The sequence below is a fragment of the Lytechinus variegatus genome, chromosome 2 (assembly GCF_018143015.1).
Source record: "Lytechinus variegatus isolate NC3 chromosome 2, Lvar_3.0, whole genome shotgun sequence".
NCBI lineage: Eukaryota > Metazoa > Echinodermata > Echinoidea > Temnopleuroida > Toxopneustidae > Lytechinus > Lytechinus variegatus.
Genome location: NC_054741.1, coordinates 61530322 through 61674500, shown reverse-complemented (window position 1 = coordinate 61674500; position 144179 = coordinate 61530322). Strand labels below are relative to the sequence as shown.

General features: G+C 36.3%; 6 protein-coding genes and 1 long non-coding RNA gene across 11 annotated transcripts in view; 3 read left to right on the top strand and 4 right to left on the bottom strand.

Moving 5' to 3' along the window:
- Window positions 1–2656, bottom strand: part of LOC121408551 (neuronal acetylcholine receptor subunit alpha-3-like) — a 5083-nt gene extending 2427 nt beyond the window's left edge. The window contains exons 1-3 of the mRNA XM_041600053.1: window positions 2505–2656; window positions 1380–1424; window positions 636–745 (exon numbers count right to left, since the gene is read on the bottom strand). Coding sequence (XP_041455987.1) covers window positions 636–745; window positions 1380–1424; window positions 2505–2654 — 305 coding nt within the window. The 5' untranslated portion in view covers window positions 2655–2656. The remainder of the gene's footprint in view (window positions 1–635; window positions 746–1379; window positions 1425–2504) is intronic.
- A 60579-nt stretch (window positions 2657–63235) lies between these two features.
- Window positions 63236–79737, top strand: LOC121408550 (GTP-binding nuclear protein Ran-like). 3 transcript variants are annotated; one of them, XM_041600049.1, is made up of 7 exons: window positions 63236–63346; window positions 69161–69271; window positions 71637–71721; window positions 72505–72630; window positions 73027–73214; window positions 75594–75764; window positions 76398–79737. In XM_041600049.1, the coding sequence occupies exons 2-7, from the start codon at window positions 69209–69211 to the stop codon at window positions 76440–76442; spliced, it is 678 nt and encodes a 225-aa protein (XP_041455983.1). In that variant the 5' UTR covers window positions 63236–63346; window positions 69161–69208; the 3' UTR covers window positions 76443–79737. The 3 variants fall into 3 exon arrangements, with proteins under 3 accessions (XP_041455983.1, XP_041455985.1, XP_041455984.1); XM_041600051.1 differs by lacking the exon at window positions 63236–63346 and adding an exon at window positions 65227–65389; XM_041600050.1 differs by lacking the exon at window positions 63236–63346 and adding an exon at window positions 65478–65632.
- A 598-nt stretch (window positions 79738–80335) lies between these two features.
- Window positions 80336–86638, top strand: LOC121406904 (putative nuclease HARBI1). The gene is made up of 5 exons (XM_041597777.1): window positions 80336–80687; window positions 83141–83299; window positions 83850–83963; window positions 84502–84715; window positions 86373–86638. The coding sequence occupies exons 3-5, from the start codon at window positions 83919–83921 to the stop codon at window positions 86636–86638; spliced, it is 525 nt and encodes a 174-aa protein (XP_041453711.1). The 5' UTR covers window positions 80336–80687; window positions 83141–83299; window positions 83850–83918.
- Window positions 86639–87895: 1257 nt separating this feature from the next.
- On the bottom strand, window positions 87896–91646 carry LOC121408549. Its single transcript, XR_005969053.1, has 2 exons — window positions 89536–91646; window positions 87896–88995 (listed from the first exon to the last, which is right to left on the bottom strand). It is a non-coding gene; the product is annotated as an uncharacterized LOC121408549 (long non-coding RNA).
- A 4006-nt stretch (window positions 91647–95652) lies between these two features.
- Window positions 95653–112325, bottom strand: LOC121408548 (probable 18S rRNA (guanine-N(7))-methyltransferase). Its single transcript, XM_041600048.1, has 10 exons — window positions 112164–112325; window positions 108064–108101; window positions 107444–107539; window positions 106203–106285; window positions 102060–102156; window positions 101134–101230; window positions 99122–99258; window positions 97891–97939; window positions 96565–96716; window positions 95653–95793 (listed from the first exon to the last, which is right to left on the bottom strand). The coding sequence occupies exons 1-10, from the start codon at window positions 112311–112313 to the stop codon at window positions 95736–95738; spliced, it is 957 nt and encodes a 318-aa protein (XP_041455982.1). The 5' UTR covers window positions 112314–112325; the 3' UTR covers window positions 95653–95735.
- A 6752-nt stretch (window positions 112326–119077) lies between these two features.
- LOC121406903 (titin-like) lies at window positions 119078–125830 on the bottom strand. The gene is made up of 7 exons (XM_041597776.1): window positions 125511–125830; window positions 123914–124141; window positions 123479–123526; window positions 120965–121006; window positions 120563–120741; window positions 119417–120202; window positions 119078–119182 (listed from the first exon to the last, which is right to left on the bottom strand). The coding sequence occupies exons 1-7, from the start codon at window positions 125701–125703 to the stop codon at window positions 119078–119080; spliced, it is 1581 nt and encodes a 526-aa protein (XP_041453710.1). The 5' UTR covers window positions 125704–125830.
- A 15192-nt stretch (window positions 125831–141022) lies between these two features.
- Window positions 141023–144179, top strand: part of LOC121408547 (myosin heavy chain, striated muscle-like) — a 24022-nt gene continuing 20865 nt past the window's right edge. For all 3 annotated transcript variants that reach the window (XM_041600047.1, XM_041600046.1, XM_041600045.1), the window contains exons 1-3: window positions 141023–141748; window positions 142844–143079; window positions 143849–143995. In XM_041600047.1, coding sequence (XP_041455981.1) covers window positions 141108–141748; window positions 142844–143079; window positions 143849–143995 — 1024 coding nt within the window. In that variant the 5' untranslated portion in view covers window positions 141023–141107. The remainder of the gene's footprint in view (window positions 141749–142843; window positions 143080–143848; window positions 143996–144179) is intronic.

Here is a 144179-nt window from a genome sequence, read left to right as displayed (position 1 = left end):
AGAAAGAAAGAAAGAAAGAAAAAGAAAGAAAGAAAGAAAGAAAGAAAAAAAAAAAAGAAAGAAAGAAAGAAAGAAAAAGAAAGAAAGAAAGAAAGAAAGAAAAAAGAAAGAAAAAAGAAAGAAAGAAAAAAAAGAAAGAAAGAAAAAAGAAAAAGAAAGAAAAAGAAAGAAAGAAAAAAGAAAGAAAGAAAAAAGAAAAAGAAAGAAAGAAAGAAAGAAAGAAAAAGAAAGAAAAAGAAAGAAAAAGAAAAAAAGAAAGAAAGAAAGAAAGAAAGAAAAAAGAAAGAAAGAAAGAAAGAAAAAGAAAGAAAGAAAGAAAGAAAAAGAAAGAAATAGAAAGAAAGAAAAAAGAAAGAAAGAAAGAAAAAAGAAAGAAAGAAAGAAAGAAAAAGAAAGAAAGAAAGATAGAAAGAAAAAGAAATAAATAGAAAGAAAGAAAGAAACAAAGAAAGAAAAAAGAAAGAAAAAAGAAAGAAAGAAAGAAAGAAAAAGAAAGAAAGAAAAAGAAAGAAAGAAAAAAGAAAGAAAGAAAGATAGATAGAAAGAAAGAAGGATAACTAGAAAGAAATCAAGAAAAACAAAGAAGTGGTAAAAGAAATAAATGAAACACACATAAATGTATGGTACATATTTACTTGTTGTATAGTAAGATATCAGGTCTCCAGATATTTTCAGCTGGAATATGAAGCTCGGTAATACCCTCATAATCATCTGGATTCCACATTAAATGATGGTCCTGCCATGCCTGTATACCGTTAACAAATTCAATTTTTTTAAATTACGTGAGTTAAAATCATTTTTAAAAAAATACGAAGATTAAAAAACACGATACGAATATATCAAAATCATCTATTTCAGTGAAGCCTATAACAACTACATTTGTTGATATTTTGATTTTATTAAAATTGGTTTAAAATTCAAATCATAATTTTTGGATTTCCAATTAAATTCTGAGAAGTGATTTATACATATTTTAAAAATCAATGGAAGTGGTACAATGAATCTCCTTATTCCCGTATTCTTATTCCCGTCCCTATTTACAGTTGTTGAAATATCTCCCTTAAAACCTTTGTAGTCATCAGCATATTCCCGTTTCACAAAAGGAGGGTATGAATGACCAGTGAGTAGTAAAATTCTCGGTACTGGTAAATATCATTTTAATTGAAACTTGTCATTTTACCAAGCAATGTCGACCAAAGACATTCCATTCCAAATTTCTCCAAAAAATATGGTCTCATGTGACTAATATCACCAAGTCTGCGAAAAAAAAACGACTATATGATTTTCTTTTTTCGGGTGGGGGGCACAAGCAGCTAGATCAGTGTCAGCATTGAAATTGTTCCTTATATGGAATTTTGTGTGAAAATAAATATACTTACATGCTTGACCCAGACGCTTGTTGTCATAACTTGAGCCTTTTCGTCCTGGAGATTGATTGAAAGGGAGAAAACAAAATGTGAGCAAAATCGGGGGCAGAAATTGAGAGTGGTAGAGGGGGTGGAGGGGGAGATAAAAGGGGGTAGGAAATGGGGACATTATGAAATATGAAAATGGGTTGGAAGAAGAGAATGGGGTTGATGTTGTAGGAAAGGATCGTTTTAAAAGGGACAAGCAGATGATTTAAATCAATAAGGAGTACAGAACAAATTGGATTTAGATTGAATGACAAGATGGCAAGTGAAAAAGTGAGTGTTGATGAAAAATAGAAAGAATAGTAAATCGGAATTAGATTGAAAATTAAGATTTATGAAAAAGAAGGGATGAAATAACGAAAATTAGGGAAATTAATGGGCGTTTGAAATGTTTATAATTGTTGTGATATAGTATCAGATGGCACATAAAAGCTTTTATCTTTCCCTAACATGCCTATATTCGGCTTTGAAAGATAGCGACATTCAAGCTCGCCTCGGAAGTAATAATCATTTTGTCAAACACCTCCATAAACGGTGATTATTTGCCTATTATTGTCATCTTGTTTTTATTCATCGTATTTATGTGACAAATACAGCAAGAGAATTACGAATTTAAAAAAAAAGATCGGTTGGTGCTAGTAACTTCAACAAAATCTTAATAGCAACCAAAGAACATACGTCTATTATCACAGAGCATTTATTCATGACAACTTTATTTGCCAATTCATTAAGAAATCTTGATATAATTATACACGATTCGGAAGATCGGAAGTGTTTCGGATTTTTGCTACTTTCATTAATTTTGCAAGATTCCACTTATCGTTTTTTTCCACCATGGATAATATCTAATGATGATGATGTTGGTGATGGTGAAGATGGCGACGATGAAGATGATGATGGTGGTGATGATGATGATAATTGTGATGATGATAATGATGGATGATGATGATGATGATGATGATAATGTTGATGATGATGATGAGCATGATGATGATGAGGATGATGATGATGATGATGACAGGAAGAAGTGCATTATTCATCATCTCCCCTTTCATTTATAAATTCATGACAAAAAAATTAAGGTATACTTACTATGTTTATGAGTTGTGAAATAGAAAGACCAAACTCGACCATGACAGGGTCCGATTCATTCTTGACTGGCCTGATGAAGATACTGTAGTTTTCTGTCAAGTTTGCGTAGAGCAATTCAGCCGCTCTGGATGCTGCACTTCCTGTAACCATGGAAACGAGATGAGAAAAGAAAGATTAGTTTGGGTGTTATATCAATTCAGCATAGAACTTTTATTAATAGCATTATCATTTTTTTTCATTATACACAGTATTATTCAAATGATGATATTAATGGTTGCTTTATTACCATCATCATCATCACCACCAACATCACCATCAATAGCATCGTCATCACCATTACCTGCATCAGCATTGTAAATGTATGGAATTTAATTTGTATTCTATTTTCTGTTGGAAATAAAATGGAATTTTATGTGAATTTGAGCTTGAACACCATCACCATCATGACCACTACATATACCATGATCATCATTACCATCCCCACCATCATGCATCATCATCATCACCACCATCAGAATCACCACCACCACCACCATCATCATCATCATCACCACCACCACCATCATCATCATCACCACCATCACAATCACCATCATCACCACCACCATCACCATCATCATCATCACCACCATCACAATCAACATCAACAACAGCATCATCATTCCCATCATCACCACGATCACCATGATAACCATAATCAATCCAATCATCGCTTTCGCCACCACCGCCATCACAATGAAAATCTAATGCTTTGTTCTACTTTTTTTTTTGGGGGGGGGAGGGGGCGGGGTTGTTTTTATAACGGGGTCCACCCGCCAGTCATAAGGACCACTGGTCATAATACCCGCTAGTTATAAGGACCGCTAGTCATAATAGTCATAAGGGTCGCTATTCATAAGGGGCTTTGTTCATAGAGGTCGCAAGTCATAATCAACGATGGGGTTCGCCATTCATAATCAAACAAGAGGGTTGCTAGTCATAATAAAGGAAGAGGGTCGCCAGTCATAAGGAGGAAAAGGGTTCGTTGATCATAAGGGTCGCCATTCATAATAGTGGATGAGGGTCGCCAGTCATAATAGTAGAAGGGGTTCGCCAGTCATAATAATGGATGAGGGTCGCCAGTCATAATATTAGAAGGGGTTCGCCAGTCATAATGGCAGATGAGGGTCGCTAGTTATAATAGTAGATGGGGTTCGCCAGTCATAATAATAGATGAGGGTCGCCAGTCATAATATTAGAAGGGGTTCGCCAGTCATAATGGCAGATGAGGGTCGCTAGTCATAACAGTAGATGGGGTTCGCCAGTCATAATAATAGATGAGGGTCGCCAGTCATAATATTAGAAGGGGTTCGCCAGTCATAATGGCAGATGAGGGTCGCTAGTCATAATAGTAGATGGGGTTCGCCAGTCATAATGGTAGATGAGGGTCGCTATTCATAATAGTAGAAAGGGTTCGCCAGTCATAATAATGGATGAGGGTCGCCAGTCATAATAGTAGAAGGGGTTCGCCAGTCATAATGGTAGATGAGGGTCGCTAGTCATAACAGTAGATGGGGTTCGCCAGTCATAATAATAGATGAGGGTCGCCAGTCATAATATTAGAAGGGGTTCGCCAGTCATAATGGCAGATGAGGGTCGGTAGTCATAATAGTAGAAAGGGTTCGCCAGTCATAATAATGGATGAGGGTCGCCAGTCATAATATTAGAAGGGGTTCGCCAGTCATAATGGCAGATGAGGGTCGCTAGTTATAATAGTAGATGGGGTTCGCCAGTCATAATAATAGATGAGGGTCGCCAGTCATAATATTAGAAGGGGTTCGCCAGTCATAATGGCAGATGAGGGTCGCTAGTCATAACAGTAGATGGGGTTCGCCAGTCATAATAATAGATGAGGGTCGCCAGTCATAATATTAGAAGGGGTTCCCCAGTCATAATGGCAGATGAGGGTCGCTAGTCATAATAGTAGATGGGGTTCGCCAGTCATAATGGTAGATGAGGGTCGCTATTCATAATAGTAGAAAGGGTTCGCCATTCATAATAATGGATGAGGGTCGCCAGTCATAATAGTAGAAGGGGTTCGCCAGTCATAATGGTAGATGAGGGTCGTTAGTCATAATAGTAGATGGGTTCGCCAGTCATAATAATGGATGAGGGTCGCCAGTCATAATATTAGAAGGGGTTCGCCAGTCATAATGGCAGATGAGGGTCGCTAGTCATAATAGTAGATGGGGTTCGCCAGTCATAATAATAGATGAGGGTCGCCAGTCATAATATTAGAAGGGGTTCGCCAGTCATAATGGCAGATGAGGGTCGCTAGTCATAATAGTAGATGGGGTTCGCCAGTCATAATAGTGGATGAGGGTCGCTATTCATAATAGTAGAAAGGGTTCGCCAGTCATAATAATGGATGAGGGTCGCCAGTCATAATATTAAAAGGGGTTCGCCAGTCATAATGGTAGAAGAGGGTCGCTAGTCATAATAGTAGATGGGGTTCGCCAGTCATAATGGTAGAAAAGGGTCGCTATTCATAATAGTAGAAAGGGTTCGCTAGTCATAATAATAGATGAGGGTCGCCAGTCATAATAGTTGAAGGGGTACGCCAGTCATAATGGTAGATGAGGGTCGCTATTCATAATAGAAGAAAGGGTTCGCCAGTCATAATAATGGATGAGGGTCGCCATTCATAATCAAACAAGAGGGTCGCTAGTCATAATAAAGGAAGAGGGTCGCCAGTCATAAGGAGGAAAAGGGTTCGTTGATCATAAGGGTCGCCATTCATAATAGTGGATGAGGGTCGCCAGTCATAATAGTAGAAGGGGTTCGCCAGTCATAATGGTAGATGAGGGTCGCTATTCATAATAGTAGAAAGGGTTCGCCAATCATAATAATGGATGAGGGTCGCCAGTCATAATATTAGAAGGGGTTCGCCAGTCATAATGGCAGATGAGGGTCGCTAGTCATAATAGTAGATGGGGTTCGCCAGTCATAATAATAGATGAGGGTCGCCAGTCATAATATTAGAAGGGGTTCGCCAGTCATAATGGCAGATGAGGGTCGCTAGTCATAATAGTAGATGGGGTTCGCCAGTCATAATAATAGATGAGGGTCGCCAGTCATAATATTAGAAGGGGTTCGCCTGACATAATGGCAGATGAGGGTCGCTAGTCATAATAGTAGATGGGGTTCGCCAGTCATAATAGTGGATGAGGGTCGCTATTCATAATAGTAGAAAGGGTTCGCCAGTCATAATAATGGATGAGGGTCGCCAGTCATAATATTAAAAGGGGTTCGCCAGTCATAATGGTAGATGAGGGTCGCTAGTCATAATAGTAGCTGGGGTTCGCCAGTCATAATAATGGATGAGGGTCGCCATTCATAATCAAACAAGAGGGTCGCTAGTCATAATAAAGGAAGAGGGTCGCCAGTCATAAGGAGGAAAAGGGTTCGTTGATCATAAGGGTCGCCATTCATAATAGTGGATGAGGGTCGCCAGTCATAATAGTAGAAGGGGTTCGCCAGTCATAATGGTAGATGAGGGTCGCTATTCATAATAGTAGAAAGGGTTCGCCAGTCATAATAATGGATGAGGGTCGCCAGTCATAATATTAGAAGGGGTTCGCCAGTCATAATGGCAGATGAGGGTCGCTAGTCATAATAGTAGAAGGGGTTCGCCAGTCATAATAGTGGATGAGGGTCGCTATTCATAATAATAGAAAGGGTTCGTCAGTCATAATAATGGATGAGGGTCGCCAGTCATAATAGTAGAAGGGGTTCGCCAGTCATAATGGTAGATGAGGGTCGCTATTCATAATAGTAGAAAGGGTTCGCCAGTCATAATAATGGATGAGGGTCTCTAGTCATAATATTAGAAGGGGTTCGCCAGTCATAATAAAGGAAGAGGGTCGCCAGTCATAAGGAGGAAAAGGGTTCGTTGATCATAAGGGTCGCCATTCATAATAGTGGATGAGGGTCGCCAGTCATAATAGTAGAAGGGGTTCGCCAGTCATAATAGTGGATGAGGGTCGCTATTCATAATAATAGAAAGGGTTCGTCAGTCATAATAATGGATGAGGGTCGCCAGTCATAATAGTAGAAGGGGTTCGCCAGTCATAATGGTAGATGAGGGTCGCTAGTCATAATAGTAGATGGGGTTTGCCAGTCATAATGGTGGATAAGGGTCGCTATTCATAATAGTAGAAAGGGTTCGCCAGTCATAATAATGGTCGCCAGTCATAATAGGAGAAAGGGTTCGCCAGTCATAATGGTAGATGAGGGTCGCTAGTCATAATAGTAGATGGGGTTCGCCAGTCATAATAATGGATGAGGGTCGCCAGTCATAATAGTACATTGTAAAAAATTAGGTGCTAATTTAGCGCTTACAGTGATTGTATAGTGATTGCACTGGGAGTGTTGGTTTTTTAGTTTAAATTTGAACTAGAAAATCAGCACTAGTAGTGCAGTCACTATACAAGCACTGTAAGTGCTGAATTAGCAATTAATTTTTACAGTGTAGTAGGGGTTTGCTAGTCATAATAGTAGATGAGCGTCGCTAGTCTTATTAGTAGAAGAGGGTCGCTAACCATGATAGTGGAAGGGGTTCGCCTGTCAGTAGAAGGGAACTTTGCTACATAATAGCTGAGGTGGGCGCAAAGCGTGAGAACACAAAAAAAATGTGATTTTCAAGCCTAATATGTATTATATTGTAGTTCAAAAAGGGTTTTTAATTTCGAATAAGAGCACATTTTTATTTTGAAAAATTGGATTTTTTTTAAATCATAACCAGCAGGAGCTATTAAAAATGACACCCTTTAGAAAGATAAATTATCTCATGTTATTGACATTACTTTTGTGACCATCCTGAAATGTTTTGTTGGACTTCAAGAACAGTATTTAGTTTTGAAAAAAGAGCACATTTCATTTTGCCAAAAGGCTTTTTCCTTTTGAAAAAGGGCATTTTTTTTTTACTTGCGGCGATTTTTTTTTCATCATAACCAGCAGAAGTTGTTAGAAATGACACCCTCCCCTAAAAAAAAATCAAATTATCTTTAGGCGAAAAGGTGTAGATTGTGAATGATTCCAATAACAAGGAAATCTTCTTTGAATATATGCATTTAAGATAGTGTTGACCTAAACCTGTACCACAGTATTTTCTAAAAGCCTTTTTTTTAATAGAGGTTTTTTTTTAAGAAAAATGTCTTTTCTATCTATATTATACTTTTTTTTAGTTGATGTTGAATATGATATGAGCATGAAATTATTCCTTCATATTATATATTTCATTTTTTGAAAAGGAAAAAAAAACAAATATTCATTGTTTACAGGACACTCATTTTGTAAAGGATTTGGAAGAAAGCATCTTAAAGGAGTGGGAGGAAGGTTTTTTTCTCATATATATCATCTAATGCAATGCTATATTATTTGATAAAAACATACAACTTGTTATTAAGAGAGTAAAATGCGACACTGATGGAAAGTATGTTCCTTATTTCATTGATTTCATTGTATGGGCAAAATGACCCTAAATTTTTTAGATGTATTGAAAGTATCTTATTGGACTATGATGATCCTCATAAAATCCTATGTGGTGATTGGAACCTGGTCCAAAGTTTTGAGTCAGTGAGTTAATTTAGTTGATCCATGGCGTCAGTTAAATCCAAATCCAAAATGTTATACTTGGAGACAGCCCACACCATTGAAGCAAAGTAGAAAACATTATTTTTTGATATCTTCAGATATTATTTCTTTGGTTAGAAAATGTGATATTTTTATTTTTATTTTTTTTATTTTTTTTTTAAAACAAGTGCACACCTAGTTACCAATAATGCATACAGCATTTCCATTTATTTGAAAGCAGGATAAAAGAGCATTGTAGATTAAATGCCTTGCTCACGGGCATAGCTGCTGCGGCCGGGGATCGAACCCCGGACTTTCCATGTATAGCCAGGCGCCTTAGACCACTCGGCCACGGCACCTCCACGATATCCTAAATATTGATTTAGGATATCGTACCGATCACACAATGATCAGTTTAGAGATTGTGTTAGCTAAATGTTTTTACAGTATCTTGATATTGTCTTCATGGTAAAGCTTTTGAAACTGTTAGAAAAGAGAAACTCAGATTTATTATTGATTATCAGTTGTTTTTTATACACTGTTCATAGGCGGATCTAGGGGGTCCGAGGGGCCCACCACCCCCCCCCCCCCCATTGGCGGAGCAAAAAAAATAAAAGGGGGGAAGAAAGAAAGAAAGAAAGAAAGAAAGAGAGAAAAAAAGAAAAAGAAGGGAAAAGAGAGGAGAAAAAAGAAGGGGAAACACAAGAAGAGGAAGACGAGTGAATAAAATAAGATGAGGGGAAGCCTAGGAAAATGATTTTTAAAATCCTTAATGTCACTATAAAAAAAAATCGCTTGCGCTTCTCGCTTGCATTGCATGTAAAGTGATTTACATATCAATATGGAGATTGAAATATTAAAATTTGAAGTCAACATAGAAAACATATTTCAGCTCAGAAATCGTACTTTCATTATTTTGTTTGATTTACAAAGTGATTTTTAAAAAGTGCTCAGCAAAACTTTTTGTTTTATGGTCTGAATTTTTAAAAATTTCGGCTCGCGATTATAGCTCGCATTGATTGTTGAAAATCTATCAACTCATGCATCTTCTTCATAAATCATAAATACAAAAGTGCTTTAAATGTATAGTTTTCAGGTCATAATATTAATAGATTTCACGCTCTCACATCAGGCTTATTAGGTTAATAAATAAGATATTAATTTAAGAATCAAATTGTCCCTTTTTTTCTTATAGTCATAATTTTCATATGATGACACAATGCTCTTGGAATGTCCTGGTCCTATGTCAAAACTCAAAGTAATAATAATGAAACTTTTGAATGAAATTAAAATAATGAAACTCTTTTTTTTAAATCTCATCCATATCCACCTCACAATTTTTCCTACAAAGTGCTTGAAATACAGAGCTTAAATTGACCCTTTTCAGATCGGAATATCAAATGTTTTAAGCTGGCGCTTCGCGCTCACACTTTATCGATTTTAACGATGACAAAAGGTATTTAGAATGCCCACTCAGATTCTAGGTCTAAATCTGAAACACGCGCGCGTTTATTCAGATACGCAGCTTGTTCTCTGTATAAATCATTATCCAGTTTTATTCCACAATATAAAAAAAATTGTGCTCGCGCTTTGCGCTCAATGTAGAAAGATATCCAATTACTCATCCTTTTCATGATTTACAAAACATGAATGGAGTGTCCCGTTTTTAGGTGTAAACAGCGGCGTAACAGGGGTCGGTGGCCAAGGGGAGGGGGGGGGGGGGCAAGAGACAAAAATTTCCCGGTCATATCATGGAATAAACAGGCGCAATGGTGTAATTAGGCGACGATTTCGAAAGGGCAAGACATTATGTATCAGGCAGAATTTATCTTTTAAAAAAAAGTTGCGAGAGAGCGATGCGAGCGAGCAAAAATTTTGACATTTTTAATACAAAAATCCAATTTTGTGATAGATTTTGACATGATATCCAGAGAATATATTTCACTCTTCTCTCTTTCCATCCCTTTTTTGTGATCTGTACGCCACTGTTAACAGGATTATTTGCGGCAGTAGCGTGCAGAGTAAACAAAACCAAAATCAAGGGGGCGCAGTATGGCGCATGTGCTAAAAAAGCTGCTTAATATAAGTCCCGAGCGAGCGAAGCGAGAAAAAAAATCACCTTTTCATGAGAATCTAAATTTGAGATATCTTTTTTTACATGGTAAAACTTTTGGGGACCATGGCCCAACCCTTCCATACTCATATACGGCAGTGCTATGCGTTTGGGGTCTGGGGCGGAGCCCCCGGAACTTCTTGATATCAAAGCCATTTAAACCTCGCAGATTGCCGCTATTTAATCAAATTGCGGGTATATACAGAATATAGCTTTTACACAACACATTTATTCAACCCAGTTGAACCAAATATTTTGAGGGGGCAAAACATAGCAATGTGGGGGGAAGTCGCCAGCGAGCAAGCGAGCTGGAAAAAAAATGCCTATTTAAATTAAATTCTAATTATGTGATAGATTTCTCCATTATATTGAGCAAATAACACATTTCATTGTTTCCATTAATTTCATTATACGTTGTCTCCCATAAATTCTTTAATTTCCTCTTGGGTGTTGAACCAAGACCCCCCCTGCGCCTGTGCGCCAGTGATTGAAAGTAAAGCTTAATGTAGGAAGGGTCCCTAAAGGGGGGTGGGCGTAATAGAGCCATTTGAAGGTCATAGATGAAGAGCCCCTACTGCTTGGGGTCTGGGGCAAAGCCCCGGTAGCTTTTTTTGCATAAAATTTAGCAAGCTAATAGCACAATGTTGTATGCAGTTCCTCTTTCTTCTCGCTCTTTATTTTCTATCCTCGTCAGCCCGGTCGTGTTATTAAGTTTTTATTTCTTGTCCCTTTTCTTTGTTTTCCAATTTAGCTTTTGACCAATTCCATTCTACCTTCATTTCCCGCTATTGTTTGCCATCTTTTAATTTATTTCCCATCATGCTATTGCACTATATAGGTCTATTTCAGAAGGATTTGTTCTTTCTCAAATGTTTTTATTTCGTTCTTCCTGCTTTCCTTCCTTTTCCATTTCAAAAAATATATTTTTCCTTCTTTTCTTTTTAATATATTATATTAACAATTTCTACTCGCGCTTTGCGCTCGCTATATTAAAGGAAACCAAAACCCAAGAAGAAAAGCAATTTTACTTGAAAGAGTAAAATGAAAGGATCAATTTAAAAAAAGTTTCATCAAAATCGGTTATGAAATAAGCAAGTTATGGGAGTTTGAAAACTCTTGTTGTACTTTCTAAGGGCATCCTTAAATTGGCAAACGTGCTTCAATATGGCTGATTTTGTGGACAACTCTCCATTTGTTTTGTACACAAATTTTCAGATTTTCCTCATTATCTTTCAAGTTGCATCTTGCCTCATTCTGAGCACAACATATGTCATGGGAAAATATAATCCACACCATATATGTCAAGGTCAGGAGGTGATAATGTGAAATATGTAAAATAAAGGGGAAAATCTGAAAATATGTGTACAAAACAAATGGAGAGTTGTCCACAAAATCAGCCATTCAGTCATTTCTGCTCGCGCTTCACGTTTGTAGTAGTTATTCATTTGCATGCACATCTTTTTCAGAAAAAATACAAAGGATTTCCAAAAAATTAGCTCGCGCTTCGCGCTCACATTATATAAATAAAGATGATATTGTCTATAAATGTTTATTCATAGGAATAAAGCTAAGAAGTGAGTATTAGGATTACCCCTTCAAAGAAACCAAAAATTATCTTCGAGTGGCCGATCGGGGAAAATATGTCTGAAAAAAATTCCGCCCCCCCCCCCCTATTCAACATTTGTTGAATTGATTCATGATAATGGTACAGTATTGCAAGAACAAACAGACATCTTAAGAGAAATTGGGTCATATAATGAACAGTTATATAAATATAAATATCATGGAAATAGTGATGCTGAAGAACTTTTTTTATCTTATTAGAGAAGAGAGTTTCCATAGTCTTACAGAGGAAGACGATTCTTCTTTAGAAGGAGAAATATCTTACAGTGAAGTTGATTTTGCATTAAAAAAATATGAAAAATAATAAGCCTCCTGTACGAGATGGATTTACAACTGATTTTTTTAAAGCATTCTTTCAGGACTTAGGTATATTCTTGGTACGAAGTATGAATTTTGCTTATATTTCTGGAAAATTATCCATCTCACAAACAATAATGGCTTGATAACATTAATTCCTTAAGGTGACAAAGTAAGACATTTCATCAAAAATTGGAGATCAATTTCATTGTTCAATGTTGTTTGTAAACTGTTGTAAAGTTGTATTGCTCACAGACTTTAAAAAGTATTACCATATAATTATTCATGTTAATCAATCAGGATTCTTGTCTGGACGATTTATTGGTGAAAATAGGAAAATTTTGTATTATTTAATTGTGTATATGGAGAAGAAACATATTCCTGATTTCTGATTTTTCATGATTTTTTGTTTAAAACGCTTTCCATTTTTAAATTTGGCAAATCTTTCATGACATGAATAAAAAATACTTGATCAGAATGCATTTTCTAGTGTTATAGTCAATGGGCAAATGACATTAAGATTCGTTTTTGTTAAGCGCTAAAAGTCTTGGGTTGTTAATTCGAAATTCACACTCTGCCAAACGAATTTATGTTGGCTTAAAAGAATACAAAGTTCTTTAAAATGCGGATGACACAGTTTTATTTCTCAATGGTGCAGCTGCCAGTTTCTGTAATGTACTAAATATTTTGGATTCATTTGCTAAATGTAGTGGGTTGAAGATCAATACGCAAAATCTACCATCTACCTCAGCTACCATTTTGACTGGCGAACCCCTTCTACTATTATGAAAATCGACCCCCATCTACTATTATGACTGGCAAACCCTTTCTTCTATTATGACTGGCGACCCCAATCCATTATTATGATTGGCGAACCCTTTCTACTATTATGAATAGCGACCCTCATCTACCATTATGACTGGCGAACCCCTTCTACTGTTATGACTGGCGAACCCCTTTTAGTATTATGACTGGTGACCCTCATCCATTATTATGACTGGCGAACCCTTTCTACTATTATGAATAGCGACCCTCATCTACCATTATGACTGGCGAACCCCTTCTACTTTTATGAATAGCGACCCTCATCTACCATTATGACTGGCGAACCCCTTCTACTTTTATGACGGGCGAACCCCTTTTAGTATTTTGACTGGCGACCCTCATCCATTTTTATGACTGGCGAACCCATTCTCCTATTATGACTGGCGACCCTCATTCATTATTATGACTTGCGAACCCTTTCTACTATTATGAATAGCGACTCTCATCTACCATTATGACTGGCGAACCCCTTTTATTATTATGACTGGCGACCCTGATCTATTATTATGACTGGCGAACCCTTTTTACTATTATGAATAGCGACCCTCATCTACCATTATGACTGGCGAACCCCTTCTACTATTATGAATAGCGACCCTCATCTACCATTATGACTGGCGAACCCTTTCTACTATTATGAATAGCGACCCTCATCTACCATTATGACTGGCGAACCCCTTCTACTATTATGAATAGCGACCCTCATCTACCATTATGACTGGCGAACCCCTTCTACTTTTATGTCTGGCGAACCCCTTTTAGTATTATGACTGGCGACCCTCATCCATTATTATGACTGGCGAACCCTTTCTCCTATTATGACTGGCGACCCTCATCCATTATTATGACTGGCGAACCCTTTCTACTATTATGAATAGCAACCCTCATCTACCATTATGACTTGCGAACCCCTTCTACTATTATGACTAGCGAACCCCTTTTAGTATTATGACTGGCGACCCTCATCCATTATTATGACTGGCGAACCCTTTCTCCTATTATGACTGGCGACCCTCATCCATTATTATGACTGGCGACCCTCATCCATTATTATGACTGGCGAACCCTTTCTACTATTATGAATAGCGACCCCCATCTACCATTATGACTTGCGAACCCCTTCTACCATTATGACTGGCGAACCCCTTCTACTTTTATGACTGGCGAACCCTTTTTAGTATTATGACTGGCGACCCTCATCCATTATTATGACTGGCGAACCCTTTCTCCTATTATGACTGGCGACCCTCATTCCTTATTATGACTGGCGAACCCTTTCTACTATTATGAATAGCGACCCTCATCTACCATTATGACTGGCGAACCCCTTCTACTATTATGAATAGCGACCCTCATCTACCATTATGACTGGCGAACCCTTTCTACTATTATGAATAGCGACCCTCATCTACCATTATGACTGGCGAACCCCTTCTACTATTATGAATAGCGACCCTCATCTACCATTATGACTGGCGAACCCCTTCTACTTTTATGTCTGGCGAACCCCTTTTAGTATTATGACTGGCGACCCACATCCATTATTATGACTGGCGAACCCTTTCTCCTATTATGACTGGCGACCCTCATCCACTATTATGACTGGCGAACCCTTTCTACTATTATGAATAGCGACCCTCATCTACCATTATGACTTGCGAACCCCTTCTACTATTATGACTGGCGAACCCCTTTTAGTATTATGGCTGGCGACCCTCATCCATTATTATGACTGGCGAACCCTTTCTCCTATTATGACTGGCGACCCTCATCCATTATTATGACTGGCGACCCTCATCCATTATTATGACTGGCGAACCCTTTCTACTATTATGAATAGCGACCCCCATCTACCATTATGACTTGCGAACCCCTTCTACCATTATGACTGGCGAACCCCTTCTACTTTTATGACTGGCGAACCCATTTTAGTATTATGACTGGCGACCCTCATCCATTATTATGACTGGCGAACCCTTTCTCCTATTATGACTGGCGACCCTCATTCATTATTATGACTGGCGAACCCTTTCTACTATTATGAATAGCGACCCTCATCTACCATTATGACTGGCGAACCCCTTCTACTATTATAAATAGCGACCCTCATCTACCATTATGACTGGCGAACCCCTTCTACTATTATGAATAGCGACCCTCATCTACCATTATGACTTGCGAACCCCTTCTACTATTATGACTAGCGAACCCCTTTTAGTATTATGACTGGCGACCCTCATCCATTATTATGACTGGCGAACCCTTTCTCCTATTATGACTGGCGACCCTCATCCATTATTATGACTGGCGACCCTCGTCCATTATTATGACTGGCGAACCCTTTCTACTATTATGAATAGCGACCCTCATCTACCATTATGACTTGCGAACCCCTTCTACCATTATGACTGGCGAACCCCTTCTACTTTTATGACTGGCGAACCCTTTTTAGTATTATGACTGGCGACCCTCATCCATTATTATGACTGGCGAACCCTTTCTCCTATTATGACTGGCGACCCTCATTCCTTATTATGACTGGCGAACCCTTTCTACTATTATGAATAGCGACCCTCATCTACCATTATGTCTGGCGAACCCCTTCTACTATTATGAATAGCGACTCTCATCTACCATTATGACTGGCGAACCCCTTTTACTATTATGACTGGCGACCCTGATCTATTATTATGACTGGCGAACCCTTTCTACTATTATGAATAGCGACCCTCATCTACCATTATGACTGGCGAACCCCTTCTACTATTATGAATAGCGACCCTCATCTACCATTATGACTGGCGAACCCCTTCTACTATTATGAATAGCGACCCTCATCTACCATTATGACTGGCGAACCCCTTCTACTATTATGAATAGCGACCCTCATCTACCATTATGACTGGCGAACCCCTTCTACTTTTATGTCTGGCGAACCCCTTTTAGTATTATGACTGGCGACCCTCATCCATTATTATGACTGGCGAACCCTTTCTCCTATTATGACTGGCGACCCTCATCCGTTATTATGACTGGCGACCCTCATCCATTATTATGACTGACGAACCCTTTCTCCTATTATGACTGGCGACCCTCATCTACCATTATGACTGGCGAACCCCTTCTACTATTATGAATAGCGACCCTCATCTACCATTATGACTGGCGAACCCCTTGTACTTTTATGACTGGCGAACCCCTTTTATTATTATGACTGGCGACCCTCATCCATTATTATGACTGGCGACCCTCATCCATTATTATGACTGGCGAACCCTTTCTACTATTATGAATAGCGACCCTCATCTACCATTATGACTTGCGAACCCCTTCTACAATTATGACTGGCGAACCCCTTTTATTATTATGACTGGCGACCCTCATGTATTATTATGACTGACGAACCCCTTCTACTATTATGACTGGCGACCCTCATCACCTATTATGACTGGCGACCCTTATGATTAATGTAGCCTCTTCCTTTTTATGACTAGCGACCCTTATCTAGTATTATGAATACCGACCCTCGTTGTTGATTATGACTAGCGATCCTTATGATCAATTACCCTTATGGTCCATTATGAATAGCGACCCTTATCTTGCATTATGAAAATCGGACCTTATGACCCATGGTCCTTATGACCTTATGACTAGCGACCCCTTTTGCCTATTATGACTAGCGAGCTTTTGGGTATAGGATTTTACACGTTATGACTAGCGGTCCTTATGACCAGTCAGTATTATGACTTATGGTCCTTATGACTGACGGGCTTATCCCCGCCATCTATCTTGAAATAATCCATACCGACGCCCACCAGTACATGATTAACCCGAGTTTGTTTTGTTATGTATCAAACACATCTTTCTAAAGCAAAATGCGTCTGCAAATTCCATGTCTTGTGAAGAACTTTAACGGATGAAGAATAAATACAATTCCTGCAGCAGTATGAGCTTCTTTTCATCCAGTATTATATTATTATTATTATATTATCGTGGGAGGAATGACTTGAAGAAGAAGAACTTACAGTGAACAGTGGTGTTTTCACCGCAAGATGCACTTTATATCGGATAACTGACTTCTGTCTGGTAAAGCAATAAAGATGGTATTAAAGCATGTATTCCATTCGTGGGAGAAGTACTCAATATATGATGAGACATGCAGATAATCTCATCAATTGCTCATCTTTTCTCGATAAAGTCCTTGAAAAAATACATCGCTAAGTACAAACTATACGCAGACGATGTGTAGACATTCGAGAATTTTCTTTTGTTAGTTGTTGTTGAGCTTTGCTCTATTTCTCTCACCTTCCCTCCTTCTCTTTATCTCTATTTCTATCTTAGTACTACCAACCTTGTTATCTATATTTTTCTTCTTTCTTTCCTGATATTGCAAAATAAAATTCGTTTTCATTTAAAAAAAAGAGCTGTCCTCGTACAAAGCGAAAAATCAACGCATGCCGTCAACGTTTTCGTCCACGTCTCCGCATGTATACGCATATCAAAAGCCATTCACAAATAGTGCACACACAATCAATAGTATCGATCTTTTTTTCGTCTGTTTGTTTTATTACACAATTGTTCTAATGTGTCTAGGGTATATCTAATCCTAATTGTTTGATTGGACAGTGCATTCGAAATGTGAAACGATGCGATGAAGTTATTTTTAAAAAGTCCTTGTCGATATTTTCGAATTAGAACTGGAACAAGGGATGCAGCTGATTAATATGTGTTTTTACAGCATATTTGATATCCTGCCAAAAGTAAAGCAATTGTGTTTCGTCCATTTGTTTTCAACGTATGTTTGCTAAAATACAAGAAGTTACAATGCTCACAAACGTGCAATGGTTAAGGGAGATTTTACGTTCCGAACTTACAAAAAACAGTGGATTTTCATAAAATTATATACATTCGTTTTGCGTGGATGTTTTACACTTTTGATTAAAAGATAAAGCCGAGTAACCGAGTAAATTTATTATCCGGGGACCATTTTAAGTCTGACTTTATTCATATTTTCGTTTGTTTCATTTTCTTTCATGTAATAATTCAATGGCATGTGCACTCTCATGTTTGCAAACCAATATTGTTTTGGACGGAGCACAACTATACAAACTATTGGTTAGGACTAATCTATATTCGCTTTAAGCTGTCTTGCGCAAAGTTTCATTTTTACCAATAGTTTCAATCTTATTTACCAAAACAGCCCCTTATTATTTTGAACGAAAAAAACTTTGTTTATAATAAACAACGACAGGCAAACAACAATCGGCTTCAAAATACAACTGAAAAGGATTTATTGTGCCATTAATGAGGCTATCTGGACCGAATAAAAGTTCTTGGTGGGGGACTGGTCGCTTTTTGAATAATTCTTTTTGTCACTTGAAACTAAATCGGACTAGAGAATGGTGAATTGAAGTATGTTCGCCTTGCTTTGGTGATTCCTTAAGAGTATTAAAGACGCTGCGAATCTCACCACATGCTGACATGGCATGCATGCGCAAGTGCCATTGTGCGTTGATGCGAAGTAGATTTTCCCCTTTAACACCTCTAAATCTCCTGTTGGTTAAAATTATAACAATGAATAATGCTCCGCTCTGTGTAGGTCTATACAGTCTTTAAAATGATTGATCAAAATAACTGATATGTCAATGAAAACATCTCCAACCAAAAAACAACGAAGCTCCGGACAAAATTAACAAAATCATTCGTTAGATCCTTTAAAATTTGGGTTGATTTTGACCATTATTTTTGGTAGAACACAATTATATTCACCAAAAAGATGGATTATTCTGACTAATCTTAAGATTTAAGTGTAGGTTGGTGCATGAGAGGCGAGTTCTTATTTTTTACAGCAACCATTATTATATCACAAATATTGGCACTTTGGAATATCCATAGAAAATATTAGAAGTAAACTGGTACATCGAACATTAAGAAAATTCACAAATGTTTATTAATAGAGAATAACAGCGTTCAGAAGCCCATTCAACCTTTGGGGTCACTTTGACCCCCCCCCCCCCTCCGAAAAAATGGTTTTCATCTACAAAAACTGTTGGCCATGAAAGTAAAATGGGTCGACATTTGCCTCCTTGAGAATTGGACATGCAAAATAAAAGAAGCTAAATTCAGGAGCTTCAGACCTAGTTAAGGTCCTGGTTATATAATTGTGTCTAACGGATCAAGGAATTATGACAAGAAGAACAAAAATTAAGCGTTTGTTGTTTTTTTTACTTCGTGGTATATTGCCAATTGCTTAATGTGTTAGCCTTGTATACATTTCATCACATTCTATATCAGTTCAAATAATTTCTCATACAGCGTTTGCTGGCATCCAATTGACCCTGCTTTAACAAAGTACGCTCCCCTTCCCAGCAAAACCATCCTGTAAATACTATTCTTGATTCAAACTAATTGGACGCTTAAGAACTTTCATCTTGCAATTGCAATCTTCGAGGGGGCCATTTCTAAGATGGTGTACGGCTTCTCTTAACAGTCAATCCCCCATTCAACATGCTCAAACACCAGCTATAAGTGACAAACAAGAATCCTTTCAAATTCTTAAATAAGGGCTCGTACCATTGGATGCCAACAGTCGCTTCTCCTATACCTCTTCAGACTCTTTCATGGTTGACTTAAAGAAAACAAACGAACATAAGTTGTTAGATATATTAAAAATACTCAGTGTGTGGACAAACGTGGGGTAACTGCGTTTGCATACAATCATGTAGGCCTGGGGTGATCCACTGATCAATTGATCATTAAGATATAGTGCAAAACATCTGATGTTAACCTAGTCTTGACCTGAATCGCATATGCACCCCTCTCATTCGATCATTATCGGGAGTATATTGTAATAAAGCATCATCGGTCCCTACTATCAAAACAAGTTTAGCAAACATTTTACCCAACATTAATAATAAGCGCGAACATGCATGTCTGACAGCGAAAATATTAGGTGAAAAGCAAGTTTACTGAGCAAATTTGCACCAAATATTGCGTAAGATTTACACAATATTTTGTGTATTCTTACTCAACGAAACATGCATGCTCCCTTTTAGTTACAAACACGGTGTTGATGTTGTTTTGCGTGTAGTATGTTACAATAATCAACTCTTTTTTTATATATTTAAAGTAATAATTGCCATTAAACATGTTGCGCGTTTAGTTTTAATCCTATTATGCAAGGCAAGTGATGTAAACGCATTCATAAACTTCCTGACATGAATTCCTTTAAAAAAAAGTACAGGTAGCTTTAAAGTAAGATTTATCGATCTTGGTCAAGATAAAAAGTTTGCATTAAAGACGCAATTAGAGGTGGTAATGACGCTGTAATTGAGTGCTTGTATTCTACGCTTGGTATACTGCAGCATTGTCAGTCGAAATGGAATCTTCTTTATAGACGTCATGACACACTGCACCGAGTAAATCGATACCCCCCTCCTCCTTTTTTCATTACCCCCTTCACAGTAGCTAGATGATCTTCAGGATTGTCTAGACGACTGCTCCTTTGAAAGAAACATTGTATTTTTTTCTCAATGTTTGGTTTATTGACGACGTTGAAGAAGGTAGAAGAGAAAAGAGTGATAATAAAAAACTTAATACAGGCGAAAAATGAAAGTACGAAAAGTATTAAAAACAAAAAGAGCAATAGGCCTACCCCTATTTTGTTGATGAGATAAAAGAAAAACGCCATATTGAAGTTATTTTGCCCTTTCCTCTATCAAAATATTATGGGCCGTCTCTTTTCTCCTCCTTCCTTTTCTCATCCTCCTCGTTATCTTCTCCTTCTTCTTCTTCTTCTTTTTCTCCTTCTTCTTCTTCTTCTTCTTCTTCATCTTCTTCTTAAAATTATTTCATGTTCGGGATTGTTTCCTTATATATATCATGTTTACAACAGTCTCTTACACTAATGATTTACAATAACACCGAAGTAATTACTGTTAACGAACTTTTTATTTGAATATAGCTGGCCGTTACACAATCTGAAAGAAGAGCTTAACGAGGAATTTAGCCCTCGTGTTGCGAATCGTAATGAATGTTTCAAGGACTCATACTGATCGATAATTCGGATTGGGATATCGATAGCTTCTCTCTGTTGATGAAATAGACCATTGCTTTTAACCATTGTTATACTACGGCAATCATTACACTCGACTGACTCGCAAAGACTAAGGAGTGCTAAGGGGTCTACTCGCACAGGTACTTCAAGACGCATTCTGAATAAAGTTCATTTCAGTATCAAAGATAGGTGGGAGAGAATAAAGAAATATCGAAGAGAATGTTGAATGTATCTTGAGAGAACATTGTATTCTCCAAATATGATTGACAATGTAATCCATTACATTAAAACATAATGGTTTGCAAGATACGTGCAGACTATAAACAGCCGGCGCTAACCAGAATATTAAAAAGGCTTCGATAGCAATTAGGACCCAATCGATGAAAACACAATAACATTGATTTAGTTTCAAGTCGTAGATGCAGGCCAAGTAACAATTGATCAGCCATTTTATAAAGAGCAAAATAATCAGACCTTGTCGACACAGATGAAGTCCTATATAATCGTTTTATCGCAAAACAGTATTACATATCTCGAGTAAAAAGAGTGTATTTTAATGAATTCAGATATTTGTTATCTAAAATGAATTGTTTCTTACAGAAATAAAACTGTTTTAATAATTTGATTGACATTAACGTTTGTATGTCCGAAAGACCACACCGTAATGACCATAATAGACATTTGACGAAACTTTCATCACAGTGAAAATTGAAAGGATTTACTCTTTTATTTATCAGAATGGATGCATTGGGTCATTAAGTACTATTTTGCTGGTCATACATTAATTGTGAGTTTTCTGTGATAAGATTAAACTTGTACATGAAAAATAACAGAGGGGAAGTTATCTCGAGAAGTGGTCGTTATATTTTCGTACTTAAAATAAAACTAATAACTGAGGGACTGCAAATGTTTTTCGAGGCAGACGATTCTTGAAAATAGGCAGTACTGTCGTATACATGGGGGATGGGGCCACTTGGACCCCCCCTTCAAAAAATAGTTCCACGACCAAAAAAAAGATTAAATAAAAAGGGATGGAAAAGGGTAAAATGAAATGTCAAAATTAGATTTTCATTTTTTTTTGCCCCATACACAGTTTTCTGCCCCCTCAGTTTGTGTGCTCAATATACCACTAATGGCATAGTTAGGGAGGGAGGGTGGGCATTGTCTGTTGTAACAGAGGGGAATAAGTCACGGAAAGCAAACAGTGAAATTTAGCAACAAGAGTGTGTGCATGTCGAAATGTAAGATAAGGGCATTAAATCCGCCACCAAAAGTGAAGAGTCATTCAGAACGACAGAGAAAGGATGGGACAGCATGGTCGGTTTTTTTTTCATCGGAGTGCATAAGATTTTCTAGAAATATGTATATATGCAATATATTTTGCATCTAAAAGTTAAAATGAAGCACTTTATAGATAGATACAGAGATAGTCAAAGAGAGGTGAGAGAGGGAGAGAGAGAGAGTTTGTGAAGAGAGGTTAATGGACGCAGGGCTAAAGTAAAGGGAAAGAGATGGGGTAGATAAAAGCATGCTGAAAGAAGTGGGATTTAACAGAATATCGGATAGAGAAAGATTAAAAATTGAAATAAGAAATTGGTATCTGAACACTGAAATAGAGTAAATTGGTGCGCATGCGTGACTGTGTATAATATGCGTGGTGTTGGGGCGGAGGCCCGTCTCACAAAAAAAAGCATACTGAATTGTCAAGAAAGCAGTGAATGTATGAATATTCATGTCATATCTAGAAAATATTTTGACCAACCTGTATTTTAGACGTTGATGTTACTGGCCTTCCTTTGGATGATTGGATCAATCGTAACTCTTTTGTAAGACGGGGTCCAGGTTTTCGCGAAAATGAGCCGGGAAGGGGCGGGCGGATTAAAGTACTCAATACAAAAACAGCAACTATACCAGAGTACTTACAGATAATCTTTCAGATATTGATTACATGTTAACAGGTGAATGAATTGGATGGGAAACTCTTTCACAAATGACAACCCATGTTTCTAATCTGTTGTTTTCTAACACAGTTATGCGCGTCCACGTTGGTTAATCAAACAAGGACGTGTCTCACTAGCTTCTTAAACATTACTTTAAAAAAAAACTGTTAAGCATTAATCATACAACCTATTTTTTAAATAAAGTTTCTTCTACATGATAGAATAAATGACGAACTGCAATGATGAAAACGGTGAATGGTATTCATTATGTGTATAAGATCGTGGATGGGGGTGTTCAGACTGTATGCAAACTGTTCTGGCGGAAATGGAGGTAAGGGTTAGACGGAGTTCTAATGATGTAGGGCTAGATGGAGGACTAGACGGAGTTCTGAAGGGTTAGATCATTATGGAGGACGAGATGCACAGCAAAAACACCAGTGTTAATTTAACACCAGCTCGGTATATAGTAAAACACCAGAGGTGTTGAAACAACACCACTTTGACTTGAGGCTAACACCAGATAGGCATTTAAAAAGCGCTTATCAGTGTTAAACCAATATTGGTTTGATTCTTAACTGGTGTTATTCTTAACTGGTGTTGTGTCAACGTTTCCCTGGTGTTTTCCGTTATAGATACTGGGCTGGTGTTAAATAAACACCTGCTTTGGGTTGTTGTTTTTTAGCGTGGAGTTCTAAGGGGTTAGATCATAGGAGGGCTAGATGGAGTTCTAATGGAGGCTAGATATATATAGTTTAACACCCCTAAGGGTATCTAATTTGTTACTCCGCTCATGTTTACCGTCCACATGGAGAAAATCAATATCAAACCCAACTAGTTAGGTTTGTAGGGGATATATTCACACCATAAAATTGATCATCTTTGTTTAGATGGCCTATCGAATTACATACTCCCTCTCCTGGAAAAGGTGTTGTCCATTTTAGCTGTAAACAAAACTATGTTGTCGAGTGCGGTGGCGGATCCGGGGGCGCGCATCTGCCCCCCTCCCTTTGAGAGCTATAATCAAAATTTGTAAAGTAAATATGCCGTTTTTACCCAAGTGTGTCCCCCCCCCCCCTGAAAGTGAGGACATTTTTTTTGCTTGTCAAATTATCATCGAGAAAATGTGCCCCCCTCCCTTGGAAAATCCTGGATCCGCCCCTGGTCGAGTGAAACATTCATGCAAATTCCGGGGAGGGGTTAAAACATTATGTCTGTTAATCTATTCATCTATATAAAGTAATTTGTAATTGATCGATTTCTACTCAACAGTGCTCAATAATATTTGAGCGTGAAGTCAGTATACAAGTAATCGAGGTCGTTCGTGCGATCAATACATTAATATAAATTACATATCTATTTATTTGTTTAATAACATTTTTTATCCTTTTTTATACTTTGATGATAAATAATAATCATGTCTATTTGCTAATCTATATATTACATTATTTGTTTATTTATTTCAATCTATTTACACTGCATACTTTTGTTAGCTCCAAAACATAACGCACGAACAACCTCATTTACTTTTACTTGTATACTTACTTCACATTCATATATTATTGCTGGGATGTTTCAACGTATTTTGAATGAAAAAATGGCTGAATGTTGCACTTGTCTATTTGGGTTATTATCGTATGATATCAAGTATCACGTATATGACATGTATGATAATATGGCATGACCGTTGAATAAATCTACATTTCAAAGAAATTAGCTACCTTTAACACTATGAACGCTCTGTGAGTAATGACAGTACGACTGCAATTCATTATCTATTAAAAAGAATTAAAACACACAATAAGTTTTTAAAAAATGAAATGAATTGACCCTCTCTAACGGCTGAAAGAATTGACAGTCTAGTCGAAAAATTGCTTTTTATTTAAGGCTAATAATCTTCAAATTTCAATTTAGATAAAGTTTGTGGCAGTATTTTAACTCGTGCATTTCACTGAAGTGTAGCATTTTTTTATGAATCAAAGGCAAGGGCCTAGACATGAGTGTGAGTAGTAGTACCCTAGATGTATACATTTTCCCGACATAGCCTCGGGGCGAGTTTTGGTTGTCTTCGTACCATCAACTGCGTGGGGACGATATTCTCACAAATTTGTCTCGCCGAGGCCTAATTTCCCGCCAAAATTAGGTTCTATCGGCCCCAAAGTAATGAATGCTGACAATAATATTAGATCCACGTGAAGCAGAAGAGGAGAAAAGGCGTATATGTAAAAAAAACTTTCTTTTCATCAATCTATTTTTTCATTAAAATCAATGGCAGATCTAGATAAAACAGAGTTTTGTTAATTAATTTTGTTCAAATTACACCAATCAAAACCAATGGCATTGTTCTTTGTATCCTCTAATTTCAAAATTCCAAAAAAAATTCTTAATTCGATATTGATGTTTTATACCATTCGCTACCACCATCATTGACTTGCATACTACATTTCGGGTTTAGGGGCTGGAGCCTCCCCATCCAAGATATTCCATAATAACTAAATAAATCAAACTATAATAAATGAGTGCATGGATTAATAAACAAATTAGGAAAAAAAATGATTAGAAGTAAACATAAGAAAAAATAATAAATATGATCACAAACTCGTATGCAATTATGTGAAATTATCTGACTAATATGTCTTCCTACAAGTCAAGTCAATGACAGAAATAACAGTTTATTTCGATTTCTTTGCTCGCTTATATATTTTCAACCTTCTTTTTCATGGAGTCCGAAGAACTCACTTCCCCAATGTTGTCCTGCTTTTATACACCACTGTAACAAACTGATGCAAAAGTTGTTAAAATCTAATTCCAGTCTCAGTGCCCATGGCCGGACGTGCATAGGTGTCATTATGTAAATCAAGCCAAAAGTACCGAGCATGAGGGGGAACGAGAGAAACTTTGCCTCGGGGAGTGTCGGGGGCGCCCGCTTTTTTCTTGTCCGCTGGCGGGATGCGAATTATTTTCACTAGTAGACGTTGGCGCCGAGCCCTACGTTACAACGACTTTCGTTACACGACCATGACGCCATTTATTTCCGAGATGGCACTCCAGGAATTGGTATGCGTCTATATATATGCATCATGTATTATAATATACACCAGTAATTGTATTATTCATAGAGTGAGAAGCATGCGTTGGAACATGGTGATGAGAGCGAAAGAAAAGGGAAGAAAGAGAGGAGATGAACGAATGACAAAAAGAAAGAAAGACAAAAAGAAAAAAAGAAAGAAAGAAAGAAAGAAAAAAAAGAAAGAAAGAAAAAAAAAAAAAAAAAAAAAAAAAAGAAAGAAAGAAAGAAAGAAAAAAAAAGAAAGAAAGAAATGAAGAAAGGAAAGAAAGAAATGAGGGGAGGTGGGAAGATAGGGGAAAATGTAATGAAAGTGTAACGACATGCATAGGAAGGGATAGGGTGAAACAAAAAGGGTGGTGAGAAAGAAAAAAATCAAGGCCAATAAAGACATAAATACCAAGATTTATTAAGTGCTATATATATAGAAATGTACAGGAGTGTATGTAGGAAACACGAACGGAGAAGAAAGTTGGATCCACAACGATCGGAATTTGAAATACTATACAGCATCGACCTTTGGACGAATTTGAAATATGGCAACATAATCCAGTATATAATGAAAGATATAAAAGCGAAAATCATTCATCCAAGAACGAGACTGGTAGACAAGAAGAATAAAAACCGGGGGAAAACAGTGAGGGGGTCATTCGAGTTCGTCATTACATTTTTACATGATTTAATTTGGCATGATAACAGTTATTTAAACAATCCCTAGAAATTATTGTACAACTTTTCCTTTGTGTCCCACAATAATTCGTAGTTTGCGTTAGATGCAGTTTGGTGTGAAATCACCGAAATGTAACGGATTCAAATATTAATTGATGTTTATATAATGAGATAACGAAAGCTATGTGGAAATCAACGATATAAAAATGCATCATCCAGTGACCATAGTGAATTACGGCTTAATACAAAGTAATATCACATTAATGGTTACACATGCTAGTCGGCTGGAAAGATGCATTTCTTTTATTTTCTATGTTCTTTTTTTGGTCAAACTATCCGAAGCGCAAGTAGAGAGATTATCATTGTCATGATGCGTAATGAAAGCAAAGATTAGTGGTTGTAGTAGTCGTATTAGCAGTAGTAGTAGTAGTAATAGTAGTAGAAGTAGTAAAAGTAGTAGTAGTAGTTGTTGTTGTTGTTGTTATTGTAGTAGTAGTAGTAGTAGTAGTAGTAGTAGAAGAAGTAGTAGTAGTAGTAGTAGTAGTAGTAGTAGTAGTAGTAGTATAGTAGTAGTAGTAGTAGTAGTAGTAGTAGTAGTAGTAGTAGTATTGGTAGTAGTAGTGGTAGTAGTAGTAGTAGTAGTAGTAGTAGTAGTAGTAGTAGTAGTAGTAGTAGTAGTAGTAGTAGTAGTAGTAGTAGTAGTAGTAGTAGTAGTAGTAGTAGTAGTAGTAGTAGTAGTAGTAGTAGTAGTAGTAGTAGTAGTGGTAGTAATAGTTGTATCATTATTTATTGCTATGAATATCAGGCTGCACATTAATCAACATCTAACATCACTTGCCAATACCTTGGTCCCATGCATAGTATTTCGAGGGCGGATTGATTGGTGTTACTCAATAAGCTTGAAGATAGATTTCTCGAAACCTATCCCGGTGATCTTCTAAGACGGCTGATGTGACAAAGGCATGTTTTCTATAGATTGATGTGAAATATATCCTGTAAGATAGGCTTCCCCGTGCTTGGTTTTAATTAGGTCGCTAAATATCACAGATGCATGGCTGGGGAAATAGGCCACTATACATGTACGACCACATTAAAAGAATAAAATTCGTAAAGAAATTTAAACAAAATCAATGTAACAACGCACACGTGATTGAAAAAAATAAATATATATAGCTGCTCACCCTGACAAAGAGTACAATAGAAACAATGTATTGCAGAAGGTTTGAGATAAATCCATCAAAACATTAAAAAGTTAAAGAATTTAAGAAATTAAAAAATTAGGAAATTAAAATATTTTCATTATTTCATTTGTGACGTCATATGCGAGCAGCATTCCTCCATAGCGAATGGTAAAAAAAAATCAATAAAATATCATTTACTCAAAAAATTGAAAATGGTTATTACTGTACCTTTTGTATATCAAAAGGCGAATCATTTCACACCCGATCATGAAAAGAAAACAAAAGTAAGTCATCAGGAACCATTAAAACAATGAAATTAATGCATTTCATATCACATAACATAATAGGGGCAGTAGCTCGTTTATAACGTCACAAATCCGAAAGTTGATGACATTCTATTAACTTTCTTAATCTTTAACGGATTTTCTTCAAACCTTCACCAATACTTTTGATTATTTTTTCTGCCATTTTCTAAAACAAACTTTTCTTCAGGGTGAACTTCCCCTTTAATAATGTTGGATTAACTGAAATTACATACGCGCTTTAATAACGACATCACTTCTTAAAGACACTATTCATCGATGAAGCTGTTCGCCTGGATCTACCCCTCCCATTTCGCTCCATCCGTAGATACGCCCCGTCCCAGTATACATGTCTGCAGGATACATTTTACCACCCCGCTATGGTTACAATAAATATACCGTACGTGCCACTCGCAGCTGTTGACATTTTAATCGCGTTGATTACAATTCATCATCTTCAGTTTTGCGTGACTGTGACGGGACCAGGGGCGTACTTGGTATTTTTTTAATATAGAAAGGAGAGGGAGGCAATTTTCAAAGAAGAAAGGCCCATCAAAGGATATCCATATAGTTGGAGGGATACGTTGATCATGTTGATTAAGGCCTTATCTCTCAAACGGAGACGTCACCGCGAAGTCCCAACGTTTTCTAAATTATTTTTATTTTTATCATAATGGGGTCTCAAAGATGGCTGTATTACAAAACAAAAGTTTAGCGCAACTTTCAAGAGACGGGACGTCTCCAATTTGTAACGGTCAAGTCGCGGATATACTTCTCTAAGACGTCTCTGAGACGCTCCTCAGTCGCGCGCGGCGAACACTCAAGGATGTCTTCTGTATATAGTTGCAGCGCCGTCTCCGCGACGTCTCAGAAACAAGATCATATCAGCAACCGATGGACAAGTCGCGGAGACGTATATATATATGAGAATGGAAGCAGTTTCCAAACACTCACCCCCCCCCTAAAAATAAGAGATAAATTTCTTGAAGAATCCGAAATTTCAGGAGACATCGCAGAGAGTTCAGTCTCTGCAACTTGGAGGCGCAAACTAGTCGCGAACGAGTTTTAAGCCTCGTAAGATACTCCTTAAGCGGGTATCCAAATCAGAAGGAAACAAATTGTCTTTTCTTATCCTCCTTCTCTAAAAGGGATGCATGATAGCATAGCATTTTCAATTACAATACAATTATCATCACAGCAGTATATTAGAACCTAGGTCTGCATGTTGCACCATTCTGACAGGGGTTATTAAAATCCATATCTCTCCAGTATGCACCCTCCTTTTCCCGCCTCCAGATGTAGGTGGCAAACTTGGTACGTGATCTCCAATATAGCACCAGCAGCTGGTAAAATGACTAAAAGGAAACCAGCGACTCAAGAATGTCCGACTGGATATTCACTTTCTTTTTTGTATCTTCCCCATGTAGCAGAATACATTTGCTGGTCAGCCTTGCTAGATCATCCGATATCATTATAAAACACACTTTGCTTTGCATTTATACACTCTAAATGTCAAGGATTTGAAATAATTCTAGATCGGCTGTAAATAGTGACCAGCCGAGTTTTGAATTTGTTTTAATGTTAAGGATTAACTTTAAATTTCAAAAGATTTGAATTAAAATCTGTTAGATTTATATTCAAATCCACAATGTTTAAATCTTAATATAGTGGGCTGGTCACTATTTACAACCGATCTGGATTTATTTTAAATCCTTTGAATTTAAAGTGATATCATGACTGTGACGAAAAGGATATAATGAAATAATCACACAACCAAAAGGGCAGTGAACATTTTCCCCTGTATGTTGAGTAAAAAAGAATACAAAAACTTAGATATTCCCAACGTTGCATTAAACAAAGTGTTTGAATCAAATGATCAGGAGTTCTTTTTAGATAATCTTTAATGAATTTATTTCAAAGATATCCGTCATATCAGAAGGCAAGACATGCGTTGAACATAGAACAGGCCTATTAAACGTCTCTGATTGATATCTTTTACCATGTCCACTAAATGTTTTTTTCTGAGATAGAGAATTAGAGAGATTATGAGGCAATTAGAATAACTTGAAAGACGTTGCTGACATTAATATTCAATGCATACAATATGAAAAAAATATACATTTATACAACGCACCACGTGCGGTCGCCTCCTTTTATTGCATTCATCGTGCAGTTGCCATCATGCTAGCTCTTTCGCTTTATATCACAAACCAAATGGACTACGATGTAAATGCAATAGAGATGAACCTATTGAGTTGAAAAGGCGGATCTCCAATAAGATTCAAATTGGAATGACCTTTCGTTAGAAGGAATACCACTTTATATTCATCCCATTCCAGGCCTACGTAATTGTTTTGTTTGTTTTTCGCCAAAACAATCGCAATATTGCGTTTACAAACCAAGCGGTCGAAATCCTGGCAAATGTGACATTCAAAATGATATTTACCCCCGAAAAATGACTGCAAAATGCTATTGTATTAAATAAGCATTTTATATTTTTTTCAGAACGATGTATACAACATGCTTTTGCCAGACGGAATCATTTATCATACACTCGTTTTTATTCGAAATTAATGACAAATGAATCGTTAACAAAATTGTAATTCACAAGTCCTCCTGAATTGAATTAATAATTCGATGAACATGATTTATGAGTGAGTTCGCTTTCATTAATATAATTAATATATGGAAAAGTATATAACATAAGCCTGGCATTAAATAGTGTGCGATTAGTTGCATCACCACCATTGACTGTATTTCAACATATATACCGTGGATGACATCTTAGAATGCACCCTACTAGCATGACTATAGTCTACTAGCTAATTTAACACGATTAAGAGAGTGATAATTAAAGCAAGGGTGATATTAAATTTACTGACATTAGGCGCTAAGTAGGTATTAATGAAGAGAGGACTGTAAAGAGCAAGGGTGGGTCCAGGGCTTCGTTTATGAGGGGATAAAGTATTTAGTGCGTCGAATTTTGTCCTATTTTCCGACAAGTTAAATAAAATGCAGTTCTCACTCCCCAACTAAACGAAATTTCTTTTAAGAAAAGGCAAGCGAAAACAAAATGGGGCGCTTAAAAGGGGAGGCACATGCAATGCACCTCTTTTCTATTAACATAAGGGGCACGCGTATTTCTTAACTATGGCTGCGTCCTCTCCGAATCTCCTATTTACGCTGCTATAATAATGGTTAATGACTGAGAATTGTGTAGTGGTGTACCCTTGAGGGGGCAAACCTCGTCAGAAGGGCATAACATTTTATGATAAAAAGGGGGAAAATCACCAATATTCTGTCAGGTAGCACTCTACTGCACTGCACCCATTCGAGGCGGAAACCGAAAATTTTAGGGGGGTCCACCTGAAATTTTGTGATGGACACAGGTAAAAAAATTGACATGAAAAAAAAAAGGTTATCAACCAAAATTTTAGGGGGGACCGTTCCCCCCACCTTAAATTTAGGGGGAACCTGCCCCCCCCCCGCTTCCGCCGCCTATGACTGCACCCCTCTCCCCCCCCCCGGATGGTACGATAGTGGCTGGAAGCAATATGCCAAGAAATACAACGCATATACACCCATGCGGTAATCTTCTTTATCTCAAGTAAATATGGAACTAGTCTTTTAAATAAACATTCTTTTGTGGAAATTCATATTTCAAGTAAATCATTATGCCTTGTCCGGATGACAGTGCCCCAAATATCAGATCACTCGCAGATTACATTGAATAAAGTTAGTGAAATATGCACTCTGTAAGGGGCAAGTTTGGATGCAAGCAGAGTGAATTATAGGCTGTTAATGATCAGGTAACCAATTTCATACAAAAATGTGAATTAGCCCAAAGTTATTTTTATGATTATACGCTATGCAGAATAAAATCTTTTGTCATCGGTGTGGCCATTGTTCCAAACTTACTTAACATGTATCCCTAATGATACTCATAGGCTTTTTTTCCTTGCAAACATATTTCAGAAGAGAAAATAATAATAGATAATTATGTCATGTTATCTTAAGTTTGTTTTTGTAATGTGAAGTGGTATAAAGTTCGACGAGGATCCTCTTCAATACCAATGCAAGTCTCTATTTTTACTAATTTATATTTCAGAATACTCCCGAGCTGGAATGATTTTGATAAATGGATGCAATATGGAAACTGAAATAAGTATCACCACTCTGGGACTATGAAATGCTCGAATACTTTGAATTATCGGCCGGGCTATATGGTAGAAATTCGGCGATTTAATTCATTAAACTACAATGAATGAAAATAATTTAAATTTGAAAAAAAAAGGTCCAATGAATGTACAAAGATATAAGGTGCGTAAATTCGACGTAAATGAAGACTCAAAGGCATCATTCTACATCAACTGTATAAAATTTAGCCTGGATTTACTAAAAATCCACTAGCTTGTCTAAATTCATTTAATTTTGTGAGAGATGTTGAATAAAAAATACAATACCTATGATTTTGAGGATGATCAATACAATGATTATCATTGTAGATAATTAATGTTTTACCTTTCATTCATTTAAACGCCATATAATTCAAATGGGCAAAAAAATCGAAGTACCGATTTGCGATTATGCACCATACATCATTGTGTCGTTATGTAAACAAGCTATCATGCATAAAAGCAAAATTCTAATGATTTACGACTTCAGAGATACCATCAATCAGATGCCGCGTTCTGAAATATCGGTCGAATATTTCATATTTGATACAAGCACAATTATTTTATACCAAACAGATGTATACACACAGTGATTGTATGTTTGATGTTCTGTCGCTGAGAGCAGGGGAAAGGCGTCATTGGGTTATTGGCGGGTTGATTGATTTATAATTAGGGATATAATTTCGCATTCTATATCCTAACGATATTTTAACCATAAAAATTACTTCTAGTTTAAGATACTGCAGACATTTCTTTTCCTACACATTTTCACATTTCGGGGAGTTTCTCTACTCAAAATAAATTAATTTTTATCATAATTTTGGTAATCAATAAAATAGTACAGAAACTGCCATGCCATATTTTATGATGATTATGGAATCATATTGAGGGAATCTTTACCATATTGTGCATGTTCGGCCCGAGAAAAGACGTTGCAAATTCTCGCCAGAGATAATTCAATAAATATTTATTAAATAATTTGCTCGGATACACAGGTATTAATTCTTCCTGGTATCCTTTTAGGAATTGAATTCTTCTCGAGCAGCAGTGTAAATCTAGGCGAAATCTACACGAAAACGCAATTTATTTTGAAGGCTAGTATTACCCTGAATAAAATTGTATCATAACTCGCTCTGATGACGTTCCATCTTAGTCTTCTTAACATCATTTCCTGTTTATTGCTTTTATTTTCTTCCACCTTTCTACCTTTTTGCCCTTCTTCTTCTTTTTCTTCTTCTTCTGCTTCTCCTTCTTCCTCCTCTTCTTCTTCTCCTTTCCTCCCCCTCCATTTTTTCTCTTCCTCCTCCTCCTTCTTTGTCATTTTTTCTTTTTTCGTCTTTGCCCTCTTCTTCTCGTTTTTGACGTCATGATTATTTTACATTTTCATCTCAATTTCCCCAAAAGGGCATTTAGAAATAAATCCATGCTCTTTTCCCTAAACCATTGACCCCCCCTCTCTCTCTCTCTCTCCCTATCTCTCTCTACCTATCTATCTATCTATCTATCTACCTTCCTACCTATCTATCTATCTATTTATCTATCTACCCATCTATCTATCTGTCTTTCTATTCATGTATTTATTTACATATCTATCTGTGTTGTTCTACATTTGAAAAGGCATTCCCATTGTAATTTCTGTAATTGTTTTTAAAATGTTTATACTTTCACCAGTTAGCAAATAATGAAGTACATATACTCTTATACTTGTATACTTGTTAATTTACGGTGTTTTTCTATCAGAATATAGGCAGAAAATACACGAATATAGACAAAAGACAAGACATGCACTCCTACATATGATAATTGCGTCTGTATTAAATCAATATCTATTCATTCTTTTCTTCAACATATTAGACTTTTACTACCACTCTTTCCCTCTCTCATTTCCTGAAAATAAAAACTTCTCCTTAAGGCCATTGAGAGTTATCTCCAAATAAACTTTGTCATCGGCCCCAGATGTCTCCAGCACGGGTAGAAATCAATGAATACAATGAAGTGAGCAATAGGAACTAAAATGGGAAAGCTTTTGGGAAAAAGTCGCAGGGTCGTTAAAAAGTAATTGTACAATGTGTTTTTTGCTCGTCGTTTAGCGAAATGACTTTTGATCGATTTTACTAGTTTTTGAAGACTAAATGACCGCAAGAGTATCGGCCGCCATTTCAACGTATAAAGCCTCAATCAATACGAGCTCAAGTAGGTTGGGAATTCAGAGAACGGATAGTGACAGAAAAAAATGGAAGATGGTTCGACCGCATTTTAGTTTTTCTTAATTTAAATATGTCCTTTCATATACAGTTCAGAAAAAAAGAAGAAAGAAAAAACGTGTCAATAATAAAAGATAATGATGGTGACAAGACTTAGATATAGTTAATGATGGCAATAACGGCAATGATCGTCATCACATGCACAATAATCACAATTATGGTGACGATGACTTTGATAATGAAATTATAGTAATAATAATAATAATAATGATAATATTACTAACAATGAAAATAATAATAATGATAATAATAATAATAATAATAATGATAATAATAATAATAATAATAATTATTATTATTAGTAGTAGTAGTAGTAGTAGTAGTATCATTAGTATTATTATAATTATAATTATTATTATTATTATATTGTAATTATTATTATTATTATTAGGAGCCCTAGGAACAGTGATAACAAGACACAGAAGCTTTCTTGCTGTTCTAGGAGTCGAGGTGTCCTTTAAAACGATACAGAAGGCAAGCTTGCTTGGAACAGCTCATATCCTAAGGAAGGTCTTGAATTAGAAAGAGAAGTGAACAATGAGAAGAGGACCAATTTGATAGAATATAGAACAATAACCCTAGATTTCTGGAAGAAGTCCAGTTGCTGTTTAATATACCAACAGAACATCAAGTTGTGGACAATGAAAATAATGATAATAATAATAATAATAATAATAATAATAGTAATAATCATGATGATATTACATTCGTACAACCCTCTCTGCCTTCCCCATCTTATCTTGGTATCTGTGAGAAGAGAAACGGCTAGATCTTTTCTTTAAATTTTAAAGTCAGACATGTGTGTTTGTTTTTCTTATTTGTACTTATTCTCAAACAATACATGTACGTATACACTCGAAAACGTTTTTAGGCTCATTTGCTATTGCATTTCTGTTCGTTAATACATTACTTTATCATGAAATGACTCAACAGAATTTCTTGGTGACGTAAAAGAGCACAGGTCTAATCTCAGTTGTAACATTATTTTGCATTTAAGTATCATTTAAAATGTCAAGTGAATGAATTTAATTGCTTTGTACGTAGGATGTGCCTTGAAACCTGAGTCAATGATCATATTTTCTGTTGTCATTCTAAAGCATTTACTGACATTTTGTGTTCATTGATAATTATGACGGAAAGGTTATAGACTAGAGTATCGAAGTGTGACGTCATCAATTTTCACTGTTTGCATATCAGCGTATATATATATATAGGCTAATAGTTCCTAACATTTAGAACAAAGCCAATAATACACTGACTGCAATGGGGCTAACTATGTATTCATTAGGTCATATCTAAGGCCCCATGGACCGATGCCCACCAAATATTGGCAGGGGGTTATCATGCTCTATGTATTTCCGATGTATATTTATATTTAAGAGTTCGAATAATTTATCTTCCGACTTCTTTAATGAAAACTTTAAATTAGTATCCGAAAAACATAACGTAAATACCAGATCTGCCTCCAATCTACAACTCGATGTCCCAAAATGCAATACTGAATACTATAAATGCTCATTCATTATTTCCTCAATATCAATGTTCAATTCCTTGCCGCTTCATTTCAAAACCCTATCCACCCTCTCTAGTTTTAAAAAAGAACTCAAATCATATATAATGTCCAGCAAATGTTAAAATGTCAATGGTTCCTGTGCCACAAATATTTTAATGACTTAAATTTTGCATGCCCTCTGTGTTGTAATATGTATGATTTATATAATATTTTTACCTTGTTTTACCTTGTATGTTTTTATCACTTGTATATACATGTTTTGTTTTTATACTTTTAGGGCCCCTTTTGATACCAGCTTTTGCTGAAAGGGCACCCTATTGAAATATTGTTTAATAAATAAATAAATACCAAAATATGGCATCAAAAACGCTGAAATGCTTTTTTAAAAATTGTGACGTCATCACTTCGGTACTCTGTATTGCTATCAATAATAGATGAAATACCATTATAATTTGTACTGTATCATTCAAAAGTTGGATATCATTATAATTTCGTTCACGGTGACCACTTATGTCTCTAAATTGGGTATTATCAACAATGTTCAGAGCATTTCCCATTGTTTCTGCCATGCTTATACTGTTATCCACACGTGCATTAACCAATTGATCTCGAAAAAAAAGCGCCAATAACTATTATACACCGTAAATGTGTATTACAAGTCATGTAACCTTATCGTGCATACACGTAGATAATGAGTCAAATCATTCTTTATTCTCAATATATCGACCATTGTAATAATATGAGCATGGATTCGGTTTTAATGTAAGATGGATAAAATCGAAACCAATTAGCACCTGTAGCACACAATAACATGATGAAAGACGCGACAATGCTCATCAAAAGTACATGTTTTGTTCGAAATTGAATTCACCGCGTTTCTTTCATGACGGCGGAATCGAAACGGCAGTACATTTCCTTTTTGGTAATAATCGTTAATGGAACAACAATGGTCATTTGTAATCAATATATTAGCACCATTAAGCTAACGTTTACATGCAGGGGGTTGGGTATGCATTACATCCATTGGAACTCATGTTGTGAAAGACTTGAAGACTTTCAAGGTTAACGGCAAGACAATAATAATTACCCATATATGCTGTGCAAACCCTTCACTCGAGTTAAGGGTCTGACTGTGCAGCCTATTCAAGTATCGTGTACTGAATTGAAACAGCAAGTTTTGTATTTGCTAGTCTTTGCATGGAGACACACTTGTTGATCAAAGTTTCAATCAGGGTCTGTGCCTGCAGACTATGATTGCCCCTCCCACTGCACACATCTATGTTTCCACCATCAATTCACTGTTTCTCTCTGTATAAGCCCAACCAAAGTTTGGGTAAAACTGGTGAGGATGTTCGTTTCAAAGCTAGAGTTCAGAGTCAGAAAAAATAACGAAAAAACCCTGTTTTGTGAAAGATGAGGGGCCCGATAAATCGGCAATATTTTTTTTTGTGGGGGGTTTGTATAGAACCACTTTGAAAGAACAACTGTCAACTGTTTTTGAAGAAGCTTTGATGTGTGTAAGCATTAGCTGCGTAGCATAATGCCACATCAATCCATTCATGACCCGGAGAACAATGGTGCAATCGAGGCCCCCTCACATTCGTCAATACTCTTTTGAAATCTAGAACATTGAGACCCCCTAGGTTGGTGCATAATATATTTGCAACGTTTTAAGCTGTTGATGCGTAAACTAAGAACATGTGACTTCCTGAAGGATAAAGATAACTTGAATTGTCTTACAATTTGGCAGTCGCCAAACGATAAACACAAACAATAATAAGGAAGAGTGATGCGTTGGTTGAATGACAGTCCGTAACAAACTGATCAAACTTTTTAAACTCAAATTCTGGGTACTACACCTTCAAAACATTCTCAAAGAAATGAATGAACAATATTGGCATGCTTCATTTCTATGTAAACCATGAGATTGACAATATCTCAGTTAGTTTGGTTTCATATTCGAACCAATCTAATAATTAAAACATTCTTGTGTGAGGATAAAGATGCCCTTTTCTATCTTAAGAAAGGGGAGATAGATTTCCTACTACTATCATGAGCTTCGCTTTACTTTTAGATTACATGCACACGTTGTAGGATTAAATTCACTCCCCGAAAAAAATACTAGTTAATACAATTCTTCCCTTATTAGTCTTGTATATTTTTTAGCTGAGCTATGAAAGTGCCAAACCAATTTTGTTTGGACTAGGCTGTGGTCAGGACCACTAGAGCACATCTCATTGCAAATTAAGATTTGGACCTCCACTGGTCGATCTAGCCTTTGTTCCCGTCACTTAAGACGCTATCTATTTTGTCTCAACGCCATAGAATAAAGGAACGTCCTCGGGGCTTATTCTGTCTTGTTTGCACAAACCTCAAGAGGTTATTGTTCTGAAGATGGAAGAAGAAACCTACCAGCGGTGTCAGTGTCTAACAAGGAAGGGTCAAGGTATATACCGAGTCAATAACTACATCGAGTTTTCTTATAGGATTTTTCAATTTTCTTTGAACATGCTCTTGGTCTCTCTTTAGCAATCTCGGGCACACTTGGAGCTGTGATCGAGGGTTGGTCTACTAGAATAGATCCACGTATCATTTTAACAAGATTTTTCCCAAGAAGCTTTATATTCTCTTGAGTTCTTTCTGATCTCATCTGCAAATATTCCCCATAGCTTTACTACTTGGGATTACAGTGCTGCTTTTCTATTACACACTATAAGCTATACCCATGTATCTGTAAATGGATAGTCGGTTACGGCGAAGCTTCAACCAGAGTACACAGCCACCGGGATTTATACGAAATCTAATGTTATAGTTTTAACATTTCATTTTGAGAAATGAATGATCATTTGAAAAAAGAAGTATATCATTGTCTGAAAATGTATACTAAACACAAAGAAAACGAAAATTAGTCAATGCAGAGAGCCACACTGACAACATGCAAATTTGTCGTCCCCGGCCTTATTCGGCCAGCGCTCCTATTTAAAAAAAATCGTTTTAGAAGATACCATTAGCTAATAGCTATGTCACAAAACTAGATCTAATATAAGAATAAATGGAATATGATATATTGCCGAGTATTCAAGAGTCATATGAGTTTATATGAAATACATACTTATGATAAGCTTCCACGTATTTGACATAAAATGTGAGCACATGTAATATCATCTAATTGGCCGGTCCTTTGACTTTGAGGAAAGTTAATAGCCCGGTAAATGATATACATTATGGAGCATTCTATGATTGAGTTAATGGCCACGATTTTACTTTTCTTAAATTTACAGAAATAATGGGAGCAGAACCAGCTTTTTTTTAATGTCGGACGCGGCCATACCTTTCAGCCTTCATGCAGATTTAACCCTTCACATGCCACATTAATTTGCATTGGAAAATAGTGAATTTCCTTTTTTGAATTTTTAGGAAAAATATGGAAAAGCCTTGCTTGGTATATCTAGACTGGAAATTATACACAATACAAGCATTGAGATTTTGCCAAGCCTGTCGTGTTTTGAAAGTTCATAATTTACCATGGATTAACCCGGAGCACAACCATACCCAGAAGGGTCGGTAGGGGACACTTGCCTGAGTTGCCTCCCTATCCAAAAAATCATTTTTAGATGAATATTTTTTGTTACAAAATCCCATCATTCAGTGTAAAAATAAATACACTCTAAAGCTTTACTCCTTATATATAGCTTACTTGTCATCTTGAATATTTTGATATTGCTCCCTATATATGACAAAATGTATTCGGTGAAAACTGAACACCATCTCTTGCAAATGTCTGCCCCCCCCCCCTATATCTAATTCAAAAAATTCTGCCAAAGATGCCGGAAGATAGTTCAAGCGGTTGGTATCAGCATGCTAGTATGTCCATGGTATCAGCGTGGACTTACAATCCATGATATCAGGTAATAACAAGTGATTACCAACTTATTAGGCTTCATTAAACTTTTGGTCGAACCTGATGAAACGTAACACAGCGCAATTTCGGCCTGCAATTTAAGATGCAATATTGGCGCGTAATTGCATGAAGGTTGGCCAACATATTGGAATGGGTTAAAAGATAGTTCGAGAGAGAGTCTGTGGGAAGGGGGTAGATCTTAATAAGAGATGATGAAGAAAAAATGAGGTAGGTTGGAATATTACTCCCCGCGGCTGCAACATTCTTGGTAAGATTGAAGATCTGATGCAGATAATTACCGGGTGATACGGGAGGTCTGATCAGGCCAAAGCTGTGATGTAAATTGACTTCGATCGGCCAATTAAGTTTGCATTTGGCAATGAATGGCAAACAAAAATCGGGTTTGCCAACTTGCAGCGAGCACACCTCGGACGGAATCTGCTGTTTACACTGATCAATTTTTTGGACACAAGAAGACTTGGAGGGTCTCTAAAGGAAATGTGAAGGGATGCTTGGAAATGTTGCACCACTTCAACATTGGGGGCAAGCAGTCTGTATAAGCCTGTCTAAACAAGCTTCGGTAAAGGTTCATGATAACTTTTTTAAAGGATTTAAACACCCACATAATGTGATAATGACGTGGAATAGTTGTCCATGAGTCACTTTGCGGGAATGTAGGCTTTAATGTCTACGAAGCTTACAGTTATCTATCAGTCTTGCTTCTGAATTTACTCTATCAACGAAACAAGATGTGACAATATTTGGCTAATAAGTGGTTCAATTCTTATTCTCGTTTATTTATTGATATAATTCCAGTGGTGAAGAAACATGCGATATATAAAGACACACACACACATATATATGTATAAAGATAATTCATCGTACAAAAAATAGTATGCCCTATTTCAAAGATCATTGTATCATATTTTTCAGCTTCACGATTTTCATTTTCCTTAAATGTCAGACTGATTCGAATACACAATAGTATATACCGAAAATTCATATTTTATTGACTCGCTTGCTCGCTTCGCCTTCTCATTATTAACTCTTTGCACGCTGAATCAATTTGGGGATTATTGTTTCCAGGTTATTTTCTTTTATTCAATATATCCATATTGCACCAAGGAAACTTATTATTATGATATAGATGTTATCCAAGAACTATTGCCTTTTATAAGCTTATATATCTAATTTGAAGAAGGGGAGAAAACTAATTAATACAATTGTTCAATTTAACTGTACGAATGTGCAAAATTGCAACACCAGCGCCCATATTCAGCCCCTTCCGACCATATGACTTATTCCGCCGCTGCTCGTGATCAATTCAATCGCTATAGTTTCAAATCGGACTTTATCATCAATATTTGATTACTTTTACCCCCAAAAAGTGAATGAATGATTGATCATCGATCATAAATGAATAAATAATGTGAGTCAAATCAATGTATCATTAGTCGAGTGGAAGTAACGGAAACGATTTTGGTATTGCATATACTGTCAAAGCAGAGTTCAGACACCTTATACACCTGACGTCGAGTTGGACGTATCTTTTGTGATTATTTGTAATCCAATTATCGAAATTGAGAATGGTTCCTCCTAGAATGAAAGGCAGTGGGTTGATTTGAAAGTTCAATTGAATAGAAAATATTGGAGCAAAAGACGACGGTGAGATGGATGAATGTATTTGACACAATACAAAACAAAACGCTCTTGGGGGTACATAATTGGCAAATCGATATATCCCTAAATCCAGTTTGATTATTCGCTTTTTGAGAGATACGATCATATTATTACAGAAGCTACGGGAAGGTTGAATAGTAAGGATTTCATTTGTACATCAAGCATGACGAGAGATCGATCACGGCCGGTCTATTTATATTTATTTATAACCAGTCGATATACGGTCGCACGTATCTTTGGAGGTCCAAATTTGGAGGCAGAAAATGGTGAAAAGCGAACTAAAGAGAGGCAAGGGCAAGGTATTTCATTAAAGGGATGGTCTGGGCTGAAAAATATTTATATATTTTTCTTATGTTATTACATAAAATCATATTCTTTTCATTATTTCATACTTGTGTGAATAATATATCTCCATTATAATGAAATAAGTTGCAGCAATCGATATCTAATGCACTATCAGTTGTCAATCCAATTTTTATAGTTCTAGGAGGAAAAAAAATTGAATAAACTTAATTTCATATGATAAAATACAAAATAACAAGTGGGGATGTGTCATCATCAGCCCACCCAATGAATATTCATGACGACTGTTTTCACAAAATATTGCTAAACCTTAAAATTCAATAACTTTGTTTTTTGTTATCCAATTTAATGAAATTTTCGACACTTTGCTCAGCGAATTCTACTCATTTATTAAGCTATAAATACTTTCAGCCCGGACCATCGCTTTAAGAGATATCGCTCTGTTGCTGCTTGACGTCAACATGGTCGGGATTTTTTTTACAAGATCAGTGCCGATAAATATACAAATAAATGAATATTCCCAACTATTCTTTAACAGATAAGATTAAAATAGAGAGATGAACCGGTTATACTACACAATGTTGCGCAATGCTGAAAATTCACAAGCATAAGACAAGCATAAAACAAGAAGGTATTCTGAAATCATACTGAATAAAAACTAAGGGCAACAGATTGATAAATGGATGGATGTATATATTTAAGAATGAATAAAAATAAATATACATAGAATTTTCAATTTATTGACTGATTGATTGATTGATCGATTTTTGCATAATACAATAGAAATCTAAGACATTTAAGAGCCCAAGATAAATAATTATGTATAGCAACCACTACATCGTTGCTATACCACTACATGGTTGCTATACCACTACATGGTATAGAAACCACTACATATTAATATTACGATAAATACACAATTATTACTTTGAAAGAAAAAAATATATAAAGCCGGCAAGCTGACAGAAAGAGAGCTACAGAGGCAATCGTGTTGAACAATTACAAACGTTCCTTTCGCTTGTCCTTTTGATAGACTCATTGAATTATTACACTTCGATACGTTTCGGGTCATGGCTAAATGGCACAACGAAAGAAGGGGAAATGCATTGAGAGAGAAAGACTGGCGGAAGAGGAGTGGGTTAAAAGGGGAGTGGAAAAGATGCGGAGCGCAGAGGAAGAGAAGGGATGAAAATTGATGGGAAAAGGGAAGAAAGTAGTTTAGATAATTTTGCACAGGGAATACAATTTTCTCCCATACATTATCGTATATTTATAGTCTATACTCTTATATGCCTTTAGAATGCGTTAACTCGAGAATGAGCCACCATGCTAGATTGCTACAGTGTTTTGATAATTAATCCGTTGATCATGACTGATTGAAATTTAAATTCAGAATATAAATCAGAGGCGGAACCAGTGTTTGGGAAACTTTGCGCGACCCCCCCCCCCCCGCCCCCTTGTGATCGATGAACCCGCACTTGTTAGATATTCATACTGCGTAATCTACTGTGGATATGAAATAATCGGTCGAAAGCAATCCATGTTCCTATTCCTATTGCCACCCCCCCCCCCCCCCTCCCACGTCACCCCTCTATCTATCGATCTATCTATTTCTCTATCTGTCTGTATATATATATATATTTACATTTGTCTATTCAATATCTATCTACCTATCTGTCTGTCTATATCTATCTATTTCTCTCTCTATCTCTTTCTCTATTCACTCTAATTCTCCCAGGCCTCTAGCTCTTTCTCCATCTTGTTCACATTTTGCCATATCGGCATTGCCTCTTTCATACTTATATTCCATGTCTTTAACTCTACCGCCATCATTGCATGTTGGATGAGAACGTATATTGTCTAATGGGGAAAGGCGCTCCCTTGGAATAATTTCATTACGACCCAGGCTGAAGGTGTGTGTATACACCGAAGACGTAACACCTAACATCTTTCACAATGCGTTCGCGCGGGTCTTCATCATTTACGACGTTAATTCACGGAACTCGATTACACTTGTTTGGGCTGTATGATGATGATGAATGACGGTTGAAATTAACGTTCAGAAAATTATGCGCAATGTACTTTTTGGAGTGATCTGGAATTCTGTGTAATGTATGTTGCTTGGCTCAAGCGGGGGACAATCAGACAGAACGAGAGATAATTAACGATCCATTTGAGACAAAATTATGATGAAAGTATTAACCTGATGATGATTTTAAATGAGATATTTCGTAAAATGTATTAGCTTTTGTACCTAAAATAATGCATTTTCGACAAGAGCTAAAATTTTTGCTTGTGCAGCTTGAATTATGTCATGGGAATCGTTGTAAACCCCTCCCCTTCCCCACAATAGCATACTTTCGATGATTGTGTTTGCTTCTAGCCTTAATATTGAAAACAGACAGACAACAAAATATTCATAATTCAATTATGAAAGTGATCCGAGGGCCAGTATAAGCAACATGCAGATCGATTACTGTAGTTAGAGCAATCAGGTAAATGTGATAAATACTAGTAGTCAACACAATCATCAATCATGTTTACGCAAATTATTTCAAAACCAGAAGAAAATTGACAATGGCAAAACAAAAAACGACAACAACTAACAAAAAAAAAACGAAATGAGGAGATGGCATTAAGGTAACATAGTGTGTGAAAAGCTATAATGTAAATTCTGACTGCATAAAATAACATCGCCATCATGACCATGAACATAAAATGGAACGCGGTTGAAGTTCTAGACATCGATCAAATTCAGTATTAATCAATCGCTAGGTCATTATGAGACCAAGCATATTTTCAATGTTATCATTCAGTTTCATCGTTGATGTAGGCCATTTGCGTCGACGAAAATGACATCTCCAGTCTCCTATACGATAATGATTCCGTTTCTTTAGACTGTGTTATACCAGCATGGAAATGTGTAACTAAATGTTGGCTTTCATTCTCCGCTATTACATCTCAAATACTTCCAACTTATACATTTGGTAAAATGGATCCCGCATACCTGCTGTGTCAAAATGACACTCATGAGGTTCAAGTGTTGAATTACTATTAGATTATTTACACACAAAACACTAATTTCTACTTCTAACGTGCCTAAGTCAAACAAATACTGCTGGGCTATTTAATGTCCCGATTCTATTGTTTTATGCAATTATCATATTCCGGTAGATTTATGGAGGTTAATACACATTTTTCTTTTCAGTATCGTAATCCTCTCAAACCACGGTGTTGCGTTGGTGGGGCAAATGACGCTTGCCTGTGTAGCGTCAGTATTGCACAGACGCAAGCTGTTAGCTCATGTAGATGTCTTGACGGGTGTTCAACAAACACGAACGAGAATGTAAAATACTCTGTACTTCACTGTTACTGTTACTGTTACGTCGCCTTGTCAATACTGCTTTTCTATACCACCTTAATTGACGCTGTATTGTTGATACCTCAACATGTGCACTCACTCGAAAATCACCATTAATGAATGGAACTATTTTCAAACTGTTAGATTATACTTTGGAACATGCGAGAATTAATTAACAACGACAGTGATCAAACACCTTTAGCGTGATAACATTTTGTTTCCCGTCACACGAAAGTGACATGAAATAAAAATGTTGCATTTTGAAAAAATGGTCACTCCGGGTGGTCACTCCTTCCTCGACATGTATGAAAGTGTCGACTTTACATATTGAGTTCTTAGAGTGATATAGGCTTGGACATTATGTAGGCCTATTACTTTTATTGCATCGTTGGTGAATAGACATGGCATGTATACATACAACACCGCATACAAGTTAAACGCCATTGCTCTGTACATAACATTAATCATCCTTGACGAATTATCGATTGGTGAGCAACGCCGAGAAGGAAGAAGGACGACAAGATAAAGAAGAAGAGGCAAATGAAGGGAAAGTAGAGACTGGAATTGTGGGAGGGGGTAGCTATACAGGGTAAAAAAACGAAAAATGAGGTGGATAGGGGATTTGAAAGTGAAGAAATAACAATACTTAATGAAGATATAGACAAACAAATAGATGATGAAGAGCACAGATGAGGGTAACATCAAGTGGTATTTTCCAAGAGAGCTGGGATGGCAGAAAAAACAAAAAAGATTTTATTGCCGTTGTCTTTTTAAGTGACTTTTATATAGATCTCTATGCGAACGGAAATATGGGATGAAGATGTGGAAGGGGAATTGGTAGAAAAAATGGCCATGTCAAATAAACCTGACACTTTGGCAAACGTTTCAACACGTCCAGAGAGCATCATGCTTTTAGCACGCGGAGGGGAAGATGAAAAGAAGCGACACGGTAGCGATCAATGACTGGACGTCGGGATGGTGTTTGGAAACATTAATGGTTTACTAAACGTTCGCCCACTGTACTGTTTATTCTCCTCCATTAACTTGATATCAATTACATTACGCAAGCTATCAAACTCTAAGTCCTATTTGACCGAGGGCGACGCCACATGCAGGGGGATCGGGGGCACATACCATTTTGCCAAAAGATATACCCAAACCGTGGATCTGTCAAATGTTCATCAAGGAGTGAAAAAAACGAGGATAAAATGTGAAAAAGGTGAGAGATAAGTCAAAAGACGTATGAAAAAGATAGATCTTGGATGCGTAATTTAACAGCTATATAGTGCAACGTCGAATCCAACGTCAACATCTTGCCCCCCCCCCCCCCATGCCCCGGAGCCACCCCTGTAGCCTATTAGATCGAGCGTCAGTGACTGCACCAAGTAGAGGCCAACCGGCATTTTCTCTTTTATAAAACGTCCATTTTAACTCTGTGGCGGACCACATTAAATGGAACAAAATTCAGTAGCTTATTGAAGGCTTATTAACCTCCACTAAAATTTTCAAGTCTCACGAAACAGCATTCATACCTCGAGAATGATCGTGTTGACCAAATGATGTCAGGTGACAGATCACGTGATCGTGGTTAGTCAGAGAACAATTGGAGGGGTAAAATGACCTCTGTGGGTTTCCATGACCATTGTTGGTCAGAAAGAAAGGCCTTTTGATTAAAAAAGACAGTGTGTATTGATGTTGAGATCATAATGTGCGCCGACGCTTTGACTACAAAGAACGATGCAGAAGTTTATTATTTTTCTTTTTAATGAGCTTTTATCACGTGTGTAAGTCAGTGACGTGATCACAGTTGCGCAAACCATTGACGATACGATCGTGGTCTTGGAAACAATATCATGGACATATGCATTTTACCTTCTGATACATTTATTTTGTTGTAAATAAACATCATTTTACTTTGTGCCATTTACTGCTTATCTTTCATATATAATGTAAACGACATTATGTTTTGCGCATATCAATTGCTTTAGTAATGTATTGAGTCTAAATCACGAGAACTGCCATTTCCGGATGTGTGAAAACATAAAATAGATTGCACGAAATAGGATAATTCGTATCATTCAAACCATTAAAGCAATATCGAATAGGGACAATAAAACGCCTTTTATAATCGTATTTCGCATAACTCGGTTTTTATTGATAATATGACCCTTTAATAAAAGTAGAACATAGCTCGTGGAATCAGCTGCTATGTTTGCAGAGCTCTTCGCTGAAATCTATGGCGGTGACTTCGGGGGTCATTAGGCAATGTGCAGGACAGCAATATTGATTTATAGATATTATGCCAAGTTTCTCAGTCATATCCATTCCAGTGGTGAACAGCATGATCATAACAACAACGGTGCTGATGAATGCTTGAAAGGCGTTAAATCCATGTCGAAATATTATTTAAGAAACTTTAAAATTCTTGATCATTTCGTATCCGGTTGTACTTGTTAATACAAGCACATGCGCATTGGTGTGTGAAACTAGGGATGTAATTCCGTGGTGAAACAGTTACAAAAATCATGCATGGTAGATGCACAGATAAGCTACCTCATCGCCACCACCACCACCACCACCATCATCATCATCAACAACAACAACATCCTCATCAATATTACCATCAACACCAACATCAACAGGAGAGATAACAGCTGCGTCGTCAACATCATCACTATCACCAAAATCACCATTCACTTTTGTGTTTTGCCCCCATTTTCAGCATGTACAGTAGTTATATGCAACTATAAAATTCCCCCAAAACGGAATTTATATAAAAAAAAACACAATTGTAACCATAACCATCATCATCGTCATCATCATCATCATTATAATCATCGCCATCATCATCATCATCATAATCATCGCCATCATCCATGTCAATGATGTCAACATCATCATCAGCAGCAGCACCACCACCACCACAGAACCACCATTATCCTCAATTATCTCTGTCGTCATCATCGTTACATCATCATCATCACCATCATTACCATCATCATCATCATTATAATCATCGCCATCATCATCATCATCATCATAATCATCGCCATCATCCATGTCATCATCAGCAGCAGCAGCACCACCATCATCACCACCACAGAACCACCATTATCCTCAATTATCTCTATCGTCATCATCGTTACATCATCATCATCATCACCATCATTACCATCATCATCATCATTATAATCATCGCCATCCGATCATCATCATCATAACCATCGCCATCATCCATGTCATCATCATCAGCAGCAGCAGCACCATCATCACCACCACAGAACCACCATTATCCTCAATTATCTCTGTCGCCATCATCGTTACATCATCACCATCATTACCATCACCACCACCATGATCCTCCGTTATTCCCATCATTAAACGAATGACTTTTCATTAAACGAATCTCAACTGTGCCTTATTTTTTATATAAATAATTTATATTTCTCCGTTTCCCTTTTCTTCTGAAGTCTTTTAGTTGATGATAATTACCCTTATCCTCTTTAATGGACTACATGAAGCAACTTTTTAAAGGCTCTCTCGTTCGCCTACCGCATTTCTCCCCTTATTCTAAATCCCTTGAAAGACTTGAAAGACCACCATGATCCTCCGTTATTCCCATCATTATCGTCATCATCATCATCATCGTTTTATTTTCGATCTTATTATATTTTTTTCATAAAATCTCCATCAGTAATTGTGTTTCATTCATTGTGAGATAATAACGAGCGCAGTTCTTTTCGACTTAATTAAGACACCCAAAAAGTAATTTATAATGTCAAAAAGGTAAAAATTCTTACCTGTAATGTTCATGATGATATACATCAATGTCGTGTGCAACCACCACATGGTCATCGTTTTCCTCGTAACTCCCATCGTGGTCAATGATCACGGTAGCCGATGCACCTCAAATTCAATTATAACAACTGCAGCTGGATACATCCACTTGACAACCTGTGTCATATGCAAGACGATAAAATATTGGTTTTGTTTTTCTTTCTCCGCGACAGCTAGATAGATGTAAAGAATCCCAGGACGGTTGCAGCGAGCTATGCTATGCCGTAGCTTTAGGGTGCACCATCGTGATGCTTCCGTACTATGAAATCCTATCAGTTTTCGTGTCGATGACAGGCGAAGAAGGTGGTAAGTCTATATGTCTTAAGTATCGAGTTATGCATAAATGGATACACGTGGGTGGGGTGAGACTTACCCGCTTAAAGTTTTCTTTTATCCGCATATGTCCCCCACCCTGGTTCGGCGACACACTGGCAGACAGGTGCTTCCTTATAACGTCACCGCACTCTCACCGAGGGATGCTGGTAGGTGTCTCACCCCTCTTACTTCAGATGTTCTAACACGACCTCTCAGAAAACGCTTATCAGTCACCAAGAAAAGCCTTGCAAACAAAATTCAAGAGCACTTTCCCCAAGTTCGTCGAATAAATTATTATTCATCCAAGGAAAATGCATGTTGAAGCGAAAGCGATGTATAAAAAACGGTCGAGTGGCCTTGATCGTTTGAAACCGACCCATTCTGGCCGCCAATCACTGGCCTGTGAAAACCATTCTCCTGCTTCAGACTACACAGACCATCATCGGAGCCGTGGCGCCGCTATTGTGCTCCGAGCGCAGCAATTTTCTCCCACAACAGTAGCGATAGAGGGCAGCAGCACACTTTCCCTCTGCCAGCTCATCGAATGCGATGTTCCAACTAAACACGGGGATTGGGATATGGATTTATCTCTGCTTTTATGACAGTCTCTGGAAAGTTTTGTCCATGGATCGACCCGGGAAGCAGGGGTACTGAAGCACAGTGGCGTAACAGGCGAGGGGGGGCAAGCTGCCCCCTGGCGGATTTTACCGCCGGAAAATAAAAGAAAAACGGAAAAAAAGAACAAAAGGAGGGAGAAAAGGTGAAAAGGAGGAAAAGGAAAGGGAACGGGAAAAGAAAACGAAGAAATTTTTTTTAAATAGAAATGAAGGAAAGCGGAAAAATGTACGAAAGAATAACATTTGAGAATGAACAAATCATTCCGAAATAGGCCTAAATGTAATGCAATAGCACGGTGGGAAATAAATTAAAAGATGACAAGATGGCAAACAATAGCGGGCAGGCGCGCCGGAACACTTTCAGTTTTGGGGGGCAAAATCCCTAAGGGGGCACAATATTTTTTACAGCGTGAGATACCGAAGCGATCGAGCGGGAGAGGGTGTGGGACCCCCTCCCCCTACGGTAAGGACTTTGTGTAAAAACTGAGTGTAAAAGTTGCGTTTCTAAGAGCGTTCAAAAATAAATTTTCTGAAATTCAAACATAATTTATATAATTCACTACGAAAGACTATACTCAAAATCTATGAGAACCTTTGAAATCTACGCGCAAAACGATCGCTTCGGAATGTGTTTTTTGTGTCTGATCAATTAAATTTCCTATATTGACTCAAAATACCAGAAATTACATTTTTCATGCAATATCCTTTCAGTAATATTTATATGTACATTTACATAAACGGACGACACGAGAGAGCACAATCATCATAAGTTTCAAGTAATTCCTGTCAGAACAAGGAGCGTATTAAGCAGAAGAAGCGCAACAACAGACACAAAATAAATTCTAATGAATGTCATACTGTTTTGACGTGGCAGACGTCAATAAGCACTTAAATACCCATTCTATGCAAATCATTTCTGACATCAGCATTGGAGATAGTCCCTGATTATCCATGCATGGGCAATACATTTCATATTTTGTAACTGAAGGAAAAAGAAATATGTCAAGCTTAATTGTCTAACAATTTAAAACTTTTCTGAAAATCATTAAAGTTTAAAACATTCATTACTCGATTTATGTGTTTCCTTTTGCATGTTTTGTATGGCTGGGAAGCACTTTTAGATGACCCCTTCAAAATCATTTTTCTTTACACATATTTTCCGGGGAAAATGTGACCATAACTAGGAAATGATGATTATCAAATTCCAGGAAATATTCATTTGTAAATAATAATGAACTGATTAAAGGGATGTTCCGGCTGAAAATATTTATATCTTAATACATAGAGTAGAATTCACTGAGCAAAATGCCGAAAATTTCATCAAAATCGGATAACAAATAATAAAATTATTGACGTTTAAAATTTAGCAATATTTTGTGAAAAACAGTCGTCATGAATATTAATTAGGTGGGCTGATGATGTCACATCTCCTCTTTCTGTTTTCTTATGTTATTAAATAAAATCATATTTTTTTTCATTATTTCATACTTGTGTGAATAATATGTCTCCCTTATAATGAAATAAGTTGAAGCAATATCTAATGCACTAAATCGGATGTCAATCCAATTTTTCTAGTTCTTGGAGGAAAAAATGTGAATAAACCTATTTTCATATAATAAAATACAAAAGAACAAGTGGAGATGTGACATCATCAGCCCACCTAATGAATATTCATGACGACTGTTTTCACAAAATATTGCTAAACATTTTAAATTCAATAAATTTGTTATTTGTTATCCGATTTTGATGAAATTTTCAACATCTTGCTCAGTGAATTCTACTCTAGCCCGGACCATCCCTTTAACAAACTACCGCAGTTCATAATGTACATTATGTAAGATTATTAGAAGAAAACAATTACATTCCAATAGCAGATATGGTTGTCGGTACACCAAGTGGAGTTTTCGAAAAAGTGCCAGAGGAAGAAGTGAAATCGATAGGGGAGGAAGTGAACAGTTGATAGTCGAGTAATTTTTTGTTTAAATGCGCGTAGTCCTGAAAAAGAGAGTAAACCAGAAAAGGTAGAAGAGGATTGAGTATTTGATAAATAAGTACACCTGCTCTGCACTCAATTCGCCGGCTCAAGCTAGCATCTACTCATTTATCCAATAATCCAACTACTAAAGCCTCTTTAACTCCTTAACCTTTTCTGTTTTACAGTCATTTTCATATTCCATAATGTTGCTCGAGTAACTTGCATTCAAGCGCGTTAGTGATATCGGGTCCGGTCTGAGCGTTTCTGGGGACCGCGCGTTTGTTAGCCGACACAGCCAGCATTGCATTGGTGAACCACATTCAGTTTGCCATTATAGGTTTTAGTCTGAAATGTATTCATTAAAATGTTAAACGTTATCACACTGTAATAAGATGGAAAAGGGGCTTCTCAAAGGTATGTTTCACAGAGGGACATGTTCGTCAAAAGACTCGAGGCTTACTATGATTATGTAATTGCCCCGTCAGGGGCGACATTTTTTTATTTTTGACAATGGAAATGACAATTTTTAGGCAGAAAAGTGCCTTCATCGTTTACTTTTGTCCTTGAATAATTTATCATTTTTTTCTTTAGGGGGGGGCAAAATCTCGTTTTGCCCCCCCAAAATTTTATTTGGGGGGCAAGTGCCCCCCCTGCCCCCCCCCCCCCCCCCGCTTCCGGCGCCCTTGATAGCGGGAAACGAAGGTAGAATATAATTAATCCAAAGCTAAATTGGAAAACAAAGAAAAGGGATAAGAAAAAATAATAACACGACCGGGCTGCCGATGATTGGAGTTGAAGAGAGGAAAAGAAAGATGGACTGCATACAACATTGTGCTATAAGCTTGCTAAATTTTATGCCAATAAGCTACCGGGGCTTTGCCCAGACCCCACGCAGTAGGGGCTCGATTTTCATTATTTTATAACCTTCAAATGGCTCTAAATAACGCCCCCCGTTCAATCGTTGGCATACATGCGCGGGGGGGGGAGTTCCACACCCAAGGTCTTGATTCCACACCCAAGAGGATATAAGAGAAATTAAAGGTGACACAGTATAATGAAATGATTAGAAAAAATGAAATGTGTTATTTGCTGAATATAATGGAAAAATCTATTACATAATTAGAATTTAATTTCGAAAGGCAATTTCTTTTTTCCAGCTCACTTTGCACGCTGGCGACTTTTTACAAATTTTTCCCACATTGCTATATTTTGCCCCCTAAAAATATTTGGTTCATCATGTTCATTAAGCAACTGGATTGAATAAATGTGTTGTGCATGTAAAGCTATATTCTGTATACGCCCGCGATTTGATTAATAATAGCGGCAATCTGCGAGGTTTAAATGGCTTTGATATCAAGAAGTTCCGGGGGCTCCGCCCCGGACCCCAGCAGCACAGGACTGCGAATGAAATGGTTGGGCCATGGCTCCAAAAAGTTCTACAAACAAGAACAAAAAAGGAGGAAAGAAAAGCAAAGGAAAAGTGAAGGATATGATTTTATTCACTGAATATAATGTCAAAAATATCTCAAAGTTAGATTCTCATGAAAAGGTGACTTTTTTATCGCTCCCTCGGGACTAATATAAAGCAGCTTTTTAGCACATGTGCTATACTGCGCCCCTCGTTTTTTTTTTTTTTTACTCTCACTCTACTGCCGCAAAGAATCCTGCACAGTGGCGTATTATATATATCATACAGACCACAAAAAAGGGATTCTAAAGAGAGAAGAGTGAAATATGTTATTCTCTGCATGGATATCATGTCAAAATCTATCACAAAATTGGATTTTTGTATTAAAAAAGTCAAATTTTTCTCGCTCGCTTCGCTCGCTCGCAACTTTTTTTAAAGATAAATTTTGCCCCATACACAATATCTGGCCTTCTCAACATAGTCGCCTCATTATACGATTACGCCTGTTCATACCATGATATAACCGGGAAATTTTGGCTCTTCCCCCCCCCCCCGCCCACCGACCCCTGTTATGCCGCTGCTGAAGCACCCCAAGATTTTCCCTGGGGGTGCTGCGTGTATTGTTATCCATTGGCAGCACCCCATCGAACTCTGCTTGGTGTGTCACATAGGAGAAATGTATGGAAAATTAACAACTTCTTGTGTTAAAACCCTTTTTTAGCTTATCAAATTTCTTGGCACCAAAACCACCTTCACTTTGTATTAGTGAAACCTTTTTGCTTGTCAAATTTGCAAAGGCGGATCTAGGGGGCCAATGGGCTCGCAAGGCCGGAACCCCCTATTGGCGGAGAAAAAATAAAAAAGGGAAAGGCATTTAAAAAAGAAAAAGAAGAGAAAAGAGTGGAGAAAATAAGAGGATGAAGAAGAGTGAATAAAATAAGTTGAGGGGACGACTTGAAAAATGAAATAAAAAATCCTTTCATGTCACTATATAACGTTTTCGCTCACTCTTCGCGTTCGCATTGCATGTTTGATGAGATAGGCCTACATGAGATTCTTCCTCAGTAGGCTGATATAAAGCTTAAAGTATCAAGTTTGGAAGTCAATATACAAAACATATTCCAGCCCCGATATCGAGCTTTCATTGTTTTGTTTAATTTATGAATTGATTTTCAAAAGGTGTTCTGTAAAATGTCTGTTTTATTGTCTCAGGGTCAACATTTTCAGCTCGCGCTGCGCGCTCATGCACGTTAATTGTTTTAGCAGGTACCTCAGTATTCTCCTCGTGTATTCCATAAAGTTCTCAAAATATCCCTTTTCAGGTTTAATTGTCAAAACCTATCAGCCATCGCTGCGCGCTCGCATTTTGATTGAAGAGAAATGTGTGCCTCGATGATTTCCTCTATAATGAGTAATTCTATAACAAACTACTATAACATCCCCTTTTCATGACATCGCCATTTGCGCTCTCATTAATTTGTTAAAAATATATTAACCCATGCATCCTCTTAATGTCCAGTTTTCAGGAATTAGTATCAACAAATATCGAGTTGTCATTAGGCTTATTATAGATTAATGAATACAAAAATAACATTTTCATGAATTCCTAATAATTAAATTGTCTCTTTGTTCCAGAATGGAATATCTCGCGCTTAAGAAGGGAATAGAAAAAAGTCATCACTCAAAGTCATATGACAAATTATTGTTCCTTAGAATGTCCAGGTCCTATAGATAAAAAAAATAAAAATATCAGCTTGCACTTCGCACTCACATCATTGATTAAGAGTGATCCATAATATTCACTTTACAATTTTCCTACATAGTGCTTGAATTATTGCTTAAATTGACCCTTTTTTGGATAGGAATATCAAACATTTTCAGCTCGCACTTCTCAATCACATTATTGATTTTCATGATAAGAAATATAGAATGCCCAAATACTATATAGGTATAAATTTTAAACACACGCACCCATGTTTATTGAGATACACAGTTTGTTCTTAACTAAAACATGCTTAAATTATTATCAAAATTTCAGACTAAAATTTTCTGCTCGCGTTTCGCTCTCACATTATACCCAATTACCCATTCTTCTCATGATTTACAAAACATTAATAGAATGACCCGTTTTTAGGTCTAAATCTCCTTTTTTCCGCTCACGCTTCGCGCTCGCATTGTTTAGTTATATGCCTACCCTTCCCATGATTATAAAATATGCTTAGAATTTCCATGTTTAAGTTGAAGTGTCAAAACTTTTCAGCTCGCGCTTCGCGCTCGCTTTATTTGATTATTGAATATGTATCGCTATATGGCTAACTACAAACAGTCCTCAACAAGTCCCTTTTCGATCAGTTTATATACGCATTTTGTTAAGGATCACAAACATTGCCCAGAATGTTCGATTTTCAGGACAACATGCATCAAATTTATAACAAAAAAAATAGCTTGCGCTTCGCGCTCGCACTATTTGAATATGGCTTATGAGACTACTATGTTACGAATAAAGCAAAAAAGATGACTGTTATAAAGAAACAAACAAAAATCATCTTTGAGTGGCCGATCTTGGAAAATATTGAGGATTTTTTTCCCCCTCCCCCCTTATTGGCGAAAGCTGGATCCGCCCCTAAATTTAGGCTTACTCCAGCGCCCCTAGCCAAAAGATCGCCAAGGGCCCTGGTTTTGTCATCATAGTGTCGATCACGCTAGACGATAGATAAAAAGAAAAAAGTCTGGTAAGTTTTTCCCCGGATTTTTATGATTTTTTTATTGATTGATTATCATGGACCTACTATTCGCCGGATATTCCACAAGAAATTCAAATATGCACCTTACATTAAAATACCTTGACAGGATAGCCGCAATAAAGTCGAGATGGCTTATTGCCGATGGGGCACTGACGTGACTTAAAGGTCGAATCCACCCAAGAAAAAATGTTGATTTGAATAGAGAAAATCAAACTAGCATAACGCTGAAAATTTAATCAAAATCGGATAGGATTATCGGATCGATTGCCTTTAACCATTTCATGAGGCATCGTTATATTTAATTCTCAACTCACCTCTAACTAGTGAGCAAATGACTTTTCATTAAACGAATCTCAACTGTGCCTTATTTTTTATATAAATAATTTATATTTCTCCGTTTCCCTTTTCTTCTGAAGTCTTTTAGATGATGATAATTACCCTTATCCTCTATAATGGACTACATGAAGCAACTTTTTAAAGGCTCTCTCGTTCGCCTACCGCATTTCTCCCCTTATTCTAAATCCCTTGAAAGACTTCTTTGAACATCTAGTCATTCTGCCTTCCAACTAAACAAAATTATTTTGCTCGCTCGCTTTGCTGGCTCGCATTAGGATATATAGATCAGCCTAACAAAATCATGACAATACAGGCAACAAACAATCGAGGTAGGTCTTTAACTGAAAGATTCTAGTATTATGTAGACGGTTATAATTATATCGTCCATTTAATCATTTGTAAATTTTGTAATTTACTTTTATTTGTTATAATAAAAACAGGATTATTTGTATAAAAAAATTATATCCCGTGTTACGTGCATGTCCCCCAAACATTTAAGTTCCAGGTAAATGATATTGCTATCATTCCCAAGTGCTCGGAAAGGATTAACGCCAATGGAAAAAAGAGACAAAAATAACCAATTCCGATGTCAGCTAGGCAATACCATCCCTATAGCTCCCCCCCCCCCCGGCATCGGGCATACCAAAGTCATACCATAGAAATGGGACCTTCTACCTTCTTGTCAGGAGCTGGAGACAACATAATTATTATGTTATGCTGGGCCCGCTTGAAGAACAGCTACATCACAGCTGAAAATGGCAACCCTGGGTAAATTATTATTAGTTGACTTTACAGGGGCGGATCCAGCATTCGCCAATAGGGGGGGGGGCCGAAAATATTTTCATCAATTTTTCTTCGATCGACTGCTATAATCTGATTTTTTTGGTTGGTTTTTTTTCTGGGGGCCGTAGTCCTAATTAAAGACTAATGTTTTAAGTGTATGATGTTTATTGTTATAAACAAGATAAGGTATCTCATGTGGTCTTAATATATAATGCGAGCGCGAAGCGCGAGCTCAAATTCTTTGATATTTTTGTCCTTAGACCTGAAGATTCTAAGGAGATTTTATAATCATGAAAAAAGATAAGTATCCAGCTAAACAATGCGAGCGCGAAGCAGCGAGCCGAAATTTTACTATAACAACGTGAAAAGGGACTCAATTAGGACTGTTTTTAGTGATTAATGAAGAGGATACAAGTATCACCAATTAAATAATGAGAGTGTGAAGCACGAGCTCAATATATTATGATATTCCGACATGAAAACTGGACAGTCTAAGTGCGTTTTTATTCAAATAAAGAACAAGCTGTGTGTCTCAAACTATTAAATGCGAGCGCGAAGCACGAGCTTAATTTTTTGATATACTGGCATGATAAAGGAGCATTTTGACAAATTTTGGTAAGAATTTCCAAAGAGGATAGGATATATAAGTGCCATTTAATCCTCTTGAATGGGATTCATTACACAGGCAATGCGAGCGCGAAGCGCGAGCGAAAATTTTGATATAAAGTACATTTTCCAATTCTTCCCCTCACCTTATTCTTGTTTCCTTTCTGGGTCGGGCTGTAAATTACTAATCATTGGTATGATACTTCTTCTTACTATTCTTTCTGTTTTTCATAGTTTCTATCAAGTTAAAGAGTACACTTTTTTCTGCAGGTTGTCAAAAATAGGGGGGGGGCGGGCCGGCTCGGCCCCCTCCTGGATCCGCGCCTGCTTTAGGTAGAATACATATAGAAATATAGTCATATCACATACTATAGTAGTATCTCACGTCAAAGCAAATTAACGCACAACTCTAGCTGATGAGTTTTGACAATCAGACCTAAAAAGGGATATTTTGATAACTGTATGGAATACATGCACGAAGAGAATAGGCCTACTTCACAAATCAAAATACGTCGCAGTGCGAGCTAAATAAAAAAAATATATATATTTTCCAAGTCTTCTCGGCCTTACCTATCGTCTTCCTCCTTTAATTTTTCCTTTTCTTTTTTTTTAAATCTCCTCCTTTCCCTCCCTCCCCCTCCTTTCCTTTTTTTTTGGCGCCGCTAGTAGGGTGGGGGCCACGACCCTTGCCCCCCCCCCGGTATCGGCCAGTATTAGTGTGATGGATCAAGATTTGGATGGTTTAAAGGAAATTTTCCATTTCAGCAGACGGGTCAAGATGATACGCATGCGTCGAAACCTTCATGAACGAGCGTGCGCAGATTTCTTCATATTCGTAGTTTTATTTCAGGAATTTTGAATAATTAGTTTGTCTTTTTTGTTTCTTACTTGGATCTATCCCAGAATTGTACCTATTTTAGAATCGATATTTCTGACTTATTAGACCAATGACAATGATTCGATACCAGCTGTTTAAGAAAATAGTTTTTTTAAGACAGTTTCCTCAACGCATTGTACAAAAACTCCGGAAATGAACTGGAATGATAATATTAGACAAGAAAATGGAATGTAATCATGAAGGTCTTCATTATTTTGAAGGCATGGGACCCGGGGGGGGGGGGCACTTACATTGACGAGTGGATGCCATGCGCGACAAAAAAAAACACGTAAAAAGGATGTCTTTTTCACGATAGGGCACGTTACGTACGTAACTTGATAAGGGTGTCAAAAACACAAAAATAATGAAAAAAGGGTATCTATTTCGCTAGGAAAATTACGTGTTTAGGGTCGAATTTGCGGGGATGATAAAACAAAATTAAAATGTTTTATAAAGGATGTCCCTTTTGCCCCAACACTTCTTGTTTAGAGTCCGATTTGTGCGAGGTGTAGAAGGTGGGGTCGTACTAAATAAATATAAGGTAAAGCCGACGACCGAAGGACCCGTAACAATAAAACATTCCTGTACTTGTTTAGCGGTTCATTTCAGGGAATATTTGCCAAGACTATCGTTTTGTTTCCATGCAATACTTGTTAAGGGTAGGGTTTCTCACGCCAATACTTGGTTAAGGGGTGCATTTTCAGAATATGGAAATTACGTGTTTAGCCGGGTGTTTAGGGTGCTTTTCGAGACCCCATGGTCGCGCATGGTATCCACTCGTGAATGGAAGTGCCCCCCCCCCGGGCATGGGACGTATCAAGCAAAGTTCAGAAGGTATAAAATTGCTACATAATTCAGTCCTAGGCGCAGGATTTTTTGCTCATTCTACTTTCGTGAAATGTAAAGCCCGGATATAAAGTCCCGTATAAAGTCCCAATTTTTTTTCCTTTAGTTATAAAAACTCTTGGTTCAACTTTCATACAGCTGCTAGTACTTCAAATTTAATTGTGCGACTTGAACTAGTTCTACTCTCACATTGCTGTCACGTATGTTCATATGCGCTCATTTAACGCGTGCGTCCATTTTCCATAGTGACGTCATCGAAAATGGAGCAAACGGTCCGTTCTCAAAATAAATATTCAGATAAAATTTGCCTCTTCTTCCCTTTCAACCAATCACATCAAAAGAAAGCAATCGCGAGAAAAATACCTACGCAAACCTTATGAATATTCATATATTTTCCGATAAACCTATTTAGGCCGGCTTTTTCAGGAGAAAATGTCTCAAATCATAGGGCGAATTTGAGACGTGTTTTTGCAATAAAATAGCGTATTTTGAGAAAAAAATACAGGGTTTGGGAAAAATATCACAACTTTCTAACCATAGATTTTGGTTGAAAACTGTATTTTATAATATACGAACGAGGATCCTCATTACCATACCATAACAAAAAACCTTCTCCACTACTTTTTCTCTGATAGCCAGTGATATTCTGATTTGGAGGAATTTAGGGCAAAATTCTCATTTCATCTCCGGAAAACGACGATAGAGTGAGAATGTGAAATTTACGTGACACATGCTGATCGACGGTAATCATAAGTTCACATTAAAAATCATCAATATTTATTTGATTTGATACGTGTCTTCACTGTATTTTAACTTCAAAATGGATTTTGGAATTTATGCTCGTATCCAGTGTTCCGAGCAGCGAAATTCAAATTCCAGCGGTACGCCATCCAATGCACTGCCGGTGTCGTCGGCAATGCGAACCCAGTCCCGCATCGAATTACGCGGAATGGTGTTCGCTGCTTTTGCTGCATTTGACAATATCTTCAATGTGATTGCAATGTTTCTTGGCTATTTTAAACGTTTAGTAGTGTTTGTTCCAAATGACTTTCATATGACTGGAGTTACTGAAGTCCACTTAATAAATAATAGCGAGATCGAATCTTTATTTGGTGGTAATTCTGATTTCTATTTTTTATTTCGGGGGGGGGGGGGGGGGGTCCGGTGTCATTAATTTTTTAAAAATCGTTTCTTGTAAAAATACAGACAATAGGCCCCTAATGTTCATTCGACTTGATTTAGGGTTATTTTTAAACATGTATTTTAAAATCCTTGGCTTTAAAAATTAAGAGAATATTTTTTAGGCCCTATTTTTTTTTTTAGTTTATATCAGTAGGCCCAGGGGCATTCATTATTATAAAAAAATGAAAATAGGTACATTATCCTGAAATAAGTCACCTTTCTTCTTGTGTGTGCGCTCGTTGTGTACAAAGTCAATGGGAGAGGAAAGAAGTCACCGCCGCTGACGAAATGAACGGCAGTGAATGGAGTGGTGAAACCAGGCAGGATAGTGCCCTTATTAATTATCAAAAATATAATTATTTTACATTTTACTTCATTGATGTAGAAAGACTCTGTTTATCTATTCACGTTGTGGTACAGAATTTTTACAAGAATTAAAGATAAAAATGAATTGTTTTATCATGGCTGTACACAACAGGGGTGCGGGGGGGGGGGGGGGGGGGGGTAAAATTCACGAAACATGTTCACAAAATCTTCAATGAAACAAAATGAAAACTGCCCCAGTATCATCTCCCCTTTAGAGTTTCTTTGACAATTGCTTGTGTCCTGTATCCCCCGGCCCCAGAAAAATAACTTCTGCTTAGAGTCATGGTTTTTAATCTTAAGATTTTTGCAATTCAAGAACTTGGTGAACAGTTCATTGAGACTGTGTTGTGTAACTACTTACAGCTTTTTGCTCAAGATGGTGATCTTGTCTTTTTTTTTTTTTATGTGGGTGTAGCCTCTAGATTGAGCCAACGTAGCTTGATACTGATATTTTATGAGGATCAGTTTGGTAAGAGTGTGTTGACAGTTCTATGAAGTTGGATTAAAATACGTTGGAAATATTTTTACGTGTGGCCCTTCACAGATGCAGACAATGAAATCTCGAGGAGTTTTTTTTTTCATCAGCGAAAATTCACCCTTGGCCTTGAGAGGGTATATCACGTACACCGGTTTCTGACCATGAGAAAGATGATTTATATTTCAATTTTTATCAAATAAATATCAATTATTAACCTTAATCAATTACCTTAGTTATATATTTTCATGTACATTACCAAAATATCCATTTTTATCCCCTTCATCCTATTATTTCCCCCCGTTCTTCTCCATCCCCCCCCCCCGCCCTACTATTGGAAAGTCATAGCGTGCATTGCCCCCTGCCTACTCCCTCGTAACGCTCGTGTTATTATCAATGTATAAGCCAAAAGATGATTTAATTAAGATCAGGTTAATTAATTGAAAACTAACACATTTGTCATCAAATCATTAAGGGAAAGGTACGTAATAAATCAATGAATGAATTATTTGGTACAGATGAAGATAAAATTTATTCATTGTAATGAAACAAATTAAAGTGAATAAATAAGTAGATTAGTAAGTAAAAAAAAATTAAGACAAAGACATTGGTTCACATGTTATGAGGTGAGTGCAGTCAATGCGGTACGGTAGTACGTGGAGGAGACATTGACTCTTTTGGCTGGATTGAGAGGGATGAATGGTGGATCTAATTAAATGTACAATATTACATCTTAATAAACCTTAAATCCAATGAAATTATTGATTCATGCAATGCTCTACATATATCTTTTAGCTATTTTAATTCCATAACCATGCATACAGACTCAGATTCATTCTTCAACTTGAGCTCAGCCCCCGAGCTCAGCCACACAGCCCATTTACGCCCTTAAAACCATACACAGAAAATGACATATGGGACGCCCAGAGCAGACGACGTGCTTCCATAGAGCCGCGTGTATTACGCCTTGCAACTGTGCGCAGCAAGGCCTTAGAGGGTCACGCAAGAACACGAATTCCTTTTAAGAAAAAAGTGATGGATGGGATTTAAGATCTGATTTGTATCAGCTAATAATCTCTTATTTCGTTAATCTATTTTTTTAATCTGGAAAAACTATGGTTTTAAAAGGATAAACCATAACTTTTAGGGTAAATTTCGCTTACTTAAAAAAAAGTCGCACGAACCGGAAGTTTGGACGGCTGAGGTAAAATGCTTCCCAAGAGATAGTTTTGTTGAATTGAATGTTGTTACTTCTAACGGTGGTAAAATATGTCTGTAATGACAATATTATATTGCTATACGATGTTGAAATCCATTTTGGGATTTTATATATGAATTTATCTTTGGGCAGTCTCGGAAGTCTCGGTCGTAAAAATGAGCGTGAGTAATTTTTGATCTTCACTAGGATGCGCGCCCTCTTGTGCGCCATTGTAGATACATTACCCGAGCGCTTCTCCCATCTCGTGCACATACGTGCTGTACCTTCGGAATATCGCAATTCGCATAATTATAGTACGCGTGCAAATGAAATTCTCACGTGTGATGAATGAACTGAATTTGCGCGCGACAATTGCCAGCTAAAGAAAGGAAAACAGGTAAGATAATTTTAATAGTCAAGTTTCTGTAGCATTGAGGAAAGTTTACTTTTCATAATTCATGCATCGTCATCATAAGTCTCATTCGACTAATGTTTTATTGGGATTTGATGTGGTATCATACTGATTTTTATCATCGAAAATCGTCCGTGCAATCCAGTTATGACTGGTTCGTTCAGTACAACCAGCATGACCGGCTCCATAGCCATACTACTGTATGGCAGTGTATCCTATTGCCGGACACTTTCATTTCAGTGCTTTAAAAATGACAACTAGAGGAAATACAATCAAGAAAAATTATCACTTGCTATTCCAAATATTCCGAAAATTATGAATATGATGAAATTATTTATATTTTCCAACCGTTTTCTTTGCACCGCACTTGCCGCATACCCCTCCGCGAAAAACAATTATTTTCGTGCGTGACAAATTATATTGTAATTCCGGACGCGCGCCGGACGGGTAAAAAATATTCTTGATTATAATGATGTAAGAAAGAATTGGTGTGATTTTTTCGGGATTAATCATCTCATGAGTAAATTCTAAGTTTTTGTTTGCTTTCTTATAACGATTCTGAGCAGATCTTTGTTATAAATTTGCGTTTGCTAACTAATTTCCCTTTTTTTAAGGCAGTGTATACAGCCACACGCGTGTGTCTTTACCATCCAGCCACACGCGTGTGGTTATATCCAGAACACCTATCTGTGGATACCGCCACACGCCGCCAGTAATAACAGTAAAACACGTACCATATGTAGGTCTGACCGTCTATATCACGATCAAAATAACCTCATTTCTTCATTAAATTCTTACATTCTAAACCCCTTTGATATCCTTAGATCGTTTCAATTTCATTCTCACCGTCTTCTCTCCTTGCTTTTCTTGTCTTGTTAGTGTTACAAACGGTCGTCTGTTTAACAGCAAATTCTCTTTTTCTACTTGAGTCGATTCTGGCTTCCTTCGCGGTGGCAGACCCATACAGCGTTAGCGCAGCGCAGTACAGTAGACATACACAGTTTGGGTTTCGTACGTATGTACTCGCACATAGCCTAGAGTCAGTAGAGAATCGACACAAGTAGAAAAAGTGTGGAAATTTGCTATTTAACAGGCGGCCTTTTGTAACAAGACAAGAAAAGCAAGGAAAGACGGTGAGAATGAAATTGAAACGATTTAAAGAAATCAAAGGGGTTTAGAATGTAAGAATTTAATGAAGAAATGAGGTTATTTTGATCGTGATATAGACGGTCAGACCTACATACGTGTTTTACTGTTATTACTGGCGGCGTGTGGCGGTATCCACAGATAGGTGTTCTGGATATAACCACACGCGTGTGGCTGGATGGTAAAGACACACGCGTGTGGCAGTGTACACTGCCTTTTTTTAATTGCGCATTCGATATTGCACTTCCAAGTGTTAATCGTAAGACTCGGTCATCAAGTTCTATCGATGCGCTGTCGATCATGATCATGACGGCTCTCCATCACGGTAAACCTCGCGCACGGCCGGGGTATACCCGGTACATTGAGAACTAGCCGTCGACGATTTAATCGATGGAGCGTACGAGATTGAAATTCGGCAAATCAGGTCCGTATTTACATCAGAAAATAGATCAATTGGGATCAATTGTTAATGCCAAAACTGAGTTATATGTTATTTCAAGCATTTTCTGTCATTTTTAGAGAAAAATAAGGTAAAAATTATATTTTCGCCTTGTTTTTGCATTCTCGTTCTTTGAATTGATCTGTGATTTTGAACTGCGGAAGTCTTACGGTACGAAATTGATTTCCTACGCAGTTATATGCGCGTCCGGAAATATGATAGTGTCCGGTAATACAATACGTCACTATACTACTAGTTAGGCATACGTTGGCCATTCGTCAGTAGGCCTATCGTGTGGGCATTGTTGCAGTGTGAACTGAGCTGGATGTGGCATTTTTAGCACATGTTTAACGCCAAAAATATTTTAGATCTAGATCTAGTTAATCATCTTGGAAACGGCTGTGACTGACAGAGGTTGTGTCAGATCTCAACCTACATGTAAAGTAGGCTAATAAATAAGTTTCTCAACTTTCAATTTCATGACTTTCTGGACAATGAATGACACATTGACACTCATTGTCATGTCATTGACATTGTGTTGACTGAAATGTTAGTTTCTCAAGTTCATCTCTTGTCAAGTTAGGTTTTGAGTGTTGATGCTGAGTGTGAGTTTGGCCCTTTGGCTTTAGCAGCTGTGTGCAGGTCGACCAGATAAAGAATAAAACGAGGTCAGAGGAGACAAAGTTGTAAGTTCTGTGTGTGTAATTTTAATATACATTTTAAAGATATTAGATTTAATTATTGATGTTACAAGATTAAAACTGCAAAATACTAGGGTGATCCAATGTTGCATTAACTTTTGACACCATTTTATGTGAAGCAGGTCCAAATTGAGAAAAACATTAAAAATTTGTATGTACATTGATACCTATGTAATAATTAGCTGTTAAATTATTAATTAGGGCCTAGTCATTTTGAGGAAAAATAAAGGTATTTAAGACTGAAAACTTACATTATTAACAGAATGGTAATACCTATAACAAAAAAAATGTTATTACCATTTTTACTGACTCACTCACCTGTGCGCGAAATTGGACCACCTTATGACATGCGACCACATGTATTTTACAGCTGATTTTTATGAAATTTTCATTGCCAAGCTTGTTTAATTTTTGCTCTGTATGACCCAAGTTTTGATTCAGGTAGACTTGCCCCTCTTTATTTGAGAATCATGCATCATGTATGAATTGAAATACACGAAATATGTCGGCCTTGGCCCCCTTTTTTTACAAATGCCATGATAAATCATAGTCCTCGGGTATAATTTAGGACCTCTATCTAAAACCTGAACAGAAAATTAGATGACTCTTTTCATAATCAATTTATGGTAATTTAGTCATCAGTAACACTTGGGACTTCAGGAAAAAAATTAACCTTGACTTTATTCACAACATGATCTGAATTTAAAAAGTAAATTTGTAGGATGGGGGGTTGGGTGTCTGGACAATTTATATTTTTGAAGCCTCCTTTTTTGTCCTTGGATTATAGTTATACTAAAAATATGAATTCAATAGTTTTAATCATCTTCTATTCTGTTCTCTATAGTATTTTGTACTAAAAATTGATGAAACTTTGTAAATTTTTCCAAATGATTTCTAAAATTGATCGTCCAGACACACAACCTGACAAAAAGTTTATTGTAAAAATAGCAGAAAAAAAAAATAAAAAATATTGCCAAAGGTTTGAGAAAATTTCATCAAATAATTAAAAAGTTATTAGAATTTCAATTATTTGATTTGTGACGTCATATGCGAGCTGCACTCCTACATGTACATAGCGAATGGTAAATAAGCAATGAAATGTCATTTTCTCAGAAAATTGATAATGGTTTTTACTGTAGCTTTTTTATATCAATAGACAAATCATTTCACACCCGATCATGAATAGAAAACAAAATTAAGTTATCAGGAACCATACAAAATTTGAAATTCATGCATTTTATATTACATAACACATGGGGCAGCTGCTCGTTTATGACGTCACAAATCCAAAACTTTGAACTCTAATAACTTTTTTACTCTTTAACGGATTTTCCTCAAACCTTCACCAATAGTTTTTGTCTCACCTGCGAAGCAGAGTGAGACTATAGGCGCCGCTTTTCCGACGGCGGCGGCGGCGGCGGCGACGGCGGCGGCGGCGTCAACATCAAATCTTAACCTGAGGTTAAGTTTTTGAAATGACATCATAACTTAGAAAGTATATGGACCTAGTTCATGAAACTTGGCCATAAGGTTAATCAAGTATTACTGAACATCCTATTAAAGTTTCATGCCACATGACCAAGGTCAAAGGTCATTTAGGGTCAATGAACTTAGACCATGTTGGAGGAATCAACATCGAAATCTTAACCTGAGGTTAAGTTTTTGAAATGTCATCATAACTTAGAAAATATATGGACCTAGTTCATGAAACTTGGACATAAGGTTAATCAAGTATCACTGAACATCCTGCATGAGTTTCACGTCACATGACCAAGGTCAAAGGTCATTTAGGGTCAATGAACTTTGGCCGAATTGGGGATATCTGTTGAATTCCCATCATAACTTTGAAAGTTTATGGATCTGATTCATGAAACTTGGACATAATAGTAATCAAGCATCACTGAATATTTTGTGCAAGTTTCAGGTCTCATGATTAAGGTCAAAGGTCATTTAGGGTCAATGAACTTTGGCCGAATTGGGTTTATCAGTTGAATTACCATCAAAACTTTGAAAGTTTATGGATCTGATTCATGAAACTTGTACATAAGAGTAATCAAGTATCACTGAACATTCTGTGCGAGTTTCAGGTCACATGATCAAGGTCAAAGGTCATGTAAGGTCAATGAACTTTGGCCATGTTGGGGTTTTTTGTTGAATAACCATCATATCTCTGTAAGTTTATTGGTCTAGTTCATAAAAAGTGGACATAAGAGTAACCATGTATCACTGAACATCTTGTGCGAGTTCGAGTAGTATTCAAAGTCAGCACTGCTGCTATATTGAACCGCGTGATGCAGGTGAGACGGCCAGAGGCATTCCACTTGTTACTATTTTTTCTGCTATTTTTACAACAAAGTTTTCTTCAGGGTGAACTTCCCCTTTAAAAAGGGCAAATTTTCATGTTTATGCACCTTTCCATTTTCTCTCAAGGTCAGGTTGAATAAAGACATGCGGCAACACATGGGTCATGGATGCATTTTCGTTAATTAATTTGTGTGAACATCTTGTTTTACAATTTGACTTAAGGAGAAATCATTCTGATATCAAGAATGAAAGAATCAGCATTTGAAGCAATGTAAAAAAATTATGAATGATGTATGATTTACTCTGGATAATTAGATAGAGCTCCAAAGCTCAAGCTGCTGATTTTTTTTTTTGGGGGGGGGTCCTCTTTGTGCCATTTTGTTCAAATGTAATCTTCAAAAATGGTATCAAATTCATTTCTATATTTTGAAAATTTCTTACATTTCTTATAAGAATTAGGACAGAGTCAAAATATTTAAACACTGTTCGAATGACCGTCAAATATTTACCTATTTTGACAAATGTTTAATCTGTATCGATTTAAAGTTATGAGGGCGAGCCCAGGGGTAAAAAAATCTAAAAAAATAACTTTGTGTTATTGCTACTGAATGGGTAAACTGAATCGTTAATTTTCTATGTACACAAAGTCTATGGGGGAAACGGAATTTCCATTTTCTGTCGTGCCGAAACGGAATTAAAAATTTTCTGAAACGGAAAAGGCAATTGTTTGAAATGGAAAATCACTGTCCCTATGTTACACTCAGTCAATATTGTAGTCCCACACACAGACTTCAGTGGTGAAAATGATCATTTGATTGTTTTTTATTGTTATACACTCTGTCAACACCATGAAAGTCTAAATATTGGACTAGAATATTTACAGAGTGTAACATAAAACGATCTTTCAGTGTCAAGAAGAGGTCAATATTCATTTCTTGATAGTTTCCAACTGTATCAAAACGATAAGTAAATTTGGAAAATAGATAACCTTTTCCTGAATGTACATGTAAAGATGTAAGATGTGAAATTTCAGCAAATTTTCAGGAAGGTTTTTTTTCCCCCCTGGGCCCTAATGTGAGATCTATACAGGTTAAACGGTTGTCAAAATAGGTTAACGTTAAAGCTTTTAACAGGCGTTTGAACAGTGTTTAAACGTTTTGACTCGGCCCTAGTTCCTAAGGTTTATAGTACTTTTCATTATATTTACAGATCCTACAGGTTTTATCACAACGCCAGCAACCAGTGTCAGACAGAAAAATGACTCAACAGGCCACAAATATAGAACAATTAAAATCACAAGAGCCAATTGCAAATTTCAAGGTAAAGTTTATCTCTTCACAATGTCTCATTAGAAAAATTTATACCGTTAGTTTGAATTTGGCTTTTCTGAAGTTCTTGTGATGCATGCTGTTCCATCAAGATTCTAACTTTATATTTCTAGAGTTTGGCCTCTCGTACTTCAAAAAATTTATAGTAAGATAACATGATCCTACTTTATGCGTAAGTAACATTTGATGAGAAATGTTCTCAATGTGCTTGTTCCAAATTCGTAAATGTCTTTTGCTTAAAAACATTTTCTCTTTCCTTCAACTTGTCCCTATATTCAGTGACCCCTTTAGCTATTAGAATTTTATTGCATTTGCAGGTATCTACAGTCCCAGCCTACTTAATGCTGTGTACTGTTCGATGCAATGCTATAATAACCTCAGTGAATGCATCGTTGGATAATGAGGGTTTACCCCTTCCCATGTTATCCTGGAAAAAGACTGAAACACAACATTGAAATAAAATCTTTTCATGCCAATTCACAAATTATTAATTTTACACCCTTCATTATTCATTTTTACATTGATTTTTTTTTGTCTCGCCTGCGTAGCAGAGCGAGACTTCAGGCACTGCTTTTCTAATGGCGGCGGCGTCGTCAACATTGAAATCTTAAGCAAAGGTTAAGTTTTTTGTCTCACCTGTGGCTGTGAAGCAGAGTGAGACTATAGGCACCACTTTTCCGACGGCGGCGGCGTCAACATCAAATCTTAACCTGAGGTTAAGTTTTTGAAATGACGTCATAACTTAGAAAGTATATGGATCTAGTTAATAAAACTTGGCCATAAGGTCAATCAAGTATTACTGAACATCCTATTAGAGTTTCATGTCACAAGACCAAGGTCAAAGGTCATTTAGGGTCAATGAACTTAGACCATGTTGGGGGAATCAACATCGAAATCTTAACCTGAGGTTAAGTTTTTGAAATGTCATCATAACTTAGAAAATATATGGACCTAGTTCATTAAACTTGGACATAAGGTCAATCATGTATCACCAAACATCCTGCATGAGTTTCATGTCACATGATTAAGGTCAAAGGTCATTTAGGGTCAATGAACTTTGACCGATTTGTGGGTATCTGTTGAATTACAATCAAAACTTTGAAAGTATGTTGGTCTAGTTCATAAATCTTGGACATAAGAGTAATCAAGTATCACTGAACATCCTGTGCACATTTTAGGTCACATGACCAAGGTCAAAGGTCAATGAACTTTGGCTAAATGGGTTATCTGTTGAATTACCATCATAACTTTGCAAGTTTATTGATCTGACTTTTGAAACTTGGACAAAAGAGTAATCAGGTATCACTGAATATCCTGTGCAAGTTTCAGGTCACATGATCAAGGTCAAAGGTCATGTGAGGTCAATGAATTTTGGCCACATTGGGGGGTATTTGTTGAATTACCATCCTATCTCTGTAAGTGTATTGGTCTAGTTCATAAAACGTGGAAATGAGAGTAACGAAGTATCACTGAACATCTTGTGCGAGTTGAGTTATAGTAGTTTTCAAAGTCAGCAATGCTGCTACAGTGTATGTTGAATCGCGTGATGCAGGTGAAACGGCCAGAGGCATTCCACTTGTTAAATTCATAATATTGATAAAAAAAAATATTATTGTAAGAAATTTTGTTTAAACTGGCTTGTAGATTATGTGGTAAAGAAAATGCGTGTCAAATTTTTGCATGATCACGCAAATGGCAGCCGAGATCAGACGGGGGGCATCATGGCCCTCCCTCTCCCCAGTCCTCAATATATCTCAAAGAGCCTCGTCCTTTTAGGGTTAAAGGTATTGTTTAACTTTGTGAGCAGCTGATTTAAAAAATTCTCAAACCAAGATGAAACATGTGTACAAGTGCATGTATTAGAACTAATAAACACTGAAAACAACCATTATTGAGAATAAAAAACTACAAGGCAAACCCCGATTTTGTAAATAGGCGTCTTATAGACACTTAAATAGTACACATAAGTGTATGGGATGAAATTAAGATGGTGTTTCCGGTCACTTTATATTTCAATTTTTGAAGCACTAAATAATCATTTTCGAAAGCAATTTTTTCTGGGCTTCATTTTTGGAACATATCACAGACACAGGTGACAAGTGTGACCTAGCTCAGATTTTTTAAAAGTCAAACCAATGTTAACCAATCACTTTAGATAAGATAAGATTAGATAAGATTTATTTTATTTATACACGGTTAAAAAGCCCAAACAGTTCACAGACTGATTTCCATTGTGTTGGAGTACAGGTGTATTTTTAGAATGACCTTGGTTTGGATAAACAGCTCAAAGATTGTGGCTGTTATCATTTGTAGTATGCAATGATTAATATCTACTCTTCCTCTTTATTTCTGTACAGCTTGTTTTAGTTGGAGATGGAGGTACCGGAAAAACCACGTTTGTGAAACGTCATCTTACTGGAGAGTTTGAAAAGAAATATATTGGTAAGTAACTAGCTAGGACAATCAGTCCATCAGATTAGTTATTCAGTATGTTATTTAAATCGGGGGGGGGGGTGTTTCACAAAGATTTAAGGCTCACTTAGAGTCACACTTAAATACCGAGTTGCGAACGGTATGAAAGGCTTGACCTCATTGGTCATATCGTGTCATGAGGACGTGCACTTAGACGTATCTATCAATAAGATCGCATGTTGCATATCATGTACGCGTTGGCATTTAAGTGCGACTTAAGTCATACTTAATCTTTGTGAAACACCCCCCTAGACTAGTACCGGAATATTGGGATGTCAAGATTTTACTTTGCACCTGCTCTTACTCCCACCCATCCATTTTACTCTCATTGATGCATTCTCAATCCAACTCTACGTACTCTCTTCCTCCACTTGCTTCTTCCATCTCTTAGAACATGAACCACATCCTTTAAACCAAGGACAAGTAAATAACATAAATTGTTTTAAGTATATGACAGACTTTCCTGTTCAGTTGGCTTAGGGCTAGTGATCTTTTGTTTTATATTTTTATAATTTTTTTAGTCGTACATTGCCGAACCCAGAAATATTTGCCCCTGAACCGCTGTTGTGTGATATCTTTGTTATGATATAGATAGTTTTAAGAGATGACAATTGATAACGTTTTATTTAATGCAGACACTGCTGGAATTTGAATTCTATTTGTTGATGTTATTGTTAGAATGACTGATATAATTGAATTTTGAGTCATGAATCCTTCTTTCATGTTGTTTCCTCCACCCCCCATCCCCCACAGCAACACTTGGAGTCGAAGTACATCCGCTCATGTTCTACACCAATAGGGGTCCTATCAAATTTAATGTTTGGGACACAGCAGGTCAAGAGAAGTTTGGAGGACTTAGGGACGGTTATTATATCCAAGGTTTGTAATTATTTTCCCATTTATCCTCACTAATCAGTTGGTTTTGATCAGTAATAAAAAAAAAAAATTATGTGAAGTTTTGCTTTATACAAAATTTGCATTGGATTTGTGTAATTTTGGGTCTGACATGCATTAACGAAATACTGTGTAACTTTTGAAACTCATACCAGGGCATCATGAATTTGGTCTTAAAGTTATGCGGGCCTTGAAAGTAATTACTCATAAAATGTTGTAGGACAAACCTTTCATGTTATGGTTATTCAAAAAAAAGGTCAGGGTGTAAATAAGCCCCCCCTGGATTTATAGGGTTAAATGATATTAAAGATAGAATTAGAAATAAGAAGTAGTTTCATGATCATCACCTAATTCATAAGTTTTTTTTTCTTTGACTTGTAGGGCAGTGTGCCATCATCATGTTTGATGTCACTTCAAGAGTCACATACAAGAACGTACCCAACTGGCATCGTGACTTGGTGAGAGTGTGTGAAAACATCCCCATCGTTTTGTGCGGTAACAAAGTCGACGTCAAGGAAAGGAAAGTCAAGGCAAAGACCATCACCTTCCACAGGAAAAAGAACCTTCAAGTAAGGACACGTAGAACTTGGGATCTAGTGCAGGGCTTCCCGTATCTTTATTGCATTGCTACCATTGTACCTCCCCTATAAGCCAGTTCGTAGTTCCTTTCTGCGCATGGTCAAAAGACTCTACGCATGATCAGAGGAAGGTCATTTGTACTAAAGTGACATGGTGGTTTAAAATCTAATGAGATAAGCACCAACTTTGATGTCTTGATTATTCATATCTTTTGAATTGTGGTTTTCATTTACATCCACAAAAAACAACAATGCGTCCACGAGCGACTGGTATTTCAGTTTGCCAAGAACATTGTGCAACATGCTGTGATTGCATTCAAAGTAGGAATGCAACAAATGCCTTCATAAAGTGTTCATTGGTGTGCTATTCTAGTCACCTGGTCTATTCAATTTCTTCATCCTGCTATGTAAGGCAAGCTTACATACTATCTTGCTTTGAAATCTGCCTATCATAATTAAAGAAATGAAAGGTCATATGACCAAAATTGTCCATAGTAAGCTACGAATTGGTCTTTTATCAACAGTGGTTACTATAATCCAAGGCAACTTTTTGAGAAAAGCAAAACTTGCCTTACTCTCCTGAGCAAGGTGAAAAAAAAATATACACGTGGGGCTGGGAGGCGATTTAGCCCCCAAAATGCCCAAAAGAGCCCTGGAATCTTTAAATCTTCATCACACTGTTAGAGCTTACCCAATGTTGCAGATTTAGGCTTTAAATTGGGAAACGTAGCCCCTTAACATAAAGGAAGAATTTTTATATGCTCCTGAGCGATCAGTGAGGGCTAATCAGGGTCCCGTAACGCAAAGGTTAGCGATTAATCATACACTTGATTTTCAGGATTAATTGTACATTGTAGTCATTGCAATCAGCCGTTAAAAAAATGTTCTACAAGCTTTGTGTTACAGTCCCCTAGTGTCGACCTTGGATTAAAATCAAATTATGGCTGTCTGCAGTCAAAGGATTGTTTCAGGATGGTTCTGCTCTCAATGAAATGGGACAATATCCACAATGTTTTAGAGAAACAAAATACTCTCAATTGAATTAGGAGGGTTGTTCCAATGATTACATGTACTTGGTAACTTGCAATTTTGAGGTTTACTCAAGTGATCTTATTTTCTAATTGCCCATAATTTTCTCATTTTTCTGATTTCCTGATTTTCACCTTTCTGCTTCTCAGTCATATTTTCCTATTTTGTCATGGTTGGGTTGGATTCCCATTTAAAATAACACACTGGCCAGTGTTTTGTGGGCTGTGCATTCAGTCTCTTGTAACGTGCAAACAATATCCCTCTCCCAGCACATCAATTGCTTTGAGAGTTGAACCAGTTTGCAAAATCAATCATCTCATTGGATATTCATGTTCCCTCTGAATATTTTCTTATCTTGGGGCGAATATCTTGAGATGACAAAACGAAGTGATTTATTTATTTTCTTCAGCATTCATAACATTCGTATACACTATACAATACAATTTTCATTATGTAACAAACATAATATATCGGTAATTGACTTTGGTATGAATCATAAAGAAAAAATACCAAATAAAAAAAATCATTCTAAACAAATTTGATCTACTACCAACAAAGAAAATTTGACATTTACAGTTTGCAGGTGAAGGATTGTCGTTATAAGCAGATTGCTTGAAAATAAATGACAATCTCGGAGTATAACTCATTAAATTATTACATACATTTATAAAGCAGAATTGAAATATTTGTTCATGATTTCAATAATGAAGATGGAGATGAAAATAATGAAGATGATACTGAAAATGGTGAAAATGAAGATGATGATGATAGTCATGGGATAGTATTTGGTGATGATTAAATCACAGGAAAAGTAATTTAATATTCTGATAAGAACATGGATTTAACATTTGCTGTGAATGAGTAAAGAGATTAACATTTTTTATAGACTCTGGTAGAGAGTTCCATAAATCATATATATAGTGATTGTGTGAAATTCTTGAAAGAGTAATGAAATCATTGGATGATGTCAAATAGTCATGGTCAGGATTGATGATATTGATACTAATGTACACACTGTGCAGATAGTCTACTGCATTGACAATAGTCAAGTGTATCACTGTGTAAGCTGAAGCTTGCATTGGATTCTTGAATTCTATCATTTCCTCAGCACTATGATGTACAGGGCCCTAAATTCTTTAAAGGTGGTAACTGTGATAGTGGTGTCTACTAAAGGTAACAGTGCTCAGCAGCCAATCAAAGTTAAGGTTTCCGTGTTCGTTATGATAAATTTACCATGATTGTAAATAATTAATAAAAAGAGCATGCGGAACTTCAAAATTTCAATGTCATTCTGGTTGCTGTATTGGTATTTAAAATCTGTCAATTTCTTTCTTTCTACAGTACTATGACATCAGTGCAAAGAGCAATTACAACTTTGAGAAACCCTTCTTGTGGCTAACCCGTAAACTCTGTGGTGATGCTGAGATTCAGTTTGTGGAGATGCCTGCCCTTCAGCCACCTGAAGTCAATATGGACCCCAGCCTTCGAGTCCAGTACGAGACTGAGCTTGCGGTGAGTTATCTTCTCAGATATCAAAATGGTTTTAACAAAAACAAAAATATGAGGGAAAAGAGTAATGATAGATTGACAAAAATCCATCAAAGAATTATAAAGGTGTAAAGTTTTTATGTTATGAGGTCACATGTGATTATCTCTCTCATTTCGTCACGTCATAATATGAATTCCATTCATTCAAATTTTCTTCTCAAGCATGATGACTAGATCCAAAAATGGGTTCAGGTTTTACTGATGCATAAATGAGGGAACAGGCAATAAATTATATGTTTTATTGGGGGGGAGGGGGCTACTTGTCACAATTGACTGCCTAAATTTGCAACTTTGGATAAGCCGTATAACGCTGCGATAGATAGGGACTTCCAGGGCTCTGTTGGTCTGTTACAAAATTGTCAGTTTTTGTTCAACTTGTTCTCATTTCTTTAGTTCTGCTTCAATTGTGTTCATACTTCCCACATATGATCCTTGCATAACACCACATGTGAGATCATGAGAATGATGGGGTCATCCAGTAATTCTCTTTTAATTTTCTATATTTTCATATTACTTTGTATTGTAGCTAGGAAATATTTGTAAGTTAAAATCTTCAAGATGTACAATAATCCATTTATCTCTCTTTTACTCTTGCAGGAGGCACAGAACACTGCGTTACCTGAGGATGATGATGAAATATAAACTCCTCCTATTTCATTTTACAAGATATTTGTTTACCTAGTTTATAAATGCAAGACCGATTTTGTGTGTTGTCTTTATCCGTGAAGGGATGTTATTTTGTCAGAAAACATGAATTCCATTATGAAAGTATATTTTTTAATAAACCTGATGGTATCATCGGTTTGGAAAAAAATGGTCCTATCCCAGAATTGACTTAACAAGATCACTATATAAATTGAAAGATAATCCCATGTTACAGCAAGGGATGAACTTCAACTTATTCGCCCTATGTTTATTATTAATAAAGTACAATGTCGGTGGGGAAGGGCATAGCTCAATTATTTGTCCTGCAGAATTTTATCAGGCATTAGAATCGATTCCGTTTATTTATACACCTTAATGATAATGTCTGATATAAAATTTCTCAATTTTTCATATTTTTTCCCTCCTGCCGCCTATTTGTAGTACCTGCTTTTATACATATTATATTGATTGTAAACTATGTTTACCTCAGAGTTTCAATTTCATCGCTGTCATGATTGCTTTGTATTATAAGGAATGTGACTGAAAGAACATGTACATTTTATTAGTATTCCTTTTTGTTATAAACATGCATGGAAGGAAATTGTAAATAAATAACTCTGATTTAATATTTTGGTATCAAAATTTATTCACACTAATGTGACAAACAGAAGAGAGACTCCTGCAAACTTCTTTCAATCAAGCATGTAGCTCTGGATGTGTGGGAAAAAATCATCCTAATTTGACTCCTACATTTTTTGTATGATATTCAACTTTGTAAAATAGATGTATATGGATCTGTGTAGTCTTTGGATTGTGCATCAACATTTTGTCTGCATTCTTTTTTTTATGAAACCAAATATGCTCGTTTCCTAAGAATTGAGAGGTTCATTATTGTGAAACCTCAATTCTTAATCTTATACAATATTTATTTTCTTAGAAGTAAATGAAGTATTCCACCATTTTCCTTTTGTGTTTGTATTATTTTTTGAAGAACTTTAGATGTACATGTAGAAGTCATATGCAAGTTATTCCACTGTTTAAAAAAGATGAGGGGAGGTGTCGTCTGGACAAATTCATGGGCAGTTAGTCTTGGCTATCGGGATTGTTAATTGGGTTTTATTGACCAGCTCTCTGTCATGTCAGTTATAAGAAATGAAGGACAAAATTTCCCCATTTTCAATGTATTTTGATTGACCTTTTTTATTTCTTAATGAATATCATTCAAGCAGTAATCTATTTTATATTGCAGAAGTGAAGAGTAATGAATTTTTAATTTCTTAACAGTTAATCTGCCTTCTTTGATTTAGTCATTTACATCATCCATGTATAATAGCTTCAAGCAACTTCAGTATCCTAAATTTTGTCATTTATTTACTATTGGTCCATGGTGTTCATTATTTGATTTGAGGGGTGAGATATGTATACCAGTATCAATTTATGTGCTATTTACTTATTCAATCTGTGTTAACCCTGGCTGCTTATTCATGAGGAATGAAGTTCAGGGGGGTTGTTTCACAAATAGTATGACTTTTAAGCGCTAACACATTAGTGAAATTTACTATGTTATCTCTTTGAATAGCTGTTGCTCTGAACCCCCCGGGTATATTCAAAGCAACTGGAATCGCAGGTGCCATTCACAATTCGTGACTTGTGTAGCATTCCCCTTAATCCCATATTCATTTTATCCAGGGAAGCACTTTGTCGTATTATGTTTTATAAATGGGGAAATAAAAAGTTGGGTGTGAAAATTCTTCCATCTATTTCCGGACTGCAAGGAAATGTGTCTGTATGTGAAAGAGCAAGATGGGATTCTGCGGCCACATGAACATGTACGAAACTGGCAAGGGCTAGTTGTGAGATTCTCCAATCAAATCACTGCAGAACATGTGCAAGGTTGCCAAACAAAAGGCCTTTTTGACTCAAATATGTGATTTTAAGTCAAGTGATGTATATTAAATTTCCTCCAAGTGAATCTGAGTTTTGTGTACAGACCATATATGAGCTTTATTGTACCATCATTGTTCGAAATGAATGAAACTCTGTTGCATCCGTGAGATGAGGGTAACATTGTGTAGTAAAAATTCCTTCTCAGCCCTTGTACCCATTAGTCAACTATTTGAAACAGATTCTCGAGCTGTTTTTACTCTGCTCCATCCATCCATCTTGGTCAACCATCCATATATCTTCAACTGTTTACATGTAGTTCATTTTCAATTGAGTTAGGTCTCGATACGGTATATGGAGCTTTGCTGTATTATGGAAACACTTCTGAGTCCTATTGCAAATTCAATTCATAGGAAATTTGAAATCATGAAGTAAAAGAATGATTTTTTTTTCAGAGATTCCAATCAAGTGTTGTGTCTTGTTTTTGTCAACAGTGGAGCTTGTACTCTGAACTTGGGTTTGATTAAACTTTGTTCTTAATGCTTGGATAGCCCCATGGATGAAGTATGGAAAGCCAAATATAACAAATCTAAAACCATAGAGCTTTGATCCATCAGCTCACTTCCCGCCATTGAAGCATGGTAAAACATTAATGTACGATGTAAGCATGTTTTTTACAATTTCAGCGTCCCAGTTTTAGCACAGACTTGGGATTATGGCCATGACATAATAGAAATGTTTATAGATACTTAAAACCATGAACTACCATTGAATCCACTGTAATACACATTTTTCATAAAATGTAAAAGTTATCTTGCTTTATATGGCTAAACTGTAGAATTAAATATACACAGTTGCAGGTTACATGACATCCTGTACTGTGCACAAGAAATTTGGGGATACCTTGAATTCTGCTGCATTCAAAAGTGCTATAATTAATACCCAGTAATTTAGCTCATCTGCAATTGGTATGCTGCATCACATATCTCTGTGTGATATCTTTGTGTTATGTGTACATAAGCATTGCTTGTGCTGGTAACAAATCCAGCACACTCTGTTAGATTTTTTTGGTGCATTTTGCATGCAAAAGAGGGTTGGCAAATATCTTTACCCAAGAGCATGATTATGTCAGTTGCGGGAAAGGTGTTTTACCACCGGTTCCCACCAAACCCCCCCCCCCCATTTTGCTTCCAAAATACTGCAATTATGTTTATTTGGTTGGTATCTCTGAATAACTAGGAGAAAATGGAATTGTAATACAAATTCTGATCATTTTCTTTTTCTGTTTCTTTTCAAATACATTTGTAATAACAATTTTGTGATGATTACAGAAGTGCATTGTAAATGTATGTTTTATCACAGATGACACTTAAATTGTGGGCTAAAATTAAAATCAGAATGGTTTGAATTTGCAAGAAGAAATTTTCATGTCTCATTTATTTAGTACAAGCCTTGTTTTGAGTACATATGATGTGTGGTATTGAATGTTATGGATTCAAGAAAGCAATTGACAAAAGTGAATGATATTAATTTGATTAAAGGGGTGAATTACCTTTGGCATAGGTTGATACATGTAAATTTGCTTCTGACAGAATGAGAGGTATACCGTATCATATCCGAGTGAAAAAGCAATACCAGTAGCTGAGTTTTTCAATGAAATGCAATTCTGGACTCTGCACTGGCCGCACAGAAACATTAGCCCAACAGTAAGCCCAGTCACATCTTTCGGATGTGAAATCAAAATATTTTTTTAAATGTGAAAGTAATGCATTGTTGTAACATTAGGCACCGCTGCTGGCGCTAACGTTTCTGTGCGGTCAGTACTGAAAGATATCCATGATCACCATCCACCATGCATGAGAGCAGGTAGCTACTGCGCACTACCAAGTTGTAACTCATTGGCATTGAAGTGGCATGCGATAGAGGGTCCTCGTTAGTGTTCATGTTGGAGGAAAAAAACGATAAAACCTGTGCATCAAACAGTGATCATTGTTCTTTTTGGCCGGTATTCTCAAAGGAGGTTTAGTTAGTCCATGGACTAAATCGGTGGTTTAAACCTCCGATTTAGTCCATGGACTAAATTTTGGTATTCTCAAAGGTGATTTAGTCGGGGGTTTAGTTAGTCCGTGGTCTAAACGCGTCGTTTTACGTCATCAATTTTAGTCAGCTCTCATGGGTGGTTTAAAAAATTTAGTCCATGGACTAAATTTCGTGCGCATGCGTAGTTGCCTAATCGTCTGCAATTTTTTTCACTCTTTTTCCCGCTCAAAAGTCATCGGAGACAGAACAGAGCCCGATTTAGTTTCGGGTTATATGTATATTTCACTGAACCAGTTTTTGGTAATTTTCGCCGAAAACGTAAGTATTTTGTTGCCTCTTTATTAAGGAGTGAGATTCTGTATTACAAATTATTATTCTACTTTCAAATGCAGTATAAACGATGATTAAACAAGATGATGTTTCCCGCTATTGAATGTTTGTATTTATCGCACGAACAGTTCGCCTACAGTCCCATTTGAACGTTTACGTGTGTGTTGGAAGATTTCGGATAGGGGGGGGGGGGGTCGGCCAGCCTAACCTTGGCCCCGGCCGGCTTAGCAAAGTTTTAGGCTAAGCACTGGCGGATCCAGGAGGGGGGGGGGCACATTTATTGAGAGGCAAAATTAAAATTTGTTATGTAATAATGCCATTAAAGTAGAGGTGTGCCCCCTCTTTTTTGTTTTGAAATTGAACTAGATTAGATCTGCCCTAGATTCGCTAGAATAGATCTTTATCCAGAGGAGGGCTAGGGCTAGACTAAGTTTTTTCTTGTCAAATTTTGAAATATCCTTAATTTGTGGTTGAAATTTTTTTTTTGCTTAATTTGTCAACAAATTTTGAAAATCTTGGATCTGCCCCTAGCCAGGTAACCAATTATGCGAAGATCGCACATGATTCACATCACTTGTGTGCAATGCAACTGCAAGGACGACAAGGTTATTAAAACCTTGTATTCGGTCACCCAAGCCAGGGTTCATACATGCCACCGCGCACAGAAAAATCAAGCCATGTAACGAGTTATAAATAAGTTGTGTGTTGTGAACACCAGGACTCAGGAGAAGTGGGATCCAAGCACGCATGACCCACTGACGTTAGCAGAGCTACCAAGTCTCACGCATTATGCGTGAGACTCAAGCATTTTGGACTCTTGTTCATCCCCTCAAATCTCTGTCTCACGCAACTATCACAGCCTATCCCCATAGACATTGTACACAATGTCTGTGATCTCACTCAGATTCACAGAAAATCTCACGCATAGCTCGTCTTTGAACTTGGCATCTCTGCGTTAGAAATCCACTGAAATGCGGTTCATGGTGGGAGGACCGAGGTTAGTATTTATAACTAACCTCATGAGGTTAGTATCAGGGCCAGGGGCCGCGGAACCGGGGGGGGGGCTGGGAGGGCTTCAGACCCCCCACTTTTTTTCCGAAACCGTGTACAAAAACGCAAAAATGACCATACGATTGTGATTTTTAGCATGATCAGCCCCCCCACTTTGAAAACCGTTCCGTGGCCTCTGAGTATAACCTCGCAATATGTTTGAGTGTCCTCGGTTATATTCCCCTGTGACACATCTTATCTAGATCTAGACTTCTTAATCAGGAAGATTGTCAACTGTATTAACAACACAACAGTTAGAGCCAGTTAGACAAGATCTAACATTTATAGATCTACTAACTTTAGATCTAACTTAGATAACTTTTATCCAACTTTAGATCCAATTTAGATCTAGAGTACTATCTAAGGTTAGGCCTACACGTAGATCTTAGGCTAGATTCTAGTGCAGATCTGGATCAAAATCTAGGTATTAGTGTTCCTAGGGGGGGATGTCCCTGGAGAGTTGCAACCCATGAAAGGGACGTTTCCCCCCCCCCCCCCCCCCCCCCCCCCCCCCCGATGAGCCGCTCCTTTGTACTTGCAGTTTTTTTTTTTGCTTGTCAAATTTTTTTCTGGTACGAAATCCTTCATTTTTGGTTAAAGACCCTTTTTCTTATTCAAAATAAGATTATCTTACAAATATCAGAATGCTACAATTAAAGATATCAATCCAGAAATTTTTAGCTCATTTCATTCTTTGAAATACTGTACATTGTACTGGTATATTGCAGAGATTAACATGATTAAATAGTGTATATATTGTATTTTAATCAGGTACACAATGGAAAGTATTTTTTGCATTTTTAATGCAATAAATTTTGAATTTTTTGTACAAAAATAATAGCAAAGATTGAATACTGTTAGAAATATTGTAATGGATGAAACTTTGTGGATATTAAACGCAGTTTGTAACTTTTTCGATGATAGATTTTTTAAAAAATCACCATTTCAACTCTTGTTGCAATTAAAATTGCAAACCTTTAGGTCAGACAGGAATCACTTAAGCTTTATATTCAAATATCAAGATATTGATGATAGAAAGTTCATGTCTCATTAGTGTACCACAATACCATGAAAAATTCTTCTTGTTGGGCTGGCATTTCTGTGTTTCACGTTACTGCTCCAGTCCACACAGGTTCTGCCTGCTTGGTGGTATCGAGCATGGCGTACGGCAAACGTATATTTGTTGCTTTGTTCTGGAGAGTTTTATTTCATCTAAAACTCCCATGTATTGTTGAATGTACTCGTGAAAAAGATGCAATACCCTGTACCTCTATTTCTGTCAGAAGCAAATTTTCCAAATTTTGACAATGTTTATCCATCCTTTAAAGAGACCATATCACTAGTAATCATGATTGCTGTGACATTTTCCTTTTCTCTTTTTTTTTCTTAAGGAGTCACAACTAAGCTGGTTACCTTTTGTATCTTGGCCCTGACAGGGGCAGCATCCACCAGCGTTTTCCCTGCCATCAACATATGCAATCACTTCTACAGTTCTAGTGCAGGTTGTCTCCAACACAGCAGCTGTGCAAAAGACTACTTCCCCTCAAGCAGTAAGTTATTTATTGATAACTTCAAACAGAATTCACCAAAAGTTGTCTCCAATATTAAAGTCTCATGTTTTGTTGAATATACTCTATTATACTCTATATACTATTCTGTCAGTAGCAAATTTGTCTAATTTCAACAATGTTTATCCATACTTTAAACCTAAATAGACTGGGCTATTTCGACGCCTAGGAAGACAAGGGGGGTGGGGCTGATTAAGCCCCCCCATATGATCTTGGTTGACGATCATGCGATCACAACAAAAATTGGCGTGTGCGTTACCCATGGCATAATCTATAAGACTCTAAGCTCAAAATCTGTGAAAAATCCCATTGCTAATCAATTATGCTAATTTATGCATAAAATCAAGAGTTGGCTATAATTTACTAAATAATGCCTCTAAAATACTAATTTTGAGTAAGCCCCCCCCCCCCCCCTAAGTCTTGTTAGGGTTAAAGGAGACCATATCACTAGTAATGAATGCTGTGACATTTTCCTTTTTTTCTGAAGGAGTCACGACTAAGCTGGTTACCTTTTGTATCTTGGCCCTGACAGGGGCAGCATCCACTAGCGTTTTCCCTGCCATCAACATAATCACTGCTACTTTCATTTTGGACTGAAAATATGGCAAATTTCTACCGCCTTCGTCAGCTTGACAGGGCCAGAGAGGTACGTTCTTAAGGTTTTTCTTTTTTAAAACAAGTTGTAACAATTTAAAAATGAGTATGTACATAATCCAATAAATTGACAACCAAAGTGCCTGTTTGTAATGTATGAATGAAAATTATTTTCCAAAGAATTCTGGAAGAAATTTCAAATTTCTGAGAGATTAACAAAATAAGCACTGTATTCCAGCCAGATGTCGTGTATTCTAGCAATATTAATTCACAGTCCCATGGCAATTTACAGTTTGATAGTATTTCAGCTTAGATTTATAAAGTTAAGTTGATGGAGCTTGTCCTAAATCTAAATGATATTGATCTTGGTACAGTCTTTCTTGAGAAATCAATGGTCACTCTAACTACAGTGTACTTTAATTTTTCTTCAAACTGGAAGTTGAGGAATTTGACAGCTACATGTATATCTATCATTGGATGTCATTATTATTCATTGACATGATACTGTGCAAGATTAGCTGCACTGACAATTGCTAAATCATCTTTCATATTTGATTTTTTTTTCTCTCGTGTAATTATTGCTTGTACAGGCGGAAATGAGGCCAGAGAGGGGACTCACAGATCACAAGAATCCATTTGAACTGTACGACGATCGTGATTTCAAGATGCGATACAGATTTACAAAACACACAGCACTCTACCTAATCAACATCCTTGAAGAAGATCTCAGTAGGAACACCGATCGGAATAATCCGCTACCTGTTGTGGTACAAGTCATGACTGCTCTGCGTTTTTATGCCGTAGGTAAGTATTATGTATAAGTAAGCATGTTATCATGTCTTTTTCCTAGTTTCAAACAGAATCTTCCTCCTTAATCTACTATAGTTATTTGCTCAGATGTATGATATGGTAGAAAATACGTCTAAATTTGAAACAGAAACTTGTGTGTACTTACATGTAAGTAAATATGAAAGTGTATAGTTCTAGTTATTTGATGTTTTATATTAATATCTATAAGCAGAAAATCAAATTATAGCTAATAATTAAAAACTATTGAAGGTTATAAAGTCATACATCTGTTTTCTTGAAGGCCAAGTCCACTCTGACCAAAATTTGATTTGATTAAAAAGAAAACAAAAATCAAAGAAGCCTAACTCTGAAAATTAAATGAAAATTAGATGTAAAAAAGAAACTTACAGCACTCTATTGTGCATATGAATATTTCGCAAAAATCAGCTAAATTTAAAATGTCAAAAATTTATCATAGGAGCCAACTTTTCCTATTAAATAGGAATATTCCTGTTTTGTGTAAATACTAATTGCCATTTTAAACTGTTTTCCTATTTCTGTTTAAAAAATTTATGTAGTATCAAAGAGAAATACCAGTAGTTGCAGTAAACACTGATTTCATGAGAAAGTCTGTAAAACCAGGCTTAATTGTCACTATGTCATCAAGGATCTAGATCTGGTACAGTTACATAAACTGAACTTTGTGAAATCTTGAAATCTACGCTGAAAAACGTTCACACTGAAGATCACCAACACAGATAGGCACACGTGGGACAGTGTATAATTTTTGCTGAAATAAAGACCCGACGGAAGTGACCGAATCCGTGCTTATTTTGCTTATTTCTCAGCAATTACACAATTTCTTCCAGAATCCTTTGGCATATATTTTTTATTCATACAAACAAACACTTGGGTGGTAATTATATTAGATTCTGTGAAAAGTCATTTTGAGATCGTTACCAAAACTGGAATTTATCTTTAAATAGGAAATCTAAGAATGTTTCTATTTCTGGATTTTTTTTGGTTCTAGTGCCTGGCAGGAATACTTTCTTATTTTACCTCTGATTCAGATAAAATTTCCAGTATTATTGTTTGATTTTTGTCTCGCCCACCAGAGGTGAAGGCGAGACTTAGGGATCCAAATGTCGTCCGTCACAAACCTAATGACACATAACTCTGCAACCGTAAGTCTCTTTTCAACTAAACTTAGATGGTAGATGGACTTGGGGGACCAGCATGTTATGCTGTAGTCGGAGGTCACATGGTAATGTCAAAGGTCATTTACAGGTCAGCATTATAGATTACGTGCAAGGCTTTAATGACAAGTGTTATTCCATCCCAGTCATTTCACAATGAAGTTTCGGTACAATTTTGTTCCCTGCCCTCGCAAATCACGATGTTCATGGTTATTTTTATAAGTGGGCGAGACACAGTCACTTTAGCCTTGTTCTCTTTGATTCAAATCAACTTTTTGTTCTGCTTGACCTGCCCTTTAACATTATACATGCCAAACATTTCAATTCTGTTGACAAATCAACAAATACATCTTTATTTGAAACAGTGTATAGAACATTTTCAGCCTTTTCTGATTTACATACAAGAATGAAACAAATAAACATGCTATATTTAAAAAATGACTCTTTGATTTCTACTATTCTATGTTTAATTGAAGGTTCATTCCAAATTATGCATGGTGATGAGGCATCAATATCTCAGCCATCTGTGAGCCGAGTCATCAAGAAGGTTTCAGAAGCTATTGCAAGAAGGAAACGGGAATTCATGAGATTTCCATCAACGAGAGACGAATTTGAAACAACGCAGCAGCAATTCTATGAGTACTGCGGCTTTCCCGGGGTCATCGGTGCTATAGATGGGACCCATGTGTACATCAGGAGTCCTGGTGGGGAACAAGCCCTGTTTTTCCTGTTAAGGAAATAGAGTGATTGTATTTTTAACAGTTATCTCAAATTGCTTCTCAAAAAGCCATGTTTTCTTTTAGTCTTGGGATGGATTCATATGCTTATTTATTTTTTTATTTTGGAAATTCGAAATTCTTCAACATAAGTAGTATTTATTTAGGAAACATACTATATTCATTATTGTTAGATTGCAGAGCACTTGCAATGGATTTTTTTACCCCCCCCCCCCCACCCTTGACACTTTTCTCGATAAATCTCTAACACAAAAAGATGTAGCCAGACTTTGTAAGTAAGAGCAATTGAAGTCATGTTATTTATGACTGAATAGTGTCACCATTGATTTCCATCGAAAAAATACTAAAAAAAGCGAGCTAAAAAGAATGTAAAAATATATAAGATCTTCAAAAAAATACATAAGAAAAAGTTTTTGATATCTTTTTTTTTTGGTCTCACTTGCATAGCAAGCGAGACTATTACAGGCGCCATTTTACTGATGGCAATGGTGTTGTCAACATTGAAATCTTAACCAAGGTTAAGTTTTGAAAATGTCATTGGGCTTAATTGTACTGTCTCCAAATTTGCTCATATTTAGTTTATAGGGTAATTGATATGCCCTTTTCTTATTTTCTGACAAATTGGGCGTGACTTCCCATTTTTCTCCTGATTTCTTCAAGCATGTTGATGAAGCCTATTCCATAACATATGATAATTTGCTCAAATTGAATTTTTTCCAGAATAAAACATGCAAAAGATGTAATGTTTTCATCTTGTAAACATTTTTCTACTATAAAAGAGATTTCTGGTCAAATAATTGAATTTAGCAGATTTATTTGTAGTCACCAATATATGAAATTTAAAGAATGGAAACGTAGCTTGCATAACTATGTGAACAAATTTGTTTATTTTGTCATATAGAATATAAATTTAATTCCTTCAATCTGATATATACATATATTTCATTCTTCCAATACGGTATTCAATACAAATATAGATGAATATAGATTATTTCTGCTCATACTCTCATGTTCAAATTGCAAAGAGTAACTATGTGAACAAAAAGTGTATATCATATTCCATTCCTCCGATGTGCAAATTCAATGCACAAACATTTATCATTTGAAAAATGTAGATTATAAACTTTTGAGTTCAATTGAAATGAGTAATTATGAACAAAGTAGTGTATTTTATTGTTGTATAGAATATACTATATTTCATTCTTCCAATGTGGAATATACAAATTCACTACAAATATCTATCATTCAATAAATATATATTATTTCTGCTTATACCCGATGTGATATACAAATTCGATACTCAAACAATTATCATTGAGAAATACAGATTATTCCTTCTCATATGATAAACTCTAGAGTTCAAATTGCAATGTGTAACTATGTATTTTATTGTTGTATAGAATATATTATATTTAATTCTTCCAATGCAGTATATACAAATTCATTACAAATATTTATCATTCAATAAATATATATCATTTCTGCTCATACTTTTGTGTTCAAATTGCAAAGAATAACCATGTGAACAAAAAAAAGTGAAAATCATATTCCATTCCCTCAATGTGATATATACAAATTCAATACACAACCATTATTTGAGAAATATAGATTATTCCTATGCATAAGATAAACTCTAGAGTTCAAATTGCAATGAGTAAACTATATGTATTTTATTGTTGTATAGAATATATTATATTTCATCCGATGTGGTATATACAAATTCAATACACAAACATTTGTCAATTGATTAGTATAGATAAATGCTGCTAATACAATTTACTATATTGAAATTGCAAAAAGGAGATAAGACCCCAAGAATATGAACAACTATCATGTCATGGTTGCATTGCAATAGTGTATCATGAGAAGAGACCAGAGGCTCTCTGGAATCAGACACTACCTCTACTTAATTCATTGTAGATGAGAAGGAAAAAAATAATTATACTCTAGTTAACTTCAAAGGATTTTTAAACTAAGATTCAATGAACAGTAGTAGTAGTAGACAAGTAGATATGCTAAGAATGTTATGGCATGCATAGTTAAATACACATATTTATATTATTCCAAATTATTAATTTGTAATATATGAAATGAATAGTTTTAAGGATCTGAATTCAAATTAGCATTGACCTTGTTAAGTGATCTACGAACTTCCTCTTCCTTGTATTGTGCAGTTCGTATTTCTAGCTGACGGAAGGATTTCATCTCGTAATTCATGCTCACGTTTGAGCCATGCATGCTCTTCTCTTGCCAATTCAATCATTACTTCTTGTGCTGGACTGAGACTTTTATCTTTGTCTTTGGTTCCAGCTGTTCTAGATAGTGCAAGCTTCTCTTGGCAGATGGTCTGGTTTCTGTATTCCTATGATTTAATTAGAATAAAAACATTTAATGTGTTTTTCCTACAAGGTTTTAAGCTTTCAAGTTCTCATCCCAATATATCTTGGACTGTTTAAATAATATGTAACCCAAGATCTCTGTCCTTTGTGCTATGGAGCATGCATTTCAATCACAACCCAATTTTTACAAAATTAGTTTCTCCGTTCTATTTCATTGTTGAATAAGGAAGATACTTGCTTTTGAAGTACAGTGGTGCATTGTTCAATTTCAAGTTACAGTTATATTTCATTTTGTAATGTATTTAATTATTTGTTTATTATAATATTTAATATTGTTTATTGTATTCATGTGTAATTCATTGTACGGTATCACAATTTTTCTTAGAATTGGGCTAATGATGAATTTCTTGATGTGTTTATAAATGTACATGTATTTTCCACTATCTAAATTGTCACATGTATTTTGTCATATATTTGCAAGAAGGCAAATTCACATGAAAAAGTTTTCAAAATCAATTCATTTATATGATGGACTTTAAAGTATTTGAATAAAATAGCAATACCTTGAGGGGGTTGTTGGTTGCAGAGTAGATCCAAGTCCAGTAGGCTTGGTAATTTTTCTTGGAAGAATAGGTGGAATTGAAGTCTCCCTATTTGAATTAAGAGTGCAATATAAGTTGTTTAAAGAGTGAATAGGGTGAATTCAGGAATAGAATTCCTGCAATTTATTTCTATTTTGATGTAGATGAATTCAAGATAAATTAAAATAACATTAAATCGTGTTTTTATGCATATGTTAACATATTTTGGTCTACAACCATGGAACTGCTGACTGGTAACTAACATGGTAAAAACCTACAGCCAATCAAACTAAGGGATTCCAAGAGACTATTGGTTGATGATTTTATTTACATACCAACTTCTGTTTGAATTCTGGTCTGTAAATGTTGAATTCATATTAAAATTTCTGAATATTACAAGCTTTGTAGCAATTGTTTTTTTTTTCAATAAATGTGGTGACCTGAGTTTCATTCATCATTGAATTAAAATGTTTGCCATACTCTGGTAAACTATTGTTTGATCAACTTGGATTGGTTAGGAAGATTGTGAGATGATGTAATTTCATTTATTAACTATCCTTTATTCATATTTGCTTCAGGTAGTTGCAGATGAAAAAGATGACAGTTGATGAATGGTGCATGAGTCAGTCTTAGGAATCTCCATCCCTACCCATTTACTTTGTTATGCTTAGCTATTGAAATAACCTGAAGCTGTTAAAGTGATTAATTTGATTATTTTCAATTAACATTTTAATTCTAATTTAAGTTTATCCGATTGTTTGATTTTTCTGCTTTCAGACAAAGTTAGATTTTCCTTTAATTGCCATCAAAGCTCACTTAATATATTTGATAAAATATATGAAGCAATGAATTTGAAATGAATAAATACCTTGTTCCAGAGGTTGACGGTGTTAAGTCAGTTAGGGAAAATTGGACATTCTGTTGCTGAGTAAGGGATAGTAATGTATGGCTGATAGTTATCATTTATTATCCTGTTATTTCTACATGCATTTCTATATCTTTACGGAAAGAAGAAAAATTAATACATTCATCAGATCAATTTTCATACATATGTGTTCCAAAGTGTTGAAACTGATTCACATACACCCCCCACACACACACCACAAGATGGAAAGAAAGAATATGAGTAAATCAAATATTGAAATAAAATGAACAAATTTCAAGTATGTGATATAAAAAGTTTATTTTCATCTCCGCTTATTGAATATATTTAATAGATCAATGAATAGGAATCCTTAATCCTTTTAGATAAATACCTTGTTCCAGAGGTTGATGGTTGACGGTTAAGTCTTGGGAAGCCAAATTCGTAGATTGGACGGTCTGTTGGTGGTAGCTGAGTAAATATCTAGCTCTTTTCAATTTAAAAGCAATTGATAAAACTGAAAATAAATTGCCTAGATTTGAGACCGGCGATTTTTTTTTTAATAATAAACATGCCATTTTCCCATGAAAAGTTCGTGTCAACATATCCCTACAGCTAGGTCCAATAATCGTAGTTGATTTTACTAGTTATAACTGAGAATGAAAAAAAAATAATTCTAGAATCTAAACTAACGCATGCTACGCGCATGAGTTGAGTTATCGATTCCAGTTGTCTCAAAACTTAAAAGAAAATCCGAAATCGATCAGCTGGCGGAAAAGGTGACGTAATTTACGTCAGGAATGTATTTGCAGTGGCGAAGCGAAGGTAGGCCGTCGACCGTCATCTCGTCTTTCCAATAATACTTCAAAAATGCAGCTATGACAGTGTGGCCAGTGAAAAAAAAATCAAATTATGCCAAACCGTTTTTGAACCTTATGCAAGAAAAAAAGAAGAGTCATGAACCCAAATTTGAGGTTGGGAAGCAGGAAAAAAAATGAGAAGCAAAAAAAAAAAAAGGTCATCAACCTTAACTTGACGAGGAGAACCCCCCCCCCCAAAAAAGGTCTTCAATTCTTCAAATACATCAAAATTAGGCTAAAAATGATATTATCATGCAAGATTCTTTGCTTAAAAAAATCTCATCATGCCCCCAAATTATGCTGAAAGGGTCGAAATTATGCCAGAAAAAAAAAGGCTAATTATGCCAGAATTATGCCGGCATAATGAATTATGCCGGTATAATGAATTATGCCGGCATAATGAATTATGCTGGAAGGGTCGAAATTATGCCCGAAAGCATAATTATGCCAGTTCTGGCAACGTTATGAGCTATGATCAGCAAGAAGTGTGAAAATGTGAATTTTCGACGCTTAAATTTAGCCATCAGCGCTAATCCAAGAGCAAAAGGAAAAAGGTCAGTGAATTGAACATATCATTAGCGTAAAATTTTGTATTTTGCCGGGGAGTTCCAAACGGGACGAGCTGGCATACTGTGCGCAAAATACTGCGTTCCAGCCTAGCGCGCATTTGTGTGTGTGTAATTGACTAACGCGCTCATTCTCTATCGATTAGAAGCGAGACGACAAAATCAGCCCGCTCTCCGAATACCGGCATGAATACGGTAATTAATTGATTAATATGCAACAAAAGTTTGCACTGAGCATGCTCAGAAATCATCCTGTAACTGAGCATGCTCAGTGACCATGGTTTAAATTTTAGTCCATGGACTAAAATTTAAACCATGGTTTAGTTAGTCCACCGTTGGTGAATACCACCGAGGTTTAAACCATGGACTAAAATTTAGCCCGGGCTAATTAGTCCATGGTTTAAATTTTAACCCGGGCTAACTAAACCTCCTTTGAGAATACCGGCCAATGTCTAATACATGGGTATCCCATTGTCATCCAACATGACTGCTTGTGACGTTACTAGGGGGGGGCACTTCCATCGACGAGTGGATACCATGCATGACCAAAGCACCCTAAACAAGTACAAAAATGCACCCCTTAACAAGTATTGTCACATGGGTATTCTTTACCGTTTGGTGGTACCCATATCAAGAAATGTATATCTTGATGAATAACGACTAATTTAGGAAAGAAAGCTCTTCCCATTTATGTCTGTCCTCATTGTAATTTTGTTTGAATTAGCTAATGAAATCACTTCGATTCCTGGAAGTTTCAATTGAAAATGAAAGGGGAAAAGAAAGCAAACAAAGATACATTTCAGATGTTTAAAATTCCTGATTTACCCGTAGTTCAAATTGAATTCAATCCAAATGCATTTACATAATGGGTTTTTTTAACGTTCTTTTCTTGCCCCAAGTCTTGATTCTTCCACTCTTACCCCCCCCCCCCCCATCTCATTTTCCTTATTTTTATCTGACTTTTCTTCTCTTAATCAATTTGACCCCTCTTTCTCTTTCACACACTCCCAAATCTGTTTCTTAAGCACTTTTTTTTCTCTCTCTCCACCCTCAATATCTCACTCTCTTGCCATTCCTCTCCCTCTCTCTAATATTCCCATCACCCAACCCCCCTCCCTTCCCCTTCGCGCAGCAACTGCATACATGTACACATATCCATAAATTACTTGAAATAATCTTTAGTTTCGAAAATGGAAATATTTCACAATTCCCAATTAGTGTATAAACTAGTGTGAATGGTGGAGCCAGTATTTTGAGATAGAAGTGGCAGAAAAGGAAATCAGAAAAAGAGACCACTTTTCTTAGATTCAGCAATATCAATAATTATGTAAATTGTATGATAAAAGGTGATTCTCAAACTATACAGGGAGTGATCATCCCTTTTGTCACTAATTATTTTTTCCTTTAATCAAGTCAAGAAGAAAAAAAATTACATTCACCATTTCAAAAAGTCTTTAATTTTATTTCATGATATATAGCTGAGCCAGAGAGACAAAAGATTGGCCAACAGCAGGAGAGAGAAGTAAAATAAATATTCATCATACATAAAATGTAATGAATGGAGTCCCTGACCCTAAAATAATAGGACTGCAGCTGGTTCCAAACACTGTGCAAGGCTGATCGATTTATGGTTAGGGGAAGGCGGGGTAAGTTGTGACAGTATTTGCTTTTTGCAAGTTAGAATTGATATGATTAATAATCTTGTCGAAATAAGTACTTTGCTTTGAAATTTCATTCTTCTGAAATATTTTCCACCTATATATAAATTTCTACCCCAACACTGAAAGTCATCGTGACCTTTGAAAAAACCGATGTCAAATGGCTCAACTTACCCCATATATGGGGTAAGTTTGAGCCACCTTCTGGGGTAAGTTGAGCCACAAAAACTATGTACAAAATGTATGGGGGAGAACCAGCATGTCAATTTTTTGTTTAAAGTCTTTTCACTTGCTAATTCTCTATAAATACTAACATCCTGTAAAAGAGAAAGAGCACTCATGTAAATTTGCTCCTTTCAGCCTGCATTTCAATCGATTTTTATGGTTTGTTTGTTTTTTAAGATACATTACCATAGGAATTACCATGGCTCAACTTGCCCCATGCTGTTTGGCTCAACTTACCCCAGTCCGAACTTAGTGCGATAATTTTGTATCCATACATTTATTATGCATCCATCATATAAAAGACTATGACAAGAATGAAGATCCATACCTGGACTAATAATGTTGTTATCATGTCTTTATTATATTTAAAGACGTGTGTGTTTATAAAGCACTTATCTATTTCACACTCTTTTTTACTTTTTTGGCTGAAATTCACATTTTTCCCTCTAAAAAACTTTTTGTTTCAAAGTTGGAAACAATGTGGTGGGGTGAGGGGTTATGCTATGGGTCATCAATACATGACACCACCACAATGTCTGACTCATTCATTATTGGCCTGCGGCTGGTGGCTCAACTTGCCCCTATGCTCAACTTACCCCGCCTTCCCCTATACAAAATCTACAAGCATCATCCCTAGCTTTAGGAAATCTACCAAAGACTGACATGAAAATCTTGAAGCACTTTTCAGTAACGGTCCAACTTCCGTTGCAAAATGGTTGAATTTCAAAGTAAGCACAAATCACAATATTCTTTGAATCTATAGATCTCTTTTCAAATAAAAAACATAACAAGGTAATTGATCAATAGCACATGCATCCCCAAAGCTCTAGATCAGCTTATCATTTGAAAGAAATCCCCACCTTTGAATATTTTAAAGGCTATCTAAAGAATTGATAGGTAATAGCTCAATAATGTGAATTATATTGGAGTGTCATCTAAAGTTCCAATTTCAGCAAATCTTTTTACAACCACTGTATCTTTGTGACAATTTTAATTTTACATTTGAGGATATTTAGCTAAATCTCAATTATGTTTCTATTTTTCTTTTTAAAAGCCCTATAAAAAAGTATCTTTCAAACTTTATAATGAATTGCTTATCAGAAAACTACAACAAAAAACTATATCCTGAACTTTGGAACCCATTCCATTCTTGAGAAATGGTACATTACCGGTATACCAAAAAGCGATAATACAGTTTTAAAAAATTTAAAATTGCAAAATACATCTGCTAAAACATGTTTTGTTTTTTCTTATATGAATGCACATATAACATTATTTTTACTTTTCCCCAAAAAATGACTTTTATTGCATCTTTTTCAAATTCAATATCATATCAATTCCTTGAAATGCTTGTGTGTTGTAAAAGGCTGCCAGGCTAAAGCTGAGGTAATAATAATAATTTCCAAGTCCTTTGGAAATGCACTGAAACATTATATCATAAGTTGATAACTATACAAGAACTCTGTTTAATCATGACAATCACATTACATTGTGGGGTGCAATTTGCATGTATTGTCACAAATGAAAGCTTTTAAAATCTATTAAGTTCTCTGTTAATCTTGTGAAGAGTTTTCATCAACCCTTCATTAGTATGTTTCCTCATGATCTCTGATTAACATTTTCTATAAAGGTGCAGTTTCTGTATATAGTTTAAAGAGAGCATTCCAGGACTATTTAACTTGAGACAGTATTTCTGGAGAACATCCACAAAACATCTCCCCTTCTTAAATCCTCCATATCAAGACCTAGAATAGTCGCATCATCTGCAAGGAAGGAATTCCTGTACACACTGATGAAAGAATGAATTCCTTGATAAACTTAGGCAAATGCCTCTGGAGAATATCCGCAAAATTTCTCCACTCTGAAATATTCCATCAGTTCGTCCTTGAACTCTCATCATGATTAATAGCAATGTCTGTGTGCATGTGTGCATGCCATTTTGGAATGCAGCTGTGAAAGAGATCATTCCTCAAATTGGCAAACTCAGAAGTCACTCCTCAAACTGGCAATTTCAGAAGGCTTTTCCTGATCGTTTCCTTCCTGTATACTTGGAGTCTGGCCTCACCTCTCTGCAAAGATTATATCAAGACGAAAGAAGGAATTTGTGACAAGTGACTTATCATGACTAGTACATCACTCAATCAACACACTTTACCCTTGCATGGTTAACAAGGTTTTCTAAAAGTTTATTTTAAATAAGGTTGCTTTGGCCCACCATAATGTTGTTTGTGGATCTGATTTGTAACTAATATTTGTGATTCTAGATTACAACATTTGATTCAATGTATGCTTAGAGTGATCATAAGCAGAATTATATGCAGAAATGTATTGTATTATATAATATACATATTAAAGGGATGGATAAACTTCTTGCAGCATAAAGAGATCATAATTGAAAGTGGTCTCATACTGCTATGATTAAAAGAGAATTTCACTACACAATAAGAAGATCAGAGTAGCCAAGATGATTTAATGGCTGCCAATGAGAAAGTTCAGTGCCGTGTTCAATGTCAAAATATATAGAAGTGATCTGTGTAGATGACATGAAGGCAGAAGACTTCACAACAAAATTTATTGAATATTTTCTCTTTGTAGAATTCTAGTATTTCTCATCGCCTGCAAATATATTACAAATATAAGTTAATTTAACTGACATATCAGCCAAACTTGCATGCACCCCCCAAAAAAAAATGTATGAATGATTAATTAATCAAATGAATAAATAACAAATGAATACAATTGAATTTACATTTTTTTTAAAAGACAGAAAGAAAACAAATACTGGAACTAAAGGAATTAAGGATTCATATTCAGGATGACACCGATTAACGAAAACTCACCCCTTTCCTTGTCTTCTCCTTCGCTCTTTCTTCTCCTTGATCCATTCTCTACTCTTCTTTACACTCTTTCCCTTCATGTTTCTATATCGCATACGAGAATCTGTGAAGGAAGCCTGGGTAGGGACACCTCTGTCATTACCTGTACCAAGAGCCTTTAGAACAAGACAGAACTCATTATAATGTATCTTTAAAGGTCAAGTCCACCCAGGAAAAAATAATTTGAGTAAATAGAGAAAAATCAAAGAAGTTTAATGCTGAAAATTTCATCAAAATTGAATGTAAAATAAGATAGTTGTGGCATTTTAAATTACACTTATTGTGCGCAAAACAGTTATATTCACAACTCGGTGATATGCAAATTTGAGAGTGGATGATGTCCCTTACTCACTATTTGATTTGTTTTTATTGTTTGAATTACGGTATCCAATATTTCATATTTTACAGATTTTACAATAAGGACCCTATTGATTGAACCTCAAAATATTAAACAATGGTCATTCTACATGTTCAGGGAGGAATACAACTTTGTTTCACATAGCAATCAGGAGAAAAATTGAAACATTTCATATTTCATATAATGAAAAACAAAAGAAATAGTGAGTTGGTGATGTCCTCAGTCCCCTCATATGCATACAGACCAGGATGTGCATATAACTGTTTTGCGAATTTAAGCAAAACTTTAAATGTCATAAATTTCTTATTTTAAATCCGATTTTGATGAAATTCATGTTAAGATTTTTTCTCTTTTTATTCCAATCAATATTTTGTGTTGGGGTAGACTTGACCTTTGATAATTAATCACTACCATCATCATAATTTCCAACTTCTAATCTGCCTTCTTTCCCCTCATTTTACACCTCTACTCCTTATGGATCCTCTCATCCTTCCTTCCTTCTTAGATCCTCTCTCTCTCCTCCCCACCCCTTCCTTCTCCTCATCTTCCTCCTTGAAAAGATTTGCACACTAGTCTCAATAGGTCAATCAACCAATAATGATATAAAAATAATAATAGTACTTGAGTTTTTTTTATAGTGCATCACATATCGCAAACTGCATGTCCCTATGTGCTAAAAGTATAGGAAAAGCTAGGGGAAATGAAAGGAACATGTACATACAATTCAATATTGGACAGTTGAGTTCACTGGAAAAGTAACTCCTTAGAACTTTAACTTTAAGAGCAGTCATAAAAAATCTAGACATTTATTGTACCGGTACCAAATGCTGCTGGTATTGTAAGAGGAACAGTGTACATGACAAGTACCAAGTGTTCATTACTTCAGTATCTTGTCTTTCACTATGTTTATGTGTATGTGATAGAATACATACCTTGGGTAGTGTTGGATTACTAACTCCAGCAAATAAACATAGAAACATCCTGAAAGAAATACAGAAACAAAGTAATTCTTAAACATTATACAGGTCATAATTCACAAAAAGGAGGAGTGAGTTAACTCGGTTGGTAAAATGTCTACCTGTCGAACCAAAGGATGTGGGTTCAAGTCTACCCCGGGCAAACGACTGAAGCCTGCATTGTGTGTCCCTCCCATGTTCCATAGATGCAGGCTATGTTACAGTGGACCCCCCCCTCCCTCGGATATGATGTTAAATGGAGGCCTTGTGTAGAAGAGAGTCACCACCTTTGCACGTTAAGAACTCATTGCACTATTAGTATAAGAGTAGGGGGAATCCCCAGCGTAGTGGTCCACCTGCATCAACCCCCCCCCCAATTAGTTATATGATGCAGTATTTGGTACCCTGAAGTACCAAATAATAATCTGCCATTTTGTTGAATTATTTATTTTATTTTTTGCGCTGTACCCTGGGTTACCAAAAACTGTATACAAGTATATTTTAATGTTTTGTAGATTTTTTCTTTTTAGTGATCTTATGTAACAATTAATGCATGCAAATGATAACTTTATTCTAATTTTCATGTTCTGTTCTAATTTTCACTGTTCAATAATGATACCTGTAGTTGTCATTATTGATCTTATGTCTTTGAATTCAATTCAATTCAGTTATTTAGTTGAATACACTTTTGGAAATTCATGCAATACCATTGCAAATGCGCTGCACATGCACTGCGCTGTGCCTGTGATGGACGAGTAATAAGCCTACACCACCCCCACCACGTGTACCAGGGCGAGTTTTGGGACTATAAGCTAATCTTTTGTGTAAGTTAGCTGTCGAAAAGTATACTTAAATTCTTAAGTATAACATAATTTGTTTACTATTATCGGCATTAGATTGTATCAAAGAAAGGAAATAGGCGTTGTGATCATTGTCCCCATTCATTGTCATGATTGTCGCACCGATCGTATGACCATGATCACCATGACAACAATGTAACTGTACAAAATTACAACACGAGATGGCGCTGCACAACGCCGGTGCATCATATCAGAAGGAGAGAAAAAATAAAATAAGCATAAGTGCTCATCTAAGGTGATTTGTGCATCTAAAGAAAACATGCAATTGGATCAGATTTAATTTCCACAAGTACTTTAAAAACTTTGATGGGGAATGAATCAGGTTACTAGGATGAATATATAATTACTTCTTCGCTCTTGTGCTGTTGGGAAAATCTACCACCAGTCCTCCTGTGAACCCCGCCCTCATTGCCTGTGATGTGATCAACTCCAGCTGATTGGGGTTCTCTGGATAAAATTGGAAGACTGCTTTACTACCTCTCCTCTGTAATTGAAAATAATAAAAGTCAAAATAAAAATCAAGAACCCAGAAAAATTGAAATATCAGCCCATACAACATATCAACACATCAAACTAAGGTTCTGATTTCTTGCTTTCACTCTTTCCTCAAATTGGCAACAAATATGAATTTAAACACAATTTGAAAAATAGAAAAAAAAACATGATTTATTATGTTGGCAATTTAGGGAGTGTAATGATTAAATGGGAAGTTCAACCTGAAGAAAAGTTTGTTGGAAAAAAAAAGATAAAAATAAAAATAAAAAGAAATATTGGTGAATGTTTGCGGAAAATCAATTAAATATTAAGTTATTAGAATTTAAATTTTAGATTTGTGAAATCAAATTAATGCATGTATAACATTATATATTCACATCCAGCATCTATTACACTCTTTTGCCAATACTGTTTACATCAAGATTTTTCAGGGAAAACAGCTTTTAAACTGCTTACACACTGATTAACTAGGAAGATCGCAGCATAATTTCTGTAAACAATTTTTTTCTTATTTCTCACCAGCTGTCTACTATTTTTAACATACATGATATTCATGACTCGCCCATTAGTGGAGAAAATTAGGAATTTCTTTTACTCATTCCTTCCGATTCAGTTAGCTCGAATCTCGTACAGGTTTGCTTGTTATAAAGAATAATACAAAGTGATCATTCTTTACAACAATAAGGACATCACAGTGTGAATAGAGAGGAGGTCTATTCAGAAGTACCAAGGGTACTGAGAATATAGTGTAATGTCTATTCAGAACTATACTGGGTTATGTATGAATAGACAGGAAGTCTATTCAAAAGTGTCCAGGGTAAATTTCAAAAGCACTGTCAGCGCACTCTTTAATAGCCTCATGTGGGACCCAAGTCAGAGTACAAGACTATTATGCATGGAGTACAATTTCAAAGATATTGGTCTTATCCAGACTTCGGGCTGTTGCAAGAAAATACTTGCAATCAATCGCAAATATTCTGCTGCAATTGTAATACACCTATTTTATAAAACAGATTAGCAATCAATAGCGAATGTGCAATTAATTGCACAGCATATGCTTGATTTCAGGAACGAAAATAGACTTAGAACTGAACCTGGTCTAATAGCAACTTTGTCTAAATCTAAATAACCTTATACCCAGTTGGTCTAATTTCCACTTCATATACTTTTTTTAACTTTGTCAAATTAAAACTTTGGTTAAAAAATAAACAATTCATCCATTCTGCTGAATAGGTATATGATTAATTCTATGAGTTTTAATTCTGGGTTGTCATTTTTTTCCAAGCCATCTGTTTAAGATGATAATCCCCTGCAAATTGTGAATGTCATATTAATTTGGTAGTAGATCATATTTATCATGAATGACATTTGTAGTTATTTTTTTCTCTATAATTCATGCAAACAAACCCCCACTAATCAATACATCATGTCTGTTATGTGACAAAAAATATTTATGAATTGTAGGAATACAGAAGAAAACAATAAATCAATCAAATCAAATCTAATCATATAGACAATCAGAGAAATCTGGAAATTTAGACAAAATGGTTACTGGTATTGGCAATTTGACAAAATGATAATAGATAGTAGACAACTGTGGCCCGCTGCATAAAACTTTTTACCTGTGAAAACTCGGGTTGTTTTTACTGGAGTTTTGGCCCTGTGTTAAAGTCAATGGCAGAAATCAGACTAACCTTAGTTTTCAGTTTTTACCATAGTTATCTCAGGTAAAAAGTTTTATGCAACAGGGCCCAGAATGAATAGACCATGTGGGATGAGGGTAACAGGAAGAAGACAAAGGTGGGTGTCGGCCAATCAGCAATTTACCGTAAGGGCATAGAAAAAAGAAAGCAAGATTTCTTACCAGAGCTCCATAGAGGGTCGAGAAGAATTTGTATAACCTTTTCGGAGGGTGATGTGATTTTTTGTCCGCATTGCAAAGCCACTGAAGAGCTGATATACTGGAGATGGAAGAAAGAACTATTTACATTAATACAGTTTTCGCAAGATAAAAGCATTTCCTTTACAATGCATGTTGAAAGACACTTTAAATTGTTCTAAAACATTTTGTTCCAACACAATTTTGAATAAAAAAATACTTGTAACTAGATTTTTAAAAATCTTTTTATGAGGGGCGGGCCACATTTTCCCGAGGAAAAATTTGAAAAGCAAAAAAAAAAGGTTTTAACCAAAAATTTAGGGTGGATATAATGATTAATGTTGAAGATTAAATTTGAACTTATATTTTCTAAGCATAGAGTTGAAATTATTGATTTAACTATGATTAACAAAAAAATATCAAAACTTTAAGAATCATGAAGCATCAGTAGAGCTCTGTGATAACATGATCCTTGCATCAAATTTTTATTTCTAATTTCTATATCTACTGGTCTCGTAAATTATTAATCAATAACAGATTTACATGTATATTGCAGTATTGAATGTATTGCTAATATGGTGCATCGTCCAATAGTATTTACAACAAATTTTTCCATATATTTATCATATCCATTCAATCACAGTGAGCAAGCCCTCTTTTGTCAATCAACTTTTCAGGCGGTTTGTCCTCTCTTTGCTCTCCTACTTTGGAGAAGTCTTAGTAAAGAAACTAGGCTTGCCATTTTGTAGCCCCAAATTCTCCCTTTTAATTCATTGTTGTTTTGTCGCCATTAGAATAGGTTTTTTTTTTTTTTTGGGGGGGGCAGTTGTTTTTTTTTTCCTTCAGATTTTCTCATTGGAATTTGTCCACAAAATAGCTTGTTTCGGTAAATATATCATTCAAATACTGACCTTATTGCACCATCGAATGTCCCTGGTTTGAAGAAGATGCCTTGACCCATATCTGCCAGACAAACATCACCATCGACCTCCCTCTCTATAGCTATATCTGAAATAGAAAAATGTTGTAAAATAAACTTATTTATTTATTTATTTTTTTATTTATTTTATTTCCAGGCAAAAGACATCAAGAATAAGTACAAGAAGGAGAAATTACCACCGACTAGTGCCTGAGGATGACTAAAAGAAAAACTAGTTTCTGTTATGAAGCTCTCCTCACTAATCGGGGTTTACAAAATTAAATTTACAAAAATAAAATCGGTATAAAATGACAATATACATGTATGTTTAGAAACATTACTTATTAAAATAAAAACCTAACAATAAGGAGTGTTTGTTTTCATGTGTAATTATAATATCCAGTCAATATGGAATGTTCGTGTATTTATTTAAACAAACAATTATCAGATATATAGTAAAGCCTGAGGAGGTGGAATTGTATAATATATTGTAAAAACGTAAATGTTACCATATCAGAAAATAAACAATAGACGAACTTGACAATAACTATCATGCTACAAAGTAACACGAAAAGCAAAAATATAGCATCAAAGTTACTGTCAAATACATGTATACAATATTCAGAGATAGAGAGAAAGAGAGAGAGATGGGGAGGGAGAGAGAAGAAGTAGAAGAGGAATAAAGGGTTTTAAGAACTGGGGTAGAATGAAATGAAGGAGAGAGAGAGGGGGGCAATAAAGAGACGAAGCATGATCGACATACAAAAATCTGCATGAGTACAGTTGGTAAACTAGCATAGGAATAAACATAATGAACGGTGCAAGAGCAAATAATTTCATGGCAGTAATTAACAAATGCATAACAAAGGGTACAATATTGAAGCCAAGTATATAAGGCTAAATACGTGCCATTTAGCCTGCAAAGAATGATAAAAACAGAGAGAAGTAAGATGAAGGGAGGGAAAGAAAGAAATTGGAGAGGTCTAAACAGAGACAAGACAAAAACAAGATCTGCATGTCCCATTAAAACGCAGATTCAATTGGAAAAAAACTAACGCTGTCAAAGGCAGTAGGACATATCCATAAAATTATTCACCCCAATTTTCTCTCTGTTTTTTTTTTTATTCACTTCCTAAACTGCTCAAGCCATTATAATATCAGAGCTTTACAACATTTCATGCAAACTAGATTCATTTATAGTTTTCTTTACTTTATTTTTAAACAGGATAGCTCCATAAGCAAGCATATAAATATAATACAGGGATGAAAGACAAATACTCATAAACCAGATGGAATTTTCAGATTAAGATAAGTATGAACTAGAAAACAATGACAAATTACTTCAGGAGGATCCCACATATAAGGGTGTACATACTTTATGGAGTAGCAGAGTAATAGACGGAAATGTAATTCATGAAAAATTAGTTGTTTGGTGATGAGCAACATCCATATTAAGACTTTTTTTTTAGAGGTAAGTAGAAAACAACAATCAACAGAAAAAAGGAAAGTTTGGGGTCCTGCAGCAATAACAAGTGGAATGCCTCTGGCCGTCTCACCTGGATCACGCGGTTCAATATAGCAGCAGTGCTGACTTTGAAAACTACTCTAACTCGCACAAGATGTTCAGTGATACATGGTTACTCTTATGTCCACTTTTTATGAACTAGACCAATAAACTTACAGAGATATGATGGTTATTCAACAAAAAAAACCAACATGGCCAAAGTTTATTGACCTTACATGACCTTTGACCTTGATCAAGTGACTTGAAACTCGCACAGGATGTTCAGTGATACTTGATTACTCTTATGTCCAAGATTCATGAATCAGATCCATAAACTTTCAAAGTTATGATGGTAATTCAGCAGACACACCCAATTTGGCCAAAGTTCATTGACCTTTGACCTTGGTCATGTGACCTGAAATGTGCACAGGATGTTTAGTGATACTTGATTACTCTAATGTCCAAGTTTAACGAACTAGACCAATAAACTTTCAAAGTTATGATGGTAATTCAACAGACACCCCCAATTCGGCCAAAGTTCATTGACCCTAAATTACCTTTGACCTTAATCATGAGAGCTGAAACTTGCACAAAATGTTCAGTGATGCTTAATTACTATTATGTCCATGTTTCATGAATCAGATCCATAAACTGTCAAAGTTATGATGGGAATTCAACAGATACTCCCAATTTGGCCAAAGTTAATTGACCCCAAATGACCTTTGACCTTGGTCATGTGACATAAAACTCACGCAGGATGTTCAGTGATAATTGATTAACCTGATGTCCAAGTTTCATGAACTAGGTCCATATATTTTCTAAGTTAGGATGACATTTCAAAAACTTAACCTCAGGTTAAGATTTCGATGTTGATTCCTCCAAAATGGTCTAAGTTCATTGACCCTAAATGACCTTTGACCTTGGCCATGTGACATGAAACTCTAATAGGATGTTCAGTAATACTTGATTAACCTTATGGCCAAATTTCATGAACTAGGTCCATATACTTTCGAAGTTATGATGTCATTTCAAAAACTGAACCTCAGGTTAAGATTTGATGTTGACGCCGCCGCCGCCATCGGAAAAGCGGCGCCTATAGTCTCACTCTGCTATGCAGGTGAGACAAAAACCGATAATAACCAATTAAAGCTACTATTGTTTGATTGACTGGGTTTTTCTTATTCACATTTACTTTTTAAAAATGCATGATTATTATCTAGACTACTACACTGGATGTGCTTTTGCATCATCTAACAGAAATTAAATCAAGGCACCTTTAATACCAAAAGTGAGAGCCGAATCTTTCTTCACCTATCCATCATAGATGAAACAATGGAGAATATGGGAAAGCTGCTATGGAAGAGATATACAGTGCATCCCACAAAAAAAGGGAAACCCATTTCAGAGATAGATTTCACAATTATTGAATATGTTTTTAGTTTTTTACTATGAATTTGATACTTATGGTAAGAGTGGAATCACATCTTTAATTTCAGACCAACAGCTAGGCAAATCATTCACGCATGGCAGATTACAAACAATAAATATAGAGGCCTACCAGAAACGGTTTGCGCAGAAACTCGTGTTTTAATCTGAATCCACTCTCATTTCCGGGATCAGTGAGAGAATCTTAACAAAGAATACAGAAGAAAATGCAAATGAGCCAATTGCCGAATAAGCACAGTTGACGTATCATGAACCAATCTTGTCCAATTTTTCTACGCAACCGGATTTTGACATTAAAATTTCAAACTCGTCTTGCTCATTTATGCATGAAGTGTTCCTAACATATTAGGTATTAAAATGTAGAGAAATAATTGAATTATATGTTGATGTAAATTTTTTCTGGGATGAACTGTATGACTCCCTCCATATAGGCAATGTGCATCTTTCGCAGCAACAACCACCGCATTCCCCATTGCATTGTCTTGATGACGAATGTGGTCAGTAGCAAGAAAGAAGATGCCCGTAGGATTCCTACGTGATGTGTCGCTTTGACTTTGGACTTTATGTTATGAAACCTTAAAGGGGAATGAAACCTTTGGAATAAGTAGGCTTTTGTTGAAACAGAAAAAATCAAAGAATAAGAACAAAGAAAATTTGAGAAAAATCAGACAAATAATGAGAAAGTTAAAAGCATTTGAATATTGCAATCACTAATGCTATGGAGATCCTCCCATTGGCAATGTGACAAGGATGTGTGATGTCACATGTGAAGAACTTTCCATTTGATGGACTATAAAATACCCTTAAAATGTCTCTTTCTGCTATTTCTTGTGGTGATACAAACTATTTATCCATGATGTATTCTTTAAAAATCTGTATTAATACATGCCCTCCTATAGAAGTGAAATATATCTAAAGTAATGGGAAGAGTTGTTCACCAGTGACATCACACATCTTTGTTGCACTGCCAATTTGAGGATCTCCATAGCATTAGTGATCGCAATATTCAAATGCTCATAACTTTCTCATTATTTGTCTGATTTTTCTCAAACTTTTGTTTATCTGTTTCTTTGATTTTTCTGTTTTCACATAAGCTATGTTGTTCCAAAGGTTTCATTCTCCTGTAACTGAACACAGATAAGAAATAACCAGTTCCTGTTACTGAATGGAGAATTAAAAACTTACCTAACATGCTTGAACTGATATCCAATCCTACCCAATGATGGCCTTGCTCTGTCAGAGCTTCTCCACTCAAACCAGAACCACAACTACAAAGATGTAAAAAAAGATGAGTCAAGAGAAAATAAAACAAGTGTCAACTATACAGCCTGGGAAATAATTATTAGACTATAATACTGCAGGGGAGTTTAGTAGAAAGGTGGTGTAATAATCATAACCCAAACTGTATAAACATACCGTATGTAGGATTCTTTCAAACAAAATGTAATCAATCACTAAAACAAATAATCAAGCAAATATTTAATTCTGACATTGGAACAAATATTCAAACTGACTACCCTATATGATTAAATGTTTTAGCACTGAAGCTTACAAATTTCTTCCCCCTGAACTCTCGCAGCAATGGTGTCGGACAACAAACCTCTCACAACTAAACCCCCCCCCCCCCAAAATCAAAATTTAGGTTGCAATTACTAGTGATAGACCTGGGCCCTGTCTTACAAATAAATAGTTATGATTGATCCAATCAATCGTAACTCAAGGGAAATCCATCCATACCATAACTTTTTCTACAGGAAATTTGCACAATGTCCTTTGTAAAAGAAGAGAAGCACAGTAAATTTTCAAGAAAACAATGAATGCATGAACTATACACCATATTTAGAAAATACTTTGAACTAACATGCATAATACACACTGACGTTGCTGGCTGTCCATAGTTGTGATTGATCGGATCGATCGTAACTCGTAAGACATGACCCTGGGTCTGGTAGCACAAAGCATAGTGATTGATTGTGGGGCTGGTTTCCATGATTAATATCGATTGATTGCATTGATTATTGTGTAGTATCAATCATCAAAATCTGACAGAAGATCAATCACTAAGCTCTATGTTACTGGGGATTGGAAAGGGGTTGCTAAAAATATTCAATGAAAATCTGAAAATCTTGGCTACTACATACATGTAGCATGCAAAGTTGCAAACACGAAGCCTGTAACAGTCTTCTGTGAGACCAAATGAATTTGAGTGGTGGCAGAATGAGACAATTTCCCAGAAATCAGAGCTATGACTCTGAATCCCGCAAAATGTGTTTCATTGTTAATCCCCATATTTCAACATGGACAAAAACAAATGCATGAAAGGCTGGTAAGCGCATGTGAAAGGCGCAAAGCGCCTTCAAGGCAGGATTCATACTGAATGACTTTGCACAGACTTTTGGTAAGGTCTCTAAACAATGGGAACTTACCCAATATCCAAAATGAAGGAAGGAGTGTCTTCGGGAAGAGACAGGAGTTCTATTGCTCTCTCAGACATGGTCATTTGAATCTCTATCATTCTTGAACTATAGAATTAAAAAGAAATAAAAAAAGTATGAATTTTATCAGGCAACAGGTTCTTGAGTGATTGTATGAACAGTGCAATGCATTTTAAGGTGTATAATGACCCCCAAGACCTTAAACATCTAACCTCTATCCATACCCCCAAAACAAAACAGTTCATCGTCACTCCAATATGTATGAATCAATTATGAAGTCAATACGTCGAACAGTGAGTTATCGAGAGAACAAATTGGGGCAGACAGGCGACCTGAAAACACTATGCCTCCTGATCCACATAGTCTGCTGAAGCTTTTAAAAAAAAAACTTGATGAAAGAATGTTTTCATTCTACACCAACAACAATATTTATCCTCAGAAAATAAGTAATGAAAAAATGTACATGAAGCAACACACTTTGTGCAAGTCTCTTGGACATGGGATGACTGGAAATAGATTTATTGATTGGCTTCACTATTTTCTTTAGTGTTGTGTAAACAAGTAAAACTTAACATAACTACTCTATCTGATTACGCAGTGAATATACTTACTTAGATGTGTATTTCCTTGCTTCATCATCATTATAAAACTGGAATATAAAGAAATAACAAAAGATATGACATAATCATTGTATATAACAGAGTCGTAACATATAATTGATGATATGCACCATAGCAACCATTCATCATATTAATAACTTCAGTTTAAAACACAAGCATGTTTTCAACCGGTTCTGTGAACCCCAGTCAGTTTTCATGATATATTCAAATTTTAACTTCCAAGGTATGCATAAAGTTTAAATATATTTCAAGCAAAGGTTGGTTTTTTTACAACCTGAAAGTTTGACCGGACAGAGCAACAAATCATATGTCAACCTGTCAATTGGACAGTCAACCTGCCTCAAATGTAAAGTCTTTTCTCCCACACCTGCTCTACAACTCAACTTGCCAACTCAAAACCAGCCTCCTCTCACCCGTCCATTCAACAAGCCTTCTACTCAAGCTTTCCACTATTTCTGGTTTACAGTCCTCAAGACTACACTAATTTCCGAAAGAATCTCACCCTACTTTCTAACCTCCACATTCTCGCCTATTTCTCTTCTACCTCTATCCACTTTTATCTGTCCTTCTTGGGACTTTCTATGTGGTGTATTGTATAAACCACTTCAGCGATTGTTTATGCCACCATGTAAACCTTCTGCTAATATCCAGTTTGCATATATTATTTATTGCTATGTCATACAAGCCTTGAACAAACTTTCAGGTTGACAAAACAAACTTTGCTTTAAATATATTCAAAATTTATGCATACCTTTAAAGTTCAAATCTGAATATGAAAACCGACTGGGGTTCACAGAACTGCAGTAAAAACTGGATGGAAACATGCTTGTGTGATGTAATAAACCTGTCACAGCCCATTCAGTATCAATACATTTGATTATGTAACAGTAAATTCTGCTGGGTTTATTTCTTTAATTCAACTTTCACCCTTCTTTATTCTCTGATTGGATCTTATTTTTAAAAACAATCAGCCCGCAGGTCCCTATGCTAATGAGCAAACAGGCCAGATTCATCCAAATCATCTCGTGGCTGAATCCTCCTCCTTGCAAAATCTCGTGATTCGTGAGATTATCTTTCTCTAAGAATTTACCTGTTTTAACCTCAAGTTAAATGAAATATTATTACACCATTAGATAGAGTAAAAGTTACTCTTTCATTATTGGTCATTTATTTTGTATACAATATTTTGTTAAATAAGTAAATTTCTGGCCTGAAAATGTGCCTCAAAGCTGAATTTTCTTCCTCTGTTTTCTTTTGCAAATTGTGCAAAACTTTTTATTATGAGCCTCAATGATATCTATATAACCATAAAGCTGAACATCTGTACATGTACTTTCTCACAATGCCACTCTTGATATGCGGCACCTTTTAATCGGGTCAAGATCACACTTTTCCCACCAAGGTACAAGACGAGATTTCTGAAATTTTGTACTTGCATGAAATCCAGAGTTCTGATTGGCTGGATAAGGTTTACATAACAGGTGCGGGTAATTTGAGGAGATTACCACATGGGAAGTGTGACCTTCCCATGAACCCAGGCACTGGAACCATTGGAATTTGCTATTGTGTGGTCTCTTTGACCAATCAGAGAGCAGTAATCTTGTTTTCAAGCTGCTTTACGTACTTGGCAAATGAAAAGTGTGATCTTGACCCGATTAAGCCAATTCTTATTTTGAAACCTATATCATTTCAAAGCATACATATTCAGCTTTATCATGATATAAAAATCATTTGGGCTCAAACAAAAATAAAGTGTGAAAATAGCAGCTTTTGTCAGGTGAAAATATTTATTTTGTAGCATATTTTAGATCAAAATTTTAACCTATATTACAAAATTTTTGAAGAAATCCAAACACATGACCTTATAGAATGATTCTTCTTTACAATGGTACCAAATTCATAAAATTCGATGCACAATTAGAGCAGCAATGACCGAATGAAAAGAGGTGTTTGGGTCCGCATCAAGCTCATTAAATATGCAAAACATCTCAAGTCATGAATATCACTTGGATGAAAGAAGCCACTTTCTTGGGACCTGCAGTCTGACTGAAAAGGTTTAGTTCATTTTATAGTTCATACCATTTTCCTTGTCTTTGATTGGTTGATTTCTATGATTATCCAATGTGGGTACATTGGCAGAACTTCCCAGAAGATTAGATTGGAAAGTAAATGCAGTGCTGATCTGGACTTCATCATGTTCAGTTCTAATTTATTCTGTGTTCAGTTTAATAATTCTAATTTAATTCTCCAAAGCTCTCCAAAGGAGAGCTTTGTATAATTAAACTAGAGTAGAGTAGAACTTACAGGAGAGCATAGGAGACTGAAGTGCAAGAGTTTATGATTTTGGAGTGTTCAAATGTTCATGTTATAACTGGTGGCAGCGGTGGGATTCGAACCCATGCCATCAAAATGTCTGGTGTCTAAAACCAGTCATTCCGTAATATTCACGGCCGATTACAAAACATCGCATGCGATCGATTACAAAAGGATTACAGAACATCACATGCGATCGATCGGTTATGCTGTTTGACCTGCGATCGATCGCATGAGATGTTTTGAAATCGGCCGTGAATAATACATGTGAGGAAAAGATACTGGCCCAAAATCACCAATTTTGAGGATAACCGAATGGATACGGAGTGAAATATGGGTGAAGAGTAAGAAATTAAGCTATTTTTCTTTCTTATCATATTGTTTTCTGTAGTTTTTACAATAAATAACATTTCCATGCCACCTTTGTCACTTGGAATATCTGATCGAGTTCACCGTCCCGAAGTTCGGTAGGTGGAGTGTAGTGCAGCAGTAGTGAAGTGGAGCCTGCACGAACTTCGCTTGAGAGTTGAGGTAAGCTGGATTAATAATTGTCAATGACAATGTCAATGGCACAAACTAAAGTGACAGACTGTCACTCAGTCTCAGATTCAGTCATTGTCAGACAATATTAGAAAAAATAAATTATTCACAATAATTTTTGGCTATTCAATGCATGAAATGTGAGACAATCTAAAGAGAAGGATCATGTGTTTATCTGCTAAAGTGTCAGGGCATCTAACTTCTAACACGATCAGTATGGCAGTGTATCCTATTGCCGGACACTTTCATTTCAGTGCTTTAAAAAAGACAACTAGAGGAAATACAATCAAGAAAAATTATCACTTGCTATTCCAAATATTCTGAAAATCATGAATATGATGAAATTATTTTATATTTTCCAACCATTTTCTTTGCACCGCACTTGCCGCATACCCCTCCGCGAAAAACAATTATTTTCGTGCGTGACAAATTATATTGTAATTCCGGACGCGCGCCGGACGGGTAAAAATATTCTTGATTATAATGATCTAAGAAAGAATTGGTGTGATTTTTTTCGAGATTATATCATCTCATGAGTAAATTCTAAGTTTTTGTTTGCTTTCTTATAACGATTCTGATCAGATCTTTGTTATAAATTTGCGTTTGCTAACTAATTTCCTTTTTTTTATTGCGCGTTCGATATTGCACTTCCAAGTGTTAATGATGCTCGTTCATATCGTAAGACTCAGTCATCAAGTTAAGTTCTATCGATGCGCTGTCGATCATTGATGGCTCTCCAACACGGTAAACCTCGCGCACGGCCGGCCGGGGTACCGGGAACATTGAGAACTAGCCGTCGACGATTTAATCGATGGAGCGTACGAGATTGAAATTCGGCAAATCAGGTCCGTATTTCAATCAGAAAATAGATCAATTGGGATCAATTGTTAATGCCAGAACTGTGTTATATGTTATTTCAAGCATTTTCTGTCATTTTTAGAGAAAAATAAGGTGAAAGTTATATTTTCGCCTTGTTTTTGCAATCTCGTTCTTTGAATTGATCTGTGATATTGAACTGCGGATGTCTTACGGTACGAAATTGATTTCCTACGCAGTTATATGCGCGTCCGGAAATATGATAGTGTCCGGTAATACAATACGTCACTATACACCGATCTTAAAAATATTCCTAGCTCGATCTCGACTCACTTTTACAAACATAATTTCTAGTGTATGGGACTGGGCCAAAATATTTTTCGAATTACTCTTCATCCTGTGTTTCTCTTCAAAATCATTACCAGTTCTGGAGGAGCTGTATGTTCTGGTCTACGATTGGAGGCCATCGTAAGGTGATATTGTCGCTGTAAGCTCTGGAAACTTATATTCTTTCTCAGAAAAAGTTTTGAAGATAGAGACGTAACCTTCCTTAATCCCAGTGACAAAAGCATGGATCGATTTGCATCTACATGTATGAGTATGATTACTAGCTAGCATAGCTAGAGTTCGTGATCCGGCGATCGAGAGCGCACGCACTACGAGCGGCGGCTACCTCCATCCAAGTTCAAGTTTAAAGTTCAAGTTTTATTTAAACCAATCAAGAGACATATTACACAATTTAACGAAAAACAAGACATGTTTTGGACCCCACTGAAGTAGAGTTTGTGAGAGGGGCTCAATGGCTGTTTTTTTTTCTTTTTTTCCTGTTCTTTCCCTTTCTTATTTTACCTCTAATTGAACGGACCGCTGGGAGAACAGTTGATAAGATATCATGTGTGTGTGGGGGGGGGGGGGTCTTCTTCGGCTTCATCTCCTCCCGAATTTCTCCTTCTCGATCCTCCGGCCTCCTAGCTCCTCCTCAGCGCTCCTCTTCAATTATCATCCGCTTTCCTCCTCATATCGAGTCTCTCGTCTATTATAGTCGCATCCCCCCCAAATGAGATACCCTTACGGTTTCTTTATATGGTATTCCCACAAGATGAACAATTCACTGATTGCCGACTGATTTAGGAAATTTTGAATTTATATTTCTTCGTGTATATTAGTTCATAAAGCATATTGAATTGAACTATGTCCACTCCTTAATTAATTAGAGTAAAGTTTCTGGGTCTTGAAAATATAGCACTTGTAGTATTTTCCAAATTTCATCCTACTTCATTTCTCAACTTTGCCTTCTATTACTCATCACCTTTGAGAGGACATTACCCTTCGATATCGAGTTACTTCCACTCCCTGTTTAATAAACATGTCAACAAGCGGTCAAGAATGACACTCAGCACAGCACATTCACCTGTGACTCACCCGAATTCTCCGAATTGGTACCTCTCTCTCCCCTCTCTCTCTCTTTGTTCATTGTTTTTGCATGCTGCATCTCATTTGGGATGAAAACTACCACTTTCTTTTCTAAGCACTTCTCAAAGTTTTCTTATCCAGTAAACACGCATTTTTGAGAAAGTCAGCAAATCCGTAATACTGGTGTGGATCTCTTTCTTTTCACTTGGAGAAAATTCATCCATTTCGTCGCCACCGTATATCATTTCAAATTTGTGTACTACCCTTTTTTTCTCCGGCATTTGCAAGAGGAAACTCAAATACCGCTTGTGCTAGCCAAGTAAGTTTTTGGGATATAATCTTGTGTGATTCTGTGTCATTGGGATCGTGCAATATTTGTAACAATTTGTCATATTGGAGGATTGTCTGTCGGACCTCTACACGCATAAAGTCGGTAAGTGGAGATTGGATTATTCCCATTGCATACTAACCAGCCCCCGCTTCACACTATTTAGCATAGATATCTTTTTCGGAATACCGAATGGTTATATTTCTTCTCTAAACGCATACGATATTTCAAATACAATACTTAAAAGTGCCTTGTATATTTTCTCGGATGTCACGCTTGGTAAACTGTTAATTAGTGTTACCATTAAAGGGATATGGTCCAGCCTGAAAAAAAAATTGATCAAAATCCGATAAGAAATACAACAAAGTTATTGAATTTAAAGTTTCATGAAGTTCAGGTGAAACAGTTCTAGGCATGTCTTTATGTCGTCGTATGCCCTGCAGAAGGGCGCTAGCCGGTGCGCGCGCGGAAAAAACGTTTTCGAGATAATCGCGTTTTAAAGTTTTGAATGCCTACCAAAACTAAACTCCTTAGTTTGAATGACTATAACTAGGATATAGTTTGGGAAATATAAACATTTGTCATGATACCGAATTTGAAAACCACATTTTAAATACTTTTTAAGTTACGAGCGTCTGACTGCAAGAGTCTTTCTGCCGGGACTGCCAGTGCGCGAACGTCTTCCCTGCAGAAGGGCCGTACGCGCCTAGCGCCCTTCTGCCGGGAGCAAACAAGCGAGATGCGCGCTGTCACAGAAGGGCCTCTTCCATAGGCGCGAGTGTTAAGCGAGCGCTCAGCAGTGTGCTCTACTATACTAGGCCTATGGCGACACATTTTGTGGGATTATAATGAAAACAATTTTTTTAAACAATTTGTTACATTTACAAATATTGATAAATTATGAAAATACTTCTCCTGGTTGTTTAATTTGCTATTTAAAGGCAGTGGCGGCACCAGGATTTTCAAAGTGGGGGGGCAAATGGGGGGCAAAAGAAAATATTGGGGGGCAAGGGCAGTCAAATTTTTTTTTTGCATGTGTGGAAAAATCGAGCGCGAAGCGCGAGTTTTAGTGGCCCCAATAAACATTTTTTTGTTACACTTGATATAAACAGAAATTTTTGTAAAATCAGGTAATGCTTAATGGAGCAAAGTTATTGATCAAAACTAGATCATGAACTGAACATTTACATATATGTAATCTTAAGGCGTAGACCTATTCTACTTTTACATTTTTGTATCACATCAGAAAAAATGCATGATCGCATTGTAAAAGACTTCAATATTTAATTTCTGTTCTCTTTTTCATATCTTATTTTTTTCATACATAGGCCTAATAATTTTCTTCCGAAGACAGGAAAGTTTTTAATACACAGGGTAAAGTTTATTTTCAAATATACTATAGTTGGGTGTCTTGTTATGAGAATATAGCCTAATAGATACAGACATTCCCCTCGTGGAAAGGTCGAAAATTTAAGAGGGAGGGGACAGAACACCCATCGCAGATTGCACATCTTTACATAGCCTATTTACTTTTTCACTAAAAACCATGACGGTGACAAATTATGAACGAAGAGTTCAAGCATTCTTATTTGTTAATGAAGCAAATCGATGAGTTTAATCCAAATTTTACATGAGTAGATGCATATTTATTTCCACGCCCCCCCCCCCCCCCAAAGAATAAACATTGCTGACGACAGAATACACGCCATGTACTGTAGTTTAACACTTACATTAGCTTGTGTATCACACATTGAAATGTCTGCCTTAATGCAAGATATAACAAGCGATATAAACTTATTACAAACTAATAGTGTGCGAGGAAGCCAACAGCGACTAAGTGAGAAAATTTTCAAGTTTTGAAGAGCAGAAAATGGTATTTTAGAGCACTTCACAGCTGAGCTTGAATATGTAGTACGACAGCATCTACTTATTTACAAATTACTGTATAATTTTCTTTTAAGTCCTCAAAATTTCTGGGGGGGCAAAGCTTCTGAGTGGGGGGGCAAATGCCCCCCCATGCCCCCCTTGGTGCCGCCACTGTTTAAAGGTCAAGTCCACCCCAGAACAAAGTTGATTTGAATCAATAGAGAAAAATCAAGCAGGAATATTGGATATCAAAATATCAAAATGGGATGTAAAATAAGAGTTATGATATTTTAAATTTTCGCTTATTTTTCTCAAAACATTTCTTTGCTCAACTCAGTGATATGCAAATGAGAGTCGATGACGTCATCTCCTCGCTATTTCTTTTGTGTTTTTTTAATTATACAATATTTCAATTTTTATCGATTTGACAATTAGGACCCTCTTGTTTGAACCACAAAATGGTAAAACAATGGAATTCCACATGTTCAGAGAGGAATGAAACTTTGTTTCACAAGATAATTAGGAGAAAATTAAAATATTTCATATTTCATATAATGGAATACAAAAGAAATAGTGAGTGGATGATGTCATCGGTCCCCTCATTTGCATCCCGACCAGGCTGTGCATATAAATGTTTTGTGAAATTAGGCGAAACTTTAAGTCATTACTTTCTTATTTTAGATCCGATTTTGATGTAATTTTCAGTGTTATGCTTGTTTTATTTTTCTGTTTCTATTAAAATCAGCTTTTTCTTTAATAAATGTTAAAACTATTCCTAATTCATCAACACTCACACACGTATACTACTGAACCCACTTGTTCTATTTGTTAAGTTATAAAATTTTAGTATTCCGTTATATTTCCCTCTGATAAGTTTGGCTTAAACTAGGGGCAGTCATCCCCCCACCATTCAGAAAGATAAACTGTTTGCTGTTCTCGGGTCCACTTTTTTTCTTATTGGTCTCGACTATCTTAACCGTGTAACACGACTCAGCCTGTGGTATTTGCCTTAAATATGTTTTGGAAAGTAATCTCTGTGTTTGAAAATTACACACCTCCCCCAAGCCCGGCTATGGGCCTGCAACCTTCCTCCCAACATAATATTGACATCAGCAATTATTTCATCAAACTTTAATAATGCACAACCAAGCATACAATACCAGATCAAAGCCCTTATCAGTCTTTGTAGTTTTCTTCTCATCCTTCAATCCTTACCCTTTTCATACCAACATCACAACTGCAAGTGGTATACGACAGTCACACATATTTAAATTAGAGAGTTAATTTTTTATTAAAGAATTTCTTGTCGTAACACTAAGATTAAACAATGTCAAAAGCTTATATTAACAAATTATCCGGCACATTTATTGAAAATTGATTATGAATTGATAAAATAAAAAACATTCAAACATTTCATAATAATTCTATGGTGAACAAAAATTATATATCATAATGGTCTTATCTTAAAACTATCAAATTTCATAGTTCCACTGTATCATTATCCCTGTAAAGATTGAAAAAATGTGAAGGATGTATTCATAAAAACCGAAACCCAGTGAGTGAATCAACCTGAGAAGATGAGAGGATCAATATAAAAGTAGTTTCATAAAAATTTGTTATGAAATAATTAGAAAGTTATGGAAATTTGAAAGGTCTTGTTGTACTATCTATGGGGATCCTCAAATTGGCAAACATGCTTCAAAATGGCTGATTTTGTGGACAACTCTCCATTTGTTTGGTACACAAATTTTTCAGATTATCCCCACCATCTCCAAAATTTCATCCTACCTCCTACTGAGCACAATACATGTCTTTTGGAAAATATAATTCATACCACATATGTCAAGGTCAGGCTGGAGGAGATAATCAGAAATATGTATTAATAAAGGTGGAAATCTGAAAATTTGTGTGCAAAACAAAATCAACCATTTTGAGGCATGTTTGCCAATTTGATGATCCCCGTAGACAGTGATGCAAGACTTTTCAAACGTCCATAACTCTCTTATTTTATAACCAACTTTGGTGAAATTTATTTAAGATTGCTCCTCTCATTTAACTCTTTCTAATAAAATTGACTAACCCATTGGGTTTTGGTTTCCTTTAAAGCGGGTCCTGAGAAACTGAACTCGCACAATGACTGGCGAAAACGCTATATTATTTACAAAGTCGTTGCACTGAATTCGAACAATTTCTTAAAATCCAGTATGAATTATAAAATCTGGAAAATGAAATCATACACACATACCTTTTAATATATACATTAATTAAAAAAAAATGGTACCCCAAATGTCTTAGTAAATTTTGAGGATTTGAATACTAGATCAAACAACATTGCAGGGTTATATTGATAAATGTATAGATAGAAGCATCTGATAACTGATAATAATCAGTAAGCACCTGCAAATGATACAACATTATTATAAAATAATCTATATTAATTCATTTTGATGAAAAATACACTCATACATTATTTACAACTTTATGTATATTGGCAAATGAAGCACTTGTATTTGATTTCATTAAAAACATTGAATAATTATAAGGAATGTTTACAGATAATTTTGTAGACAAAATAATGCAAAACAGTTCATTACAAATTAAACACAATATTCTGTGACAATTAACATCAAATGCTAACTTTCTATAATACAGGACAATATTTGTGTGGCATGCAATATTCATATAGCTCTTGCCAGCACAAACTAAAGAAATTGTCTATACATGGCAATATTGGTGGCATGTAATAAATTAAATCTCTGAACATCACACACTGAAGAAATTTTCTATAAATTGCAATATTGGCATGTAATAATTATTTCTCTAAACATTACAGTCTGAAGACATTATTTTTATAAAAATGGCAATATCTATGGCATGTAATAAATTAAATCTCTGAACATCACACACTGAAAAAACTTATACAAAGTGGTTATAGTTTTAGCATGTAATAAAGCTCTGAATATCATTCAATGATGGAACTTTCTTTAACTTGGCAATACATTCACTTGCTCATTGCACTTACTTTGTACACAACTAAAATGGTCCTATAGATAATTTCATATCCGAACATTTCAATAGTAACAATCTTTTGAACGGAAATGAAAACTTAAACCTGCCCCATGCTTTAATTCTTAATACAAATAAAATATAAAAGAAAACTAGAATTTCAATCTGATTATGAGTATTTGAACAATATGACTAAGGTGGTTTAAAATGATTTTTTTTTGGGGGGGGTGCAGTGTTTAACTCCTTGGGTGCCAAGCTCGCATTTTTGCGAGTTACAATACACACAAATGTCATAGAGCATTAACATTTCTAGCACAGATAACAGATAACATTTGTAAATACTATATTGAAAAAGTATCTTTTAATTGTTTAGTTTAAAGTTGTGGAGCTCTGATAATGTTATCAATATGTTTTGATCACAAACTTTTAAATTAGAATATTATACATTATCACAAGACACTTTATTTTTATTTTGTTATGATTCTATAATTCAATCAAATCTCCTAATATCTAAGAATAAAAAATGAATATAAATCCTAAAGGCATAAATGAATATCAAAAAAATAGACACCATTATATTTAACATAATTAAATAGCAAGTAAAGGGTAGACACTCTCTAGGTATCCAAATAGTACAACATGGCATATTCGGATGTCAACAGCTATTCAGATTATTTGAGTATATATATATTTGTCCGAGGTCTAGATTATAGATGTGGATGACTATAGAAGTTGACAAGCACTTACTTCAAACCTTTCTGGGTTTTGAGCTGGTTGTGCAGAAGCTGGCATGGTTGTGTGATATTGATAAGCTGATACTGATATGATCTAAAACAAATTAAACATACGAAAATAAAAAGAGAATTAATTTCAATATGGGAAGGTAATGATTATGTATTGGTATCCAAACTCTGTCACCAAATATAATGTTGATGTTTAACTGATTACTTAATTGGCTGCTTACTAAAAAATAACAATTTAGTTGTTTTCAAAAATATTTATATTTCATTTTTGGAGTTTCCTTTGATGTTCCAAATATTTCTAAAACATAACGTAATGTACCTTGCCATCTTCCGGGTTGACCGATTCTGTGGACTTCTCGCAAGGTGTGGCCATGGGTCTATCGGGATAGACCAATTCTGTGGACTTCTCGCAAGGTGTGGCCATGGGTCTATCGGGGTTGACCGATTCTGTGGACTTCTCGCATGGTGTGGCCATGGGTCTATCGGGATAGACCGATTCTGTGGACTTCTCGCAAGGTGTGGCCATGGGTCTATCGGGATGGACCGATTCTGTGGACTTCTCGCAAGGTGTGGCCATCGGTCTATCAGGGTTGACCGATTCTGTGGACTTCTCGTAAGGTGTGGCCATGGGTCTATCGGGGTTGACCGATTCTGTGGACTTCTCGCAAGGTGTGGCCATGGGTCTATCGGGGTTGACCGATTCTGTGGACTTCTCGCAAGGTGTGGCCATGGGTCTATCAGCGTTGACCGATTCTGTGGACTTCTCGCAAGGTGTGGCCATGAGTCTATCGGGGTTGACCGATTCTGTGGACTTCTCGCAAGGTGTGGCCATGGGTCTATCGGGATGGACCGATTCTGTGGACTTCTCGCAAGGTGTGGCCATGAGTCTATCGGGGTTGACCGATTCTGTGGACTTCTCGCAAGGTGTGGCCATGGGTCTATCAGGGTTGACCGATTCTGCGGACTTCTCGCAAGGTGTGGCCATGGGTCTATCGGGGTTGACCGATTCTGTGGACTTCTCGCAAGGTGTGGCCATGGGTCTATCGGGGTTGACCGATTCTGTGGACTTCTCGCAAGGTAAGGCCATGGGTCTATTGACAACTCCCTGTAATATTTGAGACACAAAATGAAAGAGACTTACTAGTAGAAAACTTGGATAACTGAAATTGCTAATTATATTTGTTTTGTATATACTGATTGTAAAATGTTTGAAATTGATGTGGGTTCTGAATATTGATTTACTTCAACTCGTGAAAATAATATAATACACCCTGTTAAGGATTTTTAAAATATGAATACTAGAAGACCGGATTGTCAATTACAAACAATTTGATTATATAGGTTTTGACCTGCAAGTCCTGTGATTAGAAGTCAAGCTCATATCCAACTGAGCAACAGCATCTCCAGATGTCTGTGTTTACTCTTTAAAAACATTGATAAGGAAATTAATGTGAATTTTACACACCGCATAGTTGTTATGCTCTGAACATGGGTCGTCATCTACGAAGTGCTTGTAGCACAGGAAAACCTCACACACGACACAAACAAAAAACACCTCGTCTGCACACCCAAAGTGCTCACAAATTTCTACATGATGCTCCTGCCTGCCTCTAAGCACCTCTCCAAGAATGCTGATACATTCATCTTCAATAAAAAAGTATTATTTCAAATGAAATCTGTCATCCCAACATAAGGGTGACAATTATTAGAAAACATTAAAATATATATATATATTTATACATATTCACCGTAGTGATTTTCTCATTTTAAAAAAATCCATTAAAAAATGCATGTCCTTTAATCATGTATGTATAACATATGCCAAATTATTTAAGATGTAAATACTGCATAAAGATGAAATACATACCTTCTGTGACAGCTCCTCCAAGGTCAGCTCTCTTTCCTTTATCTGTTATACATTATACAGAAAAACAGAATGGATTTAGCAAAATGATAGGTCATATGCAGCATGCCTGAAGGAAAGGGGGGTTACAATTTAATACTGAGAATATCCAGCATATCACATTGACAAAAAAACCAATGGGCCATTTAGCCCAAAAAATGTTCATTAAATGTTGATGCAAATAAAGTTTAGAGTGTTATTTTCATGCATACAATTTTGAAAAGTATTGAATAAGTAGCACCCCTGTTACACCCACAAATGTAATAATCGCCCACAAATGTAATAACACTTTACCCACAAATGTAATAACGCCCACAAATGTAATAACACTTTACCCACAAATGTAATAATTTTTGATCGCCCACAAATGTAATAACACTTTACCCACAAATGTAATAACGCCCACAAATGTAATAACACTTTACCCACAAATGTAATAATGCACTTTACCCACAAATGTAATAATGACTTTACCCACATATGTAATAAATTTGAAGTGATTTTTGGCGAATTCGTTCTAAACTAACATCCTATAGTAATGCGTTCATATAGCACAAAAGTTCAAAGTCTTTTTTCCAGACCCGGTTAATGAAATATTACAGTACAAGTCCAAGTCTTTTTCCAGACCCGGTTTTTCAAAATTATAATATACGTCCAAAGTCTTTTTACCAGACCCGGTTGTTTGAAAATTATAATATACGTCCAAAGTCTTTTTTCAGACCTGGTCGTTTCAAAAATTATAATGTACGTCGGTGAGGGGTAAAGACAACACTCTAAGCCCAAGCATTTTAAGTGGGTTTAATTTTGAAGATTGGTCTCAGCTGTCATTTTTTTTCAATATTTCTTTATCTTTTAAATAACCGGGTCCAGACGAAAGACTAAGCATAATATTCCACACGAATAAGAATATAAGTCTTTTGTTTTTAGGATTGTTTAAATCATGTTTAAATCACAGGGTCTGGAATAAAGACAACGCTCTAAACATGTGCTTTTCTACATGCATGGTCTTAATTTGGAGGATTGTTGGTTCTTAGATTCGTTGTTAGGGGTTGAGTTTTATTGATTTTTTATTCCTGAAATAATTGTGTTTGGAGGAAAGTCGATCTTCGACAATCGGTCTTCACGTTGTTCCACAGTAATTAGATTATTGGGTATTCGTTTTAGAATATTTGTAAAAACTATTTTATTTTTCAAATAGTAACCAAGTCTGGAGAAAGGATCGATGTCTGCTTTACCCACGCGCTATTACAATGTTTTGTAGGGGTAGTAGTATTATTTAAAAAAAGACATATTTTTACTGGATGAAACTTTGGAAATTTACTTTTTTTTTAATAGCTGGGTCTGGAGGAAAGAGTACGTTTTAAAACTCGTGTTATTCCACGAGAATAAGAATATAAGGTCTTATGTTAGAAGATTTTTTTTTTCGTAACTGTTTTAGGTCTGGAATAAAGACAACACTCTAAACCTCTTTTAAAACAGGTTCTTAGGTTGAAGGTTTGTTTGGTCTTAGACTTTGATTTTTTTTAATTCTTAATATTAGCGGTTTTTTTTAAGAAAAAAAATGGTCGGGTTGAAAGACTACGCTATATCCAGCATTAATAAGATTATGGGGTCTTTATACTGTTTTTAAACTGTTATTCATAATGTTTAAATAACAGGTAACCGGGTCTGGAGAAAAGACTACGCTTGATTCTCAATTTACTCTTAGTGCATATATTCACAATATACAACGTATAAGTTGAAACAACAAAGACATTAATTCCACCAGTTTTAATTAACTGGGTCTGGAGACAAGACTAAGCTCGATTCCCATTTTTTCCACAGGAATATCATTATCGTATCTTAGTTTGGACTTATATTATAAATTTTGAAATAACTGGGTCTGGAAAAAGACTTTGGACTTATTAAATTTCTTGAAACAACCGGGTCTGGAAAAAAGACTTTGGACTTATATCACAATTTTTGAAACAACCGGGTCTGGAAAAAAAGACTTTGGACTTTTATTATATTTTTTTAAACAACCGGGTCTGGAAAAAAGACTTTGGATTTATATTATAATTTTTGAAACAACCGGGTCTGGAAAAAAGACTTTGGACTTGTATTTTGATGATTTATTAACCCGGTCTGAAAAAAAGACTTTGCACTTTTGTGCTATATGAACGCATTACTATAGGATTTTAGTTTAGAACGGGTTCGCCCAAAATCCCTTCAAATTTATTACATTTGTGGGTAAAGTCATTATTACATTTGTGGGCGATCAAAAATTATTACATTTGTGGGTAAAGTGTTATTACATTTGTGGGCGTTATTACATTTGTGGGTAAAGTGTTATTACATTTGTGGGCGTTATTACATTTGTGGGCGTTATTACATTTGTGGGTGCAGCAACCCCCCCCCCAAAAAAAAAAGTCATGATAATAATACTTCATCGATGATAGTATGATATAAATATTGTATGTATAAAGATCAAATATATACCTTCTGTAATATTTCCCTCTATGACAGCTGCAGCTCTCTCTCCCTTTTCTGTCAGAAATGGAGAAAAAAACAGAATGATTGTATGTAGTAATCTGATAAATGGTATGCAGCATGCCTGGAGAGGAGGGGGGGGGGGGACATTTAAATACCAAGACTATCCAGCATATCACAATTAAAAAAAAATACAGAGGGTCATCTAGCCCCCCAAATGTTAACAGTTTGATACAAATACAGTTTAGAGTGTTGTTTTCATGCATGCAAGTTTGAAAATCATTGAAGAAGTAGCACCTCCAACAAAACAACACTACATCTATCTTCAATAGCTACAGTATTAATGGTTCAGTAAATTAAATAAATTTATAATAATCATCTTGACCTGACCAAACAAATACTGGTCTGCATAATGCTGGGTCATAAAGAAAATGATTTTCTCACCTCTTAGGAATTTCAAAGGAATATCGTCATCATCTTCATCCGAGTCCTCTCTCGAAATTTGTAGCACCTTGCCGTGCCATCTCTCCCTCCCCCATGGCATGACGACTGCATCTCTGACCCTCGGATGGCGACGATGAGGACATATAATGTCTTTATATTCAACCACGTTCTCTGATTGGTTCCTAAACCATCTAATCAGCAGCAGTGTGTCTGGCTCCATGACTGTTACTGAATTTTTTATTAGGAAAATTGAAGGAAAAAAAACACAGAAAATCTGTGAACAGTGAATGCAAACAAAATATGATGGCTTTCTCATAATCAGGTCAGAACCAGGTGATTATTCGTCTAGATCTGTAAGAACTAGATCTAGACTTTCTAGTCTACTGACTACTGCATTTAGTAAATGGTAGTAATATCTAGTAGTAGTAACCAGGGGGAGGGGGAGGGGGCACTTCCCTTGACGAGTGGATACCATGCTTGTCCATGGGGTTTCGAAAAGCACCCTAAACAAGTATTTTCCATGTTCTGACAATTGCACCCCTTAACAAGTATTGGCGTGTGAATCCATACCCTTATTAAGTATTGGAAACAAAAATGGTACCCTTGACAAGTATTCCCTTAATTTGACACCCTAAACAATTCCAGCACTCACAAACGTCTGCTTTAGATCTACCTTTACTTACCATATTTTGGGTTTAGTATCGCCCCACCTCCCACGCCTCGCTCAAATCGGACCCTAAACACGTAGTGTTGGCGCAATTGAAAGAGTACATTTTAGTGTTTTTATACCCTCACAAATTTGACCCGAAACACGTAGCTTTCCTAGCGAAATATATACCCTTATTTCAGTATTTTGGCACCCTTACGATACGTACGTAACGTGCCCAATCTCGAAAAAGATACCCTTTCTACATGTTTCTTTGGACACGCATGGAATCTCCACTCGTCAATGGAAGTGCTCCCCCCCCCCCCCCCCGGCCCCAAAGTAGTAACTAGACCCTTTACTATAGTATACCTTTTGTAGTCAAGAGATCAAGATTAACATAGAAAACTTTGAATCCCATGCATCAACATACAAATCTATAATAGTATCATTGAACAAAGTAACACTTTTTAAACAAATTAGACTTTGCACTTGGCCACTCAACACAACAAGAGACCCACAACCAGCCAACAGCCACAGGCAAAATGACGCCCAAAATCATACAGGCACACAATGTCAGTAGGTCAAGATCTACTGAAGACGAGAGTTTGACATTTACCTTTGACAGCTAGTACTACTACTAGATCTAGTAGTAGTACTGCACATACAATGTAGTGATTATATAAGTGTCCTACTAGTATTACATAGTAATATTACTAACAATTATATTAAACAGAAAACAGTATTAAAAAATACAAACAATACACGAATTTCGACAAGTGGGACTTGAGAGATCTAAACAAACAAAAATATGGCGTAATTTCACGATTTAACTTGTTTTGGGGGAATTGCCTTCATTGAAACACAGTGTGCCGGTTAAAATACTCGTAATGAACGATATTGTATAAAATGAAATTAAAATTTATAATGAAAAGCTGAATTTATCATGCTTACCGGACGCTCTCCTTCTCCCGTTCGGAATTAGCGCCTTTCTGCCGGGCTGAATTTTAGCAAAGCCGGTTATCGTATAAAGGCTGTAACGTGTGCGCATGCGCACGATCGCACTGCGCCCTTCTGCCGGGAAGTGATTTTGTCTTCCATCTGCTAGTGCCCTTTGATTATTGACCATAACTTTAAAAATAAACATTTCCCAAAGCCGGGATTTTTTTTTAAATGTTGATCTTTCCAAACCCTATCGATTTATGAAAAAAAATGAAAAGTGAAAATTTGGACGAAATTCCCTGCTAGCGCCCTTCTGCCGGGCATACGACGATGTATATTATCCCATTACATGGGTTGATGATGTTATATCCCCACTTGCTCTTATTTGCATTTTATTATATGAAATAAGGTTTATTCAAAAATTTTCTACCAAGAAAAACAATTTGATTGACAACTGCCTATTATTGCCGTAACTTTCATGATCATAATGGAGAGTGGAGACACATTATTTACACATGTATGAACAAATGAAAGATGTAAGATTTCATTTAATAACATAAGAAAAAGTAATGTGGGGATGTGACCGTCAGCCCACCTCATGACGATGTGCACATAAAAATTAACTGACTTCACAAAATATTGATTAACTTTAGAATTCAATAACTTTTTTATTTGAATTTTGTTATCCAATTTCGATGAAGTTTTCAGCATTTTGCTCTGTGATTTTTTTCTATTTAGCTATATTTAGCCTGAACCATACCTTTGTATATAAATTCTAGATTTTAAGACCAGGTGTCAGTTGTCATTTTTCTTCAAATGTATTTCCCGGGTGTTTCCATTCCGGGGTTTCCATGTGTTTCTGGAATATTTTCACAAACTTTATAAATTTTAACTATTTCATTTTGGTCATTTCCATCGAACCCCGTTCTCAGAAAGTCTCTATATAGGAGATTTGATGTTACCTCTCATATGATAGGGAATATCATGAAATTTCAAATAGCATTACCGTAGGAGGAGTTTGCGGGAATTAAATCGATCGATCGCGCGCCAAGAACAAGCTTGATTTTGTGCAGTGCAGTAGGTTGGAATAGGCTAATGTCACGGCCTGGTGGTGGTACGATAGGTAGATATCCTTGGTGATTTCATGGCGTTTCACCGACCTACAGACTTTTAGGCTGAGCTACTGGAATCTTCCGGATCATAGCATAGGTATGATACGGCATGTATATATTTTAGATCTAGGAATTAACTTAAGTACGGTACCGGCGTATTATAAGCCAAAGTTGATTTAGCCCAATGCACAGCTACCGACGGTGCGGTAGCGGTCCAGGCCATGGCATACAGTAAACTATGCAATTCTTTATGCACGCTTTATTCAATCGGGATATCACAAATTTCGTGATACTATAATTCGAATTACACGGGGGCTAAATCCCGGCATCGGATTTGGGATGGGGGGGGTCGGGTGTCCGGACACTTCTTATTTTTGAAGCCTTCTTTTTTGTCTTTTATTACGCTAAAAATATGAATTCTAATTCAATAGTTGCATAATGGGCGCTAATGCAGTTTCGCACCGGCCGATTACCAGCACACCTAATCACCAATACTTGTACCCAAATGTCATGACAAGTCTCTCAGTCACATTTCGATGTCAATATATCCACCACTTTTCAAAATATTGTGATCGGGAATGGCAGTATTTCGGCTTCGATCTCAACGTCGTTGATCGACACGGCGTAGACATCGCTTCGCGGATCGCTTGGATTCACCGTGCACCGTAATGTTGATATGAACTGAAGTTAGCAACCAAATCATGCGAAAATGTGGCGAACAAACTGCCAGCATGCCGCATGCGAATGTATGTTCGCATGATTTGGTTGCTAACTTCAGTTCATAACAACATTACGGTGCACGGTGAATCCAAGCTATCCGCGAAGCGATGTCTACGCCGTGTCGACCAACGACGTTGAGATCGAAGCCGATATACAGCCATTCCCCATCAAGATATTTTGAAAAGTGGTGGATATATTGACATCAAAATGTGACTGAGAGACTTGTCATGACAATTGGGAACAAATATTGGTAATGAGGTATGCTGGTAACCGCCGGTGCGAAACTGCATTAGCACCGCATAATGTGCTCTATAATATTTCCTAACATTTTTGTAGTAATAATTGATGAAACTTCGGCCTCGCTTGTATTTTGACTTTTTTCTAAGTCTAAGTCTGACATTGACTAACTAAAATTAGGGTGACTGCACACAGAGCAAAAATTTCGCCCTTTTCACCACATTCGACAGCCTAAAATGGTCATGGTCTTGACAGCTGGCAGCCGTCTGTTTTGAGGAGTCTTTTAACATTATTTGACCATCACTTAACATCCTGTGCGAATTTCAGGCCACATGACCAAGATCAGCGGTCAATGAACTTTGTCATTGGCCATGTGTGGTAGGGTATCTGTTGAATTACCATCATAACTGAAAGTTTATAGATCTGATTCATGAAACTTATACATAAGAGTAATTAAGTATCTTTGAAGATCTCATCTGAGTTTCAGGTAACATGACCAAGGTCAAAGGTCATTTAAGATTAAAGGACAAGTCTACCCCAACAAAAACTTGATTCGAATAATAAGAGAAAAATTCAACAAGCATAACACTGAAAATTTCATCAAAATCGGATGTAAAATAAGAGAGTTATGGCATTTTAAATTTTCGCTTATTTTCAACAAAATAGTTATATGAACGAGCCAGTTACATCCAAGTGAGAGAGTTGATGACATCACTCACTCTCTATTTCTTTTGTATTTTATTATATGAAATATGAAATATTTTTATTTTCTCGTCATTGTCATGTGAAATGAAGTTTCATTCCTCCCTGAACACGTGGAATTCCATTATTTTAACATTTTGTGCTTCAGGCAATGAGGTCCTAATCATCAAAATCGTAAAAATTGAAATATTGTATAATTCAAACAATAAAAAACAAAAGAAATAGTGAGTGAGTGACGTCATCGACTCTCATTTGGATGTAACTGGCTCGTTCATATATAATAACTATGTTGAAAATAAGAGAAACTTTGAAATGTCATAACTTTCTTATTTTATATCCGATTTTGATGAAATTTTCAGCATTATGCTTGTCTGATTTTTCTCTATTGATTTAAATCAACATTTTTCTGAGGTGGACTTGACCTTTAATGAACTTTGGCCATATTGGGGGTATTTGTTGAATGACCATCATATCTCTGTAACTGTTATCTGTAAGTGTATTTGTTCTAGTTCAGAAAAAGTGGACATAAGAGTAGCTAAGTATCACTGAACATCTTGTGCATGTTTCAGGTCACATGACCAAGGTCAATGGACTTGGCAATGTGGGGGGAGGGGATATCTGTTAAATTACCATCATAGGGGTCCGGACAGCCCGACCACCAGACAGCCCGACCCTGGACAGCCCGACCCGCTGCCCTGGACAACTCGTCCCGGTCGAGTTGTCCAGGGTTGGCTCTGAATCGGACAACTCGACCACTTGAATTCTTATTTAAAATTTCATGAAATAAGATTTCAAACTTTACGTCAAAAGTATTTTCCCGCATAATCCATGTTTCTACAATATATTCTCGACAGAAAAATTGACATTTTGGTTCATTTTGAACTATTTTGAAAGAAAATAGAACGAGTTCCCTTGCCACGAGAATAATCCGATACCGCCGGCGAGCTGTGTTCATGCAACTTGCAAGGTCTGCAAAATTGAGTTAATTTTTCCGTCACTTGACATATTTTAATGGTGAGTGTGTGTTATTTTGTATTTTCATATTCCATTTTCACATTTCCTGTACTTATCTAAAGTCATAGCATTGCACAAAACTGATAATTATTGCAAACTTTTTTAGATAGTTCGCCTGGAAAGGACACCGATGCGGTGCTTCGCCTCGCCGGCCAGCTGGGCGACCGGCTGTGCTTGTGACTGAGTGAGGCAGTCAGCTCAACTAGCTATGCGATTTCGAACTTATTTTAGTTAATTTGTCCGTCTCTTGACATATTGCCCATATTCCATTGGGGAGAGTGTGCTAATTTTGTATTTTCACGCTTCTTTCACTTTTAAAATTTTTTTTTTATGTCACTAACAAAAGGAAATAGATTTGAAAATGTCTCAGTAGCCGGCCTATGACTATGTACCGGTACCGGTAATTATGTATGAAGTTTACATTTTTTTGTAGGAAAATTTTTGTTCTTAAATAACTATTGCAATTTGTTTTATTGTTTTCTAAGTTTAGAAGAGCAGGGTGGGGTGCACAACTGACAATAGATTTGGTAATTATAATTATCAAAATTGAAAAGTTTATTGAAATATGAAATGTATTCTGCCAAAATTGAAAAACTTACCTTTTTTATCAAAATCTAAAAACTTGCTTTTCGTTAGCGAAAAACATGTCTCTCATGTTTTACCTGTCGGTTACTGTCGCAGCTTTTTTTAATGCAACTTCAATTGGTAACAACGGGTCTTCTGGAGGATACAAGCACTTGGGCTGGTACCAACCTACACCAGGGATGAGGAGAAGAGGTTTCAGACTCAACAAGCGATGGCATTTCCATTACCTTCACGTGCAAAAATAATACCGAGTTCCAATGACTTAGGCATCAGAGCGGCAGTCCCTTGATGGATGAGGTAAATACAGCTTCTTAGATACATTAAATCACTTTTTTACACTCCATGCAGGCATGTCAAATTTAAATTTCTGTTGTTTTGTTGTTGGTATTTTCAAATTCTTTAAAAGAAAGAAAGGACAACTGAATTGAACAATATTTTTTTCTTTTATACATTGTTTGAATTAAACAAAAATTTTAATTGTTTTACTTATAGGTTTGGTAGAAGTTGTAACATTTCAGATTAATTTGTGGATATGGTAATGCGAAATTTATGTGGATACCAGATATGGTTCTAGTGTGTTTAGCAAATTAACTTAACTTTGATATATTCGAAAATGTATTTGCTTCTAAATTGAAGACAAGATGAAGATTGAAAATGGTCGGTTTTGTTTAGTATCAAGAGGTGCAGACTGCAGATCTTCAAATATTTGAAATTACAATAATTTTGTCATTAATTCATTTCATACTTCATTTCATCTTTCCAGCTGTTTGATATAGTTGAGACAACATGGATTGCAAACTGTACTTATTTATAAAACAAAATTGTAAGGAAGTGTTGAAAGGACAAGTCCACTCCAACAAAAAGTTGATTTGAATAAAAAGAGAGAAATCCAACAAGCATAATAATTGTAGCTTTAAGATTGTCCATATTGTTACATTGGCACCCAAAGCAGAGGATATTGTTCTCAATTGGAGTTAAGAATCAACAAATGTAACTATGATAACTATGGGCACAAATAAATTTGTGAATATGTACAAATAGTATACAAATATAACAGACTTTAAGGAAGTATAGCAGGAATTATTTGTCTGATGTTGGACTGGCAATTGCTAATTATACTATGAGGCAAAGTATGACTGGGCACACATGACTTTGTGATAATATGTAAGTAGTAAACAAATATACCAGGAATAGTGCACTTTGATTTTCTTTTTTTTTCAACAGCACAACAAGGCAGTGTTTTGTTATGTGATGCTATACTGTTTGTAAGATATAACAGAAAATTATGTGTTACTTGGTAATTTTAGTTGTGATTAAGTTTATCATATTGTTACATAGAAAATAAATAGTATACTAAAAAAGTATTGTGAATATTGGGTTCTATTACTCTCGTGTATATTTTTTTCTGCTGAACATTTTACCTTTAAGTGCTGTGGTGATCAGATGGACATTTTGGGAGATGAAGTTGAAATTGGAGGGATATAGACGATGATATGAAAAGGATGGTTATGAAAAGGGGGTTGGAGATGAGAGGAAGGGTGGAGATGATGAGGGGAGGGATGGAGATGAGAGGGATAGAGTTGATGAGATGAGGCATGGAGATGAAAGGAAGGATGGAGATGAGAGGAATTATAGATGATGAGAGGAGGGATGGAAATGATGAGAGGAAGGATGAAGGGGATGAGAGGATGCATGGAGATGAAAGGAAGGATGGAGATGAGAGGAGGGATGGAAACTATGAGAGGAAGGATGAAGGGGATGAGGAGGCGATGGAGATAAGAGGAATTGAGATCAGGGGATGGAGAGGATGAATGGCGCATCATCAACATTATCATCACCAACATCATCTCTATCATCGCCAAATCATTGCCATCACCACCATCATCATCACCATAAGCACTATCGCTATCATCATCACCATTATCATCATCACCACAATCGCTATCATCATCGCCACCATTATCTTAATCACCATCATCGCATTAACATTCAACATCATCACCAACATCATCGTCTATCATCGCCACCATCAATATCGCAATCATTGCCATCACCACCACCATCATCCATCATTATTGCCATCATTGCTATCACCACTATATCATCACCACCAAAATCATTCTCATCCATCATCGCCATCATTATTATCACCATTATCTTCATCACATCGCCACCATCACAGTCATTGCCATCACCACCATCGTCATCATCACATTATCCATCATTCTTGTCATCATCGTATCACCACTATAATCACCATCATAATCATCACCAACATCATCATCACCACCATCGTCACCGTCATCACCAATGTTCATCATCATCACAAACATCATCATCATGACCATCATCACCATTGCCACCAACATCCATTTTATCATCTCAGGAATATTATTGAGAACCTCTTGGAAATGATACAATCGCGAAGGTAATTGACTCGATCTCATCAGTGGCGTAGCTGGGTTTATTAAGCTTTGGGGGCCTTGAACTATTGTAGGGGACACCAAGATTAATTATGGGATAGTCCTGCAGACCAAAGTTCAAGAAAATCATAATTTAATTCTAAAAAAAAAACACGATTAAGTTATCTAAAAAGGCCTGAATAAATGATGTAATTAGGACCGTCGCTCTCTTCCCCTCTTCTTTCTCTTGCTTTTTCTTTCTCTCTCTTTTCCTCATTCCCCTTCTTTTTCCTTTCTCCCCCTTTCCACTGTTTCATTTGCTCTGTCTTTTCACTTTTTCTGTTTTTCTTTCCCTCCTTTTTTTCTATTCTTCAGGCGCGTTTTTTGGGGGGTGGGGGATAAAGCCCCCCCCTCAAAAAAAATCGCTCAAGCCCCACCAAAAAATTCGACCACAAAGAAAAATAATTTATTTGGGCCAAATTATGTATTGAATAATGTACTATTCCATTCATGTCATCTAGTGGTCTAGAATCAACGTTTTTACTATTCAAATTCTTCAAAGGTTTTTTTTCTCCGGTTACCACATCCCCTCAATATTTGGGGTGTCATTGACATTAAAACCCTATCCCCTGCATGCCATGTTCTATCCATGTAGGAGTGCAAAATTGATGTTCAAACTAAGGGGCGCCAAATGATTACCAAGAGATTGACTGATTAGGCCTATGATGATTTATTAAATAATTTATTGAAAAAAAAATGAATGTTTGATTGAGCATATTGCACATTGAGTTGATTTATTGATAAATTTTTGACAAAATGATTGATAGGTAAAAGTTGAAGCCCCAATTTTCGGAACTTATCATTAAATTCCGAAAATTCTGCTCTAGACTTCATACGTACATGTAATAGCAATCAGTCTCTCAACAAGAGGGGGGGGGGGCAGGTGAGGCTAAATGTTCTGTTGAATCTTATTCCATCAACCCATAGGCGGCGGAAGCCGAGGGGACGTGTACCCCCCCTAAATTTTTTTTTGATAACTTTTATTTATTTTTTTGCTTGTCAATTTCCAGCGTCCCCCCTAAAGTCACGTGGACCCCCCTGAAACGTGTGTTGTCCCCCCCTAAAATTTAGGTTGATGACCTTTTTTTTGCTTTTCTAAAAATTTGGGTGTCCAATTTTTTTACCTGTGTCCATCCCAATATTTCAGGTGGACACCCCCTAAATATTTTGGCTTCCGCCGCCAATGCATCAACCTACCGACAATTCTGCTCTGGACTTCATACGTACATGATACATGTAATAGCAATCAGTCTCTCAACAGGAGGGGAGGGAGGGGGGGGGGGCTAAATGTTCTGTTGAACCTTATTCCATCAACCTACTTTTCCCACTTAAGTCCAATCTCACCCCATATTCTCCCGACTCCCATGAACACATTGCTGAGATCCACATAGTAAAGTATAATGCTGCCCCAAAAAAGTATATTTTTTATTTGGCAGCCATGTCAAAAGTTAAGTTTTTTGGGGGCTAACTTCAAGTAGAAAAAACTAGTATTCAGTCAGGGTCGCATCTAGGAGGCACATTCAGGGGGCGCAAAAAGAAAAGGGGGTCGCGAATAAAGATATGGAAAAAAGGAAAGATAATGAAAATAAATAAAAGTGCAGAAAAGGGATACCACTGAAGGTGATTAATACCCCGTCTTTTGTTATTTCCATGATGGTAATGCCGTTTCCAACACATTTAAAAATGAATCTTGCATGTCTTTATCCAAGGATGAATATTCGTGCCACTTTTTGATTAATGATAATCATACCAATTCTCTACAAGAATTCCAACAAACAGCTTTAGCTTGAAATATTTCTTTTTTCAAGCGCAAATATGACTTCTTTAGCTGCGGGTTTGTATCTTGATATTGTACTTTTCATTTATTCTCACAAATAGTTATGAATTACATTATTATCTGGTTCCATTTTCAAAGCTTTTCAACCTGCGCTGATTTGATAATGGAGATATAAATCCTCTTCATTGATTAAAATGTCCTTTTGGGGTGAGAATATATAAAGTCCATCTTAGGCATGGTAAGAGATGAATAATGTGACATTAGTACTAGTATCTGTGTATGAAATCACAGATGAAATAATCATGAAGATGATGATCAAGATGTGAGGATGAGATGGGAGGTGGTGATAGTGATGGTAATGATGTCGATGATAGTGGTGGTGATGTTGGTGATGACGATCGAATGAATGAAGCTAAATGGTGTTGATGATTATGACGATAGTAGTGATGAAGTAGATGGTGGTGATAATGAACAGTGGAATACAGGTGGTGGGGATCAAGGTCTTGGGGGCAAGAGCACCCCCCAAAAAAAATAAGAAAAAAGAAGTTAAAATACAAAAAAGAATTAAAAAAAACTAAGAGTTTTAGTATGATGTCATAATCTATCAAAAAATTGAATTTGCGTAATAAAAATGTCAAAATTTTTGCTCGTTTACAATTAAAAAAAACAAACTTTACCATGATGGGGCATACCTTACCCCTCAAAATCTTTCACTCATTACGCCAATGATGAAGTTTGTGGACTGTCATGGTGACGATGATGGTAATGATATTGATGATGATGAAGTTGGTAGAGGCAATGCTGTTTGTCATGATCACCCCCCTTTCATCTCTATTCCCCCATTATCTCCATTCCCGTCTTCTCCAACCATTTTCGCATCTCCATCCCTATTTCATTTCAATCCCTCCTCTCATCTTCACCCCCTACTCATGTCAGCCCTTCCACATCATCTCCATTCACCTCATCATCTCTACTCCTCTCATCATCACCACTCCTCACCATCTCCATCCTCATCTCTAAACCTTATCATCTCCATCCCTCCCCGCATCATTTCCATCCATCTATCCTTGCATCATCCCCCATCCCTCCTCTCATCATCCACACCCCTCCCATCAACTCCATCACTCCTCATGGCCATTCCACCTTTCATCATCTCCATCCATCCTTGAATCATCCCTTCTCTCATCATCTCCATCCGCTCATCATCCACACCCCTCTCATCAACTTCATCACTCCTCATGACCATCCCACCTTTCATCATCTCCATCCTCCCCCCCCCCCACATGTGATACAACATTTGCTCCTGCGACAATTGCCCCAGGCTTAATTTTTCTAAAGCCCCTTTCACAATTGGTGCTGCGACTGCTTGCGACTCTTCACCGTTGCAATTCTGTGCAACATAATATTGTGACCATAAGTGATCACAAACGATCGCATGATAGAGGTTTAGGGTTGCAATAGGGTTTTAAGTTAGGTTTAGACCTTACTGGTTAAAGCTGTTCACAAGATTATGGTGTAGAATTAACAGCGGAGCAATTGTTGCCAGAGCAAATGTCATGGAAATCGTCACCACAGCTCTCATTAAAAGGTAAATATTCAGCGAGAAAAGGGATACACAAGAATGAAAGAACCGAATATTCAAAATACTTCTTTGGAGTTAAGTGGGTTTTAATAAGTAACATTAAGGAAAACTTGATCAGATCTAAAGTTACATAGTAACACACATTGAACTTCATTGTATATAAAAGATTATATCCCACTTAAAATACTGGTTCAAAATTTCAAATAGCATTACATTACCAAATTATGATAATAAATATGACACAATTCCAGTTGGGAACAATATCCTCTGATTTTGGTGTTTACGTAAAGCTAACAATAAGGACAATCTTAAAATTACATTAGCGCCAATATGAATTAACATTTATCCAACAATTGCACTTTCAGGAATATACAACCTGTTATACATTATTATATTTGGTTTCCATGGCAATTACATGATCACTAACTTAGCTGGAGGGATTTTCAACCCTCATTTTTTTTTTGTCACACATAAACTGGCAATACAGAGTTTGCAATTCAGGTGGTCTCAAAGAGCTGGAAAGATAGAAATAGAAAATAAAGTAGACCTATTGACAATGTTATAGTACTTTCAACTACTTGAAGCTCTGCACCTCTTTTGCTATACTAAAAAACAAACCATTTCAACCTTCAATTTAGAAGCAAATACATTTTTAAAATATATTTAAATTAAGTTAATTGCAACTAACTCAATCTTAAAGGGAAAGTTCACTCTGAAGAAGTTTGTTGTAAAAATAGCAGAAAAATAATAAAAAAATATTGGTGGATGTATGAGGAAAAGATTTGATTTTTTACCATTTATTTATATGTAGAAATGCTGCTAGCATATGACATCACAAATCAAATAATTGAAATTCTATTACTTTTAAATTCTTTGATGGATTTTTCTCAAACCTTTGGCAATATTTTTTATTATTTTTTCTGCTGTTTTTACAATAAACTTTTTGTCAGGGTGAACTTCCCTTTCAAGCTCACTTGAACGATACTTGGTATCATCTAGAAGATGTGTATGACATAAATGTTCCACATGAATTAAGCGTAACCTCTACAAACCCAAAATTAATTTAGAATGTTACAACTTCTACTTAACCTAAAAATGTAGTGGTTACTCACATTTTTAAGAAGAAGCAATTTTTAATTTTTATGAATACAATGTATGTAAGAAAAAATAAGTTAAATTTTTGTTCGATTCAAACAATGTATAAAAGAAAACAAAATATTGTTCAATTCAATTGTACTTTCTTTCTTTTAAAGAATTTGAAAATAAAAAAAACAAACAGAAATTTAACTTTGACATGCCTGCATGACGTGCACAAAAATTGATTTATTGTATCTAAGAAGCTGTATTTACCTCATCCATCAAGGGACTGCGACTCTGATGCCTAAGTCATTGGAACTCGGTATTATTTCTGCTTGTGAAGGAAATGGAAAGGCCATCGCTTGTTGAGTCTGAAACCTCTTCTCATCCCTGGTGTAGGTTGGTACCAGCCCAAGTGCTTGTATCCTCCAGAAGACCCGTTGTTACCAATGGAAGTTGCATTAAAAAAAGCTGCGACAGTAACCGACAGGTAAAACATGAGAGACATGTTTTTCGCTAACGAAAAGCAAGTTTTTAGATTTTGATAAAAAAGGTAAGTTTTTCAATTTTGGCAGAATACATTTCATATTTCAATAAACTATTCAATTTTGATAATTATAATTACCCAATCTATTGTCAGTTGTGCACCCCACCCTGCTCTTCTAAACTTAGAAAACAATAAAACAAATTGTAGTAGTTATTTAAGAACGAAAAATTTTCCTACAAAAAAATGTAAACTTCATACATAATTACATAGTCATAGGCCGGCTACTGAGACATTTTCAAATCTATTTCCTTTTGTTAGTGACATAAAAAAACTTTTTAAAAGTGAAAGAAGCGTGAAAATACAAAATTAGCACACTCTCCCCAATGGAATATGGGCAATATGTCAAGAGACGGACAAATTAACTAAAATAAGTTCGAAATCGCATAGCTAGTTGAGCTGACTGCCTCACTCAGTCACAAGCACAGCCGGTCGCCCAGCTGGCCGGCGAGGCGAAGCACCGCATCGGTGTCCTTTCCAGGCGAACTATCTAAAAAAGTTTGCAATAATTATCAGTTTTGTGCAATGCAATGACTTTAGATAAGTAGAGGAAATGTGAAAATGGAATATGAAAATACAAAATAACACACACTCACCATTAAAATATGTCAAGTGACGGAAAAATCAACTCAATTTTGCAGACCTTGCAAGTTGCATGAACACAGCTCGCCGGCGGTATCGGATTATTCTCGTGGCAAGGGAACTCGCTCTATTTTCTTTCAAAATAGTTCAAAATGAACCAAAATGTCAATTTTTCTGTCGAGAATATATTGTAGAAACATGGATTATGCGGGAAAATACTTTTGAAGTAAAGTTTGATATCTTATTTCATTAAATTTTGAAGAAGAATTCAAGTGGTCGAGTTGTCCGATTCAGAGCCAACCCTGGACAACTCGACCGGGACGAGTTGTCCAGGGCAGCGGGTCGGGCTGTCCAGGGTCGGGCTGTCCGGTGGTCGGGCTGTCCCGGCATCATAACTTTCAAAGTTTATGGATCTGAATCATGAAACTTGGACATAAAAGCAATCAAGTATCTTTGAAGATCCCATCCGAGTTTCAGGTCACATGACCAAGGTCACAGGTCATTTAAAGTACACAACCGAAGAATCAAAAGTATTTTATAATGACTTTTTGTGGTCATCATTGTAAAGGGGAAGTATTACTAATCAGATATATAACTTCACTTTTTAAAATAGTGATTAGAGTTTGCAGAAATCAGCTCTCAAAAATGACTTATTTTCATGGCATATTTCTGCCTTCATCCGTCCTCTGGCGAGCTCCAGCTGAGTGATGTCACACCAAGAGCAGTGAGCAGCTGAGCTGACAGCAGCCCATTGAAGATGATCTTTCCAATCAGTGTTTTTTGCTCTTAGAATTGTTTATTCCTCTCAAGATTGGTCTTATTACATAGATAAAAGTTTGAATTTTCTGAACAGTAAAATGAAATGCACATTTAACATATTTTGGTAACCTATATTTAGCTTAGAAAAAATTATTTGTTTTCAAGAAATATGCGTGAATAAACAAAGCATATTTTCACTTAGAAATCATGCTTGCACCACATTGATATTATTATCAATATAAAGCATAGACATTCGTCTTCACGACTGAATAAAAATTATGAAATTTAATTACGTAGCAAGTTCAGGAACCACAAAAAAAACACGGCAATATCCATCGCGAAATGATTGGAATTGCAGTTGGATTGCCGAAGCATTGCGAGGCAACAGCAGCAAACGCACTTTGTTTATATATCATTATGAACCCGGCAGATACAGAGACACGGTCTATGGACAAATCTGTACGCACATAGATTTTTTTATGAGTGCAGGGATCCTGGTTTGAAACTCTTTGATTTTTTTTTGGTTCGGGATTTTTTTTTAAAAATTATATTCCTTCCCCGTTCCTACCAGCTCCTTTTTCTCTTTTTATTTTCATGTGAGATTCTATTCAGTCCTGTATTTATTAAATCTTCTTAATTGCTGCTTTTGATTTTCAAGTTCTTGATTGATTATTTGGGCAGCGACTCACTCACTGACTGGAGTGGAGCAACACAATGACGACTGCAGTGGACAAAATCAGTCTTTTCAGTCCACAATTCAATAAAAACGGGCAAAAGAACACAGTTCTGATTCATGTTTGGTCTGAAGTTGTCGAAAACAGAAATTGAATAACACATTACATGAAGAAAACGGTAAATTCGGAAGATATTTGAACATGTCAGTAAGGTGATTCAGTGCATGATGCACAGAGAGATGAGCTCGTCGATTGTGTGACGTCATTATTCTCGACCGTTTTCGGCTGCGTGATTGTCGGTCTGGGGGGGCTGAGAAGGGTGTCTAATAATTTCATTTCTTGCATTTCCACAACATCTATAACACTTTTTAGTGACATATTTGTGTATTAAAAGACAATACCTTTCCATCCATATATAATTTGTCTATAATTATCACTTTCGTGAATTTTCTTCGTGTGTATACTTTAAGGTTAATTAACTTTGGCAATATTGCAGTTATTTGTTGGATTACTGGTCATCATACATGTATCTCGGTAAGTGTATTGGGGTATAGTTCATAAAATGTGGACATAAGAGTAACCAAGTATCACTGAACAACTCATGCGAGTTTCAGGTCACATGACCAAAGTCAAAGGTCATTTAAGGTCATTGAACTTTGGCCATTTTAGTGGTAATAGATTGCTGTCATAACTTTCAAAGTTTATAGTGTATGAAATGTGGATATAAGGGTAATCAAGTATCACTGACAAGTTTTAGGTCACATGATCAAGGTCAAATGTCAATGAACGTAGTATTCTATCATTATGTGAATGGTGTTTTTTGTGAATAGTTATTTTATACTAGTTTTCAATGTGAGCACTGCTGCTATATTGAATGATGTGATGCAGGTGAGGCATTCCACTTGTTTATATGACTACCCAGCAGTACTGTCTTTATTCCGGGAGGGGGGGGTGTGGATGGGTTGCCACTTCCATTGATGAGTGGGTCTCAAAAAGGACCCTAAACACATATTTTCCATATTCTTAAAATGCACCCCTTAACAAGTATTGGCGTGTGAAACTCTACCCTTCACAAGTATTGGAAACAAAACGATACTATTGGCAAGTATTCCCTGAATTGAACCCCTAAACAAGTACAACAATATTTCAATTGTCATGTCACAGATTTTAACTTTACTTGTACCTGCATCATTGGGTTTAGTACAGCCCCACCTCCCAAAGCTCGTGCAAATCGTACTCTAAACACGTAGTGTTGACTCTTGGGGAAAATAATATATTCTTTATAAAACGTTTCAGTCTTAATTTTTTATCGCAAACTTGACCCTAAATATGTAGCTTTCCTAGCGAAAATAGATACCCTTTTTTCATTATTTTAGTGTTTTAGACACCCTCATTACGTTACGTACGTAATGTGCACTATCTTAAAAAGACATCCTTTTTACGTGTTTTAGGGGTCGGGCATGGTATCCACTTGTCAGTGTAAGTGCCCCCCCCCCCCCCCCCCCCCCCCGGATTTTTTTTATTACCACAAAACAAATTGAAGTTTCTTGTTTGTTTGGACAATACATGTACATGTAGGTTGAAAAATGTTGCGAAAATTGCTTATTTTTCTAGCATGGAATCACCCATTACATGTATACAGTTTTTCTATTAGATCCACATATACTGTTTACTCTCAGTTTTTCAATTTTTCTACAGATAATTGGACAAGTGTCAATGGATCAACCAAATTGTATCAAAAATATTCTCTTTGTTGCGATAGAATAGTGAGATTGAAGTAACATGGCGGAAAGGGTAATGGAGAAAAAAAGCATCTATCAAGATGACAACATGGTGCAAACTTCTGAAGAAGAGTCATCGGATGATACCAGTGCATGGGACAGCGATCCTGTGACCCAGAGGCAGAAGTCAAGCAGACAATATCACCCAGTCAGGGGTCAACCTGAAGATGTTAGTCAGTCTGGTGGCAGCGACGAGGACGATCCAGACCCCAATTCCAACATGGAAGGAAAACTTGAAAATGGCAAGATGTTCAGGGTTGGTCTGGATAACGGAGATAAGCGAGAAGCGGGTCGAGAAAGGAGGATGGAAGGCAGAAGCGGTTTGAGGGATGGTGGAGTTAGAGCTCAGATAAATGGTGGTGGACATCACCGGAGCAATCGTGCCAGTGGCAGTGATGACCTTGACGATGACCTTGATAATGGACAGGAAGAGGAAGATGGAAGCACAGCATCAGAAGGAGATGGAGAGGTGCATTCAAATGAGATATCTTCCAAAGTTTACAAGGGACAAGAGCAGTTTGGGAGGGAAGACAAGAATGATGATGGGATGAAGGAAGATCAAGAGGAGGAAGACATTGAAGAAATTGATCTTACCAGAGAACATCTTCAACAGAATTTCTTGAGGATGAATAATGGAGAAAGGTAAGTTACAGCACAGTGTAGTATTATGACGTAACTGCACTACAATTATACATGTTTGTGTAGTTTTCTTATTTATACAGGTGATGTTATACATGTATAAATAAACTGTCACAAAAGACATTGTTATACAATGTAGTACTTCTATTTACTTCTACATGTACATGTTGCAGTTTTTAAACAGATTTACTCAGCAAAAATTCAAATTATACAGTGCCTACCTGTTTACTGCATCACACATCAGAACAATTTATTGTAAATTTACAATGGCCAACCAAATTAGTAGTTAGTTGCACAGCTTTTTTTACCCACCCACAACAGCCAATGAGAGCTAGTTGCAGTTGATTGCAAATTATTGTGTCACATGGTCCAGCTGTTCATTGCTCTGTTTAATATTTATGGGCATGTTCTAGTTTATAAAAGCTGCCAATTCAAGGTTTGCATTGATTTGGTGGTCTTATCTCTCTAACATCTGTAATTCTGCCATCCTTTTGCTACTATTATTGTGATTTCACAAATTATTTTATGATGTTGGTGAAATACAGCTAATGCACAACTTGATGCATGACAGGTGATCTTTATTTTTGCCAAATAAGATTCTCAATAGTTTATCCCTATCAGAAAAAGGTCATTCTTATCTTCATTTATAAAAATTATTGTTTTAACAAACATTTTGATATAATGACATTTGTTAGGGATTGATTTCAGGAATATGTGGAAAATTGGGGTATCTCATTTAGCACAAGAAAGAGTAATTTCTCAGGTATTACATGTAAGTCATGCATAAATTACAAACAGCTTTATGAATTGGACTCTAGGGTTGGATTCCTCTTTAAGATGGTTAACGGGAGACCTTTTCATAAAAGTTGTTGGCACTAACAACAGGCCTGCTAACAAGCTGTCTTTCTCTGATAGTTACCATAGCAACAGTCAAAGCTACTGAGCCAATCACAACCAAGGATTCCACTGAAATCATCAGCGGTGACAATTCAGTCATTGCTGACAACTTTCATGAAATGCCCCTTTGGTCTATTAATGCATAGGCTATGCTTGACATTATGTGAAATATTTGATGCCGAGTGTTCCTTGTTTAACCAGTCAATTCCAGCAGTCAAGGGTGATGTACCTACCCTCGTTTGGATTCCTGGGACCCACTTCCCTTGGTCCGACATCCCTCGGTCCTACCTCACTGAATGCTGTCATGGGAGATCTGTTTGCTGGTGCCCCAAGTTTGGACATCAATCAATCTGATTCAGGAAGCAATTTCACTGGGAATGACCAGGACGAAGGACTCTACAATGACTACAATATTGAAAGTCAAAGTTGCAAAGAAGGTAACTGGTCAGATATTTGAAGGGCAGACGATAATGTTCCCTTAACCCCCATATGCCTGAGTGCACCTTTTTATGATTAAACATGAAACAAGGGTCCATCTAATACCCTGTTTGTGCTTGAGAATAACTAAACACAAACAAAATATGTGCATGAATACACATAAGTACTTCTGTCAAACATGTCTATTACCCTAAAGTAACAAGATAATCACAAAACATTGACAAATGAATAAGTATGAAATCAGGACTTACACAATGGGCATAATAAATTGGCAGAAAAAATGAAAATAACAATAAATGTTGTAGAGTTTGGAAATTTCATGTTGTTTTCAAAATATAGTAATCATTCCTCTCTACCCCTTGGTGAAATAAAGAAAATAGGTGAATATCGATTTCATTATTTAACACCACTTATCTAGACAACCAAAAATTGAAAATGCAACCCTCTTATTCCATGTCACACATACCTGGTAAGGAGTGTGGTAACATCACACCCAGTTCCCAAGTCAGTCTGAAATCTCTCACCCATCTGTTCCACTATCTTGCTTAATCTTGCCCCAAACTATTTTGCACTAGCTTATTTTAATTTGTGCTAACTTATAATTGCATTACATTTTGTTGAAAATGTGCTAAAAAGAGGTTGGTTGCCTCTGTAACACTTTGTTAAAATCACTCACGATATCTGATTGACTTGGGACATAAAAGCGTCGCTCTGCTTTTTCTTAATGATAGGCAGTATCTGTTGACAATCCCATTATTTTCATTACAGGAAGACCTAGAGAAGATGATGAGAATCTTGGTGAGCTATTTACAACCCTTAGGCTTCAGCATGAAGAACAAATGAAAGCCCAGCAGGATCACCATAGAAAACAGCTTCAATGGCTCAAAAACCAACTCATCACTGAAAGAAATGATGGTGAGAAAAAAATACCAATACCTGCCCCTATTTTGATAAATTTTGTTCTCATTGTTTACACTATGGTCAATGCTAGAATACAGACTTCTGTGTATATGTCAAGGTATTTAAGTTGAGTTAGATCATCAAAATGGGCAAGTAGTTTATATCAATTTACCGGTAATGCACATACACAAATTTATCC

What these genes read in the sequence shown, in the direction of transcription:
- LOC121408550 (XM_041600049.1), top strand. Translation starts at nt 69,209, where the DNA reads ATGACTCAACAGGCCACAAATATAGAACAATTAAAATCACAAGAGCCA. An exon ending in GGACGGTTATTATATCCAAG is followed by an intron (nt 72,631 to 73,026) that starts GTTTGTAATTAT and finishes TTTGACTTGTAG; the next exon opens with GGCAGTGTGCCATCATCATG. An exon ending in ACAGGAAAAAGAACCTTCAA is followed by an intron (nt 73,215 to 75,593) that starts GTAAGGACACGT and finishes TTCTTTCTACAG; the next exon opens with TACTATGACATCAGTGCAAA.
- LOC121406904 (XM_041597777.1), top strand. Translation starts at nt 83,919, where the DNA reads ATGGCAAATTTCTACCGCCTTCGTCAGCTTGACAGGGCCAGAGAG. An exon ending in AGCTTGACAGGGCCAGAGAG is followed by an intron (nt 83,964 to 84,501) that starts GTACGTTCTTAA and finishes TTGCTTGTACAG; the next exon opens with GCGGAAATGAGGCCAGAGAG. An exon ending in TCTGCGTTTTTATGCCGTAG is followed by an intron (nt 84,716 to 86,372) that starts GTAAGTATTATG and finishes GTTTAATTGAAG; the next exon opens with GTTCATTCCAAATTATGCAT.
- LOC121408548 (XM_041600048.1), bottom strand. Translation starts at nt 112,313, where the DNA reads ATGCTTTTGTCACTGGGATTAAGGAAGGTTACGTCTCTATCTTCAAAA. An exon ending in CGACCCTCTATGGAGCTCTG is followed by an intron (nt 99,259 to 101,133) that starts GTAAGAAATCTT and finishes TTTCAATTACAG; the next exon opens with AGGAGAGGTAGTAAAGCAGT. An exon ending in AACAGCACAAGAGCGAAGAA is followed by an intron (nt 97,940 to 99,121) that starts GTAATTATATAT and finishes TATTTCTTTCAG; the next exon opens with GATGTTTCTATGTTTATTTG.
- LOC121406903 (XM_041597776.1), bottom strand. Translation starts at nt 125,703, where the DNA reads ATGTTTATTTTTAAAGTTATGGTCAATAATCAAAGGGCACTAGCAGAT. An exon ending in CAGAGCATAACAACTATGCG is followed by an intron (nt 120,203 to 120,562) that starts GTGTGTAAAATT and finishes CAAATATTACAG; the next exon opens with GGAGTTGTCAATAGACCCAT. An exon ending in TCAACCCGGAAGATGGCAAG is followed by an intron (nt 119,183 to 119,416) that starts GTACATTACGTT and finishes AATTTGTTTTAG; the next exon opens with ATCATATCAGTATCAGCTTA.